Source organism: Narcine bancroftii, chromosome 11 (genome assembly GCF_036971445.1).
Source record: "Narcine bancroftii isolate sNarBan1 chromosome 11, sNarBan1.hap1, whole genome shotgun sequence".
NCBI classification, from domain to species: Eukaryota; Metazoa; Chordata; class Chondrichthyes; order Torpediniformes; family Narcinidae; genus Narcine; species Narcine bancroftii.
The window spans coordinates 52,778,853-52,923,031 of NC_091479.1; the positions used below are offsets into that span (position 1 = coordinate 52,778,853).

Here is a 144,179-nt window from a genome sequence, read left to right on the forward strand (position 1 = left end):
CACGTGCATGCGGTCAATTAAATGGCTGAGTTCCCAGCTGTCTGCCTTATGATTTCATGTGCTCGCCAAATAACCTTGCCCTCTCAGCCCGCTATACAGCTGCTACACCCCCCCAGAACCGTCGCCAGAAAGTAAAACAGCAGCTGCATGCACCTTAGGTGGACACCCTCATTGTCTGGGCTGGGGGCACTGAATGGGTGAAGCGGGATCCACATGGGCAGGGTTGTGTCTGTCCAAACTAAACAGCTGCGAATGTCCCCTAATGTCCAAAGTATACTCAAACCTATCCTTCTTCACCACGCAGAAAAAGCCCTCATACGGGTCATCGTAACAGCACTCCTGGGTCCTGTCTGCACACAAAAACAAAATCAGCGTCCAGGAGTGGTGGGGCATGTTCTGTTAAGGGGATCCAAGCCAATGGGTAGGAAAAGCTTTGCTGATCACGATACCATGTCGAAGCTGCTGAAGGATGTTCAGATCAGAGTTGGTTGAAAAATAAATGTCCCATGAAACTGTAAGGACCAGACCATAAACCATCTCTGCGGACAATGCAGATATATCTTGCGTTGAAGCTGTGCGCACTCCCAAAAGAGTTCATGGCAACTCATCAACCTAATTGGGACAAGTGAGTCGGGCCTTAAAAGTGGACTTCAGTTGTTGGTGGGAACGTGGGTTAATTGTGTTCCATGGACTGAATTAATGTGGGAAAACCAAATCTGGCCATCCAGTTGACGATGAATGCTCTGGCCCTTTTGTCAGTGTCACTGGATGGCAACGGGATGGCCTCTGGCCAGCGCGTGAAATGTTCTACAACTGTTAGAATGTATCTCATGTTTTGAGATTCTGGCAATGGTCCAAGCAGGTCCATATGCACATATTCCAACTGCCTGCATACTGTCAGTAAATGTTGAAGAGGTGCCTTAGTGTGGCACTGAATTTTGGCAGTCAGGCAGGAGATAGTTGTGCAAACCCATTGCACGACGCCTTTTCTCAGTCCATGCTATACATATTTATTTGACATGAGCTTGACAGATATTCTGATGGATGGATGAGATAAGCTGTGTCTCTGGTCAATAAGGTGTTTCCTCCAAGATGCAGGAAACATTGGTCAAATGTAGCCCAAAAACATGTCACAAAGTAAGGTTGGCCACCCAGTTGTGCTGCCCCCTGCTGTATGTCCAGGTTAGTAATGGCCGTACTGTATGCCTGAACATCGGGGTCCATTGCCTGGACACTGGTGAATTCAGGAATATCAATGTCACCCTGAATATGATATACAGTCGGTCTGGACAGAATATTCGTGATGCCATTGTTTTTACCAGATGTTATCCAAGTAGATGTAAGGGAACTCTAAATCTCTGCCCAAAGTGTCTATAACCCGCTGGCAGGTTTGAACACCATTCTGCAACTCAAGAGGCATCCAAAGACATTCAAAAAGCCCAGAAGGGATAATAATCACCATTTTAGGAATATCTTCCTCATGGATGGGATCTGATGGTATCTCATGACAAGGTCAACCTTGATGAAAGCACAGAAATTGTGCAGATGGGAGGCAAAATCTTGCATATGAGGGACGTTAAGACAGTGGGTCTTATCCTGAGATATGGTCTGCTGGCCTTCATAAATCATAGCATAGACTAGAGTATAGCTGGAAAGTGATGCTGCAACTGTTTAAGGCATTGGTAAGGACAGGTTTGGAGAATTGTTTTCAGTTCTGGTCTCAAATATAGGAATGAAATAGATAACGTGGAGAGGGTGCAGAAAAGATTTACTAAAATGTTACGTGGCTTACAACATCTCGAGTACAGAGAAAGATTAAGGAGACAGCGACTTTATTCATTGGAACGTAGGTGGATGAAGGGGGTTATGATAGAGGTATTCAAAATTATGAAAGGAATAGATAGACTGGACATGAATAGACTCTTTCCCCTGAGGGCAGGGTAGGTTGGAACAAGAGGGCATGACTTCAAGGTAAGGGGCAAATTTTAGGAGGAATGTGAGAGGATGCTTCTTCACTCAGAGAGTGGTGGCAGAATGGAATGATCTTCCAGAAGAGATAATTGCGGCAGGGTCCTTTCTGTCATTTTAGAGAAGTTTGGATGTGTACATGGATATGAGGGGGTTGGAGGGATATGGCCAGAGTATTGGTGGGGAAAACTAGTGGAGTTGTTCATGTGAACTGGCACAGACTCGAAGGGCCGATATGGCCTGTTTCCGTGCTGTAAACTGTCATATGGTTATATGTGCTGGGCTCCACGGGACAAGGTGGGACATCATTAAGAGTTTGCTGCCAGCGGGTTTGATTTAAGCCCCGTGAGTATCCCGCGCTTTCCGGCAGGAGACTCCAAAAATCGAAAAGATGAATTAACTATTTCCATGAGCCCTCCCCTTTTATGTCTATTTTTCTAAACCCACTCCATGATCTTGAAATATTCACTTAACCCAACCCATATTTCTTCTCCCATTCAAAGCACTCAGTAATACACCAAGGCAGTAAAATAAAGACTCAATGCTGGGTATACTCAGCAGATCATCTACTGGAAAAAATAATCGGAGTTAAAACCTTCAGGTCGATAATCTTTGACTGGGATTCAGAAAGATGATCAAATAAATCTGATTCTCTTTGCTGAGAAAAAGAAGAGGTGAAATAACAAATTGAATATGTGGGATTAAAAGCCCGAGCAGCAGAAATGGCAGTGGTGCTGGATGAGTGGAGTCGACTCGTTGATCAGCACATCTGTCTGGATGGAGGGGTAAAGGATAAACAAGACAAACATGATGTCGTCACTGTGAGGTTCAATACGACAGCTGCAGAGAATCTGAAATGAAGGAATGGTGAAAATACTTGTTTTTGGATCAATGTGACAAAATTTGACCTGACAAAAGAAAACAAAATTGTTTTGCTCTGCCAGAACTCTCTAGATCAAGGGGCACAATAAAATAATCCAGAAGCCAACATTATGAAATTGAACAGCAAAGTTATAGAAATCGGCAGCAAGAGATAAAACACAGTTACATAATTCCATGAAAGTGGTGTCACAGGACAACAGGGTTCTAAAGACAGCTTTTGTCATCTTGGCCTTCATTAATTAACATATTGAAAATAAGAGTTGGGAAGTTATGATGAGGTTGGATAAGATGATGGTGAGGCCAAATATGGAGTATTGTGTGCAGTTCTGGTCACCTAGCTACAGGAAGGGTATTAGTAAGATTGAAAGAGTGCAGAGAAGATTTACTAAGACGCTGCCAGATCTTCAGGAGTTGAGCTGCAGAGAAAGGTTGAACAGGTTGGGACTTTATTCCTTGGAGTGTCGAAGAATGAGTAAAAGATTGCTTAAAGTGGCATATGAATGGGAAAAAAGGCTGAGAAAGACTGCAGTGGACCCAATTGTGAAGGAAATATTTTGCCTGAGAAAAATTGTCATTGGCCCATTTCCTCTGGAGTTATGAAACCACGCACAGAACAGGTCAATGACGTACAATTAAAACAGTGGTTTTCAAACTTTTTCTTTCCAATCACATACCACATTAAGTAATCCCTTACTAACAGAGCACTTCTGTAAAAGGGATTAAGTGGAATATGATCCGGGGGGTGGGGTGGGGGGTGGAGGAGGAGTTTGAAAATCACTGCTCTTGATGAAAAGGTTTCTCCATCTCCGTTTTAAGCAGACATCCTTTTATTCTGAGGTTGTGCCCACTGGTCCTATACTCTCCCACTACTGGCAAAATCCTCTCTATCCAGCCCTTTCACTATTCATCAGATTGCAATAAAGTCCTGCCTCATCCTTCTAAACTCAGGCGAGTCCAGACCCAGAACCATCAAATGCTCCTCCAACATTATTCCTCTCATCCCCAGGATCATTTTTGTAAATCACCTCTGGGCCATCACATCCTCTCTTCGAAATGGGGCCTAAAATTGCTCACAACACTTATTAGATCAGGACAACAAGAAGGTGGTCACGGGAGGGAAGACAGCTGCAGGGCTGCCTAGAGTCCATGGATTTGATGGTGTTCAAGGAGTCAGCTGAGGGGAGGGGGGATTGTCGTGGAAGAATGGCATCGGAAAATGACGTGAGAAGACACCTCTCCCTGACTAAACTGTTCAATACTCGAACTGTAGTGACTTTTTTGATTTTTATCAATGTTTTGAACAGTAATTTACTACAGTAGGATTCTGGAAATGAAGAAAGGAAAAAAGCAGTGTTGGGCACTGCCAGTTGCCCCAATAATCACAGAGACAAAGAATGAGGGGAACGATAGGCTTTATTACACACAAGACTGCAGGCCCGGGTCCAAGTGAGGGAAGTGAAGGGATGGAAGAGGTGGCTCGACCTTTATGGCCGGGTCACAGTGGAGGAGTTCAGGGAGGATTCTAGGAGAGGATGTCATCAGGAGGGTGGACCATCCCACGCCTGTACTGGTAAGTACATACAATACCATTTCATTACCAGCAACTTAGAAAAAACCTAGGTTTTCAACCTGTGAAAAGTGCAGAAGAAGCAAGGCCAACCTTCCAGAAGGAACCTCGGGAGCAGTTAGAGATAGATCCGAATCCTCAACGTGGAACTTGGGAGAAGCTGGAAGAAACATCCACATCCTCTGCGCATCCAGTGACGCAAGATGTCGTCAATTTGTTTGGCCTGGGGGCGGGCCAGGAGGAGTGCGAGGTCTGCCGGAAGATATTGAAGGTTCAGATCCTGTAAAATTATTTTTGGAAATGGATTCCAGAGATGCTGGGAGTCGAGTCTTTTGAGATCGGGCTCATAGGGCGTGAAGGAGAAAACCTTTTCTGGGTCATATGTCAAGAGCGCTTCTTTTAAGATGTTTGTGATATCAGGATAGAGAAATTATATTGTGGCTTGCGGATCAGAAAGTCGCCTTGATCAAAGCCCTACGATGTATCAAGGCAATAGGGTTTTATTTTAAGCTGATTTAAGTCAGGAGATTATTAAGTGATGGAAAGAGTTTAATCTGGTCAAAGCAGTGCTGTGGAAGAAAGGGTATAAGTTTACTTTTTGGTATCCGATTATATTTAAGGTGATTTATGGGCAAGATCAGTCTCAATGTTTTGAGAGTCCTTATGGTGCATTATCTTTTGCAAATTCCTTTCCAGATTTGAAGGAATTGATGGGGAAAATGCCCGAGGATAAGATTGGGAAGGGAATGGGAATCGGTGAATGATGTTGAAGATGAAGCTCAAGCTCAATGTGGCTGTTATCACTGGGATGACTGATGGGTTTTAATGTTCGGTTGGGGGGTGGTGGTTGACTCTACTACTTCTAAAGTCATCTGCCACTTGCGGTATTGACTGCACCTGGTCCACAGAGGGGGGTCTGACTCTTGGGCTCTTAGGTTTTTACATTTTTTACAGGGGTTTCTTATTGTTTGAAAGGGGGGTTTGGGTTTGAAAAAAAATTATATCTAATTGTAATTGCTGTGTGAAGTGTCAAACTCAGGAGGAAATTAAGTTATGGCTCATTTAAATTTTGTGATCTTTAATGTTATACGACTTAATAATCCGATTGAAAGGAAGGAAATATTAAAGAAAATGAAGGTTGATCTTGCTTTTTTGCAACAAACTCATTTGTCTGAGAAAGAACATATGAAATTGAAAAGAGATTGGGTTGGACATGTTTTTCATCTCCATTTAATTCGAAAGCTCGAGGTGTTGATACTTTGGTTCATAAGAAGATACCGTTTCAGTTGGAATCATTCTCTGCCACATTGGGTCGAGAGCTGTTGGTGAATTGTAAAATTTTTGCTGAAGCATGGACTTTGATGAATGTTTATCCACCCAATGAAAATAATGAAGACGCTATTTGTGAAATTTTTAAAATCTGGGTCAAGCTAATGAAAATATTTTGGTTGGTGGGGATTTTAATTGTATGTTGGATAAATTTCCAAAAACTGCACAAAGAACCAAAATGGCAAAATGGATGTTAGACTCAATGAAAGATTTGAATTTGGTAGAAATCTGGAGGAAATTAAATCTGACAGAATAACTTTTCTCTTTATTCACCCAGACATGATTCTTTTTTGAGAATTGACTTTTGCTTAATGTTAGCACAATTACAGGGTCGATTTATACATGCAGAGTATAAGAGTGGGATTTGTCTGATCATTCCTCATTGTTAAGTAGAAGTACACAATCCTTTATCCCGACATCTAAAATCCGGAAAGCTCCAAACACCAGCAAGTGGGGAGAGAGACGGCAGCGCGAGACAGGCGGGAGAGGGGTGGTGGGGAAATGGCAGCATGACTGGAAGGGAGTGGGGGTGGATACAGCAGCACAATTTGGGTGGGCTTAAATCTGGGTTTCTGAAATCTAGAAAAATCTGAAATTCAGAACACAGTGACCCCCCCCCCCCCAAGGGTTCTGGATAAAGGATTGTGTACCTGCACATGTTCTGGTTTGCATAATGTAGACACCCCTTATCGGTGAATGTTTAATGGGATGTTATTGAAGCAACCAAAGTTTCTAAGTTATATCAAAGACCATATTCAGTCTTATTTGCAAATTAATACATATTCAGTACAAAGTAAATTTGTTTTGTGGGATGTTTTAAAAGCTTATTTAAGAGGTCTGAGAATCAATTATCTTTTCTTTGGCTTGGCTTCGCGGACGAAGATTTATGGAGGGGGTAAAAAGTCCACGTCAGCTGCAGGCTCGTTTGTGGCTGACCACGGGACAGGCAGACACGATTGCAGCGGTTGCAAGGGAAAATTGGTTGGTTGGGGTTGGGTGTTGGGTTTTTCCTCCTTTGCCTTTTGTCAGTGATACTGCAAGAATTAAGACACAGCATTTGGCAGAGAGCCAAAATTTGGAGAAGGAAATAACAATTTGAGAGAAGGAATTCCAACGAAATTCGATTGTGGATAAAAAGACTTTTTTGATTCAGTTGAAAGTGTTACAATATAATGCAAACATATAAATATGAAAAATTAATACAATGATCCAAATAGCATTACTATGAGTAAGGAGAAAGAGCGTATAAGCTTTTCGCTCGGCAATTAAAGACTGAACAGGCATCAAGGACAATAAATGCGATAAGAAATAATTCAGGAATCACTTTTAAACCTCAGGAAATGAATAATGAATTTCACTCATTTTACCAGAATTGATATTCTTTTGAAGTAAGTCAGGATGAGGAACGTGTTGAGTCTTTTTTAGGTAGCTTGGAGTTATTGGTTTTGGACGATAAAGATAGGACAGAATTGGAAGTTCCTTACAATTATTTAGAAATTGAAGAAGCGATATTGAATATCACCTGGAGAAGATGGGTTTACAGGAGGGTTTTATAAAGAATTTTATGAAGTCTTGTCTCCTGTTTTGATGGATGTTCTTAAACAATCTACAGAAGAGCAAAAGCATTTCCAGAATCCTTTTCTAGAGCTAGAATTAGTTATTGCAAAAAAGAAAGAGCCCCAATGAAAGTTGCCTCATATCGAACAATATCTTTATTAAATGTAGATTATAAGATAGTAGCTAAGGTATTGGGCAATAGACTTGCGAAGTATTTAACACGTTTAATCGAGCCTTTGATCGAGTTGAAAGGTACTTTTTATTTAAAATACTTGAAAGATTTAAGTTTGGAACTTTTTTACCTGGTTGGTTTAAAGCCTTGTATAAAAAGCCTTTGGTGAGTATGGTGACAAATGGACAAATTTCAGATACGTTTAATTTAACACACTCCACAAGGCAAGGTTGTCCTTTGTCACCATTGGTGATAGAACCGCTAGCCCAAGCTATAAGACAAAATGATAAAATTAGTGGGATTAAAATAAATGAAGAGAATATAAGGTTCCTTTGTACCAATATATTTAACAAATCCTCAGTAATCATTATGACATCGACAAACCTATTTGGTTCAATATGGAAAAATGTCTGGTTATAAGGTTAATCGGGATAAGAGGAACATATTACTAAAAACACAGGAAGATTATCCTGCTTGTAAGAAGATTACACAGCTTAGATGGACTAAGAAAATTAAATATTTAAAGCTAATGGTTGATGTGGATTATGTGTAAGTTTAACTATGTTTCTCTATTGATAAAATTAAAGCTGATTTAATTAAATGGAAAGATCTTCCTTTGACATGAATGGCACATGTGAATTGTATTAAAAATGAATATTTTTCCTTGAATTCAATATCTTTTTCAATCAATTCCATGTTCGTGTCCAAACATATTTTTTAAAGAGTTATGCAGCAATCAGAATATTTTTATAGAAAGGTTCATTGTCTAGAGTATTGTTGCAAAACTTAACATGGTAATATGCATTAGGGACAACAATGGCCTCATCTTCAGAATTATTTATTAAATTAATAGTTAATTATCAGTTAAAATTTATTAATAGGATGTTCAATGTTAATCAACCTCCACACTGGGCTAAAGTGTTATTATCATAGATTTCACATTTTATTATACATTAGTGTATATTTAGATGGACTCCTCGTCTTTTGCTTTATTATAATTTGCCAGTATTATGACATGTATGTGATACTTGGTATAAAAGAAATCTGTCAATAGGAACTGGAGATAAGGTTTCATTACAAATTCCATCATATCAGGATAAATACATCTCCTTCTCGATGAATAATCTCAGTGTTTAAAGATTTGCCAGATGAAAGGTGTTCAAGTGTTAGCAGATTGTTTTGAAGATGGGATATTTTTTTCTTATGTTAGGCTTCAGGAAAAAATTGAGGTACCGTTAAATTCTTTGCTTGCATATTTTCAAGTACATGCTCCAGTAGTGAAGAGTTTTGGGCGGGAATCGAACATGCCAAAGTTAACTAAATTTAAAAATTTAATTGTAAATGGGGCAGAAATTGATTTATTTCAGAAATTCTTTGTTGCAAGAGAAAATGGCTAAACTGGATTGAGATAAATCAAAGCTTAAATGGGAGAAAGATTTATCCTTAGAATTATCCCAAGAAGGATGGACTACTCTGTGTGAAGATAGTGTGACTACATTTGGTGAACTACAATTTTCTCCATCAGTTGAATTAAACACCAGAAAAGTTAAAAGATATGGATTTCATCATTCAGATTTATGTATTCATTGTGGGACTCAAATTGGTACTTTTTTTTTCCAATTCTGTCTGGTTGTGTGATAAAGTAAGTCTTTTTGGATAAAAATTAAAGAGTTTAAGGCAGATTTATTAGAGACTACTTTAATGTTAGATCCACTGCTTTTTTTTAAATGGGGTATATTACAACTTTAACAATGGGTTTAAGAATGGATAAATCTCAAATTTAGTTTATTCGGTTCGCATTAGCATTGGTTGGGGAATCTATTGTTATTACGTGGAAAAATGATGTGGATTTAAATATGAATCGTTGGCAAAATGAAAACTTGTATTTGTTTGGAAAAGATAACATAATTTACGTGATAATTATTTTTTTAATGTGAAGATGTGGTCTAAAATTTACAGTCTTTTGCCTCTCTTCCTTCTTAAAGAGTGGAGTAACATTTACAATTTTCCAGTCCAGCCTGGGCAGACAAGGATAGATAGATTTTAAACATGAACATGGTGAGAAATTAGCAAAGCTATTCATTCAAATATACTGCTTACAACTAGGTAATTCCAAATCATCCAAGTTATGGGGTTCCATATGAGAGACGAGGCCAATAGCTGCAGAGATCAAGACAAAGCAGAATCATGCACACCATTACTACCAAGATTTACATTAGTGACATATCAGAGTCAATGCGATACTTTAAGATTAGTTACAACACAGTAACAGACCGTTTAGGCCCACAAGCCTGTGCTTCCCAGTTGACCTTCAACACCCCCATACTTTTTGAACAGTGGGAAAAATTTGGAGGCCCCTCCCCCACCCTGGGGAAAACCTAAGCACACACAGGGAGAACATAGAAACTCCTCATAGAGAGAGCAGGATTTGAACCCCACCCCTATCACTGGCAGCGCAACAGAGTTCCGATTGTGCCATCCACTGTCGAACCATGTTGGACAGGAAGAAACTCAAATCAAGAAAGTCAATAAATGGCGAGCATCAATATTTCGTGAATTGGTATGGATTAGTTCAGATTTTGAGAAAAGATGGATGGACAGTACTTTGCAACAACATAATGACAGACAGTACAAAAGAAGGCACAGCAAGCTTTCATGGGAGCCAGGAAGGGAAAGTAGCCACTTTATTAAAATGGAGGCAAGAGAATGGTCTTAGGAGCAAGAACCCATGGGAGAGAAGTTCTGGTTCACGAGCAAGTCACTAAAACCCAATGATGCCTTCCAAAGTGCATTCCGATTTGGGAATACGAGGCATTCATCTCGAATTATTTCTCCAGTTTGGGCATTTTGGATCATTAATATTCCCCAGTATTCTTAAAAATCTGATGATGAGGTGTTACATGTGTTGCTATGAGGTGGAACAATGCAGCTCGCAGTATTTGCACAGCAGATACAATAAGGGATCCACCCTTCCCCCTCTCCTTCATAGTGTCTATTTAAGACAAACATTTTTTCTCTCAATTTGCTCATAATCTGCAAAGAAATGATGATGAGATCACGAGATGAAGCAGTAGAACTTCATTCATCTTTTGATTTGATCGTCTAAACAAGTTTAAAAAAAATTACAGAGCAGTGAGGGTCTGGGATGCATTGCTGGGGTGGAGGTGGGGGCTGGTGCAATAAGGACATTCAAAACACTCTAAGATACATGGATGGAAAAATAATAGAGGGTAATGAGTGTGAGGTAGGGAAGGGTTAGATTTGTAATGGCACTGATATACCATCGTTTACAAACAATTAAAGAATACCCTCACTCGTTTCTTCCAGAAGACAATGGAGTCGACCTTCTTTATCCTCCTCAGACACAACATTGCATTCTTCAACTCCCCAAAGACCACCCAGCCAAACCCCTTTGACCTTCGCATTGGCTCATTGCCACATTGTAATCCTGACCCTCTCTCTACTCCTCCTGCATCGGAGATCCATCACCCATACACTGATGTTTAACACTCTCGGACACATGGGCTATTCCTCCAGCGCGATGCTTCAAATACATTATCAGCGGCAAATGGCACTGTTCCCAAAGCAGGCAGATGCATCACCGTGACAGCCCCCTCCCCACCCTCACCTCCAGCCTCCGAGCCATGCAAGGAGGCGACTGAATGGAACTGTCCCCAGTGTAACGGTCTGGAGGGTTGACAGTTCACCTGATACTGGAAGACAGGCGATGCAGGGATACGACTGGTCCTTTTGCTCTGGCCCTGATGCAGAATGTGGACATTCGAAATACACTGGCTTCAACCTGTTGATGGAAACAGTGTTACCTTTTCCATTCCTGTCAATAACAAAACACTATGGATGGTGTCATAAGACCTGGAAAGAACCATCGTAAATGGGCTTAAGTGGTTTACGAACAACATCATGTCAAAGAAACACACGAGTACAGTGTTGACAATCATTTGGCACATCCACTGCAGAAGATGCTGCCACATATGAGAACATCAGAGTAATCTCATTTTCTCAAAGACGGTCAAGATAACTGACCTGTTCAGTTCACTGTGTTTGGACTCAGATTCACAAACTCACCTGGCAAGGTCAGCATACAGTCATAGACTATCTCTACCACTAAACATCCATGATCTGCCCTCAGAGCTGCAGTCACGCAAAGGAGAACCATGGGCAAACGTTCGCTCCATGTAGATGATTTTCTCCCTGCTGTCAATGGTGCTTTCGATCGTCAATGGAAATGCTCAAAGAAGCTGTTGGCCCTGAAATGCTTAGCCATAATTCAGGTAGTGACCAGAGGATCAGTGAGAGCTCAGACCAATGCTGACTCGAACTGAGACCCTCGATCTGTTGTAATAGTGCCCAGAACACCAAAAGATGGAATCCAATGATCCACAAAAGCCCAAGCAATTGTCTCTGCAGAGATGCAGATGATAGGAATTTCGTCCTTCCACCTGGTAGTCCTGTCCTCACCCGTGAGCAGAGAAGTACATTGCCAAGATGGCGGAAGTGGACCTTCCAAGCCACAAGGTGCATGTGCTGGAAATGGGAATCCAAAACAACAAAATCCCCCAGCTTGAATTTCATGTGCCTGGAGACTTTAGGGCATTGACTCAGCAAGCAAGTCCTTGCCCATAATCCAACATTCTGTTTAACACGAACCCAGGTAAGATGTTCCTTAACCAGTTTGATTGATGCTCTTCTACCAGGAAGAGATAGATTGTGAAGAGAAAATCTCCTGCCTCATAGCCACCCACACAAACAGCCTCGTCCTTTCTGTTGGGGAAAAAAAATCACAAACCAACTTTTCACCTGATTCATCCAGCATCACATCTTGAAAATGGAGACCAGAGTTGATCTGGTTTCACCGGATGAAATCGGCATCAGTGTGCCGTGCATGAGCCATGGCACTGAAATTGATGGATGTAGTTTTATGTAATGTCGAGCCTGAATAGGGCACCAGCCACAGCATTCACTTTTCCTCAGATGTGCTGTGTGTCCGATGAAAATTGTAGGATGAAGTCCAAGTGCCGAATCTCTCTGGGCAAATAGAGATGTGTGCTTCTGCTTGCAGTATGCAGACGAGGCTGGTGGTCTGTACAAATGGTCAAAGAATGACCTTCCAATAAAAAGCTGAAATATCAAATTGGAAAATGGGATTCATGAGAGAATTACAAAGAAATTTATTTCAAAATTGTATCTACTATTTCAAGAGTAATCTCCAAATCCAAACTTGAATAAATCAAAAGAAGGATGGGAATTGGATTTGGGAACTGAAATTGACCCTTTTTGCTGGTCTGACGTTTGTTGGGACAATAATTATTGTTTTTGATAGATTAGTTAATAATAACTTTATTCATCAATTATATTTAAAGCTACAACAATTAATTTATTCCTAATTTTTCAAATTCATATTTTAGATGTGGCACATAAACTGGTACATTTATACATTGTATCTGGAGATCTCTCAAGGTGACATCATTTTGGAAAAATGTGGGCAAGTTTTTGGAACAAATTATCATAATGTTTACCATTAACACCTGAGCTTTTACTTTTGAGAAATGTTTATGATTTGGAAGCCTAATTCAATTTCTCAAAGAACAATTAATTATTTTAATAAGTCGCATTGGCAGTTACCAGGAGATGTATAACAATTCCATGGAAATCTGAATCCCATCTTAAAATTGATTGTGGGGAAATGTAAAATTGTATTCCCTTAGCAAAGGTGACTTATAATATTCGAACTGGGTATGATACATACTTCAAAATATGGAAACCATATTTAGATATGGGTTTGGATATCTAATGTATTCACTTCTCCACCCCACCACCACTTTTCTTTAATCTTAATGGTTGAACCTTATCATGTTGGTTTAATTCTACTATTTTATAAATATCCTGCCTTTCCTTTTGGGAGGGAATAGTTATCACAGTAGCTTTGCACCTAGATCTGTATTTTTTATCTTTTATACTTTTTTCTCTTCTCACTTTTCTGTACAGTTCAACCATTTATTTTTTATTCTATTTTCATAATTGTAAGTTTCATTTGGATACGATTCTATAATTATATTGAACTGTATACAAAACTATACATATATTTTTTTTAAAAACTGAAATATTTCACTGCGAGATAGATAGCTAAGAGTTCTTGCCCAAATGTACTATATTTTCCTGAGCTGGTGACCACTTGGCTGGAAAAAAAATGTCAAAGTTTCCAATTGCCCACAGACTCGTTGTTCGAACACTGGTCCCACAGCACTGACAGATGCATCTGTAGTAAGAGAGCAAGGCCTTGGGCATTTGATGTACAAGCTTAGTGGCCTTTGTAAGAACAGTGTTCACATCATGGAAAGCATACACGGCATTGTCTTTCAAAGTTAAGGTCTTTTTGAAACAGGCATCAGATCCTTTGAGTCATTCAGAAAGAGGTAATAGAGATGCTGTGGCATTCACCAGGGAACAGCAATAAAAATTCCTCCAACTTAAAAAAACATCACAACTGGCCAACTTTAACAGCGGGAGGAAATTCTCAAAATTTACGCATTTCCCATTCATCAGGCAAAATACCATGTTGCATAACTCTACGTCCCAAAAATACAAGATCAGCAGCTCCCGAAACACTTTCCTGGGATTGATCACGATGCCACATTCCTCAAGCCTCGGAACCAATGAGATAAGGTGGCTCTTGTGCTTCTCTTCATCCACACTAACAACCAGAATCTCCTCGATCAACACAAGCACCAAAAAAAATCCAAGGCCAGTGAGTTCGTGGTCCATGAACCACTGGAATGTCTGAGCTGCATTCCATAGACCGAATGGTATTCTCAGAAACTCAAACATGCCGAACGGGAGCATCACTGCTGTCTTCGTGACATCCGGAGAGTCAAATGGAATCTAATAGTAAGCATGTACTAGATCTATTTTAGCAAATACATATTTGCCGTGGAGGTTGGCTGAGAAGTCTTGTCAATTTGGAATATTGTATCAGTCAGGCACAGTGGAATTGTTCAGGGGACGATCATCTCTGCAAGGCCGCAAATCCCTAGTATTTTTCAGAACCATATACAACCTTGAAGACCAGCAGCTGTCAGATCTGTGGGCTACGCCCAACTCTTGTCAATCCAATCTTGCGATTTTAAGATAATCTGGGGGTATTACGACCTGCGTCTCAGACCCTGCCTTTATATGGTGGCTTATTGCATGTCTGTACACCATTACGATGGGGTCACGAGGCGAGGAAAACACTTGAGCAAGGCTTGGAAAGGGCAGGAAACAGGTTGAAGGCTTGTCAGGCAGCAGATGGCATTGGAAGGACAACAAATGCAGCTCAGTTGCATTCAAGAGCTGCAGTCCACACAACAACGTTTTTTCAAATACATAACGGAAAAATGTGACAAGAAATCCACTCCCAAAATGGAATTTTCCACATTTACAACTGAAAAACCACCCAAAAAGATTGCAAGACAGAAATGAAGCACGAGTAACCTGTGGCCATGTTTGAAAAAGAGAATCATTTGTAGCTGAAAGAACACATGACATATTAGAAAGACTATGTTCCTCAGGGATTGGAGGGACCAGCACTGATCCAAAGTGACAGATAATTTTGGAGTTTTACATAGAGATGGCAAACAAATAACCTACTCCAACAATTGCCTCAAATTGTTTCCATTTTTCTCAGTTGCCTTCGATAATCTCTCTCAAATGAGAACAAGATCCCAAGACAAAAGAACAGAACCAGGCCACCAGGCCCATCGAATCTGCTCCGTAAATACACACTGAGCTACTCTGCACTCCTTCCAATTTCCAGCCTTTTCCGCATATCCCTTCATGCCCTCACTAACGAGATACTTGTCTATTTCTTGTTTAAATACTCCCAGTGATCTGGCATCCACTGCTGTATGAGGCATTAAGTTCCACAGCTCCATGACACTCTGGCGAAAGAAGTTCTTCCCAATCTCTGTTTTGGATGGATAACCTCTAATTTTCTTGTCCTCGACTCACCCACCAAGGGAAACATCTTACCCGCATCCACCCTATCTAAACCTTTCAAAATACAAAATATCTCCATGAGCTTTCTTTTTTAATTTCCGATACCCCAATGAATACAATCCAAGAGCTGTCAAACACTCCTCTTACATTATATTTTGTATTCTGGAAATCATCCTCATCATTCTCCTCTGCACCCTCTCCAACAACATCACATCTTTTCTCAGATAGGGGGCCCAACACTGCACCCAGTACTCAAAAGGAGGTCTCACCAGTGCCCCATAGAGCCTCATTAACATCACTTTTCCCTTGTACACTATTCATCTTGAAATGAATGCCAACATAGCATTCGCTTTCTTCATGACCAATTTCACCTGGTCATTAACTTTTAGTTTTCCTTGCACAAGGACACCCTTCTGCAACTTTACGGTTTCTACATTTCCTACTCTGTCCCCTATCTTGGTGACCTCCGCAAATTTAGCCACAAAACCATTTAAACCACAATTCAAATCATTAATTTATTTTTCCTTGGAATATATCTATCCTGCATTCCATTTATTACTGCCACATGCCAATCCAGAATCGATCATGACTGAACCTGAACATGTTTATTGTGATAAACATCTTCTAATAAATGTTCTGGGTTTAATGTTTTAAAATGTTGTTGTGGTTCCTCTTCATCACCTCTTTGGAAGCTGAATTCACAAAATTTTCCATATATTTTTTCAGCAATAATTCTGTGGTACAGAGGATTACTCATCTTTCCCCGAGGTTAAAAGTTGCATTTTGATTTTCTTGTCTCAACTGAACATTGCACAAGGTGAAGGCTGATTAAAATGGATTCAGTAATGATGGCCTTTAACTTTGCATTATTGCTGTGGCTACACAGCTTGAATGATAAACTGGTGTTTCTACAGGGAATTAACTCATGGAAATGTTCTAAATACATTCATTGGAGATAGACCTTTGTGAAAAGTTTATTGCCCTTCGGCAACAATCCTTGAAAAGAGATGAATCATCACCCAACAGAGCAGCCCAGGAATAGGCCATTTGGTGAACAATGTCTGTGGTGACCATGATGCTCATTTAAATTAATCCCATCTATCAGCACATGGTCCATACACATCACCCATTATTCCCTCTTGTTCATGTGCCCAACCAAATGCCTCTTAAATCGTGGTGATTTCACCACTATCCTGGCAACGTGGGCCAGACCCCCACCGCACTGTGCAAAAACCTGCCTCACTTCTCTCCTTTTCCCCTCTCATGTTCAATATAGGCATCATAGTATTTTTACATCTCCCACAGGGGAGGGGGAAGAAGAAATCTACCTTCTCCAGGACTACAATAATTGGATAAATTTCAACTAGGTCATCACTCAGCTTCCAATGTTCCAGAGAAAACTATCCAAATTTGTCCAACCTCTCCCCAGAACCAATGCTCTATCCCAAGCAACCCCCTGATAAATTCTTTTTGTCATGCAGCAACTAGAAATGCAGAAAACACTTGAAATGTGGTCTAACCACATTTATACTTCATGCCCTGCTCAATGAAGAATACTTTCTTTAACACGCTACACTTTTGTTGCCACTTTCAAGGAGCTCGCGCTTGCACCCCAAGATCCCTCATTGCAACTCTACTACAACTCTTCTCAAAGTGCAAGACACTTGTCCAGATTAAACTCCATCTGCCATTTCTCTGCCCAATTTATGTCATCTGGTTTGGAAGGGAGAATATGAGGGCAACTGGGTGAATCAGCAGGAGAGAGAGTGAAACTTGGAGGGGGCGGTGGGTGGTCGGCAGGTTCCATGAACTTGGAAAATTCCATATTCATACCATCGAGTCATAGAATACACAAGTGCAATAAGAGGAGGCAGAAGACAAAGGTTAGTGGGGAGAATTTAAAATACCTTGTGACCATGATCCAGATGGCCATTGTGATCAAAGTGCAGGTGTTCAGCCAATCTGTCATTTACTCTCCATTGGGTTTCCTTCCACAGAGGGCTCGGACATGGTTGGAGGAGGAGAATGTGAAACTTTCCCCTGCATGAGAATCCCTGGATGGTGGTAACTGTTGTAGATTGCAGGGGAAAATGCCCGAGGACAGGGAGGAATTAGGAGTCTGTAATTAGTTGAAAGATCCTACTGCAAGATTCATCACCAACGAGTAGGAAAGTAGCTTCAGTCTATTCTCCCTCTGAAAAAGATTTAGTTAATAAACAAAACAATATTTCAGCACAGCCAGGGGCAAAAGGGCTCTTAATGTAGTCTTACAATCAACAGACTTTGAAGTTACCCACCGTAAATGACTCAAAATTCAATTCTAGACTCACTTCTGGTGGAAGTATAAGAGCCAGTGTCTTGCCTAATCAGATTAGCCTTATTCTGAGTTTCCATTTCTACTTTCACACCATCAAATGCAAGCCTCAGTTGTTGATCCCCTACAATTTTCTATCCTTACCCACTTTGCAACTACACCTACCTGAAATTGGAACAAACAACAGCTAATTTTAACATGTATACATCATATACAAAATAATTTACCCTCATTTTCACATCACTGTCGCCACTGAGTGATAACTTGTGCCCGTCAGGAAACTGCACCAGCCACAAAAGGGTGCTATTTACCTTGGTGTTACTGACTCTTTTCCAGTGTTAATTTTAGACATAATGACATATTCAACATGCACAATATTTCTTTTCTTACTGACGAGAACTAGAAAGCATTGTGTAAAAAAGAGAAAAGCTCGTCAACCAGGAGATACAAACTCCTGACTGCAATGTTGCTGTGCACATTTGCTACATTATTGAAGTCTCACAGTACTTACAACAGATATTCAAAGTCAAGCAATAACAGAAATAACAGAATATTACGGCACGGTACAAGCCCTTTGACCCACGATGTGTTGATCTTGATATTTCTAAAAAAAAATAATACCCTGTAGCGGCTACTGCGGTAGATGCTACTAAATAAAGGCAAACACATACAAAGGTAGTCAACTCAAGACTGGTTTATTGCAGACATACACAGACCTTTTATTCCCTGCCTGTCAATGAGAATATTAGTGAACACCTTCCGGTCCACAGGACCAGCAGGTTAAAGCTACGAGCCATTAGTGCCCCATGCCTTTAGGCAGGGGCTTCATCTGATCCACTCACTGTACTTTGGTACCCAACACTGTTAGCCCGCGACGTGTCAGGTAAGTCTGTGAACTGATGGTGGTGGTTTGTAATACTGCGCTGTGTATCCGCTACAACCCTGTTTTTCTTTCACCCATATATGACTGTCTAAGAGTCTCTTAAATTCTCCTTATGTGATATTGTAATGGATAAATATATTTGGAGAATTTGGTAATATTTGGTATTTTGGTAAGATTTAGAGTAGGTTACATACATACACACACATACATTTTAAAACATCTTATTTGAAAGACTGAAGAAATATTGAAGATCTCTGGAGAATGTTCTGCACATTCACAAGTAGGTGTTAATCAAACTGATGTCATAAAATGAATGACCATTGTTTGGAAATGGAGCCAGGCTGGCTACAAGTACCTTTCTGCAGGCTGCTTACAGGAAAGTCACTCCTAGGTTTTGTTTATCTAACACTAGGTTAAGCAGAAGAAAGAACTCCTGTTGTTTGGAATAAGAGGAATGGAACTCTGTAGTAGCTTGCAGAAATAAGTTACCATCTGGAAAACCCTAACGGGGCAAAGTTCATCAGTGAGACATTGAGGTGACTAATGGTGGTACCTCAGTTGTGGAAATCCTAGAACAACACATCTCTCTCTAAAAACCCTACAAGAACTATCCTGAGCGGTAAACATTTACCTTTCGAGCACCAAATCCTAGTGAAATTTATACACATTCCATTCTGTGCACAGCGGAATTGCCTGCATCCAGAGAACTTGGAAGAAAGAGAAGTAAGATTGAACTGTGAACCAAATCACTTTTCTTAAATTTAAACACATTACAAATATGTGCACTTAGAATTAAAAAGGGGTTAATTTGGGTTTGTTAAGTATAGAGTTAGGTTAAATTTTAATTCTAATTTAATGATTAAATTTGATTAAAAATAACTTCTGTTTTAAAAACCACTTGTCTTGGTGAATGTCCCTTGCTGCTGGGTTTTGGGATCCTTTGGGCTCTTAACAATATCTGCTTGGATAATGACATTGGGCCTGTTCAAAGTAGGAAATGGCTTCTACCAGCAGGAATTTCTATTTGATAAAAAAATATTGATAGGTGGCTGGCCACATACTTTTCCTAAAAATTAATACCCTCTCCCTCCCTAAACCACATTCAGCCCTGTGACATCTTTCTCCGTTGCATTACTGGGACCACCAAGGACCTGACCCATTTCCCATCTCTCCTTGTAATGCCAATAATGGCAGCTGCCATTAAGAACTGACAAATCACATTTTAATTCAGCAAGCAAGATGAAAATCATCCTGACATCCTGCTTAAAAAGAAGGGTCAACAAACCTTCCTAATTTTGTCACTTCAATTTTATTTTGCTTCCCATGGGGCATGAGCAAAAACTGTCCTATCAATTGGCTCACCAAATTATGAGTAAAATCATGATTCCTGTTCATGAAAACCCATAATTTTCAATGTTACACAGATAAACTAGGAAGAATTCTGTAATAAAAGTTAATAAAACATTGAAAGAATTTCTCCCTTATCAACGCTGAGATTGTAGCGCACCAGGCAACTGGGCAAGCAAAAAAGGCCAAATCACTGCAACACTTGGACAGTCCAAGATGAGAAGGAGCCTGGGCCTTGCACCATGTGCGGGCTGAGATGCCCTTCACTTCCGCGTAGCGGCCAGCCAGCTGGAGAGTGATGCTGGAAGTCAGGGGTACGTCACCAGAAGTGGGTGGGCCAGTGAGCACACGTGGGGAATTTAAACCAGTAAAGCCAGTCTTTGTTTTACACTCACCTTGGGTGGATGTCTCTTTATTTGGTCGCACTGCCGCAGCGGATGCTACAAATGGATAACTTCTTACTTGCTGCAACCAAACAGGTCTGCAAGATACACCAACCTAAATAGAAAACATGACCAGAAATCTCAGAGATCATAAATTCAAAAGGATTGGTGAAATCTTTACTCTGTATTTTTAACACCAAAGTCCCGATATTTTTAAGGCATTCGATCAAGTAACTGAGAAACATTACATTTTAAACACATGGTACGTCAGGATCAGAAGGATTGGAGCATTATTGTTCAGGTGACACAATTTAAAAAATAACATCTAACTTTATGAAGAATGTGATACTACAACAGGAAAAACGGATGGAATCAGACACATTCTATGAGCATTGGGAAGCAAAAAATGGATTGGTTTTCCATCCCTTCCTCAGCGACCCAATGACCCCAACAGGTCCTCCCCGACCTGCGACCATAGTGTAGTCCAAAATATCAATCAGACCCCACAATGGTCGCAAGTCGGCGTTTTGCCCCCGTGCGAGGAGCCCTGAAGTCTTAGAGCCTATTTTTAAAATCAAATGATTTGACAAACGAGAACAGTCACAGGATTGACTTTGTGACTCAGGGTCCATTAGCTGGGGGCAGCCATCTTAATTTCTGTGCGCATGCGCCAGTGGTCAGTTGCCACTTGCGAAAGGGTTCGCTTCGTCGCCCTCAATCGGCACATGCGTATCTGCAACATATGCGCGAACTCACCACGCATGCGCAAACAGACCTGCCAATCACCTGCCCCCGCCCCTTCCCGCCCCTTCCCGCTGCAAGTAACCTAGCGGCCTCCAGCCTCGCCCTGTCGGCGGCATCAAACCTCGTATCGACGCCTCGGCTCCACCCAAACACCCCGCCGGTACCGGCCGCTCCCGGGTGGGGCCCGGTGGGCTGCGGGTCGCCCGCTTTCCCTCGACCGCGCGGCTGAGGAAGGTCCCGGCGCTGCCGCCAACTTCTTCCCTTTAGGCCCGTGGCGACGGACCCCGAGCAGACGACGCTGCCGCAAATGTCCCGCCTCCTCACAGCAAGAGCCAATCAACCCGCGAACCCGCCCATCAATCCAACCCGACTTCAGCGTCCAATCAAATAGCGGCCTCACCGAATCAACCCGTTGTCTCGCGTAACTGAAGCAACCAATCAGCGAGCGAGCGAGCGAATACACAGGTGAACCCAATGAGCATCAGAAGACAAATCAAGCAGTCGAAGGATCAGAAGACCCTTCGGCCCTTCCACTTTTTACTAATCCAACAACAATCAAATCCTTGGGAAACACAGGATCACTTTGACCTGGCTCCAGGATTCCTCTGATCTCAAGCAATACATTGTACCCCAACTGCAAGGGAGACTATTTATTCTCAATCTTTCCTTCATATTTATTACCGCTTCCAATTTAATGTCTGCTACTTTTTTCAAAGTATCTACATCTAAGTTCAATGCATATGATCCCTCTATGAGTGGGTACGGCAATAAACTCATCACAAGTCCACGGATCCCAATTTCAAATGCACCTTCAAAAGCGGAGAGAATTCCAAGGATATTACATTTTCATTGAAGACATTTCTTAAAGTCTAAGCAGCTGATCGGTTATTGGGAAATTGTGACACTTGGTGTTCGGCTCCTTTGCATTATCCTCTCTCGATCCGTGCTGCTGTGTCCTCTCATAATGTTGTAAGGTCATCTCCCTTTTTACCAACGACCAAGAGATCCACATTCAAACTTTCCTTCTATCACCTGCTTAAAACACCCCAGAAACAAATCTGACGATCTTTGTGCACTTCTCATGCTTCAGGTAAGGAAACTGTACACGTGACTCCCGATGTAAGATGAGCAAGACCATTCGATGTGAAATTTGAGCATGCGCGCTACTGTGATGGGTGGAAAGGCGGACACACGCCCAAAAATTCAAAGTCAAAGACTCCTTTATTACACTCACAGCTCTGCTTCTATTCTCTCCCTGCTGCTGTTGACTGGAGTGATGTCACATCCATGCCGGCCTCCAATTGTTCGGTGTTCCCTTCTTTGTTGATTCCTGCCGTGCGCGTTGTCCCCTGGTATGAAAGTTGTTGGTCCCCGTGGACTCTGAACAGTTGCCACATTCGTCGGCTATCTTGTGTACAGGGTGGCATCCCAGTTAGCATGATGCCCCACCTCCCTAGAACCAGCGCTGTTCGCTGCTTTCGGTCGCCTATATCTGGGTCGTGGGGGCTGAATTTGCGAATGTCCAGATGTGCTGGTTTGAGGTGGTCAATGGTGAAAGTCTCTTCCTTTGCACCGATATCCAGCACACTCACCATGATGTGTGGAATGAATGATACACACCCGTGAAGTCGAAGTCGAAGACTGGTTCGTTGAAATGGCAGCTCTGCTTATATACTCTCCCGCTACTGATGACAGGTCTTTCGAGACGGCAAAGCCAGCCTCGGATTGGTGGGTGTTCTCGCCATTGCTCATTGCTTCCCACTGTGCGGGATGTCACCTGAGACGAAGATGATTGGTTGCCGCAGGATCTGTGTAGTCACCGCGTTCGTCATCCATCTTGTGTACTGGCTTTCGTCCTGGTGAGCAGGCCGCCTCAACCATATATTGTGGAAGAATATGGACCCCATATTTACAAAGGTGGCTCTAACATTCCCTTTCTCCTTAAGGCCTCAGTTTTTGAAAAGGAACGTTAAAGTAATTGGTTCTCCTGTTGGGGGACCCTTGTCCTCATTTTTCTTCTTTTTCTTTTAGCAAGGGGATGGAGGGGAGATGGGGTGGTTTAATGGGGGGGGGGATTTCTTTATTCTTTCTTTTAACTATGACAAGTGTATTTATATTTTATTTGTGTTATTATTAATTGTGTGAATTCTTTGTGGATTTTATTTACAAATAATATTTTTTAAAAATGATCAGAGGTCAATCCACAGGACGTAAAGTGGGCTAGAGCAACACTGGGGACACCCTCCTGCTCCCCACCACCCCAAATATCAATGTGATCCACTATGATCATTGACAAAATCATCGAGGCCCCCTTCACACGGCCAACAGCATCATCCAGCTAATCCCGTCGGGAAAGAGATCCAGGACTTTCAGAGCCAGTACCACTAGACCCAGGAACAGCCTCTTCCTCCAGGCAGGGAGAACGTGGAACGATTGATGAGCTGCTCATACAAATACTCCTCCACTCTGCTATTTATTCAACAATATCGAGTAATTTTTCTGGACGTGCTGCACATGTATCATTTGTCTGTTGTGTGAGGGCTTGGTTGTGTGTTTGCGTATGTTTACCCCAAGAACTCTGTTTTATCAGGTCGTACTTGTGCTATCCAAGGGTAATAAATTTGATCTTGTACTCTGGAGCGGGTGCAGAATAGATTTTCTGGATCGGAGAATGTATCTCATGAAGCAAAGTTGACTGAGTAGGGCTTTTCTCTTCCCCTCCCCCCAACCCCGCAAAATTGACTTTATTTACAAATTATTTCCAAAGAGGAAGACCGTTCCAAGTCTTTTCTCCTCCTCCTGTTGTATCCAGATATTCCCTTCACTACACATTGCTGCATATGTCTCTGTTTACCTTCATTGCCACCACTTTGATACCGTGTGGTTACTGCCCCCCTCTGCTGTTGGAGGAGTTCCCCTTGCTCTCAGCCTCTCAGTGCACGGTTATGGAAGGATTATGATCCATCCCCATAGTGCCTTCGTGTTGGCTACGCCAAGCCTCCGTGCATCCCTCAGCTTGTACCCCTGCAGCCTGGAATGTGCCAGTCGGCAGCGGTCCCTCCCCGACATATCCGCTTGCTGAAAGACTGACAGGACACGTTTAACATAGAACATGAGAGCACAGTACAAGCACTTCAGCCCGCGATGTTGTGCCGACCGATGTATTCATACCAAAATAAAAATAACTAACCCCTTCCTCCCTCAAAACCCTCCATTTTTCTTTCATCCACGTGACTCAGAGCCTCTTAAATGCCCGTAAGGTTTCAGCCTTCACCACCACCCCAGTTCTAGGGCTCGTCCCATGTCCATGACCTGGTACCCATACACTGAATTCCCTCCCCTTGTCACCCTCCTGCTCCCCCCACCCCGAGCCAGTAGTGAAGGTGGTTTCTGTCCCAACAGGTGTTGTGGACCTCAACCAGGGAGCAGATCCGGGAGATGAACCCAAACTGCAACGAATTCAGCTTCCCGCAGATCAAAGCACGTCCGTGGGCCAAGGTGAGTGACCCGAGGTGAACCAGAGCTCCAGGGGTGGTTTATTCCTCTGGGTCCTTCCCTAATACTGTCCCCTGTCAGCCACCTGGCCCTTCCCCAAAGCCCTCATCTCCCACCAGTCCTGTCCCCAAACCCCTCCCCCTGCTGAGATCATCCCCAAAATACTGTCAGGCCTGTCAACAAAGCCCCTATTCCCCACTGAGCACATCCCCAATGCTCCACCCATTGCTTGGACCGTCTCCAGAGCTCCTGTCTCCCACCAGGGCTTTCAACAAGCCCCTGTCCCACAACATGCCCAGCCGAAAGTCCCTGTCCCCGTCCCCCACACCAATTCACCTGTATCCAAAGGCCCAACATCAGGTCTGTCCTCCCACCAGACCAGTTCCATCACTGGGACACTCTCCAATCGATTACCCATCACAACTACCCCACCAAAGTTCTTTAAACTTCCCATTCCCCCACCCACAGGCCTTGGTATCTGAGCTGTTCCTAGGACCCCTAGACAGTGAAGATGTGGGAAGGGCAGCGCCCCATACCTTCACAAAGCTGGGGAATCCCCTGACCCTTGGCACACAGATATCTATCCCATCTGAGCCAGTCCTCTCTCTCTCTCTCTCCCCCCACCATCCTGGAGAATGTGGCCCAGTTCAGCTAGCTGCTACAGTACACACTGCCCTTCACCTCTTCCCCAGGACTCCTGCTCCCACTTGTCCTTCAACGAGCTGTGTGCCCACAGCCAGGAGCTTCCCCCTCCTAGTTACCCTTGGCCCTGTGGGTGAATGGGTGGGACATGACAAAGGTTTGTAGGTGGTGGAATTGGGGTAAGAAAGTTTGGGTGAGACCTGGGAAAGAGAACGGTGATCATCCGGCCGGTGTGAGGCATTGAAGATGGAGTCAATGGGCAGTCCCCTGCCGGGTCCATCCCCCAGCATTTCTATCTCCAAAACTGACCCCGCCAGGTCCATCCTCAATATCATCCCCTTCCGGGTCCATCCACAATCCCGTCCTCTGCTGGGTCCAACCCCAAACCGTCCCCCGCTGAATCTGTCCCCAATACCGTCCCCCGCCGGGTCCATCCCCAATTCTGTGCACGCCGGGTCCATCCAAAATCCCGTCTCCCTCCGAGTCCATCCCCAATCTCACCTCCCGCTGGGTCCATCCCCAATCTTGTCCCCCACTGGGTCCAACCCCAATACCGTCCCCCACCTGATCCATCCCAATACCATCCCCAACCGGATCCATTCCCAAACGCATCCCCGCCGGGTCCATCAACATCCCATCTCCTGCTGAGTCCATCCCCAATGCCATTCCCAACTTGGTCTGTCACTAATTCTTTTGCCCAACAGGTCCTCCCACAAACCCACTGGTCTCTCCCCAAAGCCCCTGACCCCCACTAGGTCTATTTCCAAAGCCATTGTCCCCCACCGGCTGGTCCCCAAAACTCCAGCCTCCCCACGGGATCTGTCCTGAAGCCCCAGCCCTCATGTCTGTCATGTCTGTCCTCCCACTGGTCCGATCCTCTCGATCACCATTCAGAACTACCCCACCCCAATTCCCGAACCTCCCCCTTCCCCCACTGACAGGCCTTGGAACCTGAGCTGCTCCTGGGACCCCCAGATGGTGGAGATGTGGGGAGGGCAGTGGTCCAGTCTCCTTGCCAGTGGCAGTGTCCCAGACCTTCACCGAGCTGGGGAATTCCCTGACCCTTGGCACCGGGACATCTGTCCCATCTGAGCCAGTTCTCTCTCTCCCCCCACCCTGGAGGCTGTGACCCTGTGTAGCTGGCTGCTAAAGTACACACTGCCCTTCACCTCTTGCCCCAGGACTCCTGCTCTCACTTGTCCTTTGACAAGCTTTGTGACTACAGGCTGGACCTGCCCCCACTTTGCTACCCTTGGCCCTGTGGGCGAGTGGGTGGGCCATGACGAGGGGGTTGTAGGTGATGGAATTGGGTAAGAAAATTTGGGTGAGTGCCAGAAGAGACTGGTGATCATCTGGCCAGGGAGAGGCATTAGGGACAGAGTCACTGGGCTGGGGTCAAAGTCTCAGGGAAACAAGGGCACTGGAATTGGAAGCAATCACAGCTAATGGAAAGAAGGAGGAAGAACCATGGGAATCATTGAGAGTGGCGAGGTTAGTGCTGCGGTTAGAAAAACGCTGATAAGGGGCCAGCGAGCCGGGTTCAAATTTGACAGTGTCTCTGGGGAGTTGTACATTCTTCCTGTATCTGCGTGCATTTCCACCAGTTGCTCCTGGTCCTTCCCCAATTTAAAACGTACCGGGGGTTGTAGGTCATTGGTGTAATTGAGTGGTTGTGGCTCAGAGGCTGAAAGGGCCTGTTCCCGGGCTGCATGTGTCAATCTAAAATCTCCATCTAAAATGATAGTCCTGCCTGTCATGAATTATTTAAGGATTCAACTCAAAAGTGTGGTCCAGATTGACAACTCCGAAACCATCCTTTTGGCCCTTCTTTTCTGATGGCCAAGCTGCTTGCAAACAGTCCATATCCCTCTCATCCTTTTCATTCCACGGACCCATTCAACTCGCATTGCATTGTCAATCTCACGGCCTGTTGGAAGAAGTTATTTCCCTGTCTGGCAGCCTGATTTTGTTCCTCCATATCTCCTTCCTGATGGTAGTGGGTCAAAGATGCTGTGTGCTGGATGTCTGCGGGTCTATTTACAGGCCCCATCCCTGGACAATCAGAGGCCCCTTGTCTCGAAGTCCCATCCATGTGGCCTCTCACTCATCAATCCCTCATCGGTACACAACTGCCCCTTCCTTACCTACCTCTACCAGCCCTTAGTATCCTCATGACAGTTCCAGGCACCTGATATGTCGACCCTTGATCACCTAAACCATTGGAATAACCAGCGCCTTCTCCCCTCGAGAGCCCGAGGGAATCTGCACCCTCAGCAGTGTCCTGCTTGTGCACCATCGAATGCCCTCCATCCCCTTCCACTGGTTCCCTGCTGTTATCAGGCTCCTGGATGGACCCCACCCTGGCAAAACTACCCATATTTTCACTGATCCCTCTGTACCTCTACATTCCGTCCAGGGGTCAGGGTTGTGCTGTGGGACTGGTGGAGAATAAAACAACAATATCAGGAGACAGGGAGCAGTGTAGAGACCCCCAGATCTGCAAGATGGGGACAGTGCAGAGACCCCCAGCTCCAGGAGACAGGGAGCAGCACAGAGACCCCCCAGTTCTGGAAGACCGGCTGAGTTGTACACAAGTCTGGAAGTGGCTGGACCAGGAAGTATACAAATCTATGTTTCAGGGTAAACTGGAACAAAAGCGAGGAATGCACTTTGATAAATTAGTCCGCTGTCCTCTTCACAGTCAGATCTGACTACCTGAAGGTGTCGGGGAACTGGCTTGAAGAGGCCGAGGCATGCAACAAAAAAATGGTCAGAGCCGATTGTAAAAGTCCACCAGAAACTGGGTCTGTGGGAATGACATTCCCTCTCAGTAATGGGGAAGAACCTGGTCATCAGGTGCAAGGTGCTCTCGGTACTGCTGCGTGTGATGCAGGCGTGGCCCATCCCACACACCTCTGCCCTGGCTATTACCAGAGCAGTTTCCCTCTTCATGTGGGGATCCAAAATGGATGGAGTTGGAAGGAGGTCCATGTACGTTGCCAGACTATGGTGTTATGAGCCTAAAGGACCCCAAAACCCAGCAGCAATAGACATTCACCAGGACGAGTAGTTATATAAAGATAAGTTGTTTTTAATTATCTTTAAACATGAAAACAGAATCAAACTTTAACTTATCTCTATTAACTTAACTAACCTTAATCCCCTTCTAAGTCTAAGTGCACGTGTATGATGTGTGTGTAAATTTAAGAAAAGTTATTTGGTTCACAGTTCAATCTCACTTCTCATTCTTCTAAGTTCATTAGTTGTAGGCAATTCTAATACTGTGCATGGAATTGAACATGTATAAAGTTCATCAGGCTTTGCAACTCAGGAAAGTTCTGTAGGGTTTGCAGAGAGAGATTTGTTGTTCCAGGATTTTCACAACTGAGCTACCACCATTAGTCACCACAATGTCTCGCTGATAAAACTTGGCCCATCAGGGTTCTCCAGATGATAACTTCTTTCTTTCAGGCTAGCACTGTGGTCCTTCCTGTTTCATTTATTCCGAGAGTAACATCAGGCTGCTAGCACTTCCAGCGAGCACCTAGGATTAGGTGGAGGTTAAACATGTGGCTCAAGGGGTGGAGTCAGAGACTGGGTTTCAATTCTTGGACAACTGGGACCTTTTTTGGGGAAGCTGGGACCTATACCATAATGATGGGTGACATCTTAATCTCAGAGGGACCAGACTCCTGGTGGGAGCATTTGCTAGGGCTGTCAGGAGGGGTTTAAACTGATATGGTTAGGAACAGGGTTTCAGGTTAGGCAGGACAGTAGGGTCAGGGTTAGTAGGATAAGGAAAATAATTTGAGGGAGGAAAAGCAGGAAGTAGTAAACAGATACTGCAATGAAAATTGTGAGAATGGTAGATAGGAGGATATGCAGAAGGTAGGATGTTGGAGATCCCTGAGTTGTATTTATTTTAATGCGAGAATTAATGTGGATTGACATGTGGCATTATGATGTGTGGCCATTAGCAAGACATGGTTGAAAGAAGGTTGTGACTGGCAGTTGAATGTTCCACGATTTTGCTGCTTCAGATGTGACAGAGTTGGTGGATTAAGAGGGGGAGGTGGGCATTACATGTCAGGGAGGATATTACAGCAGTGCTGAGGCAAGATAGACTGCAGGGCTCGTCAAGAGAGGCAGTGTGGGTATAGCTGAAAAATAAGAAGGGTGAGGTTATTATTATGGGGTATATTATAAGCCTCTAAATGGGGAAAGGGAACGAGGAGAGCAAATGTGCAAGGAAATAGGTGGGATATGCAGTTGAAATAGGGTGGTGTTGGTTGGGGATTTCAATTTTCCAAATATTGATTGGGAAATGCAGTCAGTAAAAGGGCAGGATGGCTTAGTATTTATGCATTGTGTTCAGGATTGCTTTTTGCAGCAATATGTTGAGACGCCAACTAGAGTGGGAGCAGCGTTCGATCTGTTGTTTGGGAATGTAATGGGACAGGTGACAGAGGAGAGCGTTAGGGAGAACTGTGGATCCAGTGATCATTTTGACATACTCTTAAGAACTTGAAGAGGGAAATTAGAAAGGCAAAAAGAAGGGATGAAGTGTCCATAGCTAATAAGGCGAAGGAGAATCCTCAGGGTTTTTTCAGATATGTGAACAGTTAAAGGAGGGTTCAACACAGAATAGGTCGACTGGATGATGGGACCAGTGAACTATTTCAGGAACCGTATGAGATGGAGAAATATTGAACAATTTTTTCTCGTCTGTATTCACGAGGGAAACGGACATTGGGCAATACAAGATAAGAGAGGCAAAGGGGTTAGTTATGGAAAGGATAAGGTTTAGTAAAGTGAGAGGTTTGCAGTTTCTTGGGTCAATTCAAGTGGATAAGTCTCCTGGTCCTGATGGGATTTTTCCCAGGACTTTAAGGGAGGTCAGGGAACAAATAGCGGGGGCACTGACAGCGATTTTTCAAAGATCACTGGAGGAGGGTGTGGTGCCGCGGGATTGGAGGGTTGCAAATGTAGCTCTGTTGTTCAAATAAGGCAGTAGGTGGAGTCCAAGTAATTATCGGCCAGTAAGTTTGACTTCCGAGTGGGGAAGATTATGGATGGTATACTTCGAGATAGTATGTACAAATATCTGGATAGGCAGGGATAGATCAGGGGCACCCAGCATGGGTTTGTGAAAGGAAAGTCATGTTTGATGAATCTTGTTGATTTTTTTTGAAGAGTTGACAAGAAAAGTGGATGAAGGTCGGGTGGTTGATGAGATCTATTTGAATTTTAGTAAGGCTTTTGATAAGGTTCTGCATGTAGGGTTATTTAGGAAGGTTCAGTCATTAGGGAATAATAGATAGTGGAATGGGTTCAGAAGTGGCTGGGAGATAGACAGCAGAGAGTCATGGTGGACAACTATATGTCATGTTGGAAGCCTGTGACAAGTGGAGTGCCTCAGGGATCGATGCTGGGTCCCTTGTTGTTTATCATTAATATTAATGATTTAGAGGAGGGTGTGGTTAACTAGGTAAGCAAATATGCAGACGATATGAAAATAGGGGTAGTGGTGGACAGTGAGGTAGATTTTCTTGGAACAAAAGGATTTGGTTTGTTTGGAAAAGATGGCAGATGGAATTTAATGTTGACAAGTGTGAGGTGCTGCATTCCGGAAAAAAAAATACAAATAGAACATATGCAGTTAAGGGGAGGGGGTAGAGGAATGAAGAGGAACAGAGGGATCTTGGAGTTATGGTACAGAGTTCACTGAAGGTGGGTTCCCAGGTAGACAGGGTGGTTAAGAAGGCATATGACATGCTGGCCTTCATAAATCATAGCATAGGCTAGAGTGCAGCTGTTTAAGGCATTGGTGAGGCCATGTTTGGAGAATTGTGTTCCGTTCTGGTCTCCAAATTATAGGAAGAATATAGATAAGGTGGAGAAGGTGCAGAGATTTATAAGAATGTTGCCTGGCTTACAGCATCTGGATTACAGGGAGAGATTAAGGAGACTGGGACTTTATTGATTGGGATGTAGACGAATGAGAGGGGACAATATAGGTATTTAAAATTATGAAAGGAATAGATAGACGAGACATGGACAGACACTTTCCCGTGAGGGAAGGGAAGGTTGGAACAAGAGGCCATGAGTTAATGGTAAGGAGGCAAAACTTCTGGAGAAATTTTAGAGGATGCTTCTTCACTCAGAGAGTGGAGGCAGAATGAAATGATCTTCCGAATGAGATAGTTGCGGCAGGATCCCTTCTGTCATTTAAGAGAAGGTTGGATGTGTAAATGGAGGTGAGGGGGTTGGAGGGATATTGGCGGAAATCGGGAGGATTGAGCTAATGGAGTTGTTCTAGTGAACCGGTGCGGTCTCAAAAGGCCGACATGGCCTGTTTCTGCTCTGTAAATGGTTATATGGTTACATGGTGACACAGTTTTCATTTCAATGTCCCATCTCTCGTTACACAACTCTCTGCTCTCCACGTTCATGCTGCACATTTCTTCACTGCTGTTATGGCTGGACTCAGAAAATGTTTTTGATATTTATTCAACTTCAGTTTTGTATCTGCTTCATATCTCTGACCAAGCACAAATATTCTCACATCCTTTTGTATTTTAATCTTCATAATTTGTCCTAATAATAGACTGAAATCCTTCCACTTTTACACAGGTCCAAACCGAATGGAAAGAAAAGTCTCAATCACCTGATTACATTGAAAACATTTCTCGGAATAATTGGAGATAAGTCCATTTAATTTATATGTAGTATAGCAGAATTGATGTGGAGTTTTTTATTTTTATATCTGGCATTAATCATACTTGTAACACTCTTGACACAATCCTGACCCTATTTCTTCTTGAATTTGTATATTTCAATCTTCACACCACTCTGAACAGCTTCTTTCTGAAATCGTCACATCCAAGCCCGACTCCCATCTTTCTCCTGACCTCTGCTACCCTGGTTTTGCATTTTCTCTCTGGAGAGCATCGTACATTTCATTGATAACTTTGGGTGTATTTCCCATCCAACTCTTTGTTCCATTTCACTAATTTTATGTGGAGTCAATGTTGGTCCCTATCTTTCTCTTAAGAACGATCTAAGCGGGAGAAAACAGAAGAAGGTCCCACTTGCCTCTCCGTATTTGTGTTTAATTGTTTGAAGAATTTCTTCCATGTAGCGTCTTCAAAATATCTTATACTCTGTCATAACATAAATTTAATATTCTATTTCCTCTGTTCATAGGCAATAACACATTTTGACATACTTTGCTTCCCCTCCTCCATTGTTGTCACATTCGTGTGGGTCCCACAGATTAAGAACCAGACCAAAGCGGAGGTACAAAGCACACATTTATTTCGGGGATGGAAACAGGAAAACAGGGTTGATATGTTAGGCAAGCCTCTACACTTCTAATTAGGAGGGAGAAACCGACAGAGACGGGGAAATTACATGAACATACACATTCAACATTCAGGATCAAGGTGATAAAAGGTGAGGAGGAATGCAGTGGTCATTGGGGACTCCATTGTCAGAGGTACAGACAAGAGATTCTGTGAGCCAGATAGGTATACCCGCATGGCGTGCTGCCTCCCTGGTGCAAGGGTACGGGAATATCTCAAATCGGGTCCAGAGTATTCTGAAAGGAGACTGAGCAGCATGATGTCTTGGTACATGCCTCATTGGGTACCAATGACATAGATAAAAAGAGGGAGGAGGTACTAAAAAGGGATTACAGCGAGCTGGGACAGAAGTTAAGAAAAAGGACCGCCAGGGTGGTGATCTCTGGATTGCTACCTGTGCCAAGTGCAACTGAGGACAAAAATGGAAGGTTAAGACAAATGAATGTGTGGCTGAGGGGCTGGTGTAAAAGACAGGGTTTTGGCTTCTTGGATCATTGGGATCTCTTTTGGGGAAGTCATGACCTTTACAAGAACGATGGGTTACACCTAGACCCAAAATGGGTCAATATATTGGCAGCTAGGTTTGGTACAGCTGTCGGATGCGGTTTAAACTAATTTGGCAGGGGGATGGGAACCTGTATGATAGGGCAAAGGACAGGAAAGATAAAATAGGAAAAGTTAGGTTGGGCAGCGAAAGTAAAAAAATCAGAAAGAGCAGGGAAGGTAAAAAAAGCACATTTGAAGGCTTTATATCTTAATGCAAGCATTCGGAACAAGGTAGATGAATTGGCTGTGGACATTGAGACAAACAAATACGATTTGATTGGGATTACAGAAACATGGCTGCAAGGTGGGCAAGCCTGGAAACTTAACATCCCGGGGTATACGATATTTAGGAGGGATTGGCAAGAAAGAAAAGGGGGTGGGGTAGCACTGATGGTGAGAGAAGGGACCGACACGATTGACAGAAAGGATATTAACTCGGAAGATACCGAATCTATATGGGTAGAACTGAGGAATAGCAAGGGGCGGAAAACGTTAGTGGGGGTGGTATATAGGCCTCCAAATAGTAATGTAGAGGTGAGGGAAGGCATAAAAAGAGAAATTAGATAAGGGAACAGCTGTCAGAGACTTTAATTTACATATTGATTGGACTAGTCAAATTTGTAAAAATACTGAGGAGGAGGAGTTCCTTGAATGTTTACGGGACGGTTATCTAGACCAATATGTCGAGGAACCAGCTCGGGAGCAGGCCATTTTAGACTGGGTATTATGCAATGAATAGGGGCTAATCAGCAATCTTGTTGTACGAGGTCCTTTGGGTAGGAGCGATCACAATATGATCGAATTCTCACTCGACATGGAGAGTGAAGAAATTAAAACCGAGACTAAGGTCCTGAATTTAAATAAAGGGAATTATGATGGTATGTGATGGGAGTTGAGTAAGATTGATTGGGTGGTGTGTATCGGGGGGTGGGGGGTTGACGGTGGATAGACAATGGAAAGCATTCACAGATCTAATGGAAGAATTGCAGAAATCGTTTATACCAGTTTGGCATAAAAATAAACCAAAAAAGGTGACTCAATCGTGTATAACAAGGGATATTAGAGACAGCATTAGGTCCAAAGAGAGAGAATATCAATTGGCGAAAAAAGTACCAAATCCGAAGACTGGGAACAGTTCAAGATGCAGCAAAGGAGGAGAAAGGGATTAATCAAGAGGGTAAAAATAAATTACGAGAGTAAGCTTGCAGCAAATATAAAAACCAACTGCAAAAGCTTTTATAGATATGTCAAGAGGAAAAGATTGGTGAAATCCAGAGTAGGTCCTGTTAGAAATAGAAGTACCTTTAAAGAAATTGCTCGAGAGACAAATATTGAGAACAAAGAACATTTATTACAACAACAATGCAAAGTTGGGTGCTTCCCCTTACCCTGGGAATACACACATACACTGGGGCTCACCCAACTTTTATACAGTAAATTTCAGGATCAGAATACCCTCCCTCTTACATTCTTCTGCCCCCTGGATGGGTTTGGCAGAGGCAATCCTTCCTGCCTACGTGCAGTTTCAGTAGACTTGGAGGACCAGGGGGTATCCTGTCGGTGTCTTCTTATGCCATTATTCCCATTGTCTTTATTCACATCCTAGCCCTTGTCCCCGTTCACACCTTCCCGACTCTCAGGGCTACAGTCCCTTCATCTGCAGGGTTCGTTAATCTTGTCTAGGGTTTACTAGTTAAATATGCATACTTGAAAAATCTGTTGTATGGCTTACTAATTATATATGTATAACTTGCTAATACTGTCTAAGGTCTTCTAATTATTTATGCAAGCCTTGCTAATTCTATCTGGGGCTTGGCGACCCTTATCTCGTTCAGACTAACTCTACTTCTATTCTCAATTGTCTGTCCTTCTCTCCTTCATTCAGTGAACTTGCTGGTGTAGGAGATTCTTATCTTACTCAGACAGTGTCAGCTTCCTGCCTTCTAATATCCATGTCTCATGTTGTTTGCACTGGCTTCATTCATTTACTTATGTATCAATTTTATTTTCTTCATTTCTTCATGTTCATAGTGCAATGTCAGTTTTTATCATCTCTCACAATCCTCACTTTTCTTTTAGATCAGTAATACTGATCTCACGCAATGATCAGTGTTACTGACCTCAGTGTTACTGGTCTCTCACAATCCTCCGTTTTCTTTTAGATCAGTATTACTGATGCGGTAAAGTGGAACTTGTCGGTTTTCCCAGCTGGTCAATAAACGGATAGCAGTTTCCATGTCCTCAGAAAGATGTTGGGAAGCGTACATCCTTTGGGTGTAAGTGTTCTGACGAAAGGGTTGATGAGTTAAACGATGTGTACCAGTCTGTATGTAGGGAAGCAGTAAGATGGTGAGAGTAATGAGTCCAGCTGTTAAAAGGGTTGCGAGTATCAGGTTCCAGTAACCGGTGAAAAGTCCAGTCCATCCCGCAGAGACCGAGGTTGCAAAGTCTGTCCCTGGGCATGGGAAGTTTTTTGACGTCCTGAAGAAGTGTTCTTAACCGCCTGCCCGTTATGAGTAGTGTCTTTAAGGAGTCTTTCACAAGTGCTGCGTTCAGCAGCGAAGCTGTAATCGAGAGGCAGGCGGTGTTGTTGAAGTGTGTCTGGTAAACGTTGTTTATCTTCAGCCCGTAACCTCAGGGCCATTGTGTTGTGTTGGATGATAATGCCCAAGGCTGCATGGAGTCTGATTAGATGTTTCAGATGGCAAGGAGCGTTAGCGATCTGTAGCCGCTGTTGCCTTTTATAACTGGAACTTCCCTTAACGATGCAGTAGTAAGGATTGTAAATGCCGGCGGAACCCAAAGGATGTTTGAGAAAAGACCAGTCTGGGGAGGATTGTGCATTACGATTAGAAATGTGTGTAACAGTCTGAGTAGAATTGAAGTTGTGAGTCGAAGCCTGTCTGTGTACATTAGCAAAAGTCTTCTCTCTCTCTCTCTGACAGGTGCATTGGTTACTGACATTCAGTGTGTCTGTGTCATAACGCTTTAGAACTCATACCTTTAATATCTATGTGGGAAGTTAAGTGATTGTCTCTACAGCTGTTCTGGTCCCCTGGTCTGTATTGGAATCACTTATTAAAACATATCTTACTATGGCTAAAAACTAAATCTACACCTTGTCTAAACTCTAAAGGAAAAAAATTGTGACCTCTGCTGCCCCTATTCCAGGAGGACTTAATACATTGTGAGTAATTAAGTGATGTCCCAGAAATGGAGAAGCAACAATTAAACAATACAATAAAGAATAAAAACAACATTACGGCACTTTCTCACGGCGTAGTGTAAGTTTCAGGTCAGAAGGATGAGGCACTGCACGCCAGGTGGAGGGTTGAGTTTGACTGTCTTGATCCTGTGGTTCGGTAGCTGGTTTAATCCATTGGATGTGGGTCCAGCCTTTTTCTCTTGTTCGCACGGCAGCGTCTGAAATCAAAAGTGCACAGTAGGGACCATCCCAGGCAGGTTTCAGTTGGTTATCTTGCCATGCTTTGACATAAACCCAATCACCAGGTTTAATAGAATGGATAGGAAATTCCAGGGGTGGAGTTTGGGCTAATAATCCCTTCTGTTTCAGGACATGTATAGAAGTAGAAAGATCCTGTAGAAATTTTGAAATGTATTAATCATTAGCCTCAGGGATAGGGGTATCAGTGTGGAATCCCATAAATGGAAGTCCAAACATCATTTCGTATGGTGAGACTGCAAGGTCTTTACGAGGGGCTGTGCGAATTCTAAGCAGGGCTAATGGTAAAGATTTAATCCAGGAGAGGCCAGTCTCTTCATGAAGTCGAGTAAGTTGATTTTTCAAAGTTTGATTCATTCTTTCAACTCGACCTGAACTTTGGGGATGCCATGGGGTATGTAGTTGCCAGTCTATTCCCAGTTTCTTGCAGACACCCTGGAGAACCTGAGAGGTAAAATGTGTTCCTCGGTCTGAATCAATGGTTTGAATCAGACCATATCTTGGAATCACAGATTCAATAAGTATTCCGATTACAGTGATAGCTCGATCATTCGGGGTGGGGAAAGCTTCAACCCATCGTGTAAAATGATCACCCATGACTAGAAGGTATTTGTAAATACCAATTTTAGGAAGTTCTGTAAAATCAACTTTTATGCGTTGAAACGGGCGAACTGCTATGTCGCGACCGCCAGGCAGTACAGGGCGCATAGATTTCTTATTGATTCTCTGACAGATCGGACAGCTGTGAGTAGTACGTTTAGCTATTGTATATATACCGGAGCAGTGTAAGGATCGTTGAAAGGCATCAACAAGCCCCTGAGTTCCCCAATGTGTCTGTTGGTGTAGCTGATCTACCACTTGGCGGGCTAATGCTTTGTTAAGGACTTGACGTCCATCTGCCGTCCACCACAACCTGTCGGCTGTTTGGCGAAATCCCTGATCTTTCATTGAGACCTCCTCTTCCCGTGAAAAGATGGGGGTTTTTTTAATCTCTAGTGGTGTGGGCAGTAATAGGTGGATGTGAATAGTTTCCGCAAGTGCAGCCTGTTTGGCAGCTGCATCAGCCTGTCTGTTGCCCTGAGCTTCAGGACTGTCACCACTTTGATATCCTCGGACATGTACTACGGCTATTTCAGTCGGGAGCGTCAGAGCATCTAGGGATTGGACAATTACGTGTTCATGGGCTAACTTCTGTCCTTTACCAGTTATCATTCCCCGTTCTTTCCAGATCTTCCCAAAGGTGTGGACTACACCAAAAGCGTACTTAGAGTCAGTGTAGATAGTCTCTATTTTGTTCTCTAAGCCGTGGAGTGCTCTACATAGGGTGTATAATTCACAGGATTGCGCTGACCAATGACCAGGGAGGCGACCGGCTTCAATCACTAGTCCTTGCTTCCCATCCACTACACTGTACCCACTATAGCGAGTTCCTGCAAAGTATCGTGAAGTGCCGTCAATAAACCACCTTTCACCTTCTTTTAAAGGGACATCAGTTAGATCTTCCCTAATTTTGGTTTGTAGATCTATGACTTCTAAGAACTCATGTTCTAATTCATTTGTGGAATTGTCCAATTTTGGAGCAACGAGGAACGCTGCTGGGTTAAGGGTTTTAGTCGTGAGCAAGGTCAAATCATCCCTATCCATTAGGATAGTTTCATATTTTAAAATTCTAGGGTCCGTGAGCCATCTCCCAGCACGTTGTAAGAGAATATTGCGGACTGTGTGAGGGGTGTGAACTATCATAGGGGCGCCGAAAGTAATTTTCCGTCCTTCCTCAACTAAAACAGCAGTGGCTGCGATGGCTTGTACACATTCTGGCCAGCCACAACAAATGGGGTCTAAAATCTTTGATAGAAAAGCCACTGGTTGTCTATAGCCTGCCCTGTCCTGGGTTAATACTCCGGTGGCTACACCTCCTTTGGCATTAGTATATTAATCAAAAGGCTTATTTAAGTCGGGTAGTGCCAAGACTGGGGCACGCGTAAGGCTATGTTTAACGAAGTCAAAATCTTTAATCTCATCGTCTGTCCAGACTAGAGCTTTGGTTTCTATAATCGTGAGTTTATCGTAAAGAAATTTGACAAGGCTAGAATAATTTTCCATCCAGATTCTACAGAATCCCACTAAGCCAAGGAATTTCCTAAGTTCCTTGGCATTTTTAGGAGGGGGAATCTGCAGAATACCACGTATCCTCTCTGAACTTATTTTCCTAGTTCCCTGACTTACCAGATGACCTAAGTATTTAACTTCTGATTGAACAAATTGTAATTTGGATTCGCTCACCCTGAGACCTTTTTTTTCTAAAAAATTTAAAAGTGCAACAGTAAATTCTTTAGCCAATTCGTATGTTCTTCCAATAATTAACAAGTCGTCTACGTATTGTATTAGCTGACAATTGTCTCTCCGAGGAGCCTCATCTAGTATCTGTTCCAGGACCTGACCGAATAAATTTGGAGATTCTGTAAAGCCCTGAGGAAGAACAGTCCATCGGTAATGATTTTTACGTCCAGTAAAAGGGTTTTCCCATTCAAAGGCAAACATGTCTCTGCTTTCTGTTGCTAACGGACAGGTCCAGAAAGCATCTTTGAGGTCAATCACACTAAACCATTTACTATGGGGATCGATTCTACTCATGATCGTATAGGGATTAGGTACAACAGGGTGACGGGTGAGAATGATTTTGTTCAACTCCCTTAAGTCCTGTACTAATCGATAGGTACCGTCTGGTTTCTGGACAGGTAAAATCGGGGTATTAAAGGGTGACATACGAGGTTCGAGTATACCATCCTTAAGCAGCTGGTCAATTACGGGCTGCAGACCTTTGCGGCCAGCCATAGGAATTGGGTACTGTTTTCTTCTAATTGTTTGTTGCGAGTCTTTTAAAGTAACTTGGAGGGGAGGAATGTCTAAAACTCCTCTATTGCCTTTTTCTGCCCATACTCTTGGATTGATAAGTTCTCGATCTTCCACGCTTAAAATATAAAATTGAACCCTGATGCCTGATTCTAGTGGTCTGGTACCGATAGCCAATTGGTCCTGTAAGTCTCGTCCTAATAAGCATACTCCAGCCTGGGAAAGTAGTAGAAGATCCTCTACTATTACCTTATTTCCCATTTGGATTCTGACCTCTCTTAATACAGGGAATGTGAAGTCTCTTCCTCCCACCCCCGAAACTATCATTGTCCCTTCTATTTTAACCCCCTTTGGTTGGTGTAAAATACTAGATCGGGCTGCTCCAGAATCAACTAAAAATATCATGTTGTCACTGTGGGGTCCTATGCATAAATTAACTAATGGTTCTCCGTGCAGCCCCACAGTGTGTATTGACTGAGAACCGTGACCCCCCTATTCATAATCTGCTTCCATCAGGGCATAGGATCGTGTGTCCCTGGCTCGCAGTGGGCAATCCTTTTTAAAGTGTCCTTCCTTTTTACAATGGAAACAGACAAATGTTCCCGTTTCCCCAATCTCTACCTGGGTTTCTAAGGTGCCCCGGGAAGGGTCTTCGTCCCCGGAATCCTCCTCTACTCCTCCATCCACTGGGGTCCGCACTTCCCCACCCGTGGCTTCCCTCACCGCATACAGGAGCTGGCACACAGTCCCTATCCTTTTTATGTCGCTCATCTACTACCTCTCTGACTGCTTGGATTAATGTTTTTGCCTTCCCTATTTGCTTATCTTCAGACCTCTGGACAAATGCTTTCTGTGCAATATGTAGTAGCTGGGTAATTCCTTGCTCATGCCAATTTTCTGTTTTTTGTAATTTTCTTCTAATGTCTGGGGCTGAGTTGGTAACAAAACCAGTTTGTACCAATTGTTGCCCTGCTGGGGATTCTATGTCGAGACCCCCATATTGCTGTATTGCCGTGCGCAATCTATTCAGAAATGCGGAGGGGGTCTCGTCGGGACCTTGGGAAACCTCAAAGGCTTTCTTGAAATTCTGTCCCTTTGGGACAGATTCCTTGATTCCTCTTATCAAATTAACCCTATACTCTTCCATCAATACCCGACCGTAATTGGTATTTTTATCCCAATTAGGTCTTGCCAAGGGGAATTTAGTTTCTCCTGGTACCGCATCTAGTCCCCCTTGGTGATCCCTATCCCAGACTTTAATCCCTGCCTGGCGGATCATTCCACGCTCATCCAAAGTAAACAGGGTCCTAAAGATAGATGTTAACTCCTCCCAAGTATATAGATTTGGTCCAAAAAATTGGTCTAACTGTTCGGCACATCCCTGGGAATCTTCTATCAGGGAGGTGAGTTCTTTCTTAAAGTTACGCACTTCAGTACTGGTCAGGGGCACATTTACGAAACCGAGACCCTCTCCTACGGGAACTTCCCGCAGGGTTCGCATCCAGTTGGTTTCTGGCTTATTAGGTCTGGGTTCCTGCCCCCTGGGAGATGGATTGTGGGGCTCTGCCCTTTCTTCCTGAAGAGTCTCACACTGTTCTGAATTAAAGTTTCCTCTCTCTCCTGTCAACGGGGGTGGTAATCGAGTGCATTGTGAGCGAGTCATCATACCACTCCTGCTCTCTTCTCTCTTCCCTAGTGGTGGGGGAGGTGGGGAAGGTGCAGAAGGGTAGGTTATAGGAGGGGGAGGAAAGATAGGAGCCGGCATAGGAGGAACATAAGGTGGAGGGAGGGAATGTAGCACATCCCATCCTTGTGGTTCAGGGACAAAAGGTTCCTCATCTCTCTTGTCCCTGTACTCTTTTTCTTTCAAAATCAATTGATCACACGATCCCCTAAGCCAGCAGGCTGCATATTCCTTGCTCTCTAGGTTCTCTCCCTGGTTTTGATAGAGCCATATGTTCAAAGCTTGACACATCCAGTCATCCTCGGATCCGAGTTTTGGCCAGTACACGGAGCTCCCTTTTATCGGGTATTTAACCCAGTCCCTACAACAATACCTGACCATGGTCAGTTTGTCCTTTCCACGGGTCCTTCCCGTACCCCAGTCAGATAACATCAACCCAAGCGGGCTGTGTGTAGTTATCTGATCCTCACATCCTTTACCAGGACTCTCTTCCTTGCTACCCATATTTCCCATACTGATAGGCAAGTAAAATTCCTCTTACCGGGTTCCAGTAGCAAGGCTCTAGCGCGCTTCCTTAACGTTCTTCCATTGTTTGTTCTCAATGCCTCTTCTTGGATATCACTCGCTTCTTCCACTGACCAGCCACCCGTCGTCCGTGAGTCCAGCTGAATCAGCTGGGATGCACCTACTCTCGTCGTCGGGCACTCTGTCAGTGGAGGGAGTGTGATCCCGGACAAGACCCCATTTGTTAGAAATAGAAGTACCTTTAAAGAAATTGCTTGAGACAAATATTGAGAACAAAGAACATTTATTACAACAACAATGCAAAGTTGGGTGCTTCCCCTTACCCTGGGAATACACACATACACTGGGGCTCACCCAACTTTTATACAGTAAATTTCAGTATCAGAATACCCTCCCCCTTACATTCTTCTGCCCCCTGGATGGGTTTGGCAGAGGCAATCCTTCCTGCCTACGTGCAGTTTCAGTAGACTTGGAGGACCAGGGGGTATCCTGTCGGTGTCTTCTTATGCCATTATTCCCATTGTCCTTATTCACATCCTAGCCCTCGTCCCCATTCACACCTTCCCGACTCTCAGGGCTTCAGTCCCTTCATCTGCAGGGTTCGTTAATCTTGTCTAGGGTTTACTAGTTAAATATGCATACTTGAAAAATCTGTTGTATGGCTTACTAATTATAGATGTATAACTTGCTAATACTGACTAAGGTCTTCTAATTATTTATGCAAGCCTTGCTAATTCTATCTGGGGCTTGGCGACCCTTATCTCGTTCAGACTAACTCTACTTCTATTCTCAGTTGTCTGTCCTTCTCTCCTTCATTCAGTGAACTTGCTGGTGTAGGAGATTCTTATCTTACTCAGACAGTGTCAGCTTCCTGCCTTCTAATATCCATGTCTCATGTTGTTTGCACTGGCTTCATTCATTTACTTATGTATCAATTTTATTTTCTTCATTTCTTCATGTTCATATTGCAATGTCAGTTTTTCTCATCTCTCACAGTCCCTTGTAGTCAGAATCAGGGGAATATATAATGGGGAATAAGGAAATGGCAGACCAATTAAATTCTTACTTTAGTTCTGTTTTCACAAGAGAGGATACAAATAACCTCCCAAGGATGTTGGGAAACATAGAGACTAGTGAAAGGGAGGAGGTGAAAGAAATCAGTATCTCTAAGGACATGGTCTTGGGGAAATTGAAGGGATTGAACGCCGATAAATCCCAAGGGCCTGATAATCTACATCCTAGTGTACTTAAGGAAGTGGACATTCTGAATTATTTTCCAGAACTCAATAGACTCAGGATCAGTGCCCATGGATTGGAGGGTAGCTAATGTTACCCCACTATTTAAAAAGGGGGGTAGAGAAAAAGCAGGGAATTATAGGCCGGTGAGGCTTACATCAGTAGTGGGCAAAATGATGGAATCCATTATTAAGGATGTAATAGCAGAGCCTATGACTAGCAGAGAAGGGATCGGACAGAGTCAACATGGATTTACAAAAGGAAAATCGTGCTTGACAAATCTATTGGAATTCTTTGAGATGGTGACAGGTAATATAGATGGGGGAGAGCCAGTGGATGTGGTGTACCTGGACTTCCAAAAGGCCTTCGATAAGGTCCCACATAAATGTCTGGCATGCAAAATCAAGGCTCATGGGATTAGGGGCAAGGTATTGATGTGGATTGAGAACTGGCTGGCAGATAGAAGACAGAGAGTTGGGATAAATGGCTCGTTTTCTGAGTGGCAGGCGGTGACCAGTGGGGTGCCACAGGGATCTGTATTGGGACCCCAACTGTTCACAATTTACTTTAATGATCTAGATGAGGGGATTGGATGTAATATCTCCAAATTTGCAGACGACACTAAGCTAGTGTGCACTGAAGAGGGGGTCAGGAAGCTCCAGTGTGATTTGGATAAATTGGGGGACTGGGCAGATACATGGCAAATGCACTACAATGTGGATAAATGTGAGGTTATCCACTTTGGTAATACAAACCAGAGGGCAGATTACTATTTGAATGGCAATAGATTGGGAGATGGGGAAGTGCAGAGAGACCTAGGGGGTTCTTGAGCACCAGTCACTGAAGGTGAGCATGCAGGTACAGCAGGCGGTTAAAAAGGCAAATGGTATGTTGGCCTTCATATCAAGAGGGTTTGAGTATAGGAATAAGGATATCTCACTGCAGCTGTACAGAGCCTTGGTGAGACAACACCTGGAGTATTGTGTGCAGTTTTGGTCACCTTATCTGAGGAAGAATGTTCTTGCAATGGAGGGAGTGCAGAGGCGATTCACCAGGCTGATACCTGGAATGGCAGGAATGACTTATGAGGAAAGATTGCGCAAATTGGGATTGAACTCGCTGGAGTTGAGAAGATTGAGAGGGGATCTCATAGAGACATATAAAATTCTGGCAGGACTGGACAGAATGGATGCGGAAGGGATGTTTCAAATGGTGGGGGAGTCCAGAACCCGGGGCCATGGTTCGAGGATAATAGGCAAACCATTTATGACTGAGATGAGGAGGAATTTATTTACCAAGAGGGTGGTGAATCTGTGGAATTCATTGCCACAGAGGGCAGTAGAGGCAGGTTCATTGAATATATTTAAGAGGGAATTAGATATATTTCTTCAGTATAAGGGAATTAGGGGTTACGGAGAGAAGGCGGGGACGGGGTACTGCACTTTAAGATCAGCCATGATCTCTTTGAATGGCGGAGCGGGCTCGAAGGGTTGAATGACCCACTCCTGCTCCTATCTTCTATGTATCTATGTAAGCTATATGGGGAAAACACCACTGTCAAGTCTTCTGCCTTAAAGGAGTAATTATATTCAAATGGGCAGTAGATCAAGAGATGGAAACAGTGAAATCAGACAGAGGTGAGTGGCTGCTTAAATTAGAAACATTCGTGTTCATGCTATAGAGTTTAAGGCTACCCAGGAGGAATATAATGTGTTTTCTTTAAGATTGTTTGCCCTCATCCTGGCGAAGGATGGGGCCAACAGACATGTTGCTGGAAGGGTTCGAGAATTGATATGGTAGGTCACAGGAAGCTCAAGTTTAGATCCACGGAGCACATGTATTTAGCAAAATGGCCACCCAGTCTGTATTTGGTCTTGCTGATATTGAGGTCAACTGAGTCTACCAAATGTATTAGATTAGGTTGGATTGGATGCATGTGAAACACTGCCTCACCTGGAAGGCCTGATTGTGGCCTTGGATGGAGGTGAGAGGAGATGTAGGGACAAGTTTGGCAATTTCTGCAGTTCCAATGGGGAGTGCATCAGGTGGTGGTGGGTGGAGAGGGAAGTGCCTTCGAGGGAGTCACAGAAAGACGTGCACCTATGAAAAAAGGATATGAGTGGAGCGGGTTAGATGTAGCAGGTTAGAGGATGGTGCTGAAGTTGGAAGTGTCCAAGGATAACGTGTCAGATGTGGCAGCTGATGGGTGGTAAGTGAGAAATCTGCGGGATTCTGTCCGTGTTTTGTCGGAAAGGAGATGGGGTAAAGGCAGAAAGATAATTGGAGATATGGTTGCAAGCTTTATCAATGACTGTATGGGGGAATCGGCAATTATTGAAGAAATAAGACATTTTGGGTATCCAGGTATGAAGACCTAAACTTGGGGTTGTTACAGGCCCAGAGGACCCCAAAACCTTGCAGCAATAGAAAATCACCAAGACAAACGGATACTTCAACAAATGTCTTTTTAATTTCCTTGAAACAAAAAAACAGGATCAAACTTTAAACTATCACTATTAATGTAACTGCCTAACATTAACCCTTTATAATTCTAAGCACAGGTGTATTTAATGTGTATAAAGTTCTTTGACACTCTTACAAGTTCACCGGTATCTATCAATTCTTATACTGTGCACAGAATTCAACATTTATGACTTTTCACCAAGCTCTGGTGCTTAAAAGTAAATGTTTACCCTCCACGAAGGCTCTTGTTGGTTTCAGAGAGGGATTTCTTGCTCATTGGACACACAAAAACTGATTCCCTTTGATCAGCCACTTTGGTGTCTTGCCAAAGAAACTTTCACCATCAGAGTTTTCCAAATGATAACCTCCTCTGCAGGTCACCATTGAGTTGCTTTTGTTTCACTTATTTCAGGTGAAACACCATTTCTAGCCAGCCATTTTCTCTTGTATGTAGAACAAGGTTTTTCAACAGGCTGAACTGAGAACTCACAAACCGTCTTCAAAATGGGGTTTCAACAATATGCCAGCTTGCCATCTCTCTCTCTTTTAGCAAAAAGCCTATTTGGTGTCTCCTCTCTGCTTGCAAAAGCACATGACCTTCTTAGAACAGTTAACTTCTGAGTCCAATAATATGTTGTTTTAAAAACAATATTCCATTTTGCACCTGCTTTTGAAATTATTTAGCTAGACAGTCTTTGCAAAGGCTCTCGGCGGCTCTTGGCGCCTGCATGACTCACTCTCGGCAAAGCTCTTGCATTTTAAGTAAGAGCTGTTTTGCAAAGTGTTTGTATTTGTTTGTGACCTATACAACTCCTACAATCTATCCTTCAAAAACATCTCTATATACAATGTAAAATATATAATCTGTCACAGGACAGATGCAGCAGAGGAGTTGTGATAAAATTAATGGTGTCCTTGCAAAAAAATAAGTGGGAAGAGGTATAATCCAGGTAGCTCTGGTGAGTGGAGTTTATAATAGTTTGAAACTTGAACCTCTCTCTCTATTTCAGGAGACAATTTACTGTCATGTATTTAAAATGTGTCATATCACACAAAATTGCTTTTTTCTTGCTGAAAGACAGACAGATTCGCCATTGGCAGAAATTGGCTGAAATGCCTCTTGCAGCCAGAGAAGGAAGGAAAAGAGAGTCATTCTCCCCCACCCCCACCATCCCGAATCCTGGGTCAAGTCATTGAGGGTCTGTGGATTCTCTTTCAGTGCTCACAGACCAATCCAAGCCATTGGTAATGCGAGCTCCAGTTTTGAACCTCTGACACGATTAGGAATCCTTCAGCACCCACTCATATCCCAGGTCTGACACCCTTTTAGCCAGTTTTCAACCAGTCTCTAGGAATCCACGGCCTGGTGTGAGTTCCTTGACTGCTTTATCCGGAAGCCCACAGCCTGCGTGGGTTCCTCTCCTCAAGTCACCAACAGCCTGTCACCTGTGTGGGTCCTTCAGCTGCAGAACCCCTCACTGGTCTGCTTCCATTGTCACTGACCTGTGGATTGAATCCTCTGCTTCCAAGATGTTGATGGGGTTTGGTCTTCTTGTTTTCTGGTGCCCTGCGCTAGTCCTGCGCTTCCCTAGAGTTCGCGGTGCCGAGGAAATTTAACACATCTAAATTAAAATTTTACAACTTAGAGGAGAATCTCCCATGTCTAGAGGGATGGAAAGGGCATTATTACAAATTGAAGCCTAATATTTGAATATTAATGTGCCAAATTTGGAAAAGCATAGAGTATATATTTCTCAAGCTATATGTAATTTTTTCCAGAAGAATACAACTTTGAATGTTTGCATGTCATCTTGGCATCCCTAAAAATATATCTGATTTCCAACTAATGAAATACATTTCCTCATCACCACTAAGGCTAATTTAACAAATTTCAATTGATATATTAATAGTTTTAATTTGGGCCTTGTTCATTCAATATTTCCTAATAAAAATAAAGTTTGATTTTGCGGAAAAACATCTCCTGTCACTTGTTTCAAAAAATTTATAATTCTCCCTAAAAAGATCTTACATTAGGACAAAGATAAGTTGAATGCAAGAAAGTTGCTACATCTTCACCACACTTAAAACAATGATCTGATAATTCTGATTTTATTCTAATCAATTTCTCTAGTGTAAGAAGTAACTGTAGAAGAAAAACTAGTTGTAAATTCCTTCCTCACTGCTGTAGTGTGGAACTCTGGTCAATAATTCCAGACTGCTGAGTTGAAGTGAATTAATACAACTCCCCTGGATCACGTGATCCCTATTGCCAAATCAGCTTCCTGCAGTGCTTTTCATATCCAACTGCGTGAGTCACCTGATTCTAGGTGTAGCTTTCAGATAAAATCCTTGCTGACATCTGGTACATGACTGATGTAAAAACAATTATACTGAACTAATTTATATCATACATTACTACAACATTCAAATCCATTTCCCACATTTGTCTAGACTTATGAACTCCTCATTTAAAAATTCCTACTAGCAATAAAGAATACATTATCGAAGTAAACATTTTAACAATTCCTCTTTATAAGGAATTTCTATTTCAGTACAACATGGTTGGTCCTAACTTATCCTTCAAATATTTCCTTAGTTGGAAAGAGCAAAAAAGATTGCAATGAGTTATACGATATTTATTTCTCAGTTGCTCAAATGACATTATTTTACCGCTTTCATCACAATCTTCAACATTTATAATCCCCTTACGAAACCAGCTATTCAGAAATTGATGATCCTTCGAAAAAGAGATGAGGATTTGTATATCCACTTACACCAATTTCATAATTTATTTTATTCCATATATTAATCAAATGTTTAAACAATGGTTTATCTTTATCACCAACCATTAATTTCAATTCCCACTTGGATATAAATTCTTCTGCTTTTCCTCTGTCCTATTTTATTTGATTCAAATTTAACCCATGGCAATTTTTTCCCTTTCAAAAAAAGAAGCAAGAAATCTCATTTGAGCTGTTCGATACTAATTTTCAAAATGAGGAAGATGTAGTCCTGTCAATGTAGAATTTGCATTGAGAGAAACGCAGCTGTCTTTAGTTATCTTATTGAATTGGCTAAAATGGCATAACATGAGAGCAAATAGCCTGGAGGAGTGTGGGTCACGTGTAGCATGCGATTCAATCGGAAATGGGTTCACATGACATAAACACATGATGCAGACTGTTTTCTAAGAATGGAAAACAAGAGGAAGGTTGTCTAGGTCTCCAGCAGGATATAGATCACAAGATAAAGGAGTAGAAGTACGCCCTTTGAGTCTATTCCACTATTCTTGCACTCAGCCCCACTGCCCAGCTCTCTCCCCATTACCCTTGATTCCTTGACTAATCAAATACCTGTCAATCTCTGCCTGAAATACGTCCAATGACCTCAATTCCACAGATTCACGATCCACTGACAAAATAATTTGTTCCACATTTGTTTTAAATTGACACCCTTTTATCCTGAAATTATGCTCTCCTGTCCTAGAATCCCCTACCATGGGAAACATCTTTGCCATATGTACTCTGTCCAGGCCTTCCATTATTTGAAATGCCTCTGAGGACCCCCTTATCCTTCTGTACTCCAACTAGTACAGTCGAAGAGTCGACAATTGCTCCTCATACACTAACCATTTCATTCCTGATATCATTCCAGTAAATCATCTCTGACCTTCTCCAACACCAGCACATCTTTTCTCAAATACGGCACCCAAAACTCTAATTCTGATTGAATGGAAAGGGAATTGTCCAACGACACAAACACAACAGTGAAATGATATTATGTCTTGTTGATATTTACCAAAAATTATTGAAGAGTCAAATAATAACTTTCAAAAGATGCCGGGGCCCAATTATGAACAAATATCACAACCTAAAGAATTCGGGTTGTTCTGAAGCTTGGTGCTTTGTTACGAGACCAGAGGATCCCAAAACACAGCAGCAATAGATATTCATCAAGACAAATGGTTGCTTAAATAAAAGTTGATTTTAATTATTTTTAAACATGAAAACAGAATTACTCTTTAACTTATCACCATTTTACTAACTTACTTTACCTAACTTACCCCCCCCTTCTAATTCTAAGTGCACGTGTGTGTAATGTGTGTGTAAGTTCAGAAAAGTTCCTTGATTCACAGTCCAATCTCACTTCTCATTCCGCCAAGTCCACTGTTTGCAGGCCATTCTTATACTGTGCACAGAATTGAACATATCAAAAGCTCACCAGACTTTGGTGCACAAAAGGTGAATGTTTACCACTCGGGAAGGTTCTTGTTGGTTTTCAGATAGAGGTGTGTTGTTCACGGAAGCATTAGTGTTTATTTGTGCTCAACAAATCATCATCTGAAAACCGTTATATCATCAGAAAATCTCTGATAGCTTTAGCATCGAGCAGAGCTGAGCTAGGACTTTACAGGTATTCAAGGGAGTGTGTGGGCAGGGTTTGTTCTGGACCAACAATCTCACCAAATGACTTTGCTTGAAATCAAGATTCAAACCATTTTGAGGAATACAACAGGAATTGTTCAACAAGAGCCTGGTGTTCCCAGAGGAGTTTTCTTTCAATAGTGGAAATTATTTTTTTTAAAAAGCCCGTTAATCTTCCTGATGCAGATTATTGTATTTAACTTTCAGGTTGCTATCTGTTGAAACTGCAAGTCACAGCGTCATTTTTGTTTTTGAAAATGCAGATGTGAAAACTTTGGTCTCCTTGGTTTGCTTAAGTTTACAGAGGAGACGTTGGGTCAAGCTGAGAAGACAGAGGCTGGATGCCCATTTGGGGAATTGGCTGAGCAAAGCAGAAAGCACAAAACATGGGACTGAAAAAATAATGAAGGAGACTGAAGTGCCGTTGAACCAAACCCAGGTAAAGAATTTAATTTTGTGCAGCGTACTTTAGTAACCAAACAATTTGGGCTTTTAGTGGTGACCTATTTAAATTAACAAAATCTGACTAGAATTGAAGTTTATGGAATGTTTGGAAGTTACCACAAAAAAATGGAGCATATAAATTAGATATAGTAATTAAGATAAATGAACAATACAATGAGCTTGGTGTCACAATATCTGCCTCACTACCATACATCACCATTAAACCTTCTCCCCAATATAGTTACAGCCAATCGCTGTAACTATATACACTATATACATTCGTGATAGATCTGTACCATCACAATGTCAAAGTATATGCCAAAATTTATTGTACATCACTGTTAAACCTTCTCACTACAGTGAATCCAGCATAAGCATATCTGTCTAAGTTAACCGTACATCACCTTCAACATTCTTCCCTCTCTGAACCTGGGGTCACAGTATCTAACAGAGTTTATCGTACAACACTGATAAACCTTATTACCCCTGTGAACCTGAGGTCACAGTATATTCCACAGTGGTAGCGTTGGCCGCGGCCGGTCCCCAGTCGGTCGTGGTGGCCACATCGGCAGCGGCGTCGGCAGCGGCAGACGGGAAGCAGGCAGCAGCAGCGGTAGCGTCGGCCCCGGGGGTGTCTGTGGCGACAGCAGCAGCAGCGGTTGCCACAGTCGGGACCGTGGCTGGGTCGAGTGTTCCGCACGGGGGCGAGAGGCGGGCCAACACCATGGTTGCGAGGGTGGGCTGCCCCTTCCGGGTTTGGCATTTCCGTGACGTTAGGTGTTGCCGTGCAGGGAACCCTCGCTCTCATTGGACGAGAGCTCTGGGGAAGAAGAGTTTGAATGGGATAGTGGTGGTTGGGCTTCACACGAGGCACTGTGTTTGCTGGCGGCCATTTTAGACCTCCAGACTGCAGCAAAGTGGCCCTTTTTAAGGCACTTCTGGGACCTGGCTTTTCTTGTTGGGGACTGGGACCTGCTGTGCTTGTCCCTCCCGCAGAAATAACATTTTGGGTTCGCAGGGGGCAGTGTAGCAGCAGCCGATAGGCCATCAGTATCTCGGGGGGTGGTAGGTAGAAGGGCACTCTACCGACATCAGAACGTGTGGTCCAGTCCCTAGAGAGCTCATTGGGTGTTAAGGCTGCATCCTCCATTGTGATCGAAATCCAGACCATGTCCTCTAGTTTTTCTACCCCTTGTTCGAGCAAGCACAGCCTCACTTTGTTCGATCGGAGCCCGGCCACATAGGCATCCCGGACAAGGTCGCTAGTGATCTCGGCAGCAGTTTTGTCCACACAGTTACAGTCCTTGCCCAATCCCTTTAATACTTGTAAATATGCCCTGCTGGACTCGCTGGGCTGTTGCTTCCTCGACGCAAGCATGAGCCGGGCATGAACTCTGTTCACCGGTTGATCATACAGTTCTTTCAGTACCTTTATGGCTGTGGTGTAAGTGGTCTCATCCTGGATGTTCTCGTAGACTCTCAAGGACACCATAGACAGCAATGATGTTAGACGCTGGTTATCCTCCTCCACCCGAATGAATCTCAGGAAGTTTTCAAAGTTCATTAGCCAGAACTTAAAGGCTTTGAAGGCTGTACCTGACTGTGGGTCGATGTCAAGTTCTTCTTGCCGAGTCAAACGCTCTATCCTGTTCAAAAAAAAATATTTTTTCTTTTTGCTAATAAAATTGTAGAGCTCGTCAAAAGAATCAAAGACTTGTTGATACAAACCAAGGCTTTTATTAGCAAAAGGCAGGAGCTCTTCACAGGTGGCCGACCAGTCCAGAATGATCCGACCTGGCTAGGGACAGAACCCTTTAAGGCCCAGACAGTAGGCGTGGCTAAGCTCTCAGCCAATCGCTGTAAATACAGTCTAGATACTGTAACTATATACACTATATACATTGGTGATAGATCTGTACCATCACAATGTCAAAGTATATGCCAAAATTTATTGTACATCACTGTTAAACCTTCTCACTACAGTGAATCCAGCGTAAGCATATCTGTCAAAGTTAACCGTACATCATCTTCAATATTCTTCCCACTCTGAACCTGGGGTCACAGTATCTAACAGAGTTTATTGTACAACACTGATAAACCTTATTCCCCCTGTGAACCTGGGGTCACAGTATCTTCCACAGTTTATCGTACATCACCGCTAAACCTGCTCCCCACTGTGAACCTGCGATTACAGTATCTTCTACAGTTTAGCATACATCACTGATAAACCTTATCCCCATTGTGAATTCGGTGTCACAGTATCTGCCTCAGTTTTCCGTACATCACCATTAAACCTCTCCCCAATGTGAACCTGGTGTCACTTTATCTGTCACATTTTATTTTACATCACCGTTAAACCTTCTTCTTACAGTGAAACTTCTGTCACTTTATCTGCCACATTTTATTTTTTTTTATCAACGTTAAACCTTATTCCCATAGTAAACCTGCTTTCACAGTATCTGCCACAGTTTATTGAACATAACTTTTAAACCTTCTCACTACTGAAAACCCGGAGTAACAGTATCTGACTCAGTCTACCGTACATCATCGTTAAACCTTATACCCACTGTGCACCTGGCGTCACAGTATCTGACACAGTTTATAGTACATCACTGTTAAACTTCTCACAAATGTGAATCCTGTCTCACAGTTTCTGCCTCAGTCTACCGTACATCACCTTAAAACATTATCCCCACTGTGAACCTGCTGTCACAGTATCTTCCATGGTTTATCGTACATTAGTGATCAACCTCTCCCCATTGTGAACCATGTGTCGAAGTTTCTGCCACAGCCTTCCATACATCACTGTTAAACCTGATTCCCACTGTGAATCTGGTGTCTCGTTAACTGACACAGTTTATTGTACATCACATTTAAACCTTCTTACTTCTGTAAACTCGGTGTCACATTATCTGCCAAAGTCTACCTTACATCACCATAAAACCTCCTCCCCGCTGTGAACCTGGTGTCACTGTATCTGCCTCAGTCTACAGTACATCACCATTAAACCTTATCCCCATTGTGCACCTGGTGTCACATTATCTATCTCAACATACCATACATCATCGTTAAACCTTATTCCCATGTGAACCTGGTGTCACAATATCTACCTCAGTCTACCGTACATGACTGTTAAACTTCTGTATCTGACACAGTTTATCGGACATTACTATTCAACATTCTCACTGCTGTGAACCCATTGTCACAGTATCTGTCTCAGTCTACCGTACATCATCGTTAAACCCTCTACAACTCTGAACCTGGTGTCACTGTATCTGCCTCAGTCTACAGTACATCACCATTAAAACTTATCCCCACTGTGCATCTGGTGTCACATTATCTCCCTCAACATACTGTACATCACCGTTAAATCTGATCCCTCTGTGACCCTGGTGTCACAGTATCTGACACAGTTCATAGTCTTTTTCTTTCTTTGGCTTGGCTTCGCGGACAAAGATTTATGGAGGGGGTAAAAAAGTCCACGTCAGCTGCAGGCTCGTTTGTGGCTGACCAGTCCGATGCGGGACAGGCAGACACGATTGCAGCGGTTGCAAGGGAAAATTGGTTGGTTGGGGTTGGGTGTTGGGTTTTTCCTCCTTTGCCTTTTGTCAGTGAGGTGGGCTCTGCGGTCTTCTTCAAAGGAGGCTGCTGCCCGCCAAACTGTGAGGCGCCAAGATGCACGGTTTGAGGCGTTATCAGCCCACTGGCGGTGGTCAATGTGGCAGGCACCAAGAGATTTCTTTAGGCAGTCCTTGTACCTTTTCTTTGGTGCACCTCTGTCACGGTGGCCAGTGGAGAGCTCGCCATATAATACGATCTTGGGAAGGCGATGGTCCTCCATTCTGGAGACGTGACCAATCCAGCGCAGCTGGATCTTCAGCAGCGTGGACTCGATGCTGTCGACCTCTGCCATCTCGAGTACCTCGACGTTAGGGGTGTGAGCGCTCCAATGGATGTTGAGGATGGAGCGGAGACAACGCTGGTGGAAGCGTTCTAGGAGCCGTAGGTGGTGCCGGTAGAGGACCCATGATTCGGAGCCGAACAGGAGTGTGGGTATGACAACGGCTCTGTATACGCTTATCTTTGTGAGGTTTTTCAGTTGGTTGTTTTTCCAGACTCTTTTGTGTAGTCTTCCAAAGGCGCTATTTGCCTTGGCGAGTCTGTTGTCTATCTCATTGTCGATCCTTGCATCTGATGAAATGGTGCAGCCGAGATAGGTAAACTGGTTGACCGTTTTGAGTTTTGTGTGCCCGATGGAGATGTGGGGGGGCTGGTAGTCATGGTGGGGAGCTGGCTGATGGAGGACCTCAGTTTTCTTCAGGCTGACTTACAGGCCAAACATTTTGGCAGTTTCCGCAAAGCAGGACGTCAAGCGCTGAAGAGCTGGCTCTGAATGGGCAACTAAAGCGGCATCATCTGCAAAGAGTAGTTCACGGACAAGTTTCTCTTGTGTCTTGGTGTGAGCTTGCAGGCGCCTCAGATTGAAGATACTGCCATCCGTGCGGTACCGGATGTAAACAGCGTCTTCATTGTTGGGGTCTTTCATGGCTTGGTTCAGCATCATGCTGAAGAAGATTGAAAAGAGGGTCACTGTTAAACCTTCTCACAAATGTGAATCCTACTATAAAATAATGCTCCCCTTCTCAGTCTCGCTGTATTCGAATCCCCACCTATTTTAAAAGTTCCAAAAAAAAAGAGAAAAATCAATCCCAAAACAATCTACTCAAAAGTAGTAGCCCCCTAAAAATCTGGGGGTGGTAAAGTCCACAAGTGGCAGGTGACTAAAGGACTCAGTGTCACCCACCCCCAGTCAGACTTTCACAAAGTCCTGAAACAAAAACATTCAACCCAGTGATTCCAGTCCCAATGATTGTTCCGGATCTTCAATATTGCGAAGACTTTGCTTCAATTCAACTTTTTTCCCATTCTTTCCATATTTTCCAATCTTCCCATTTCCATTCCCATTGACCCTTCCCTTCGGTGACAATGGTGATGATCGCCCATTTCCTCGTACATCTGGCAATGAATTAGCAAATATTAAAGCATCATGGTCATTTTCAAAAAACTGAGATTAAAAATTCCCATAAAAATCTTTCAATACTGCTGCATAATGAAAAGCAAATTTATATCCCTTTCGCCACAATACTTCTTAAGCCGAATTAAATTCTCAGCATCTTCTGATAATTTCTTGACTCAGATCTGCATTTAAAAAAAACCTATTATTTTGAACCATCAGTGGAGCCTGATTTTGCCGTGTTTTCTGCACCACCAATTGGAGGATCACCTCTCTGTCTTGATATTTAAAACAGCGAATCAAAACTGCTCGTGGTAATTGGCCTGGAAACGGTTTCTTCCTTAACGCTCTGTTTGCTCGATCTAATTCCAGTCCATCTGGAATGAATTACCTGCCCTACACTTTTGGGATCCATTTCTTCAAAACCTTCACCGGATCCAAACCTTCCATATCTTCCGGAAGACCTACTATCATAACATTATTTCTACGACTTTGTTTTTCTAATGAGCCCAACTTCTTCAATAATTCCTTCTTCTGAATCCCCCAATCTACAAAAGGATCTTCCACTATTTCCATTTTTTCTCTATTACTCTCCACTTGACTCTTGCATTCAAGAAAGCCTCCTCAATCTTTTTAAAATGATTTTGCACAGTATCCACTGATCGTGTCCATCTCGTAACATCACTCTTAACTACATTAATATCTTGCTTCAGAAAAGTTCTTTCTTCACACACAGTGTTCATCTGAGTTTTCATTTCCAAAAATCCTTGAGTCATCTGATGAGTCATCTGCATTGATATATTTGCCATATCTTCCATGAGCTAAGCAATCTCTTCAAGAATTGGAAACACAGAATCCAGTCCAGGATCCATCACCTCCCTTTGAGGCCGACCGTCTTTTGCCTCAGTCCCCAGTTCTTCAAATTCAAATGAAGTTGAGCTCTCTTCTTCCTCCAAAGCAGTGGGTTCTCTTCCAGTGCAGCTGCAGGTCTGGACACCCGACAACAGCATGCCTACCTCGTCAGCTGGCCATCACTCGGGCTCCCCCATAGCCCACACCTTCTCCAAAGGTTCGTGGACCCTCAACGCATGGCGCATGCCTGGTCGGGCCACCCACCGCGCAGGTGTATCTTCCGACACTACACTGCGCACCCCCGGACCACCAGGCAATGCTGCAGGCACGCAGTTGGCCTGTCCTCGCCCCCGAGTTAACGAGCGTATGAGTTGAAACCAGCCAAACTCATCGCTGAGCCTGCACCATCTTGCAATTGCACAAGATGGCGCTGCTGTAATACTAAGCCGGGCAGGAGTCTTCTGAGGCTTGGGGACTCCAGTCAACGACTCCATTGCTTCAACTTGAACTAGGCCTCGATTCTTCAACACTTTTGTAAGGTAATTTCTTCTGTAACTGAGTTTTCACTTTTTAAAAAATTTGCAGCTATTTCGATCCTCGACTATTCCAAAGTCTATAAACAGTATTTTTAATCAATTTTACAACTTTTAAAATTGAGCATTTAATAGTCTAACTGGGGAAGGGTGGAACCACATGTCTACCCTCTGCGCCATCTTGTCACAGTATCTGACACAATTTATAGTAAATCACTGTTAAACCTTCACAGTCCTCTGTTTCTGCCTCAGTCTACCTTTAATCAACATTAAATATTCTCCCCCTGTTAACTTGGTGTTAAAGTATCAGCCTAAGTTTACCACACATCACCATTAAACCTTATCCCCATTGTGAGACCAGTTTTACTGTATCTGGCACAGTTTATCGTACATCACTATTATACCTTCTCACTACTGTGAACTTGGTGTTACAGAGTCTGCCAAAGTCTACCGTACATCACCAGTAAACCTTCTTCCCAATGTGAGCCTGGTGTTATTGTATCTGCCACAACTTATTGTACATCACCGTTAAACATTCTCCACCATGTGAACCTGGTGTAACTGTGTCACAGTATATTCCACAGTTTATTGTACATCACTGATATACCTTCTCCTTATTGTGAATGCAGTGTCACCGTATCAGCGTCAGTCTTCCGTACATCACCATAAACTTCTCGCCAATGTGAACTTGATGTCACAGTATCTGCCAAACTCTACCATATATCACTGTTAAATATTCTCCCCAATGTGAACCTCGTGTCACAATATCTGACATAGTTTATTATACATTACTGTTAAACCTGCCGGATAAGCTCCAGATAGCGAAAGAGGAGTTCTCGCATCTGCAGGAACTAGGGCCTCGCCGCTCCACCTGGTCCAGAGCCTCCTGTGGCTGGCGCCCCTGCAGAGATTAGCGATGGCTTAATGACACGACAGTACCTGACCCTTACCCCATCCCTCTCATTCAGGATTTTACGGCCAATCTGCATGGCGCGAGGTTATTTTCCAGGGTCGATCTGGTGCGCGTGTGTCATCAAATCCCATTGTAGCCTGAGGACATCCCCAAAATGGCCATCATCACCCCCTTCGGCTTGTTTGAATTTCTACGCATGCCTTTCGAGCTCAAGAACATCACCCAGACTTTCCAGCACCTCATGAATACGGTGCGCAGGGATTTGAATATCATGTTCATTTATCTGGATGACATTCTTGTCGCAGGCAGAGACTGGACACAAATCAAGTCTCACCTGCACACCCACTTCTCCCGACTGACCGAATCTGGCCTAACAATCAACCTGGCCAAATGCCAGTTCCTGAAAGAGTCCATGAAGTTTCTGGCCCACATCATCATGGCCGAAGGAGCTACACCAGCTGCTATGAAGGTCACTGCAATCAGAGATTTTCCATGCCCGGACAACCACAAGGGGCTACAAGAGTTCGCAGGTATGGTCAACTTCTATAACAGATTCATTCCAGGAGCTCCACACATCATGCAGACACTCTTCGCCAAGGACAAGATACTCGCCTGGACTCCAGACGCCAACAGGGCGTTCAAAGCCACAAAGGTTGCCCTCGTGAAGGCTACCCTGCTCCTCTACCCACGCACCGACCTTCCTATGGTGCTCTCCATCGAAGCCTCTGCCATTGCCATTGGTGCTGTCTTGGAGCAGCAGGTTAATGGACTGTGGAAACCACTGGAATTCTTTAGCCAACTTCTTCATCCGCCAGACCGCAAGTATAGTGCTTTCAACCTTGAGTTGCTGGGGATGTACCTTGCTGTGCCTCATTTTCGCTATTTCTTGGAGGGGAGGCCTTTCACAATTTATACCGACCACAAGCCCTTCACTCAAGCTCTCGCTATAGCTAGAGATCCCTGTCGGCCCACTTACACCGACACCTGTCCTTTGTATCGGAGTTCACCACCCACATTCAGCACAAGGCAGGGAAAGACAATGTGGTTACTGAAGCGCTCTCCCAACCGGCCATTTGCTCGCTGATACCCAGACTAGACTATGACCAGCTTGTCCCGGATCAGAAGTCCGACGAGGAGATGCAGGCCTTCAGAAACCCCCGACAGCGCCATTTTGGCCTGCAGTGCCAGATCCTCCCGAATCCAATCAGTGATGAGCACCCTGTGACCAGTGGTTCCTCAGCAGTGGCGCAGGCAAGTCTTCATCATATCCACGACCTTTTCCACCCTTCCATCAGGTCCAAGGTTCATATGGTGGCAGAACACTTCGTCTGGCATGGGCTTCGAAAGCAGATTGTGGACTGGGGCAGAACCTGCACCCATTGCCAGCTTTCCAAGGTACACAGGCACACCAGAATGCCCATGCACGATTTTGAACACGTCCGAGACTTTTCAGCCACATACATGTGGACATTGCCAGCCCCTTACCCGTTTCCCAAAGTAATTGTTATCCTTTCACAGTGGTAGACTGCACCACTCGTTGACCTGAGGTGATCCCGATGCCAGATGCATCCACGGACTCCTGCTCCCAAGCAGGTTGGGTTACCTGGTTCGGCATCCCGGCCCACCTCACTCTGGGCACAGCTCACCAACAGACTGGGAATTGAGCTGCATCACACAACGGCCTATCACCCACTTGCCAGAAGAACCTCGCATCCCAGCTGAACAGAGGACGGACAACATCATGATGGCCTGAATCTCTCCCCTTCTTCTCCCTCTGGCCCTGCCAACCCCATTCCCTGCATCTTCCATGTCCTTTCACCCACACCCCCTTTCTCCCCTACACCTCCTCCATCCCAACCCCCTCCTGCTTACTTTCCCCTTCCCTCACATCTATGCCCTAACCCCAGCCCTCCTCCTTTCACCTCCCCTTCCCCCCCCTTTCCCCTTCCTACCCTAACCTAGGGGAAGGAGTGGTAGGGGAAAGGGGTAGGAGAAAGAGGGTAATGGAAGCGGGGTGAGTAAGGGGTAGGCTTGGGGGTGTGGGTATGGGATAGGGGTAAGGGGTATGGTTTGGGGAAGGAGAGAGGTGTAGGGGATAGGGGTAGGGTTTAGGCTTGGGTTGGGTGAGAGTAAGGGTTAGGGCTGGGATTGAGGTAACATCATGGTTAGGGTTAGGAGACATGGGCAAGGATTAGGTCTAGGTTTAAGGTTAGGATTAGAGTTCGGGGAAGTGGGTTTGTATTAGGTTTAGGGGAAGGGGTTAAAAGTAGGAGATAGAGGTGCGGTGAGTGTTTAGAGGAAGGTGGGTAGAATTAGGGTTGGGGTTAGGGGACGGCGTAGGGGTAGAGATAGAGTTAGGGGACAGGGTAGGGGTAGAGTTAGGGGATGTGGAGTAGTGATAGGGGGTATCGGTCGTGTTAAGGTTAGGGTTTGTTAGGAGTTAGAGTTAGGAGTAGGTGAATGGGAAGGGGGAGGGGAACCGGGAGGCGAGCGGGAGAAGGAAATGGGGAGGATAATGGGCAGGGGAATGTGGAGGGGAATGTAATGGAAGATTAAAACCGTATTTTTTTTAACTTTTGCAACCTTTGCTTCTGCAAGGCTGAGAACCTGCTTGTGTTTTAGAATCAGCAGACTTAAGCTAAATTCCACAGAGGGACCAGAGATGCAGTTATCTGACGAAAGGACATCTGTGTACCAAGAACATTTAATCTTTCTTCTTGTTTTGGTCACAGACTGTCAGAGGCCTAGCCTTGATGCAAAATAACCATTGTATTCAAAGTGATAAGCTAAAAATTATGTTATTTCTTAGAAGCCTAACATGCTAGCTTGCTCGATTATCTTTCTTACTGCACTGGGAATAGATGCTTTGGTAAGCAGTTTTTGGGTAATATAAGCCATGGTCCCGCTGCTGAAGTTTGAGACTCTCCGAGAGGTGGCAACATCTTTCAGCAAGAAGAACTTCTAGAGTCCAGCTAACGTCCTGGTCAAGGGAGGTGGAGAAGCTGCAACCAGCGCACCGACAACCTATTACAAGTGTGCAGTCATTGCCTTGCTTCGGCAGTTGGGACCAGTCCAGGCGTTGATAAGTATAATTGGGAAGAGCTTGCATAATTTATTTTGAAATCAGCTTTTGAATTTGTAATAAACATTTGTTTAAACTGAACTGCTCTCGGTGTTGGTGTCTATTTTCTTATGGTAGCTCGAACACTGTGACCAATCTAAAACGAACAAAGTGAGAGGTACAAGTTTACCCAGGACAGGGAACAGGGTGGAGGAAAGGGGAGGTGAATGGAGGAAGGTATCTCTACCCCCTCCCTTCCCCACCCCTTCCCCTACATTATCCCTGCTTCTCCTCTCCTCCTTCTAGCAGAAGTCGGGCCTCATTCCGGCTAGAAGCTCCCTGTGGTTTCAGAGCCTCCGTTTCAGGAAGTGCCTTTGATGCTCGCTGCTGGACAGACATCCTTTCTCTTTATTCATTCTGCACCGTCATTATTAAATTTAAAAATGGTTGGGTTTTTTTAAGCTTGAACTCCAAAGGCTGGTCCAGATAGACAACACAGAAACAGGCCCTTCGGCTCCTCTCTCTTGCTGGCTGAGCTGTTGTAATCAGTCCATATTCCTCTCCCCCTTTTCATTCTTTGCTCCCAGACAGCTCATGTTGCCTTGTCAATCTCAAGGCCTGTGGGAAGAAGCTGCCTGGCTGTCCTGCTTTTATTCCTCCATATCTCCTTCCTGATGGCAGGGGGACAAAGAGGCTCTGTGCTGGATACCTATTTACAAATGCCATCACTACAAACAATCAGGGGTCCCTTACCTTGAGGTTCCACCCATGTTGCCTCTCCCTCAACACTCTCTCATCAGAACACTACTGCACCCTCCTTCCCCTCCTCTCCCAGGTCTCAGTATCCCCCTGACAATTCCAGTCAGCTGCCATGTCTATACCCTGCCCCACCTAAACCGATGGATCAATCAACACCTCCCCTCAAGAGTTCGAGGAATCCACTCTCTTGCAATGTCTTGCTAATGAATGTCCTGCATCCTCCTTCCCCCTTGGTTTCCTCCTGTTATCAGGCACCTGGATGGACTCCACACTGTTGAAACTACCCGTGTTCTCACTGATCTCTCTGCACCTCTGCTCTCCATCCAAGGGTCTTGGTTGTCTTGTGGGGCTGGTGGAGAACAAAGCACCAACTCAAGGAGATGGGGATCAGTATAGAGACCCCCAGCTCCAGGAGATAGGGAGAACCACAGAGACGCCCAACTCTGTCAATCGGATCATCAGTTGCAAGGTGCAAGGAACTCTCGGTCCTGCTGCACGTGGGGCAGGTTTGGCCCATCCCCACACCACCACCCTGGCAATTCCCAAAGCAGATTTCCTATTCAAGTGGGGGGTCCAAAATGGATAGAGTCTGGAGAAGGACCATGTATGTTCAATCAATGGGGACAAAGGTGTAACCAGCATGGCCATCATTGTGTGTGGCTGTGCTTGGAACCAAAGTGCAAGGGCACCAAATGGCGTTATGTGCTGAGGTTCTACCTGGCTCAGGTGTTGCAAAAGAGTGGTCTGGCCCTGGTGCTGCTCAATGACCCAGTCAACAGGACTTTGCCCCTTCACCTTCCTGGGAATGGTTTCATAGACAAACACTTTTGACCACAAGTCTGTCAGGCAGTGGTCAGCAGAGAATGTCTGACACAGAGGCTCTAGGACTTGATGGGATACTGTGGGGTGGTCCACGGAGCAGAGTATCCAGAGACAGACATCCAGAACTGCTGGAAAACCAGAAACTCAGTGAAAGATGCCCTTCAGTTTGCCTGAAACCCAGATGGGAGTAGCAAACACTAGAAGACATCTGTCTAAAGCAAAGGGAGGAAGATTTAGGGGAGATATCAGGGGTATTTTCTTTTACCCAAAGTTGTGGGTGCCAGGAATGCCTTGCCAGGAGTGAAGGCCAAAACATTAGGGGCATTTAAGGGGCTCTTAGTCACATTGAGGGGCTGAGACCAAGGAATATATTCTCCAACAGCAGAGGGTGGCAGTAACCACAAGATATCAAGATGGTGGCAATGAAGCTAAACAGAAACCACCAAAGGCGACTGTGCGCCCGGCTGCAGGAATTTGGACTTACTATAAACCTTATTTAGTGCCAGTTCAGGCTGGAAACGTTTGACTTCCTGGGGCATCAAATCAACAGGCACGGAACTAAGTCCCTGCTTGAAAAGGTATAGGCTGTTCAGTGCTTACCCAAACACACCATAAATTCACCAGTACAATTAATTTTTATAACCAATTCATACCAGTGGTGGCCCACATCATGCGGAGAAAGGTAAAGACATTACTGGGACAATGAGGATTTGGAGGTGTTCCAGAGGGCCAAGGACACACTGGCCAACACCATCCTTCTGGTACACGCCAGGCCAGAGGCACCCATCACTCTCACAGTAGATGCTTACAGCACAGCAGTAGGGGGCGCACTGGAGCAATTCATTGAAGGGCAATGGCAGCCCCTGGCCTTCTTGAGCAGACACCTCTGGCCACCCGAACTCAACTACAGCACCTTTGGCTGAGAGCAATCGGTGCTGTATCTGGCAGACTGAGGCAGGTAATCTGACCACAGCTTCACAGTGGGGAGAATGTTTCACGGAGATGTACGAAAAACTGTCACAAACATTGTGTCACTGGGTTAACGGCAGGGAGAAGGTTTAACACTAATGTATGATAAACTGTATAAGATATTGTGAAACCAGGTTCACAGTCCGGAGAAGGTTTAATGATAATGAGATAGATACTGAGACAATGGGTTCACAGCAGTGAAAAGGTTTAACTGTGATGTACGATAAACTATGGCAGAAGCAGTGACAAATGGTTCACATTGGGGAGAACTTTTAACTTAATGTACGGTAGATATGGCAGATATTGTGACAACAAGTTCAGAGTAGTGAGAAGGTTTAACGGAGATGTACGGTGGACTGTGATGGATACTGTGAAACCGGGTGCACATTAGTGAGACAGTTTAATAGTGAGGTTCAATGAACTGTGGCAGGTAGTGTGACACCGGGTTCACAGTGTGGAGGAGGTGTAAAGGTGACACGTGATACATTGGTGCAGAGACACAGATTTAACAGTGGGGAGAAATTTTAATGGTGATTTTCGGGAGACTGAGGCAGATACTATTTCACTGGGTTCACAGTGGGGAGAAGGTTTAACGCTGATGTATGGTTGACTGAGATAGATACTGTGAAACTGGGTAAACAGTGGGGAGAGGATTTATTGGTGATATATGGTAAACTGAGGTAAATATTGTGACACCGGGTTCACAGTCGGAAGAAGGTTTATCAGTGATGTAAGATAAACTGGGGCAGATACTGTGACACCAGGTTCACAGTGGGAAAGAGGTTTAACGGTGATACACAATTCAATGTTGCAGATACAGTGATACTGGTTTCACAGTAGGTAGATGGTTTAACATTAATGTACGGTAGAATTAGGTAGATTCTGTGACAGTGGGTTCACATTAGGGAGAAGGTTTAACAGTGATGTATGATATAATGTGGCAAATACTGTGACAATGGATTCACAGTTGAGAGATAGATCAACGGTGATGTACGATAGACTGAGACAGATAATTTGACACCAGGTTCACAGTGGGAAGGAGGGTAAACAGTGATACACGATTCATTGTTGCAGATACAGTGATACCTGTTTCACAGTAGTGAGAATGTTTAGTACTCATGTCCAATAAACTGTGTCAGATACCTTGACACAGTGTTCACAGTAGGAAGAAGGTTTAACTGTGATGTACAATAAACGGTGGCATAAACTTTGACAAATTGTTCACATTGGGGGATAAGGTTCAACGCTGATGTATGGTAAATTGAGATAGATACTGTGTCACCAGGTGCACAGTGGGGATAAGTTTTAAAAGTGATGTATGGTAGACTGAGGCAGATACTATGATACAGTGTTCACAATGGAGAGAAGGTTTAACTGTAATGTATGATAAATGCTCGCAGAAACTTTAACAAATGGTTTACATTGGGAATAAAGTTTAACGGTGATGTACAGAAGACTGAGGCAAATACTGTGACACTGTATTCACAGTGGGAAGAATATTTAATGATGATATACGGTGAATTGAGGTAGATACTATGGCTCTAGGTGCACAGCACGGAGAAGGTTTAATGGTGATGTACGATAAACTGTGGTAGGTACAGTAAAATCGGCCTCACAGTGGGGAAAAGGTTTACTGGTGATGTACGAGAAACTGAGGCAGATGCTACGACACTGACGGGATTGACGGTGGGGAGAACGTTTAACAGTTCTGTATGATAAACTGTGGCAGAGAAAGTGACACTGTTTTCACTGTTGGGAGAATGTTTCATGGTGACATACGATAGACGTACGCAGATACTCTGACACCAGCTTCACAGTGGGGAGAATGTTTATCGGTGATGTACAGTGGACTGAGATAGATACTGAGACAATGGGTTCACGGGAGTGAAAATGTTTAACATTAATGTACGATAAACTGTGTCAGATACTGTGACACCAGGTTCACAGTGGGGAGAATGTTTATCGGTGATGTACGGTGGACTGAGATAGATACTGAGACAATGGGTTCACGGGAGAGAAAATGTTTAACATTAATGTACGATAAATTGTGTCAGATACTGTGACACTAGATTCACAGTGGGTAGAAGTTTTAACGGTGATAAACAGTAGACTTAGGTAGGTACTGTAACACCAGGTTCACAGCGGGAAGAAGGTTTAACCTAATCTACAATTAACTGTGTCAGATACTGTGACACCAGGTTCACAGTAGGGAGAATGTTTAACAGTGATGAACTGTGTCAGATCCTGTTACACCAGGTTCACAGTGGGGAGAAGGTTTAACAGAGATGTACGATAAACTGTGTCAGATACTGTGATACCAGGTTCACATTGGGGAGAATGTTTAACAGTAATGTACGATAAACTGTGTCAGATACTGTGATACCAGGTTCACAGTGGGGTGAATGTTTAACAGTAATGTACGATAAACTGTGTCAGATACTGTGACACGAGGTTCACAGTAGGGAGAATGTTTAACATAATGTACAATAAACTGTAGCAGATACTGTGACACCAGGTTCACATTGGGGAGAATGTTCAACAGTAATGTTCGATAAACTGTGTCAGATGGAGGAGTCACGTGATGGAGTAGTAGCCAGTCGGGGAACTCCAGCCCTCTCCGGAAAAGTTTAAAAAAAACACAGAAAACACAAAGGCACAAACACAAAAATTAAAATAAAGTGAAAGTAAAGGTGGGAAGAAAATGGCAGCGAAGAAAGAAAAGTCGAAAGCAACGGGAAGAAGAGAAGAAGAAAAGACTTCAGAAGAAGAAGGTGAAGGCCTTACCTGTCCGAGGAAGCCCGCTGTGGAGAGAGAAGCCTGCTCCCTCAGGTCAGTCAAAGTCCTGAGCTCGGGACTACAAAAATGGCTCGCGGAGCCAAGCAAAAGTGCGCAACTGTGCTGGCGTGACTCCTCGCACATGCGTGATGTGCAAGACAAAAAAAAAACACTGACGGGAGGGGGGATCAGCTAAGGAGTCGATCTCCACAGCTGAGAATGACAGCCACAGCACAACATCAAGAAGAGAACATAGAAAACAACGAGAACAAGAAAGAAGAGAGTAAAAATAAATCGAGGAAACAACAGATGACCAACCCAGAGGAAGAAGAAGAAGAAGAACACAGAGAAATGGAAGAAGAAGGGAAGGGCAAGACAATGGATATATTTTTTTAAAGAATATATGGAATCAGTAAAAGAATGGCAATTACAAGAATTTAATGAAATAAAAAGAAGAATTAAAAGTACAGAAGAAAAAATGAATAGATTAGAGATGATCATGTCAGATATAGGAAAAAGATACAAATTCATCAAACTGTGGGGTCAGAGTTTGCCTTCCACCTGTCTTGAAAGGTTCTGTTTTCTGTCTTTCGTTTGGCCATTTTTCGTAAGGGGTTTATTACATGTGAGTTTGGCCACAGGTCGCAGATCCTAATGAAAGTAAAGAGAGGAGGTGGGGACGATTAGCGGGCTGACGGGTCAGCGCCAATGTATTTGCAAAGCATTCTGGGATTTGTAGTATTAGCTGTGCATGCGCTATATTGGCACGGCGGCCAGCGGGCCAGCTCTAATACATATTTGATATGATCTTGTGGGCCAAATATAATTATATCACGGGCCAAATTTGGCCCGCGGGCCTGAGTTTGACATGTGTGATCTAAGGCGTCTGTGCACTCGACTGTAGCAATTTGGACACTATAAACCTTACTTAGTGCCAGTTCAGGTTGGAAACGTTTGACTTCCTGGGGCATCAAATCAACAGGCATGGAACTAAGCCCCTGCTTGAAAAGGTAGAGGCTGTTCAGTGCTTACCCAAACACACCATAAATTCACCAGTACAATTAATTTTTATAACCAATTCATACCAGTGGTGGCCCACATCATGCGGAGAAAGGTAAAGACATTACCTGGGACAATGAGGATTTGGAGGTGTTCCAGAGGGCCAAGGACACACTGGCCAACACAATCCTTGTGGTACACGCCAGGCCAGGGACACCCACCACTCTCACAGTAGATGCATCCAGCACAGCAGTAGGGGGCGCACTGGAGCAGTTCATTGAAGGGCAATGGCAGCCCCTGGCCTTCTTGAGCAGTAACCTCTGGCCACCCAAACTCAACTACAGCACATTTGGCTGAGAGCAATTGGTGCTGTACCTGGCAGACTGAGGCAGGTAACCTGACCCCAGCTTCACAGTGGGGAGAATGTTTCACAGAGATGTATGATAAATTTTCACAAACACTGTGACATTGGGTTAACAGCAGTGAGAAGGTTTAAAAGTAATGTACGATAAACTGTGTCAGATAATGTGACACCAGGTTCACAGTGAGGAGAAAGTTTAATGGTCATGTACAGTAGACTGAGGCAGATACTGTGACACTGTGTTCACAGTGGGGAGGAGGTTTAAAGGTGATGTATGGTAAATTGAGGAAGATACCATAACACCAAGTGTACAGTTGGGATAAGGTTTAACAGTGTTGTACGGAAGACGGAGTCAGATACTGTGACACTAGGTTCACAGGGGGAAAAGCTTTAATGATCATGTACGGTCGACTGAGACAGACACTGTTACACTGGGTGCACAGAGTGAGAAAATCTAACAGTAATGTATGATAAACTGTGTCAGATACTCTGATACCAGGTTAACAATGAGGATAAGGTTTAACAGTGATATACAGTTGATTGAGGCAGATGGTGTGACCCCAGGTTGACAGTGGGGATAATTTTTAATGGTGATGTACAGTGGACTTTGGCAGATACTGTGAGACTGAGTTAACAGGAGTGAGAAGGTTGAACAGATATTTAAGATAAGCTGTGGCAGATATTGTGACACCAGGTTCACTGTAGGAAGAGGGTTTAACGGTGATGTAGGATAAACTATGGCAGAAACAGTGACAAATGGTTCACATTGGGGAGAATATTTAATGTGATGTACGGAAGACTTTGGCAGATATTGTGACACCGAGTTCACAGTAGTGAGAAGGTTTAATGGTGATGTAAGGTAGACTGAGGCAGATACTGTAACACTGGATTCAAAGCAGTGAGAAGGTTTAACGGTAATGTATGATAAACTCAGTCAGATACAGTGACACCAGGTTCATAGGGGGAGAAGCTTTAATGATCATGCATGGTTGACTGAGACAGACACTGTTACACTGGGTGCACAGCAGTGAGAAAATCTAACAGTAATGTACGATAAACTGTGTCAGATACTTTGATACCAGGTTAACAGTGAGGATAAGATTTACCAGTGATGTACAGTATATTGAGGCAGATACTGTGATCCCAGGTTCACAGTGGGGAGAATATTTAAGGGTGCTGTACGGTAGACTTTGGCAGAAACTGTGAGACCGAGTTCACAGGAGTGAGAATGTTGAACAGAGATTTATGATAAGCTCTGGCATATACTGAGACACTATGTTCACCGTTGGAAGAAGATTTAATGGTGATATAAAAAAAAACAGTGGCAGATAAAGTGACACAAGTTTCACAGTTGGGGAAGGTTTAATGGTGATGTACTAAAGACAGAGGAAGATACTGTGACCCAGGTTCATAGTGGGGAGAAGGTAATATGGTGATGTATGGTAGACTGAGACAGATACTGTGACACCAGGTTTACAGTGGGGATAATGTTTAACAGTAATGTACGATAAATTGTGTCATGTACATTGACACCAGGTTCACATTGGGGAGAATGTTTATGGTAAGTTTGGTAGAACTTGGAAGATACTGTGACACCGAGTTCAGACTATTGAGAAGGTATAACAGTGATGTACAATAAATTGTGGCAGAGACTAGAAGACCAGGTTCACAGTGAATAGAAGGTTTAACTCAGATGTGTGGTGGATTGAGACAGATACTGTGGCACTGGGTTCACAGTCGGGAGAAGGATTAACAGTGATGTACAATAAACTGTGGCAGATACTGTGACAACAGGTTCACAGTGCGGAGAATGTTTAATGGTGATGTATGGTAGACTGGGACAGAAACTGTGACACTGGGTTCAGAGCAGTGAGAAGGTTAAACAGTGATGGGCATAAAACTTTAGCATACACTGTGACACCAGGATCACAGTGGGGACTAAGTTTAAAAGTGATATACGGGAGACTGAGGCAGATACAGTTACATTGGGTTCACAGTGGGGAGAGGGTTTAATAGTGATGTCCAAAAAACTCTGGCATATACTGTGACATCAGTTTCACAGTGTGGAGAAGGTTTAATTGTGATACATGGGAGACTGAGACTGATACTGAAACACTGGGTTCATAATGGGGAGAAGGTTTAAAAGTGATGTATGTTAAACTGGGGCAGATACAGCGACACCGGGTTCACAGTAGGGAGAAGGTTTGCATTAATGTACGGTAGACTTAGGCAGATCCTGTGACAGTGGGTTCACATTAGGGAGAAGGTTTAATGGTGATTTTCGGTAGATTGAGACTGATACTATGACACAGGGTTCACAGTAGTGATGTTCGGTAAATGTTGGCAGATACCATGAAAATTAGTTCACAGAAGTGAGAAGGTTTAATAGTGATGTACGATAAACTGTGGCAGATACTGTGACACCAGATTCACAGTTGGGAGAAGGTTTAATGGTGATGTACGGCAGACCGAGCAAGATACAGTTACACCGGGATCTCAGTGGGGAGGTTTATCAGTGATGTATGATAAACTTTGGCAGAACCTCTGAAAACAGGTTTCCAGTGGAGATAAGGTTTAACAGTGATTTAACTGTGGCAGATACTGAGACACCAGGTTCAAAGAGGTGAGAATGTTTAACTGTGATGGATGGTTGACTGAGGCAGGTACTCAGACCCCGGGCTTACAGTAGTGAGAAGGTTTAACGGGTGATGTATGGCAGACTGAGGCAGATACTGTTATACCGGGTTCACAGTGGGGAGAAGGTTTAACGGTGATATACAGAAGAAAGAGGAAGATACAGTGAGACCGGGTTAACAGCAGTATTAAAAAGGTTTAACAGTGATGTACAATAAACTACAGCAGATGCTGTGGCATCAGGTCAACAGTGGGGAAAAGGTTTAACGGTGATGTATGGTATAATGTGGCAAATACTGTGACACTGGATTCACAGTTGAGAGATAGATTAACGGTAATGTCGAGTAGACTGAGGCAGATACTGTGACTCCGGGTTAACAGTGGGGAGGAGGTTTAATGGTGACACACGATAGATACATTGTTGCAGATACAGTGACACAGAGTTCACAGTGGGGAGAAATTTTAATGGTAATTTTCGGGAGACTGAAACAGATTTGTGAAACTGGACACACAGTGGTGAGAAGGTTTAACAGTAATGTACGGTAGAATGAGGCAGATACTGTGAAACTGAGTAAAGAGTGGGGAGAGGATTTAGCGGTGATATATGGTAGACTGAGGTAGATATTGTGACACCGTGTTCACAGTCGGGAGAAGTTTTATCAGTGATGTAACATAAACTGGGGAAGATTCTGTGACATCAGTTTCACAGTGGGGAGAAGGTTTAATGGTGATGTACAACGAACTCTGGCACAATCTGCCACACAGGTTCACAGTGGGGAGAAGGTTTAATGGTGATGTACAACGAACTCTGGCACAAACTGCCACACAGGTTCACAGTGGGGAGAAGGTTTAATGTTGATACACGGGAGACTGAAACAGATACTGAGACATTGGGTTCACAGTGGGGAGAAAGTTTATCGCTGATGTCCGGTGAACCCGGTGTCGCTGTATCTGACACTGGTTCAGAGCAATGAAAAGGTTTAACAGTGATGTACGATAAATGGTGGCAGAAACTCTGACAACAGGTTTCCAGTGGAGATAAGGTTTAAGAGTGATGTAAGATAAATTGTGGCAGATACTGAGACACCAGGTTCACAGAAGTGAGAATGTTTAACGGTGATGTATGGTTGACTGAGGCAAGTACTCTGACCCGGGCTTACAGTAGTGAGAAGGTTTAATGGTGATGTACAGCAGACTGAGGAAGATACTGTTACACTGGGTTCACAGTGGGGAGAAGGTTTAAAAGTGATGTATGATTAACTGAGGTAGATACTGTGACACCAGGTTCACAGTGGGGAGAAGGTTTAACAGTGATGAACTGTGTCAGATACTGTGACACCAAGTTCACAGTGAGGAGAAGGTTTAACAGTGACGAACTGTGTCAGATACTGTGACACCAAGTTCACAGTGAGGAGAAGGTTTAACGGTGACGAACTGTGTCAGATACTGTGACACCAGGTTCACAGTGGGGAGAAGGTTTAACAGTGATGAACTGTGTCAGATACTGTGACACCAGGTTCACAGAGGGGAGAAGGTTTAACAGTGATGAACAGTGTCAGATACTGTGACACCAGGTTCACAGTGGGGAGAAGGTTTAACAGTGATGAACTGTGTCAGATACTGTTACACCAGGTTCACAGTGAGGAGAAGGTTTAACAGTGATGAACTGTGTCAGATACTGTGACACCAAGTTCACAGTGAGGAGAAGGTTTAACAGTGATGAACTGTGTCAGATACTGTGACACCAGGTTCACAGTGGGGAGAAGGTTTAACAGTGATGAACAGTGTCAGATACTGTGACACCAGGTTCACAGTGGGGAGAAGGTTTAACAGTGATGAACAGTGTCAGATACTGTGACACCAGGTTCACAGTGGGGAGAAGGTTTAACAGTGATGAACTGTGTCAGATACTGTGACACCAGGTTCACAGTGGGGAGAAGGTTTAACAGTGATGAACTGTGTCAGATACTGTGACACCAAGTTCACAGTGAGGAGAAGGTTCACTGAGGCATATAGTATTACAGCAGGTTCACAGGGGGGAGAAAGTTTAATGTTGATGGACTATAGACTGAATCAGAAACTATGAGACAGGATTCACATTCGTGAGAAGGTTTAACAGTGATGTTCAATTAACTGTGTCAGATACTTTGACATCAGGTTCATATTGGGGAGAAGGTTTAATGGTGATGTACGGTAGAGGGAGGCACTGTGACACCAGGCTCATTGTATTGTTCATTTACCTTAATTACAACATCTAATTTATATGCTCCATTTTTTTGTGGCACCTTCCAAACATTCCAAAAACTTTAATCCTAATCAGATTTTTTTCATTTAAATAGGTCACCACTAAAAGCCCAAATCGTTTGGTCTCTTAAGTACACAGCACAAAATTAAATTCTTGACCTGGGTTTGGGTTCAACGGCACTTCAGTCTGTTTCATTATTTTTTCAGCCCCTCATTTTGTGCTTTCTGCTTTGCCCAGCCGATTCGCCAAATGGGCATCCAACTCTGTCTTCTCAGCTTGACCCAACGTCTCCTCTGTAAACTTAAGCAAACCAAGGAGACCAAAGTTAAAATTTCACATCTGCATTTTCAAAAACAAAAATGACGCTGTGACTTGCAGTTTCACATCATCATCCCACTTGCTAAACTTGCAAGCAACTGCACCGCATCCTACAGCTGGAAAATTGCAAGAGAACTGCTTGGTTAAAGCAAAGATTCCACCCAGTCACCCCATTAAAGGCCTCCAAGTTAACAACAGATAGCAACCTGAAAGTTAAATACAAAGATCTGTATCAGGAATATTAACAGGGTTTAAAAAAAATCATTTCCACTATTGAAAGAAAACTCCTCCTCAGGGATCACCAGGCTCTTGTTGAACAATTCCTGTTGTATTCCTCAAAATGGTTTGAATCTTGATTTCAAGCAGAGTCATTTGGTGAGATTGTTGGTCCAGAACAAACCCTGCCCACACACTCCCCTAAATACCTGCAAAATCCTGGTCCAGCTCTGCTCCACGCTAAAGCTATCAGAGCTTTTCTGAAGAGATAACGGACTTCAGATGCTGGTACGTTGAGTCAAAAACACCCTAATACTTCCTTGAACAACACACCTCTCTCTGAAAACCAACAAGAAACTTCCTGAACAGTAATTATTTACCTTTTGAGCACCAAACCTGGTTTCTATGCACAGTAGAAGAATGGCGTGCAACCAGTGAACTTGGAGGAATGAGAAGTGAGATTGAACAATGAACCAAAGAACTTTTCTGAACTTACACACACATTACACACACGTGCACTTAGAATTAGAAGAGGGGGGGGGGTAAGTTAGGTAAAGTAAGTTAGTAAAATAGTGATAAGTTAAACATGTTTAAAGATAATTAAAATCAGCTTTTGTTTAAGTCCCCATTTGTCTAGGGGAATATCTACTGCTGCTGGGTTTTGGGATCCTCTGGTCTCGTAACACAGCATCAAGCTTCAGAACAATCCGAATTCTTTAGGTTATGATAATAGTCCATTAATGGGTCCCGGTATCTTTTGAAAATTATTAATTGACCGTTCATTAATTTTTTGTAAATATCAACAAGACATAATATCATTTCACTGTTGTGTTTGTGTCGTTGGAGAATTCCCTTTCCATTCAATCAGAATTAGAATTTTGGGTGCCGAATTTGAGAAAAGATGTGCTGGTGTTTGAGAAGATCAGAGATGATTTACTGGAATGATATCAGGAATGAAAGGGTTAGTGTATGAGGAACAATTGTCGACTCTTCGACTGTACTAGTTGGAGTACAGAAGGGTAAGGGGGACCTCAGAGGCATTTCAAATGCTGGAAGGCTTGGGCAGAGTACATATGCCAAAGATGTTTCCATTGGTAGGAGATTCTAGGACAGGAGAGCATAATTACAGGATATAAGGGTGTCAATTTAAAACAAATGTAGAAAAATTGATTTTGTCAGTGGATCGTGAATCTGTGCAATTGAGGTCATTGGGTGTATTTAAGGCAGATTTTGACAGGTATTTGATACGTCAAGGAATCAAGGGTAATGGGGAGAAAGCTGGGGAGTAGGGATGAGTGGAAGAATGGTGGAGCAGACTCGACGGGTCTACTTCTGCTCCTATATCTTGTGATCTCTATCCTGCAGAAGACCTAGACAACCCTCCTCTTGTATTCCATTCTCAGAAAACAGTCTGCATCATGAGTTTATGTCACGTGAACCCATTTCCGATTGAATTCCATGTTAAGTGAGCCGATACATATTCTGCATTGAGAGGACTGCAGCTTCCTCATTTTAAAAATTGTTATGGAGCAGCTCAAATGAGAATTATTGCTTACTTTTTTGAAAGGGATAAAATAGAATCAAATAAAATAGGAGAGAGAAAAGCAGAATTTATATACAAGTGGGAAACGAAATTAATGGTTGGTGATAAAGATACACAATTGTTGAAACATTTGATTATCATATGGAATAAAATAAATGATGAGATTGGTGTAAGTGAATGTACATCTCCCAGAATGGCTTTGATTCAAAATCCTCGTCTCTTTTTCAAAGGATCATCAATTTCTGGATAGCGGGTTTCGTAAGGGGATTATAAATGTTGAAGATTGTTATAAAAGGGGTCAATTAATGTCATTTGAGCAACTGAGAAATAAATATCATATAACTCATCGCAATCTTTTTTGCTATTTCCAACTAAGAGCATATTTGAAGGTTAAGTTAGGACCAACCATGTTTGTACTGAAATAGAAATTCCTTATAAAGAGGAATTGTTAAAAAGTTTACTTCGATTATGTCCTCTTGATTACAAGTAGGAACTTTTAAATGAGGAGTTCATAAGTCTAGAAAAACGTGGGAAATGGATCTGAATATTGTAATTGATTGTCAAATATGGGTAGGTCCATATAAGGATCTCAATGAAAGATATAAATTAGTTCAGTATAATTGTTTTTACATCAGTCATATAGCAGATGTCAGCAAGGATTTTTCTGAAAGCTGCACCTGGAGTCAGGTGACTCAGGCTGTTGGATTTGAAAAGCTCCTCAAGAAGCTGATTTCCAATAGAGATCACTTGATCCAGGGGAGTTGTATTAATTCACTTCAACTCAGCAGTCTGGAACTATTGACCAGAGATCCACTCTGCAGCAGTGAGGAAGAAATTCACAACGAGTTTTTCTTCTACAGTTACTTTTTACACCAGTGAAATTGAATAGAATAAAATCAGAATTATCAGATCAAACTTTTAGGTGTGGTGAAGATGTCGCAACTTTCTTGTATTCAACTTATCTTTGTCCTAATGCAAGATCTTTTTGGGGAGAATTACAAAATTTTTGGAACAAGTTACAGGAGATGTTTTTCCGCAAAATCCAACCTTATTTGTATTAGGAAATACTGAAGGAACAAGCCCCAAATTAAAACTACTAATGTATCATTTGAAATTGTCAAATTGTGTTAGCGGTGATGAGGAAATGTTTTGCACTTTCTTGGAAATCAGATGTTAACTTTTTAGGGATGCCAATATGACATGGAAATATTCAAAGTTGTATTCCTTTGGAAAAAAATACATATAGCTTGATAAATATATACTCTATGCTTTTGCAAATTTGGCACCTGACTATTCAAATATTAGGCTTCAGTTTGTAATAATGCCCATTCCATTCCTCTAGACATGTGAGATTCTCCTCTCAGTTGAATTTTTTTTATTTAGATTTGTTAGATTTCCTCGACACCGCGAACTCTGTGGAAGTGGAGGACTAGTGCAGGGCGCCAGAAAACAGAAAGACCACACCCCACCAACATCTCAGAAGCAGAGAATTCAATCCATAGGTCAGTGACCAAGGAAGCAGACCAGTGAGGGGTTCTGCAGGTGAAAGACCCACATAGGTGGCAGGCTGTTGGTGACTTGAGGAGAGGAACCCACACAGGCTGTGGGCTTCTGGACAAAGCAGTCAAGGAACTCACACCAGCCCATGGACTGCTAGAGACTGGTTCAAAACTGGCTAAAAGGGTGTTAGGTATCAGATCTGGGATACGAGTGGGTGCTAAATGGTTCCTCATCATATCAGAGGTTCAAACCTGGGCCTCGCATAGCCAATGACGTGGATTGGTCTGTGTGCATTGAAAGAGAATCCACAGACACTCAGTGACTTGGCCCAGGGTTCGGGGTGGCGTGGGTGGGGGAGCACTCAGACTTTCTCTGTCTGCCAGAGGCATTTCAGGCAATTTCTGCCAATGGCGAATCTATCTGTCTTACAGCAGGAAAAAATCAATTTTGTGTGATAGGACACTTTTTAATTAAATAACAGTAAATTGTCTCCTGGAATAGAGAGATAGGTTCAAGTTTCAAATTAATACAAACTCCACTCACCAGAGCCAAGTGGATTATACCTCTTCCCACTTTTTTCTTTTGCAAGGACACCATTGATTTTATCACAACTCCTCTGCTGCATCTGTCCTGTGACAGATTATATATTTTACATTGTATATAGATAGGTTTTTGAAAGAGATGGATTATAGGAGTTGTGTAGGTTACAAACAAACATAAACACTTCACAAAAAAGCTTTTATTTAAAATGCAGGAGCTTTGTTGAGAGTGAGTCATGCAGGCGCCGAGAGCCTTTGCAAAGACAAAACAAGGAGACTGTTTTGCTAAATAATTTCAAAAGCAGGTGTAAATGGATTATTGTTTTTAAAGCAAGAGATGATTGGATTCAAAAGTTTGGGTCCAGTGCAGTCATCTGGCTTGTACCTGTTTGCTGTTCGAAGAAGGTCATGTGGTTTTGCAAGCAGAGAGATCAAATAGGCTTTTTTCTAAAAGAGAGAGAGAGAGAGAGAGAGAGAGAGAGAGAGAAATGGCAAGCTGGCATCTTGTTGAAACCCCATTTTGAAGATGGGTTGTGAGTTCTCAGTTCAGCCTGTTGAAAAACTTTGTCGTCCATACAAGAGGAAATAGCTGGCTCGAGTGTTTCACCTGAAATAAGGGAAACAAAAGGAACTCAATGGTGACCTGCAGAAGAGGTTATCATTTGGAAAACCCTGATGGGTCGAATTTCTTTGGCAAGACCCCAAAGTGGCTGATCAGAGGGAATCAGTTTTTGTGTGTCCAATGAGCAAGAAATCCCTCTCTGAAACCAACAAGCGCCTTCCTGGAGGGTAAACATTTACTTTTAAGTACCAGAGCTTGGTGAAAATTCATAAATGTTGAATTCTGTGCACAGTATAAGAATTGATAAACACCGGTGAACTTGGAGTTGTTATTTATTGTGGTTTTTATTTCAAAGTAGGTTGGCAGGAGCCAACCGACCTCAGCACTTGTGTCTACAAGAAACTTGTGCCTACAAGAAACTTGTGCTTACCAGCGTCATCTTGTAGATACAATAGGCCCATACTTGTCCCAGCTGCCGAGGCCATTAATGGTAGACGGCTTTTTTGTTTCCTGCCTTTTTGCTGTAATAGGTAAATGGTGGGACACATTTATGGGCATTTTTACCCCAACGGCCATGGTAAAAACACCATTCTCACCGCCTGTCAGTGAGAGTACAGGATCTTTATGTTCCAGATCGGACGAAAGGCAAGACTAAAAGTTCAAGGGAGCCGTGGTTTTCTAGAAAAATTAGGAACGATTCAGGATAAAAGGGAGGCCCATGCTAAATATAAGAAACAAAAGATTGATGAGATGTATAATCCTTACTTAGATTGCAGAAAGAACCTCAAGAGGGAAATTAGAAAGGCAAAAAGAGGTATGAGGTGTCCATAGGAAATAAGGTGAAAGTGAATCCTTGGGGTTTTTACAGATACGTGAACAGTAAAAGGAGGGTTAAAGATAGGGTAGGTCCACTGGAAAATGGGAACGGTGGACGACGTGTTTGTGAGGAGCTGCATGAGATGGGGGAGATATTGAACAATTTTTTGCTCTTCTGTATTCACAAGGGAAAGGGACACTGGACTATGTGAGATAAATGAGGTGAATAGCTTAGTTATGGAAAGAATAGGGACTAGTAAAGAGAGGGTTTTGGAGCTTCCAGGGTCAATAGCGGAGGATAAGTCTCCTGGTCCTGATTGGATTTTTCCCAGGATGTTAAGGGAGGTCAGGGAACAAATAGCGGGGGCTCAGACAGTGATTTTTCAAAGATCACTGGAGGAGGGTGTGGTGTCGCAGGATTGAAGGGTTGCAAATGTAGTTCTTTTGTTGAAAAAAGGCAGTAGGTGGAGGCCAAGTAATTATCGGCCAGTAAGTTTGACTTCTGAGTGGGGAAGATTATGTATGGTATACTTCGAGATAGTATGTACAAATATCTGGATAGGCAGGGATAGATCAGGGGCACCCAGCATGGGTTTGTGAAGGGAAAGTCATGTTTGACGAAACTTGTTGATTTGTTTGAAGAGTTGACAAGAAAAGTGGATGAAGGTAGGCTGGTTGATGAGATCTATTTGAATTTTAGTAAGGATTTTGATAAGGTTCTGTATGTAAGGTTATTTAGGAAGGTTCAGTCACTAGGGATTAATAGATAGTGAGATGGGTTCAGAGGTGGCTGGGACATAGACAGCAGAGAGTCATGGTGGACAACTGTCTGTCAGCATGGAAGCCTGTGACGAGCGGTGTGTCTCAGGGATCGGTGCTGGGTCCCCTGTTGTTTATTATTTATATTCATGATTTGGATGAGGGTTGGTTAACTGGGTAAACAAATATTCAGACGATATGAAAATAGGAGGACTGGTGGATAGTGAGGAAGGTTTTCTTGGATTACAGGATTTGGTTTGTTTGTAAAAGTGGACTGAAAGATGGCAGATGGAATTTAATGTAGACAAGTGTGAAGTGCTGCATTCCGGAAAAAATAATATAAATAGAACCTATGCAGTTAAGGGGAGGGGGTCGAGGAATGAAGAGGAACAGAGGGATCTTGGAGTTATGGTACAGAGTTCACTGAAGGTGGATTCCCAGGTAGTCAGGGTTGTTAAGAAGGCATATGGCATGCTGGCCTTCATAAATCATAGCATAGACTAGCATTTAAGGCATTGGTGAGGCCAGGTTTGGAGAATTGTGTTCAGTTCTGGTTTCCAAATTATAGGAATGATATAGTTAAGGTGGAGAGGGTGCAGAGAAGATTTACAAAAATGTTGCCTGACTTACAACATCTAGAATACAAAGAAAGATCAAGGAGACTGCGACTTTATTCATTGGAACGTCGATGGTTGAAGGGAGTTATGATCGAAGTATTTAAAATTATGAAGGGAATAGATAGACTCGACATGAGTAGACACTTTCCCCTGAGGGTGGGGGTGGGGGGGGTGGGGTTTGAACAAGAGGGCATGAGTTAAGGGTAAGGGGGCAAAACTTTAAGATGCTTATGTGGTGGTGGCAGAATGGAGTGATCTTCCAGAAGAGATAGTTGTGGCAGAGTCCTTTCTGTCATTGAAGAGAAGGTTGGATGTGTACATGGATATGAGGGGGTTGGAAGATATGGGCAGAGCGTGGGAAGGGGCTGGGGAATGGTTAGGGAGTGGAGTGGTTCATGTGAAATGGCATGGACTCGAAAGGCTGATATGGCCTGTTTCCGTGCTGTAAATTGTCATATGGTTATATGTGCCAGGCTCCACGAGACAAGGTGGGACATCATGAAGTGTTTGCTGCCGGCAGGTTTAAATTAAGCCCCGTGAGTATCCCACATTTTCCGGCAGGAGACTCCACAGATCAACGTGCCATTCCTCGGCACGCTGCACCAAGCGCAGTCCATTAAATGGGTGAGTACACAGCTGTCTGTCTTATGGTTTAACGCACCAACTGAAGAACTCTTATTCTGCCTTGTCTCACTGACCAGCATCCAGTCCAGAGCCTGTCAACACCCTCGTATCCCTGAACTTGTCCAAATTCTTCAATGCTAACATGGAGCTCACATTTCTTCATGTAGCTGGCAGCTTGTTCCACTCTCCCACCACCTTGTGTGGAGAAGCTCCCCCTCATGTTTCCACTAAACTTTTCCCCTTTCATCCTTAGCCCATGTATTAATGACTTCTCCAAGAGGCAGAGTCTCAAGAAAACAATCTCTATCCTCAAGGACCCTCGCCACCCAGACCAGGCCTTCTTCACACTGCTATCACCAAGGAAACAGGTGCAGGAGCCTGAAGACAAACATCCAATGGTACAAACACAGCTTTTCCCCCTCTTCCAATCAAATTTCTGAATGGACAAGGAACCACAGTCACTCCCTCACTTATTCTTCATTTTGCACAAATGGATTTCTTTTTTTAAAATGTTATTTAGAACAATATTTGCACCTGTGTTGTTGCCACAAAATGACAAATTTTGTGACATGTTAATCACAATAAATTTTTAATTCTGAACACTGCGCATAGATCGGAAAACAATCATAGCTCAAAAAACAATTTTAAAAGATGATTTAACTATTTCCATGCACCCTCCCCTTTTACGTCTATTTTTCTAAACCCAATCCATGATCGAAACATATCCACTTAACCCAACCCATATTTCTTCTACCATTCAAAGCACTCAGTAATACACCAAGGCAGTAAAATAAAAACTCAATGCTGGAAATACTCAGCAGGTCATCTACTGGAAAAATAATCGGAGTTAAAACCTTCAGGTCGATAACCTTTCACTGGGATTCAGAAAGATGATCAAACAAACCTGATTCTCTTTGCTGAGAAAAAGAAGAGGGGAAATAACAAAGTGAATATTTGGGATGAAAAGCCCGAGCAGCAGAAATGGCAGTGATGCTGGATGAGTGGAGTCGACTCGCTGATTAGCACATCTGCCTGGATGGAGGAGTAAAAGATAAACAAGACAAACATGATGCCGTCACTGTGAGGTACAATATGACAGCATCAGAGAATTTGAAATGAAGGAATGGTGAAAATACTTGTTTTTGGATTAATGTGACAAAATTTGACCTGATGAAAGAAAACAAATTGTTTTGCTCTGCCAGAACTCTCTAGATCAAGGGGCACAATAAAATAGTCTAGAAGGCAACATTATGAAATTGAACAGAGAAGTTATACAAATCGGCAGCAAGAGATAAAACACAGTTACATAATTCCATGAAAGTGGTGTCACAGGACGACAGGGTTCTAAAGACAGCTTTTGTCATCTTGGCCTTCATTAATTAACATATAGAAAATTGGTTATGGTGAGGTTGTATAAGATGTTGGTGGGGCCAAATTTGGAGTATTGCATGCAGATCTGATCAACGAGCTACAGGAATGGTATTAGTAAGATTGAAAGAATGCAGAGAAGATTTACTAAGACGCTGCCAGGTCTTCAGGAGTTGAGTTACAGGGAAAGGTTGAACAGGTTGGGACTTTATTCCTTGGAGTCTCGAAAAATGAGTAAGAGATTGCTTAAAGTGGCATATGAATGGGAAAAAAGGCTGAGAAAGACTGCAGTGGACCCAATTGTGAAGGAAAAATGTTACTTGAAAAAAATTGTCATTTGTCCATTTCCTCTGGAGTTATGAAATCACACACAGAACAAGTCAATGACGTACAATTAAAAGAGTGGTTTTCAAACTTTTTCTTTCCAATCACATACCACATTAATTAATACCTTACTAACAGAGAACTTCTGGCACAGGGATTTAGTGGAATATGAGCCGGTGTTGGGGAGAGGGGGAGGCGGGGAGGTGGAGTTTGAAAATCACTGCTCCAGATGAAAAGGTTTCTCCATCTCTGTTTTAAGCAGACATCCTTTTATTCTGAGGTTGTGCCCACTGGTCCTAAACTTTCCCACTACTGGCAAAATCCTCTCTATCCAGCCCTTTCACTATTCATCAGATTTCAATGAGGTCCTGCCTCATCCTTCTAAACTCGGGCGAGTCCAGGCCCAGAACCATCAAATGCTCCTCCAACATTATTCTTCTCATCCCCAGGGTCATTCTTGTAAAACAAGTCTGGGCCATCACATCCTCTCTTAGAAATGGGGCCTAAAATTGCTCACAACACTTACGAGATCAGGACAACCAGAAGGTGGTCACGGGATGGAAGACAGCTACAGGACTGCCTCGAGTCCTTGGATTGGATGGTGTTCAAGGATCAGCTGAGGGGAAGGGGGGGTCATAGAAAGAGGGCATCGGAAAATGACGTGAGAAGACACCTCTCCCTGACTGAACTGTTCAATACTCGAACTGTAGTGACTTTTTTGACTTTATCAATGTTTTGAACAGTAATTTACTACAGTAGGATTCTGGAAATGAGGAAAGGAAAAAAGCAGTGTTGGGCACGACCAGTTGCCCCAATAATCACAGAGACAAAGACTGAGTGGAACGATAGGCTTTATTCCACACAAGACTGCAGACCCGGGTCCAAGTGAGGAAAGTGAAGGGAAGGAAGAGGTGGCTCAACCTTTATTGCCTGGGTCACAGGGGAGGAGTTCAGGGAGGAGTCTAGGAGAGGATGTCATCAGGAGGGGGGGGCAGCCCGTGCCTGTACTGGTCAGTACATACAATACCATATCATAACAAGGAACTTAGAAAAAAACTAGATTGTCAACTTGTGAAAAGTACAGAAGAAGCAAGGCCGACCTTCCAGAAGGAACCTCAAGACCAGTTAGACATGGATCTGAAGCCTCAATGTATCAGTCGGGAGCAGCTGGAAGAAACGTCTATATCCTCTGCACATCCGGAGATGCAAGATAGCACCGAGATCTTTGGCCGGGCCAGGAGGAGCACGAGCCAGGTTTGACTAAGTAGAGTGGGGCGTGAGTGCCCGAATGCAAGCACGAGTTACCAGGAAGGGGACTGCCTGTACGCAGTGGCGCATCTGAAGATGTTCTCGCTTGAAAGAATTTCTGGATCTGATCCACAGTCTGGCTGCCAGGTAGGAGGTGGAAGGGAAGAGGTGGAGGAGGACAACTCAGAAGTTCGAGAAGAAGAAGAGCAAGAATGACTACTTGCTGCAGTTGGACTCACTGAAGGAAGGCCTTAGGCTTTAAGAACATCTCCTTCTCCAATGAAAGCTGTTGTTTTACCACAGACACCTTCCCCAGTCTTCAAGGCCCCTGTAACAGGGATGGAAGTCAACTTCATGTCTACAGAACTGATCCAACCAAGTGAAAAGATGATGTCTTCTGTGAACTAAGGTTTCAAAACTTTAAATGATCAATTTGCTGTTATGGAGGAAATAAATGGCTGGTATGTGTGAAGAAATTACATCTATTCAAGTTGATATTAATAAGAGTTTAACAGCAGTGGACACTGGACAAGATCAATTTAAGAGGATAGAAGAAGTTTTTATTGACTGTAAGGACCGTGTGGACCATTATGCAGAGAGAATGGATCATATTGAGGATTTATTTACAGGCTGGGATGTCCAGAAGAAAGATTTGTTGCAAAACATGGATACGTTGGAAAATCAAAGTTCAAAAAGCTCGCCATGATCAAAGCCCTACGATGTATCAAGGCAATAGAGTTTTATTTTATGCTGATTTAAGTCAGGAGATTATTAAGTGACAGAAAGAGTTTAAACTGGTCAAAGCAGTTCTGTGGAGGAAAGGGTATAAGTTTACTTTTCGGTATCCAACAGTATTCAAGGTGATTTATGGGCCAGATCAGTCTCAATGATTTGAGTGTCCTTTTGGTGCATTAAATTTTCCGAATTCCTTCCCAAACTTTAAGAAATCGATGGGGAAAATGCCTGAGGTTAAGGTTAAGATTGGGAAGGGAACAGGAATTGGTGAGTGATGTTGAAGATGAAGCTCAAGCTCAATGTGGGTGTTATCACTGGGATGACTGATGGGTTTTAATGTTCGGTTGGGGGGTGGTGGTTGACTCAACTACTTCTAAAGACATCTGCCACTTGTGGTATTGACTGCACATGGTCCACAGAGGGGGATCCGACTCTTATACTCGTAGGTTTTTTACAGGATTTTCTTCTTTCAAAAGGTGGGGTTTGGGTTTTTTTAATATATATATATATAATTGTAATTGCTGTGTTAAGTGTCAATCTCAGGAAGAAATTAAGTTATGGCTCATTTAAATTTTGTGATCTTTAATGTTAAAGGACAATAATCCGATTGAAAGGAAGGGAATATTGGCATATATAAAGAAAAGGAAGGTTGATCTTGCTTTTTTGCAAGAAACTCATTTGTCTGAGAAAGAACATATGAAATTGAAAATAGATTGGGTCGGACATGTTTTTCATCTCCATTTAATTCGAAAGCTCGAGGTGTTGCTACTTTGGTTCATAAGAAGATACCGTTTCAGTTGGAATCATTCTCTGCCACATCATTCTCTCGAAGACAATCAAGATAACTGACCTGTTCGTGGAGCACTGTGCCTGGACTCAGATTCACAAACTCACCTGGCAAGGTCACCATACAGCCATTGACTAGCTCTATCACTAAACATCCATGATCTGCCCTAACAGCAGTAGACATGCAAAGGAGAACCATGGCCAAACGTTCGCTCCATGTAGATGCATTGCCACCTGCTTTCGATTGTCAATTAAAATTCTCAAAGAACCTGTTGGCCTGAAATGCTTAGCGATAGTTCAGGTCGTGCCCAGATGATTAGTGAGAGCTCGGACCAATGCTGATTCGAACTGAGACCTTCGATCTGTTGTAATAGTGCCCAGAACATCAAAAGATGGAATCCAATGATCCACAAAAGCCCAAGCAATTGTCTCTGCAGAGATGCCAATGTTAGGAATTACATCCTGCCACCTGGTAGTCCAGTCCTCACACGTGAGCAGATAAGTATATTGCTGAGATGGCGGAAGTGGACCTTCCAAGCCACAAGGTGCACGTGCTGGAAATAGGAATCCAAAACAACAAAATCATCCAGCTTGAATTTCATGTGCCTGGAGACTTTAGGGTGTTTACCCAGCAAGCGAGTCCTTGCCCGTAATCCAACATTCTATTTAACACAAAGCCAGGTAAGATGTTCCTTAACCAGTTTGATTGATGCTCTTCTACCAGGAACAGATAGATTGTGAAGAGAAAATCCCCTGCCTCATAGCCGCTACACAAACGGCAGAGTCCTTCCTGTTGGGGGAAAAAAAAAACACAGACCAACTTTTCACCCGATTCATCCAGGGTCACATCTTGAAGATGGAGACCAGAGTTGATCTGGTTTCACCTGATGTAATCGGCATCAGTGTGCTGTGCATGAGCCGTGGCAGTGAAATCGATGGCAATAGTTGTATGTAATGTCGCGCCTGGATAAGGCACCAGCCACAGCATTCACCATTCCTCAGATGTGCTGTGTGTCCGATGAAAATTGTAGGATGAAGTCCAAGTGCCAAATCTCTCTGGGCAAGTAGAGATGTGTGCTTGTACTTACAGTATGCATAAGAGGCTGGTGGTCTGTATAAATGGTCAAAGGATGACCTTCCAATAAAGAGCTGAAATATTGAATTGGAAATTGGGATTCTAGAGAGAATTACAAAGAAATTTATTTCAAAATTGTATCTACTATTTCAAGAGGAATCTCCAAACCCAGACTTGAATAAATCAAAAGAAAGATGGGAATTGGATTTGGGAACTGAAATTGACCCTTTTTGCTGGTCTGACATTTGTTGGGACAGTAATTAATGTTTTCGATAGATTAGTTAATTACAAATTTATTCATCAATTATATTTAATGCTACATCAATTAATTTATTCCAATTTTTTCAAATTTATGTTTCAGATGTGGCACAGAAATTGGTACGTTTATACATTCTCTGTGGTCATGTCTGAAGGTGACATCATTTTGGAAAGATGTCGGCAAGTTTTTGGAACAAATTATAAAACTCTTTTCCATTAACACCTGAGCTTTTACTTTTGGGAAATGTATATGATTTGGAAGACTAATTCAAGATCTCAAAAAACAATTAATTATTTTTATAAGTTGCATTGGCAGTGACCAGGAGATGTATAGCAATTCCATGGAAATCTGAATCCCATCTTAAAATTGATTGTGGGGAAATGCAAAATTGTATTCTCTTAGCAAAGGTGACTTATAATATTAGAAGTGGATATGATACATACTTCAAAATACAGAATCCATATTTAGATATTATGGGTTTGGATATTTGATGTTTTCACTTCTCCACCCCACCACTTTACTTTAATCTTAATGGTTGAACCTTATCATGTTGGTTTAAATCTAATATTTTATTAATATCTTGCCTTTCCTTTTGGGAGGGAATAGTTAATACAGTAGCTTTGCACCTGGATCTGTATTTTTTTATTTTTTTCTCTTCTCACTTTTGTGTACAGTACAATCATTTATTTTTTATTCTATTTTGATCAATGTATCATTTGGATACAATTCTGTTATTATATTGAACTGTATACAAAACTATAAATTTAAAAAAAACCTGAAATGTTTCACTGCGAGATAGATAGCTAAGAGTTCTTGCCCAAATGTACAGTACTTTGCCTGAGCCAGTGACCGCTTGGGTGAAACAAAACACCAGAGGTTCTAATTGCCCACAGACTCGTTGTTCGAACACTACTCCCACAGCACTGACAGATACATCTGTGGTAAGAGAGCAAGGCCTTGGGCATTTGATGTACAAGCTTAGAAGTGTTCACATCATGGAAAGTATAAACAGCATCGTCTCCCAAAGTTAATGTCTTTTTGAAGCAGACATCAGATCCTTTGAGTCGTTCAGCAAGAGGTAATAGAGATGCTGCAGCATTCACCAGGGAACAGCAATAAAAATTCATTGTACCTAAAAACCATCAAAACTGGCCAAACATAAAGTGGGGGGGGGGGTTTGAAAATTCTCAAATTCTACACACTTTCCATTCATCAGTCAAAATACCATGTTTCATAACTCTAGGTCCCAACAATACAAGATCAGAAGCACCAGAAACACTTTTCTGGGATTGATCACGATGCCACATTCCTCAAGCCTTGGAAACAATGAGATAAGAGGAGCTCTTGTGCTCCTCTTCATCCACACTTACAACCAGAATCTCCTCGATCAACACAAGCACCAAAAAAAACCCAAGGCCAGTGAGTTCATGGTCCATGAACCACTGGAACGTCTGAGCTGCATTCCATAGACCGAATGGTATTCTCAGAAACTCAAACATGCCGAATGGGAGCATCACTGCTGTCTTCGTGACATCCGAAGACTCAAATGGAATCCAATAGTAAGGACGTACTAGATCTATTTTAGCAAATGCATATTTGCCGTGGAGGTTTGCTGAGAAGTCTTATAAACTTGGAATATTGTATCAGTCAGGCACAGTGGAATTGTTCAGGGGACGATCATCTCTGCAAGGCCGCCAATCCCTAGTTTTTATCAGAACCATATGCAACCGTGAAGCACAGCAGCTGTCAGATCTGTGGACTACGCCCAACTCTTGCCAATCCAAGCTTGCGATTTTGATAATCCGGGGGTATTACAAGCCTGCGTCTCATAGACCCTGCCTTTATATGGTGGCTTATTGCATGTCTGCACACCATTATAATGGGGTCACAAGGTGAGGGAAACACTTGAGCAAGGTTTGGAAAGGGCAGGAGCCAGGTTGAAGGCTTGTCAGGCAGCAGATGGCATTGGAAGGACAACAAATGCAGCTCACTTGCATTCAAGAGCTGCAGTCCACATAACAGCATTTTTCTCAAATACATCACTGAAAAATGTGACAAGAAATCTACTCCCAAATTGGAATTTGCCACATTTACAACAGAAAACCCACCCAAAATGATGTGAAGCTGAAATAAAATGCGAGTGACCTCTGGCCATGTTTGAATAAGAGAATCATTTCTAGCTGAAAGAACACATGACATATTAGAAAATCTACGTTCCTCAGGGGTTGGAGGGACCGGCACTGCTCCAAAGTGACAGATAGTTTTGGAGTTTTACATAGAGAAGACAAACTAATAACCTACTCTAACAACTGCCTAGAATTTTACCTTCATTTTTCTCAGTTAGCTCAAATAATCTCTCTCAAATGAGAACAAGATCCCAAGACAAAGGAACAGAACCAGGCCACAAGGCCCATCGAGTCTGTTCCGTTAACTGACACGAAACTACTTTACACTCCTTCCAATTTCCGGACTTTTCCCATATCACTTCATGCCCTAACTAACGAGATACTTGTCTATTTCTTGTTTAAATACTCCCAGCGATCTGGCTTCCACTACTGTATGCGGCAGCGGTTCAACAGATCCCCGACCCTCTGGAGAAAGAAGTTCTTCCTAATCTCTGTTTTATATGTATAACCTCTAATTTTCTTCTCCTCGATTCACACACCAAGGGAACCACCTTTCCCGCATCCACCCTATCTAAACCTTTCAATATACAAAATGCCTCCATGAGATTTCTTCTTTAATTTCCTGTACTCCAATGAATACAACCCAAGAGCTGTCAAACACTCCTTGTACGTTATCCTTTCCATTTTGGGAATCATCCTAGTCATTCTCCTCTGCACTCTCTCCAACAACATCACATCCTTTCTCAGATAGGGGGCCAAAAACTGTACACAGTACTCGAAATGAGGTCTCACCAGTGCCCCATACAGCCTCATCAACACCTCTTTACTCTTGTACACCATTCCTCTTGAAATGAATGCCAACATAGCATTCACTTTCTTCATGACCAATTTCACCTGGTCATTAACTTTTAGGTTTCCTTGCACAAGGACACCCAGTTCCCTTTGCACATCCAAGGTCTGAGTTTTCATCCCATCCAAATAGTATGCTTCCTGTTTATTTCCACTGCCAAAATGTACAACTGTATATTTCTCGGTGTTAAATCTCATCTGCCATCATTTTGCCCAGTTTCCTAATCTGTCTGTATCCTTCTGCAACTTTACGGTTTCTACACTTCCTACTCTGTCCCCTATCTTCGTGAGCTCCGCAAATTTGGCTACAAAACCATTTAAACCACAATCCAAATCATTAATTCCTTTTTCCTTGGAATATATCTATCCTGCATTCCTTTTATTACGGCCACATGTCATTCTAGAATCGATCATTACTGAACCTGAACATGTTTATTGTGATGAACATCTTTTAATAAATGTTCTGGGTTTAATTTTTTAAATCATGTTGTGGTTCCTCTTCATCACCTCTTTGGAAGCTGAATTCACAAAATTTTCCAAATATTTTTTCAGCAATAATTCTGTGGTACAGAGGATTACTCATCTTTCCTAGAGGTTAAAAGTTGCATTTTGATTTTGTTGTCTCAACTGAACATTGTACAAGGTGAAGGCTGATTAAAATGGATTCATTAATGATGGCCTTCAAACTTTGCATTATTGCTGTGGCTACACAGCTTGAATGATAAACTGCTGTTCTACAGGGAATTAACTCATGGAAATGTTCTAAATACATTCATTGGAGATAAACCTCTGTGAAAAGTTTACTGCCCATCGGCAACAATCCTTGAAAAGAGATGAATCATCACCCAACAGAGCAGCCCAGGAATTGGCCATTTGGTGAACAATGTCTGTGGTGACCATGATGCTCATTTAAATTAATCCCATCTGTCAGCACATGGTCCATGCACATCACCCATTCCCTCTTGTTCATGTGCCCAACCAAATGCCTCTAAAATCGAGGTGATTTCACCACTATCCTGGTAACGTGGGCCAGACCCCCACCTCACTGTGCGAAACCCTGTCTCACTTCTCTCCTTTTTCCCTCTCATGTTCAATATGGGCATCATAGTTTTTTTACATCTCCGACGGGGGTGGGGGTAGAAGAAATCTACTCTCTCCATGATTACAATAATTGAATAAATTCCAACCTGGTCATCTCTCAGCCTCCAATGCTCCAGAGAAAACTATCCAAATTTGTCCAACCTCTCCTCAGACCCAATGCTCTTCACCAAGCAAGCCCCTGATGAACTCCTTTTGTCATGCAGCAACTAGATTTGCAGAAAATACTCATAATGTGGCCTAATCACATTTAAACTTCATGCCCTGCTCAATGAAGAATACTTTCTTTAACACCCTACACTTATGTTGCCTCTTTCAAAGAGCTTGCGCTTGCACCCCAAGATCCCTCATTGCAACACTACTACAACTCTTCTCAAAGTGCAAGACACTTGTCTCAATTAAACTCCATCTGCCATTTCTCTGCCCACATTTATTAGTCATCTGGTTTGGAAGGGAGAATACGAGTGCGACTGGGTGAATCAGCAGGAGAGAGAGTGAAACCTGTGGAGGGGGGAGGTCGTGGGCAGGTTACATGATTTTGGAAAATTCCATATGCATACTATCGATTCACAAATGCAATAAGACATGGTTCCTCTGGATTTGACCTCACCCTGACAATGGAGGAGGCAGAAGACAAAGGTCAGTGTGGGAATGGAATGGAACTTAAAATGGCTTGTGACCATGACCCAAGATGGCCATTGTGATCAAAGTGGAGGCGCTCAGCCAATCTGTCATTTACTCTGCATTGGGTTTCCTGCCACAGAGGGCACAGACATGGTTGGAGGAGGTGTTTGTGAAACTTTACCCTGCATGAGAATCCCTGGATGGTGGTGACTGATGCAGATTGCAGGAGAAAATGCCCGAGGACAGGGAGGAATTAGGAGTCTGTAATTAGTTGAAAGATCCTACTGCAAGATTCATCACCAATGTGTAGGAAAGCAGCTTCAGTCTATTCTCCCTCTCAGAAAGATTTAGTTAATAAACAAAACAATCTTTCAGCACAGCCAGGGGAAAAAGGGCTCTTAATTTAGTCTTACAATCCACAGACTTTGAAATTACCCACCGTAAATGACTCAAGATTCAATTTGAGATTCACTTCTGGTGGAAGTATAAGAGCCGCTGTCTTGCTTAATCAGATTAGCCTTATTCTGAGTTTCCATTTTGACTTTCACACCATCAAATGCAAGCCTCAGTTTTTGTTCCCCAACTATTTTCTATCCTTACCCACTTTTCAACCACACCTACCTGAAATTGGAACAAACAACAACTAATATTTCCATGTATAAATCATATACAAAATAATTTACCCACATTTTCACATCACTGTAGCCACTGAGGGATAACTTCTGCCCATCAGGAAACTGCACCAGCCACTACAGGGTGCTATTTACCTTGGTGTTACTGACTCTTTTCCAGTGTTACTTTCAGACATCATGACATATTCAACATGCACAATATTTATTTTCTTACTGACCAGAACTAGAAAGCATTGTGTAAAAATGTGAAAAGCTCAAGTCAAACAGGAGATACAAACTTTTGACTGCAATGTTGCTGTGCAAATTTGCTACATTATTGAAGTCTCACAGAGCTTACAATAGATATTCAAAGTCAAGCAATAACAGAATATTACAGCACGGTACAAGCCCTTTGGCCCATGATGTTGCATTGATCTTGATATTTCTAACAAAAAAATAATACCCTGTAGCAGCTACTGCGGAAGATGCTACTAAATAAAGGCAAACATATACAAAGGTTGTCAACTCAAGAGTGGTTTATTGCAGACATACACGGACCTTTTATTCCCTGCCTGTCAATGAGAACATTAGTGAACACCTTCCGGTCCACAGGACCTGCAGGTTAAAGGTACAAGCCATTAGTGCCCCGTGCCTTTAGACAGGGGCTTCATCTGATCCACTCACTGTACTTTGGTGCCCAGCACTGTTAGCCCGCGACGTCTCAGGTAAGTGTGTGAACTGATGGTGGCGGTGTGTCTGCTACAACCCTGTTTTTCTTTCACCCATGTATGCCTGTCTTAGAGTCTCTTAAATGCATGATATTGTAATGGATATATATATTTGGAGAATTTGGTAATATTTTGGATTTTGGTAAGATTTAGAGTAGGTTACATACATACACACACATACATCTTAAAACATCTTATTTGAAAGATTGAATAAATATTGAAGATCACTGGAGAATGTTATGGACATTCAAATGTAGGTGTTAATCGAACTGATTTCATAAAATTAATGACCATTGTTTGGAAATGGAGCTAGGATATCTACAAGTACTTTTTTGCAGGGTGCTTAGAGGAAAGTCACACCTGGGTTTTGTTTATCTAACAACAGCTTGAGCAGAAGAAAGAACTCCTGTTGTTTGGAATATGAGGAATGGAACTCTGTAGTAGCTTGCAGAAAGAAGTTACCACCTGGAAGATCCTGACGGGGCAATTTTCATCAGCCAGATATTGAGGTGACTAATGAAGGTACCTTAGTTGTGGAAATCCTGGAACAACAAATCACTCTCTGCAAACACTACAAGAACCTTCCTGAACGGAAAACATTTACCTTTTGAACACCAAAACCTGGTGAAATTTAGAAATGTTCAATTCTGTGCACAGCAGAAGAATTGCCTGCATCCAGAGAACTTGGAAGAAGGAGAAGTGAGATTGAACTGTGAACCAAATAACTTTTCTTAAATTTAAACACATTACAAACATGTGTGCTTAGAATTTGAAGGGGGCTCATTTGGGTTAGTTAAGTATAGAGTTAAGTTAAAGTTTCATTCTATTTTCATGTTTAAATTTGATTAAAAATAACTTCTGTTTTAAAAATGACTTGACTTGGTGAATGTCTATTGCTGCTGGGTTTTGGGATCCGATGGGCTCTTAACAATATTTACTTGGATAATGACATTGGGCCTGTTCAAAGTAGGAAATGGCTTCTACCAGCAGGAGTTTCTATTAGACAAAAAATATTGATCGGTGTCTGGCCACATACGTTTCCTAAAAATTAATACCCTCTCCCTCCCTAAACCACATTCAGCCCCATGACATCTTTCTACGTTGCATTACTGGGACCACCAAGGACCTGACCCATTTCCCATCTCTCCTTGCAATGCCAATATGGCAGCTGCCATTAAGAACTGACAAATCACATTTTAATTCAGCAAGCAAGATGAAAATCATCCTTAAAAAGAAGGGTGAACAAACCTTCCTAATCTTGTCACATCATTTCTATTTCAATTCCCATGGGGCATGAGCAAAAAATGTCCCATCTATTGGCTCACCAAATTATGAGTAAAATCATGATCCCTGTTCATGAAAACCCATAACCTTCAATGTTACACAGATAATCTAAGGAGAATTCTGTAATAAAGTTGAATGAAACATTAAAAGAATTTCCCCCTTATAAACACTGAGATTGTAGTGCGCCAAGAGACCGGGTGAGCAAAAAGAGGTCAAATCGTTGCAACACTCGGATAGTCCAAGATGGCACGGACTCCCATTAGCTGCTGAGAAAGAGCCCGCTCCTAGCACCATGTATGGGCTGAGGAGCCCTACACTTCCACGTAGCGGCATCCAACTGGAGAGTGATGCCACGATGCAATGACGTAAAGCTGGAAGTCGGGGGATACGTCACCAGAAGTGGGCGGGCCAGCGAGCACACGTGGGGAATTTAAAACAGTAAAGCCAGTCTTTGTTTTACACTCACCTTGGGTGTCTCTTTATTTGGTAGTGCTGCCACAGTGGATGCTGCAAGGTGATAACTTCTTACTTGCTGCAACCAAACAGGTCTGCAAGATACACCAACCTAAATAGAAAACATGACCAGAAATCCCAGAGATCATAAATTCAAAAGGATTGGTGAAATCTTTACTCTGTATTGTTAACACCAAAGTCCCTATATTTTCAAGGCATTCGGACAAGTAACTGAGAAACATTACATTTTAAACTCATGGTACGTCAGGATCAGAAGGATTGGAGCATAATTGTTCAAGTGACTAAACTTTAAAAAAAAACATCTAACTTTATGAAGAATGTGATACTACAACAGGAAAAACTGATAGAATTAGACTCATTCTATGAGCATTGGGAAGCAAAGAAAAATGGATTGGTTTTCCATCCCTTCCTAAGCGACCCAATGACCCCGACAGGTCCTCCCCGACTTGCGACCGTAATGAAACCCGAAAGCTCCCACAATGGACGCAAGTCGGAGTTTTCCCGCGTAGGAGGAGCCCTGAAGTCTTCGAGCCTATTTTAAAAATCAAATGATTTGACAAACGAGAACAAAGACACAGGACACGTAAAACCCAACAAGTGCGGATTGACTTTGTGATTCAGTTTCTCAGGGTCCATCGGCTGGGGGGCAGCCATCTTAATTTCTGTGCGCATGCGCGATTTGTCAGTTGGCGCTTCCGCAAAGGCTTTGCTGAGTGGCCCTCAGTCGGCACGTGCGTATCAGCCGCACATGCGCGCACCCAACGCCAAGTCACAAATCTACCGCGCATGCGCCAACCAGACTTCGAAAATTTCTTCTTGCCCCTCTCACGCCCCTTCCCGCTGCCAGTTACCCCACGGCCTCCGGCCTCGCCCTGTCCGCGCCATCAGGCTTCCCACCGACCCCTCAGCTCCACCCAAACACCCCGCCGGTACCGGCCGCTCCCGGGTTGGGCCCGGCGGGCTGCGGATCGCCCATTTTCCCTGGACCGCGCGGCTGAGGAATGTCCCGGCGCCGACGCCAACTTTTTCCCATTCGCGCCCGCGGCCACGCGACGGACCCCGAGCAGACGACGTCGCCCCCAACGTCCCGCCTCCTCACAGCAGGAGCCAATCAGCCCGCGAACCCGCCCATCAATCCAACCCTACTCCAGCGTCTCATCCAATAGTGGCTTCACCGAATCAACACTGAGCTCGCGCAACTGAAGGAACCAATCAGCGAGCGACCGAACACACAGGCGCACCCAATCAGCATTGCAAGACAGAAAGCAGGGAGTCGAAGGAGCAGGAGACCCTTCTGCCATTCCATTTCATACTACCCCAACAACTCAATCAAATCCTTGGGAAACACAGGATCACTTTGTCCTGGCTCCAGGATTCCTCTGATCTTAAGAAATACATTGTATGCCAATTGCAAGGGAGATTATTTATTCTCAATCTTTCCTTCATATTTATTACCACTTCCAATTTAATGTCTGCTACTTTTTTCAAAGTATCTACATCTAAGTTCAATGCATATGATCCCTCTACGAATGTGTAGGACAATAAACTCATCACAAGTCCATGGATCACCATTTCAAATGAACCTTCAACAGGGTAGAGAATTCCAAGGATATTACATTTTCATTGAAGACATTTCTTAAAGTTCAAGCAGCAGATCAGTTATTGGGAAATTGTGACAGTTGATGTTCAACTTCTTTGCATTATCCTCTCTCGATCCATGCTGCTGTGTCCTCTCATAATATTGTACGGTCATCTCCATTTTTTCTAATGACCAAGAGATCCATGTTCAAACTTTCCTCCTATCACCCGCTAAAAACACGCCAGAAACAAGTCTGACAATCTTTGTGCACTTCTCACGCTTCAGATAAGGAAACTGTACACATGACTCCCAATGTAAGATGAGCAAGACCATTCGATGTGAAATTGTGAGACTGGTAGAAAACAAAGCACCAATATCAGGAGACAAGGACAGTGCAGAGACACCCAGCTCCTGGAGACAGGGAGCAGCACAGAGATCCCCCAGTTCCGGAAGACTGGCTGAGTTGTACACAAGTCTGGAAGTGGCTGGGCCCGGAAGTATACAATGTTATGTTCCAGGGTAAACTGGAACAAAAGCGAGGCAATGCACTTTGGTAAATCAATCCGCTGTCCTCTTCACAGTCTGATCTGACTACCTGAAGGTGTCAGGGAACTGGCTTGGAGGGGCTGAGGCATGCTACAAGGATTGGTCAGAGCCAATTGTAAATGTCCACCAGAAATTGTGTCTGTGGAAATGACACTCCCTCTCAGTAATGGGGAAGAACAAGGTCATCAGGTGCAAGGTGCTCTCGGTACTGTTGCATGAGATGCAGGTGTGGCCCATCCCACACACCTCTGCCCTAGCAGTTATCAGAGAAGTTTCCCTCTTCATGAGGGGGTCCAAAATGAATGGAATGGGATGGAGGTCCATGTACGTTGCCAGACTATGGTGTTATGAGCCCAAAGGACCCCAAAACCCAGCAGCAATAGACGTTCACCAGGACAAGTAGTTATATAAAGATACGTTGTTTTTAATTAAACATGAAAACAGAATCAAACTTTAACTTATCTCTATTAACTTAACTAACCTTAATCCCCTTCTAAGTCTAAGCGCACGTGTATGATGTATTTGTAAATTTAAGAAAAGTTATTTGGTTCACAGTTGTATCTCACTTCTCATTCTTCCAAGTTCACTGGTTGTAGGCAATTCTGATACTGTGCACAGAATTGAACATGTATAAAGTTCACGAGGCTTTGCCATTCAGGAAAGTTCCGTTGGTTTTTCAGAGAGAGAGATTTGTTGTTCCAAAATTTCCACAACTGAGCTACCACGATTAGTCACCTCAATGTTTCGCTGATAAAACTTGGCCCATCAGGGCTCTCCAGATGATAACCTCTTCCTGGAATGTTCCTTACAGTTCCACTTATTCCGAGAGAAAGTTCTTGGACTACTGGGACATTTTTGGGGAAGCTGGGACCTATACCATAATGATGGGTGACATCTTAATCCCAGAGGGACCAGTCTCCTGGTGGGGGCATTTGCTAGGGCTGTCAGGAGGGGTTTAAACTAGTATGGTTGGGGACAGGGTTTCAGGTTAGCCAGGACAGTAAGGTGAGGGTTAGTAGAATAAGGAAAGAGACAAGTTTAAATAATTTGAGGGAGGAAAAGCAGGAAGTAGTAAACAGATGTTGCAGTGAAAATTGTGAGAATGCTAGAGAGGAGGATGTGCAGAAGGTAGGATGTAGGAGATCCCTGAGTTGTATTTATTTTAACGCGAGGAGCGTAGCAAGGAAGCTGGATGAGCTAAAGGTGTGGATTGACATGTGGCATTATGATGTTGTGGCCATTAGCGAGACATGGTTGGAAGAAGGTTGTGACTGGCATTTGAATGTTCCAGGATTTCGCTGCTTTAGATGTGACAGAGTTGGTGGTTCAAGAGGGGGAGGTGTGGAGGGTATTACAGCAGTGCTAAAGCAAGATAGACTGGAGGGTTCGTCAAGAGAGGCAGTGTGGGTAGAGCTGAAAAATAAGAATGGTGAGGTTACTATTATGGGGTATATTATAGGTCTCCAAATGGGGAAAAGGAACTAGGAAAGCAAATGTGCAAGGAAATAGGTGATATATGCAGGTGAAATAGGGTGGTGTTGGTTGGGGATTTCAATTTTCTAAACATCGATTGGGAAATGCAATCAGTAAAAGGGCAGGATGGCTTAGTATTTATGCATTGTATTCAGGATTGCTTTTTGCAGCAATATGTTGAGACGCCAACTGGAATGGGAGCAGTGTTTGATCTGTTGTTTGGGAATGCAATGGGGCAGCTGATGGAGGTGAGCGTTAGGGAGAACTTCGGATCCAGTGATCATTTTGACATACTCTTAAGAACTTGAAGAGGGAAATTAGAAAGGTAAAAAGAAGGGATGAGGTGTCCATAGCTAATAAGGCGAAGGTGAATCCTCAGGGTTTTTTCAGATATGTGAACAGTAAAAGGAGGGTTCAACATAGAATAGGTCGACTGGATGATGGGACCAGTGAACTATGTCAGGAACCGTATGAGATGGAGAAATATTGAACAATTTTTTCTCGTCTGTATTCATGAGGGAAAGGGTCAAAGGGCTATACAAGATGAGAGGCAAAGGGCTTAGTTATGGAAAGGATAGGAATTAGTAAAGCGAGAGGTTTGGAGCTTCTAGGGTCAATTAAAGTGGATGTCTCCTGGTCCTGATGAGATTTTTCCCAGGACTATAAGGGAGGTCAGGGAACAAATAGCGGGGACACTGACAGCGATTTTTCAAAGATCACTGGAGGAGGGTGTGGTGCCGTGGGATTGGAGGGTTGCAAATGTTGTTCTGTTGTTCAAAAAAGGCAGTAGGTGTAGGCCAAGTAATTATCGGCCAGTAAGTTTGACTTCCGAGTGGGGAAGATTATGGATGGTATACTTCAAGATAGTATGTTCAAATATCTGGATAGGCAGGGATTGATCGGGGGAACCCAGCATGGGTTTGTGAAGGGAAAGTCATGTTTGACGAATCTTGTTGAGTTTTTTTGAAGAGGTGACAAGAAAAGTGGATGAAGGTAGGGCGGCTGAAGATATCTATTTGAATTTTAGTAAGGCGTTTGATAAGGTTCTGCATGTAAGGTTATTTAGGAAGGTTCAGTCATTAGGGATTAATAGATAGTGAGATGGGTTCAGAGGTGGCTGGGAGATAGACAGCAGAGAGTCATGGTGGACAACTGTATGTCATGTTGGAAGCCTGTGACAAGTGGAGTGCCTCAGGGATTGATGCTGGGTCCTTAATATTAATGATTTAGAGGAGGGTGTGGTGAACTGGGCAAACAAATATGCAGACGATACGAAAATAGGGGGAGTGGTGGATAGTGAGGTATATTTTTTTAGATGACAGGATTTGGTTTGTTTGGAAAAGATGGCAGAAGGAATTTAATGTTGACAAGTGTGAGGTGCTGCATTCCGGAGAAAAATAATATAAATAGAACATATGCAGTTAAGGGGAGGGGGTCGAGGAATGAAGAGGAACAGAGGGATCTTGGAGTTATGGTACAGAGTTCACTGAAGGTGGATTCCCAGGTACTTAATAAAGCATATGGCATGCTGGCCTTCATAAATCATAGCATAGACTAGAGTGCAGCTGTTTAAGGCATTGGTGAGGCCAGGTTTGAAGAATTGCGTTCAGTTCTGTTCTCCAAATTTTAGGAAGGATATAGATAAGGTGGAGAAGGTGCAGAGAAGATTTACAAGAATATTGCCTGGCTTACAGCATCTGGATTACAGGGAGAGATTAAGGAGACTGGGAGTTTATTCATTGGGAATAAAATTATGAAAGGAATAGATAGACAAGACATAGACAGACACTTTCCCGTGAGGGAATGGAAGGTTGGAACAAGAGGCCATGAGTTAATGGTAAGGAGGCAAAACTTCTGGAGAAATTTTAGAGGATGCTTCTTCACTCAGAGAGTGGAGGCAGAATGGAATGATCTTCCAAATGAGATAGTTGCGGCAGGGTCCCTTCTGTCATTTAAGAGAAGGTTGGATGTGTACATGGAGGTGAGGGGGGTTAGAGGGATATTGGCGGAGATCAGGAGGATTGAGCTAGTGGAGGATGTCATGGCCTGTTTCCGCTCTGTAAATGGTTAAATGGTTACATAGTGACACAGTTTTTCATTTCAGTGTCCCATCTCTCGTTACAAAACTCTCTGATACCCTCGTTCGTGCTGCACATTTCTTCACTGCTGCTATGGCTGGACTCAGAAAGTTTGCTTGATATTTATCCAACTTCAGTTTTGTATCTGCTTCATATATATAACCAAGCACAAATATTCTCACATCCTTTTGTATTTTTATCTTCATAATTTGTCCTAATAATAAACTGAAATTCTTCCACTTTTACACAGGTCCAAACCGAATGGAAAAAAAAGTCCCGATCACCTGATTACATTGAAAACATTTCTCAGAAATATTGGAGATAAGTCCATTTAATTTATATAGAGTATAGCAGAATTTATGTGGAGAATTGTATTTTATATCTGGCATTAATCATATTTGTAACACTCTTGACACAATCCTGACCCTATTTCTTCTTGAATTTGTATATTTCAATCTTCACACCACTCTGAACAGCTTCTTTCTGAAATCGTCACATCCAAGTCCGACTCCCATCTTTCTCCTGACCTCTGCTATCCTGGTTTTGGATTTTCTCTCTGGAGAGCATCGTACATTTCATTGATAAATTTGGGTGTATTTCCCATCCAACTCTTTGTTCCATTTCACTAATGTTAGGTGGAATCAGTGTTGGTCCCTATCTTTCTCTTAAGAATGATCTAAGCGGGAGAAAACAGAAGGTCCCACTGGCCTCTCCATATTTGTGTTTAATTGTTTGAAGAATTTCTTCCATGTAGCATCTTCAAAATATCTTATACTCTGTCATAACATAAATTTAATATTCTATTGCCTCTGTTCATAGGCAATAATACATTTTGACATACTTTGCTTTCCCTCCTCCATTGTTGTCAGATTCGTGTGGGTCCCACAGATTGGTGGAAATTACATGAACCTACACATTCAAAATTCAGGATCAAAGTTATACTATGAGTCCCCACCCTTTGACCGGTATGGACATGGCTCTTGCTGCCTTACCTCGCGACTCACCCCAACCCAGTGTGGAAGATGCTACTTACTAGCCATGAGGAGTCGAAAGAGGCAGAACAAAGGGGAACATGGTACTTTATAGTTCTGGGGGCAGTGCTGGGAGGGCCAATCTCTTGGGGCAGGCTGGGCCCTGTTGACTGCTGTGGCCAATGCTGAAAGCCAAGTGCAGGGGCTCAGCAGGGGTCAGTCGAGGTGATTCACCTGAGCCAATTGTGTGAAGGTCAGGGCTGAGTCTGGCCGGGCTGCCTGGACTGCAGCTCCTGGGGATTTAGGTGGGCCAATTGGGTGAAGGTCAGGGCTGAGTCTGGGCGGACTGCCTGGACTGCAGCTGCTGGGGATTTAGGTGGGCCAATCGCAAGGGTCACCATGATGACTTGGAGTGAGTCTTTGACCTTGATTGGCAGGTAGTGTGTCCACCGAACAGGATCGCAGCAGCGCCACCAGGTGGTGGACACTGCCTCTCCATGATAATCCACCCCTTTAGAAGACACACTGATTGCCAATAAAGTGCAACAGGTAATAAGAAGGTCTAACGGGGCAATGAAAATGTGAATATAAATTGACGATCACGTCATGGAATAACTATACCAATGATAACAAAAATAAGTGCAATCCCCCAGTGAATGATAGTCACCCAAATGCCTCTCGTGGAGCCAAATGGCCCCCAGGGTCCCCATGAGGTGGTGATGCTGGTGGATCTGGTCCCTGGATTTTTGAATTTTGGCCACCGAGTCCCGAATGTGGTCAGTCAGGTGGGTGATGTTAGAGGATTCCTTGGGAATGTAGGTGCAGCCCTCCTGGCCAATGACAGCACAGCCGCCAGCAGGTAGTCCAGGGACATCTGATTTGGCATTGCCACTATACGTCTCTCCTTCAGCTCCACAACTGTTCATGTCAGAGTGTCCTTTGTTTGGTGCAGTGACACTGCTGACTCGTTGGCCAACATCTCCAGGAGAGTGGTCACCTGGGTCACTTCGTTGGAGAGACATGTGAAACTGTTCACTGTTCAGGAAAAGGCGACATAGAGTTGTGAACTCAGCCAGCGCCATCATGGGCATTAGTCCCCTGTCCATTGAGGACATCTACAAGAGGCGGTGTCTCAAGAAACCAGACTCTACCCTCAAGGACCCCCACCCCAGCCTGTGACATCTTCTCAATGCTACCATTGGGATGGAGGTACAGAAGCCTGATGAACACCCAACAGCACAAGGACAGCTTCTTCTCCTCTGTCCACAAGAGCTTGATAGCTGTTTCATGAACACTGTTCTTGAAGCTTGGGGTGGGGGAGTGTGTGTCATGCAGAAGGTTTGTACACTACGACCATCGGCAACCTTGAGGCATGGCCTTGTGACCCTCGCTCTGCCAATGCTGTCAGGCATGGGGTCGGCCATGGTTGGAGCATGCTGGGAGCAGCACCGTGCATGCTGGGAGCAGTGCCAGGCATTCTAAGGGCAACAAAGTGCCGCTTGTGATGGCTATTTTTGTGAGAACAGCCTTCTACTCAAAACAGCGATGCTGCATGAGGGAGAGCTGACTGTTGAAGAGGTTTGTCAGTTGTCACCTCAGTGGTTGACATATTCAAAGTGTTTTATTCTGTGTAACAAGGCAATAAACTGATAACATCTACGAAGAAAGTGACAGTATTGCGAGCCTATATCATTTCAAAGCCTCTGGTTCCTGCTGGCTGCCTTGCCGACTCCTGATACACATTTTTACAGGATGCAACTTCATCCACTTCTGAGTGGTTCCATCAATTCCCGATCCCTCGAGGTTGCCCTTGCAGGTTGATAGGGTCGTTCAGGCTTATGGTATTCTGGCCTTCATTAGTTGGGGATTGAGCTCAAGAGTTGAGAGGTCACGTTACAGCTCGAGAAAACTCTTGTTAGATCACAATTAGAATATTGTGTTCAGTTCTGGTTTCCTCATTACTGGAAGTTTTGCAGAGGGTAAATGTAAATGTTCCACTATCATCATGTAACACTACATTGAGAATGTAACATACATGAAATTCTTTAACTTTATTCTACGGGAAGGCGGACAGAGTGTCGCCACGTTCTCCAGCACCCCTCAGAAATCTACAGCACCGGGTGTCTCTAGGCGGTCTCCCCTCCAAGTCCTAAGCCTGCTTCACTTCCAAGATCAGGCAATCTCAGGAAGATTCAGACTATTACGGTGCAGAGAAGATTTATGAGGAGGTTGCCTGAACTGAAAAATGAGGCAAGCTTAACAGAGCTAGGGCTTTTCTCTTTGGAGTGAAGAAGGATAAGTGGTGACAATAGAGGTCTACAAGATTATGAGGGCATTGGTAGGGTAGATTTTCCTGGGGTGAGAGGAGCAAATACCAGAAGACAGAGAGATGTTAATGAGACTATCTCAGAAATGATGTAATGTTGTTGGAGAGGGTGCAAAGATTGTCTAAGATTATTCCTGGAATGCAGGGGGTGGCGTATGGGGAACATTTGGTGCCTGATGGGTTGTATTCGTTGGAGTGTAAGAGAATATCATAGAGATATTTTGAATGTTGAAAGATTTTGACAGAGTGAATGCGGATTAGATATTTCCCTTGATAGGTGAATCGAGGACAAGGGTCATAATCTTAAAATTAGAAATTATTCAATCAGAGAGGAGGAAGAACTTCTTTAGTCAGAGGGTCGCGGATCTGTGGAACCCATAGCCGCACAAGGCAGTGGAGGTCAGATCACGAGGAGAATTTAAATAGGAAATGGATAAGTATCTCATTAGTAAGGGTATCAAGAGACCTGGGGAAAAGGCTGGAAATTGGAACAAGGTTCAGCTGAGTGTAGAGTCATGGAACAGACTCGATGGGCCTAGTGACCTGCTTCTGTCCCTTTACCTTGTTATCAGATTTCCGAATGTTCAACGAACCATAGACACGATCTCATATTCTCTTCTTTTGAAAATGTAATTTATAGCAATATTTCCACCTGTGATACTGCTGCGGAACAATACATTCCGTGAAATGTTCATGACAATAAATTCAGATCCTGATTCTGCATTTTTCCAAAACAAAGTCTAATTAATAGAGTAGAGATACATGCTCCGTTTGTGTCTCCTGACCTATTGTTAATGTGAGGGGTGGTGGGGTGAAATCAGTCACTTTGGACTAATTTAGGAAGATTTATTTTCGAGATTTGCAGTATATAGATGATTACTAAGTGATAAGTGATGAAGCTACTCCTGTCGGGGAAGAGATACAGAAGGATTTCAGCCAGATCCCACCGGCTGAGGAGCTGCTTCTTCCCATAGGCAGTGAGAAGAGCTGCTGAACAACGGATTAATTGCTGAAACAACTTCCCATGATTCGATGATTTGTGAAGAATATTTATTTTTAATAAATGTATTTCAGACATGCATTGAAGTGTAACGGGTTTATATAGAGTGTAGAAAAAGAGACGTCTCACAGAATTGTTTTCCAGCATTTTGCTATGTAGGTTCTGTGTCGATGTGTCGTTGTTCTGTATGTGTCTTGTGTCTGATGTGTGTTTGCATGTTTTTGCATCAAGAACCAGAGGACACTGTTTCATCAGGTTCTACTTATGAAATCGGATGAGATATTAACTAATTTTTTTCGCTGAGTGTCGTGAATTCATATTGAAAGGCAGTGGATATCCTTTTCTGAGGATATTTCACCTGGTCACCTCATTCTAGGAATGAGGTGGAAGCTATGGAGAGGGTGCAGAGGAGATTCACCAGGATGTGGCCTGATTTGGAAAATAAGTCTTATAAGGCAAGGTGAGCAGAGGTAGGGCTTTTCTATGGACACCAAAGAAGGATGAGAGGTGACTTAATAGAGATCCATGAGACGATGAGAGGCACAGATAGGGTGGACAGCCAGCACATTTATCCTGGGGTGAGAATACCAGAGGACTTCTAAATAAGGTGAGAGGAGGAAAGATTTGGCATAGAAAGATGAGCGGAGACTTAATAGCAGACTACAAGATTATGAGAGGCAGCACCTGTTTCCAAAGGCAGGAATAGCAAGGACCAGAGGACATGTGTACAAAGTGAAGGGGAGGAAGTTTATGGGAGACATCAGGGGTAGGTTATTTTTACACAGAGAGTTGCGGGTGCCTGGAATGCTTTGCCAGGGATAATGGTGGAGGGTCAAACATTAGGGGCATTAGACAGGCACAGGGATGGAAGAAAAATAGAGGGTTATTGGATAGGGAGAGTTTAGGTTTTTTTAAAAACAAGAATATATGGGTCGGCACGACATTCAGGGCACCCTGTGTTGAACAAGTAGTTTGTAAATGCAGCCGTTTACCTCAATGTTCATGGTGGACTTTGCTTATTGGTGTATGCTACTCTGACCTAGAATGATGGATGCCAGTGTAAGTTTGTTGTCTGTCTCAGTTGCTATTCTATGTGTGTGTCTGCAACTTCCAAAATGTCTATCCCTTGCATGGGGTCCCTTTCTCCCAGAAGAGGGGGTCAGGAAGCTCCAGTGTGATTTGGATAAATTGAGGGACTGGGCAGATACATGGTAAATGCACTACAATGTGGATAAATGTGAGGTTATCCACTTTGGTAATACAAACCGGAGGGCAGATTACTATTTGAATGGCAATAGTTTAAGAGCTGGGGAAGTGCAGAGAGACCTAGGGGTACTTGTACACCAGTCTGTGAAGGCCAGCATGCAGGTACAGCAGGCGGTTAAAAAGGCAAATGGTATGTTGGCCTTCATATCAAGAGGGTTTGAGTATAGGAACAAGGATACCTTACTGCAGCTGTACAGGGCCTTGCTGAGACCACACCTGGAGTACTGTGTGCAGTTTTGGTCACTTTATCTAAGGAAGGATGTTCTTACAATGGAGGGAGTGCAGAGGCGATTCACCAGGCTGATACCTGGAATGGCAGGAATGACTTATGAGGAAAGATTGCGCAAATTGGGATTGTACTCGCTGGAGTTGAGAAGATTGAGAGGGGATCTCATAGAGACATATAAAATTCTGGCAGGACTGGACAGAATGGATGCAGATGGGATGTTTCCAATGTTGGGAAAATCCCAAACCCGGGGCCATGGTTTGAGGATAATAGGCAAACCATTTAGGACCGAGATGAGGAGGAATTTCTTTACCCAGAGGGTGGTGAATCTGTGGAATTCATGGCCACAGAGGGCAGTAGAGGCAGGTTCATTAAATATATTTAAGAGGGAATTAGATATATTTCTTCAGTATAAGGATATTAAAGGTTACGGAGAGAAGGCGGGGACGGGGTACTGAACTTTAAGATCAGCCATGATCTCGTTGAATGGTGGAGCAGGCTCGAAGGGTCGAATGACCTACTCCTGCTCCTATCTTCTATGTTTCTATGTCCCAAAGTGGTGTTGCCTGAACTCCCCATGTGTCTGCTGCCCTGTCAGTGGAATAAGCTTCTGCATTCAGTTGGGCCATGTTAGTGTCTTGGCAAGATTGACCATGTCCTGCAGGACATTCACCAAAAGCCTTTGTCTGATACTATCAGACTTGAGGCCGGCCACACAGGCGTCGCTGATCAGTTCTCCTGGTAGACAGCTGCCAGAACATCGGTGAGCCACAAGCTCACCTTTGCTTCCACAAGGCTCAAATGTATTCATCAACAGACTCATCAGGTGAATGACGGTGGCTGCCCAGAAGGATCTGGTGTTGATTACATTCTTTGAGGCTAAGGACTGCATTTTCAGGAGCGCCATAGCAGCTGAGTAAATCTCAGTCTCTCATCATCTGGAAGATGCGGTGGCCGACCTGTGCAAACAGCAGGTCTCTCCTATTGACATTTTTCCAAACGTCGTGTCACCTCAGAAAGGTGTTCAGGCAGCCACTGACCAAATTTTATGGAGGCCTCTGGATAATTGAGGTCAGTGTCCAGCTTCTCTGTTCGAATAGCCTTGTCCAGGGCATGCAGACAGAGTGATTAAATTGTAGCACTATCAATTAGACATGACAAACCGAAGTCAAGATTAATAGGCTTTAATCACTATAAAATTACAGGCATATCTTGCATGCTGTTGGCCCGATTCGAAGTACTGAGGGAGTAGATTGGGTGATACTGTCTTTATTAGGAATCCTGAAGGGGGAAGAGTTACAATATCAGGGGTGGGCCAACCAGTACAATGAATGTAATGCAGTGGTCCACCACAGTTTTGTTGGTATCTGTGTTGTGTCCAGTTCTGTGTCTGCGTGTTTTGCACTGAGATCCAGACTACACTATTTTGTTGGGTTGCACTTGTACAATCAGATGACAGTAAACTTGATTTGACCTCACCTGCAGCTATGAAGGAGGCCTGTTCATCATGGGGACACGGAGCTTTCTTCAATGACAATCCTGTTCTTCTCATCCAACTCTGCATAGATGTTCAGTCTGTCTAGAAGGGAGGCATCATTATTTGTAACTTGCAAGGTTGACTTGTGGCCTGTTATTGTCTTGATCCCTTGCCACATCTTGTGTCTGTGGACGTCAGCAGGTAAGTGCATCATTTTCAGTAAAGGAATGGGAGTGAGATGGGTAGAAGTTGGGGAATATCCTTGATAGGGTTAGACCAAAAGATTTAATGCATGCAGTCGCCAGCTTCTGGAGTTCTGTTTTGATATTCAGACAGATATTGTGACCCTTTAGTCTGTGAAGTTCCTGCTGCATTTCAGTCAATAGAAATCATTTCTAGACTGGACTGGGGCTGTGTCATCAGAGAGGCAGCGTCGACGGGAACTGATCGCCCTGGAATGACAGAGGCTGAGGGGTGACATAAGCGAGAAAAGAGAAAAGACATGTGCCAAGCATAGAGAAATGTAATGTATTAATATGAACGTTACAGTGTGGTGTCTCACGAACCACTCGATTACTCCAATCACACCAAATTAACCTGCCAACGTAGTATGTTTCGGAGGGTGGGAGGAAACCGGAGCACTCAGCAAAAAGCCACACAGGTCATGGGGGGAAAGTACAAACCCTTCATACCCCAACATGGGGACACAACACAAACTCTGCCCATGAACCTCTTCACTCTGTCCTTTCATTTACACTTGTGTCTGCTCTCACTCAATCCCCCTGCTCATTAAACAGTTCTCCTGCCCCATTTCAGATTCAAGATTCCTTTGTTGTAATATGGCACGAGATTTGCTTTAATCTGTCCTAAGTCACAGAGCAGCAGCAATCATCAAGGATCCACACTACCCAGCACACGCTCTGTTCTCGCTGCTACCATCAGGAAAGAGGTATTGGTGTCACAAGCCCTGCACCACCAGGTTCAGGGACAGCTGCTCCCCCTCCACCATCAGACTCCTCAATGACAAACTCAATCAGGGATTCATTTAAGAATTCTCAATTGTGCACTTTATTGAGTTTTTATTTTATTCACTCTGTATTGCAGTTTGTTTACATTTATTTGCTTACAGTTAGAAACATAGAACACTGCAGCACAGAAAACAGGCTGTTCAGCCCTTCTAGTCTGTTCCAAAATATTATTCTGCTAGTCCCATTGACCTGCACCCAGTCCATAACCCTCCAGACCTCTCCCATCTGTGAATCTATTCAATTTATTCAAGAGTGAGCAGGCATTCACCATATCAGTTGGCAGTTTGTTCCACACTCCCACCACTTTCTGAGTTCCCCTTAATGTTCCCCAAATCCTTTCTCCTTTCACCCTAAAGCCATGTTCTCTCCTAATCTGTGGAAAGAGCCGACTCTCATTTACTGTCTATTCCCCAGAATTTTGTAAACCTCGATCAAATCTCTCCTCATTCTTTGACGCTCCAAGGAATAAGGTCCTAACCTGTTTAATCTTTCCCTGTAACTCAACTCCTGAAGAACTGGCAGCGTCCTAGTAAATCTTTTCTGCCCTCTTTCAATCTTACTGATATCCTTCCTGTAGTTAAATGACCCTGAACTGCACACAATACTCCAAATTTGGCCTCACCAACATCTTATACAACTTCATCATAACTTCCCAACTCCTCTATCAATACTTTGATTTATGAAGGCCAAGATGCCAATCCTTTAGTTCTTTACATGAGAACATTGAGTCCAGTTGTGTTTGCATGACCAATAAGTGGTAATTCTGCCTGACCCACAACAAAAATGATCTGAGGGTTGTATGTGATGTCATGTATGTACTCGGACAATAATTCTGAAATCTGGATGTTCCTGAGACTGGGGGCTTTGAATTAAAGGAGAGGTTGGATAGACTGGGACTGTTCTACTTCGAGTGTAGGAGGCTGAGGGGGACCTCAGAGATCTTGAAATCTTAAAGTAATTTACCTTTTTCCCCAACATGTAAAATCAGAGGACATTGTTTAAATTGAGAGGGGAAAGATTTGAAAAGGACCTGAGGGGCATCATATTCACCCAGAGGGCGGAGGGGCGAGTGGAATGAGCTGCCAGAGGAAGTGGTAAAGCCGGGGACTATTGTAACGTTTTAAGAACATTTACTCAGGTACAGATTCCGAGGGATATGGACCAAATGCAGGTGAATGGGACCAGTTGAAGAGGACAACTTGGGTATCAGGGTCGAGATGGTCTGAAGGGTTAGTCTCTATTGATTACAACTCTACGAGTCTCTGATATCAGTGACTGCACAATCTCTTCCATAGAAAGCTCCAGCAGAAGAACAGGCCTTTCGGCCCTTTTAGTCTGTGCTGACCTATTATTTTATCCAGTTCCACTGACCTGCACATGGAACAGAGCCCTCTCATCCCGATACCTGTCCAAAGTTTTATTAACTTTCAAAATCAAGCCGGCATTCAACACATCAGCTGGCAGCTGGTTCCACTCTCCCACCACTCTCTGTGTGAAGACGTTCCCCCCAAATGTCCCTTTCAACATTTCACCTTTCATACTTGACCCATTCCCTCTGGTTCTTGTCTCACCTTAACTCAGTGGATAAAAAGCCTGCTTGCATTTGTTCCATCTACATCGCTCAGAATTCTGTGTTCATGTAAGCAGAGTGGTGCAGTGGAAGTGTGCTGGGCCCACATCCCAGAGGGGGATGGATCTAGATATTCTTTGGGTGTCATGGTTGGCTTGGCTGTTATCACAACTCTTTTCAGCGCCAGCGATTGGGCCCAGGGTTCAAATCACATGCTGTCTGCAAGGAGTTTATACTGTGACAGTTTATGCTATATTTTATATTGGTTAGAGATATGTTTTAAATGGAGATAAATTGTGGCATGTTTTTTAGTGTAGGTCAAATACAAACACTTTAAAACTGATCTCATTTAAAATTCCAGAGCTCTGCTCAAGGCAGACAGTCCAGGCTCTGGGTGCCTTTGCAAAAACTTTGAAGAATGGCTATAAGGATTTCACAAATAGGTGTTAATTCGACCTGCTGTGGAGTGATGGATTATTGTTTTGGAAAGCAGCAGATGGACAAACTCAGAGGATTAGCTCCGGTGCCGCAGTTTGAGTGCAGTTGGCTGTTCCCAGAGGGTCATGTGGTTTTCTCTGTGTGTGTGTGTGTGTGTGTGTGTGTGTGTGTGTGTGTGCGCGAGAGAGAGAGAGAGAGAGAGAGAGAGAGAGAGAGAGAGAGAGAGAGAGAGAGAGAGAGAGAGAAAGAGAGACAGAGTTGAGTTCTCCAGTTCTGCAGCAGCTGGGACTGGAACAGGACATGGTGGCAGCTTGTGGAAAACCCCATTTAGAAGATAGGTTGGGAGACCTGACTTCAGCCTGGTCAAAGCCCTTGTGGTCCACACGAGAGGAGATGTCTGGCTGGATAATGCTTCACTTCAAATAAGAGAAACACAAAAGGAACAGTGTGGTGACCTGTGTGATGATATGCTGCAGTACATCACTCAGCAACTCGGTGGCCTAGACAAGGCACCCGGCCTAATGACATCCGACCACCAGGTTGACCCAGAGGGCCCATGGTATAAAGCTGAGGTCCTGACCGTGCTCTCTCTCTCTCTCTCTCTCTCTCTCTCTCTCTCTCTCTCTCTCTCTCTCTCTCTCTCGCTCTTTCTCTTTCTCTTCTCTCTCATCAAGTTCTCAGTGGGTGATGTACAGTAAACTTTGGCAGATACTGCGACACCAGGTTCACAGTGGGGAGAAGTTTTAATGGTGATATACAGAAGACTGAGACAAATATTGTGACACCAGGTTAACAGGGGGAGAAGGTTTAACAATTATGTATGTGAGACTGAGACAGATACTAAGATTATGGCTTCACAACAGTGAGAGGTTTTAACAGTAATGTACGATAAACTATGATAGATACTGTGACACCAAGTTCACAATGAGAAGAATGTTACACAGTGATGTACGGTAGATTAAGGCAGATAGTGTGACACCGATTTCAGAGTATGGAGAAGGTATAACAGTGATGTACAATAAACTGCGGCAGATACCGGGTTCACAGTGGGGAGAAGGTTAACGGTGATGGATGGTAGATTGAGATAGATACTGTGGCACCGGGTTCACAATGGAAATAAGGATTAAAGGTGATGTAAAATAAACTGTGGCAGATAAAGTGACAACATGTTCACAGTGAGGAGATGTTTAATGGTGATATATAGATGATTGAGGCAGATACTGTGACACCGTGTTCACAGTGGGGATAAGGTTTATCAGTAATGTACAATAAACTGTGGAAGATACTGTGACACCAGGTTCACAGTGGGGATAAGGTTAACGATGAAGTACGGTAGACTGAGACAGATTCTGTGACACTGGGTGCACAGCACTGAGAAGGTTTATCAGTAATGTATGATAAACTGTGTCACATATTGTGACACCAGGGTCACAGTGGCGAGACTATTTAACGGTGATGTATGGAAGACTGAGGCGGATACTGTGACACTGGATTCACAATGGGGAGGAAGTTTATCAGTGGTGTATGCTAAACTGTGGCAGATACTGTTACACCAGGTTCACAGTGGGGGAGAAAGTTTAGCATTGATGTACTATAGACTGAGGCAGAAACTATGAGACAGGATTCACATTTTATGAGAAGGTTTAACAATGATGTACGATTAACTGTGTCAGATACTTTGACATCAGGTTCATTTTGGGGAGAAGGTTTAATGGTGATGTATGGTAGAGGGAGGCAGATACTGTGACACCAGGCTCATTGTATTGTTCATTTATCTTAATTACTACATCTAATTTATATGCTCCATTTTTTTGTGGTAACTTCCAAACATTCCATAAACTTCAATTCTAATCAGAATTTGTTCATTTAAAAGCCCAAATTGTTTAATCTCTTAAGTACACAGCACAAAATTAAATTCTTTACCTGGGTTTGGTTCAACGGCACTTCAGTCTGCCTCATTATTTTTTCAGCCCCCTCATTTTGTGCTTTCTGCTTTGCCCAGCTGTTTTGCCAAATGGATATCCAACTCTGTCTTCTCAGCTTGACCCAACGTCTCCTCTGTAAACTTAAACAAACCAAGGAGACATAAGTTAAAATTTTCACATTGGCATTTTCAAACACAAAAATGACGCTGTGACTTGCAGTTTCATATCATAATCCCACTTGCTAAACTTGCAAGCAACTGCAACACATCCGACAGCTGGAAAATTGCAAGCGAACTGTTTGGTTAAAGCAAAGATTCCACCCAGGCACCCCATTAAAGTTCACAACAGATAGCAACCTGAAAGTTAAATACAAAGATCTGTATCAGGAAGATTAATGAACTTTAAAAAATAATAATTTCCACTATTGAAAGAAAACTCCTCTGGGAACACCAGGCTCTTGTTGAACATTTCCTGTTGTATTCCTCAAAATGGTTTGAATCTTAATTTCAAGCAGAGTCATTTGGTGAGATTGTTGGTCCAGAACAAACCCTGCCCACACATTCCCTTAAATACCTGCAAAGTCCTGATTCAGCTCTGCTCCATGCTAAAGCTATCAGAGCTTTTCTGAAGAGATAACAGACTTCAGATGCTGGTACATTGAGTCAAAAAAAACACGAATGCTTCCCTGAACAACACACCTCTCTCTGAAAATCAACAAGAACATTCCTCAACAGTAATTATTTACCTTTCTAGCACCAAACCTGGTGAACTTTATATATGTTCAATTCTGTGCACAGTATAAGAATGACCTGCATCCAGTGAACTTGAAGGAATGAGAAATGAGATTGGACTGTGAACCAAAGAACTTTTCTGAACTTACACACACATTACACACAGGTGCACTTAGAATTAGAAGGGGGGTAAGTTTGGTAAAGTAAGTTAAAATAGTAAAATAGTGATAAGTTAAAGTGTAAATCCGTGTTCATGTTGAAACAAAATCAGCTTTTGTTTAAGTCACCATTTGTCTTGGTGAATATCTATTGCTGCTCTGTTTTGGGATCCTCTGGTCTTGTAACACAGCACCAAGCTTCAGAACAACCCTCATTCTTTAGGTTATGATAATAGTCCATTAATGGGTCCCAGCATCTTTTCAAAATTATTAATTGACTCTTCAATAATTTTTGTAAATATCAACAAGACATAATATCATTTCACTGTTGTATATGTGTCGTTGGAGAATTCCCTTTCCTTTCAATCAGAATTAGAGTTTTGGGTGCTGTATTTGAGAAAATATGTGCTGGTGTTGGAGAAGGTCAGAGATGATTTACTGGAATGTAAGGGTTAGTGTATGAGGAACAATTGTCGACTCTTCAACTGTACTAGTTGGAGTACAGAAGGGTAAGGGGGGCCTCAGAGGCATTTTAAATGCTGGAAGACCTGGACAGAGTACATATGGCAAAGATGTTTCCCATGGTAGGGGATTCTAGGACAGGAGATCATAATTTCAGGATAAAAGGGTGTCAATTTAAAACAAATGTGAAAATGTTGATTTTGTCAGTGGGTCATTGATCTGTGGAATTGAGGTCATTGGGAGTATTTAAGGTAGAGATTGACAGGTATTTGATTCGTCAAGGAATCAAGGGTAATGGGGAGAAAGCTGGGGAGTGGGGGTTCGTGGAAGAATAGTAGAACAGACTCGACGGGCCAACTTATGCTCCTATATCTTGTGATCTATATCCTGCTGGAGACTTAGACAACCCTCCCCTTGTATTCCATTCTCAGAAAACAGTCTGCATCATGAGTTTATGTCATGTGAACCCATTTCCGATTGAATTCCATGTTAAGTGACCCAATACAAATTCTGCATTGAGAGGACTGCAGCTTCCAAATTTTAAAAATTGTTATCGAGCAGCTCAAATGAGATTTCTTGCTTCTTTTTTTGAAAGGGTTAAAATAGAATCAAATAAAATAGGAGAGGGAAAAACAGAATAATTTATATCCATGGGAATCGAAATTAATGGTTGGTGATAAAGATATACAATTGTTGAAACATTTGATTAATCTATGAAATAAAATAAATGATGAAATTGGTGTAAGTGGATGTACATCACCCAGAATGGCTTTGATTCAAAATTCTCGTATCTTTTTCAAAGGATCATCAATTTCTGGATTGCTGGTTTCGTAAGGGGATTATAAATGTTGAAGAATGTCATGAAAGGGGTCAATTAATGTCATTTGAGTAACTGAGAAATAAATATCGTATAACTCATCGCAATCTTTTTTGCTACTTCCAACTAAGAGCATATTTGAAGGTTAAGTTGGGACCAACCATGTTGTACTGAAATAGAAATTCCTTATAAAGAGGAATTGTTAAAAAATGTACTTTGATGATGTCCTCTTGATTACAAGTAGGAACTTTTAAATGAGGAGTTCATACATCTGGACAAATGTGGAAAATGGTTCTGAATATTGTAATTGATTGGCAAATATGGGCAGATTCATATAAGGATCTTAATGTAAGATATAAATTGGTTCAGTATAATTGTTTTTACATCAGTCATGTAGCAGATGTCAGGAAGGATTTTATCTGAAAGCTGCACCTGGAGTCAGGTGACTCAGGCAGTTGGATTTGAAAAGCTCCTCAGGAAGCTGATTTCCAATAGAGATCACGTGATCCAGGGGAGTTGTAAAAATTCACTTCAACTCAGCAGTCTGGAATTATTGACCAGAGTTCCACACTGCAGCAGTGAGGAAGGAATTCACAACTGGTTTTTCTTCTACAGTTACTTCTTACACCAGTGAAATAGAATAGAATAAAATCAGAATTATCAGATTAATGTTTTCGGAGTGGTGAAGATGTCACAACTTTCTTGCATTCGACTTAGCTTGAGATCTTCGATCTTAGATCTTAGATGTGATATCTTTTTGGGGAGAATTACAAATCTTTTTGAACATGTTACAGGAGATGTTTTTCTGTAAAATCCGACCTTATTTGTATTAGGAAATATTGAAGGAACAAGGCCCAAATTAAAACTATTAATATATCAATTGAAATTTGTTAAATTAACATTAGCTGTGATGAGGAAATGTATTGAACTTACTTGGAAATCAGATATATTTTTAGGGACGCCAAGATGACATGCAAAAATTCAAAGTTGTATTCCTTCGGAAAAAAATGCATATAGCTTGAGTAATATATACTCTATGCTTTTGTAAATTTGGCACATGAATATTCAAATATTAAGCGTTAATTTGTAAAAATGCCCTTTCCATCCCTCTAGACATGTGAGATTCTCCTCTACATTGAAAATTTGTTATTTAGATTTGTTAGATTTCTTCACCACCGCGAATGCTGGGAAAGCGGAGGACTAGTTCGGGGCAGCAGAAAACAGAAAGACCACACCACACCAATATCTGAGAAGCAGAGAATTCAATCCACAGGTCAGTGACCAAGGAAGCAGATCAGTGAGGGGTTCTGCAGCTGAAGGACCCACATAGGTGGCAGGCTGTTGGTTACTTGAGGAGAGGAACCCACGCAGGCTGTGGGACTCTGTACAAAGCAGTCAAGAAACTAACACCAGGCCGTGGACTGCTAGAGACTGGTTCAAAACTGGCTAAAAGGGTGTCAGGTATCAGATCTGGGATACGAGTGGGTGCTGAATGGTTCCTTATCATGTCAGAGTTCAAAAACTAGAGCTCGCATTGCCAATGACTTGGATTGGTCTGTGAGCACTGAAAGAGAATCCACAGACCCACAGGCCCAGGGTTCGGGGTGACAGGGGTGGGGGAGCACTCAGTCTTTCTCTGACCGCAAGAGGCATTTCAGGCAATTTCTTTCAATGGCGAATCTGTCTGCCTTACAGTAGGAAAAAAGCAATTTTGTGTGATGTTACACTTTTTAATTACATGACAGTAAATTGTCTCCTGAAATAGAGATAGAGGTTCAAGTTTCAAACTATTACAAACTACACTCACCAGAGCTAACTGGATTATACCTCTTCCCACTTTTTGTTTGCAAGGACACTATTGATTTTATCACAACTCCTCTGCTTCATCTGTCCTGTGACAGATTATATATTTTACATGGTATATTGATATAATTTTGAAAGAGATGGATTATCGGAGTCGTGTAGGTCACAAACAAACACAAACATTTCACAAAACAGCTATTATTTAAAATGCTAGAGCTTTGTTGAGAGTGAGTCATGCAGGCACCGAGAACCTTTGCAAATACAGAACAAGGAGACTGTTTTGCTAAATAATTTCAAAATCAGGTGTAAATGGATTATTATTTTTTAAAGCAAGAGATGATTGGACTCAAAAGTTTGGGTCCAGTGCAGTCATCCGGCTGGTACCAGTTTGCTATTCTAATAAGATCATGTGGTTTTGCAAGCAGAGAGATGAGACCAAATAGGCTTTTTCTAAAAGCGAGAGAGAGAGAGAGAGAGAGAGAGAGAGAGAGAGCGAGAGAGAGAGAGAGAGAGATGGCAAGCTGGCATCTTGTTGAAACCACATTTTGAAGACGGGTTGTGAAACTTTGTTGTCCATACAAGAGGAAATGGCTGGCTAGAAATGATGTTTCTCCTGAAATAAGGGAAACAAAAGGAACTCAATGGTGTCCTGCAGAAGAGGTTATCATTTGGAAAACCCTGATGGTGAAAGTTTCTTTGGCAAGAGGGAATCAGTTTTTGTGTGTCCAATGAGCAAGAAAACCCACTCTGAAACCAACATGAGCCTTCCTGGAGGCTTTTCAGTACCAGAGCTTGGTGGAAATTCATAAATGTTGCATTCTGTGGACAGTATGAGAATTGATAGATATCGGTGAACTTGGAGGAGTGTCAAAGAACTTTATACACATTAAATACACCGGAACTTAGAATTAGAAGGGGACAAGGTAAGGCTATTCAGTTAATAGTGATAAGTTAAAGTTTGATCCTGTTTTTTTTTTGTTTATAGAAAATTAAAAACAACATTTGTTTTAGTATCCATTTGTCTTGGTGATTTCCTATTGCTGCAAGGTTTTAGGGTCCTCTGGACCCGTAACAGTCCCAAGATGAGGTCTTCTACTCCAGGACATCCAAAATGTCTTATTTCATCAATAAATGCAAATTCCCCCCATATTGTCTTTGATAAAGTTTGTACCCATATCTCCAAATCTCTTCTGCCCTTACCCCACCTCCTCACCAACAGAACAAGGACAGGATCCCTCAGGTTTCTCACTTACCACCCATCAGCTGCCACATCTGACACGTTATCCTTGAACATTTCCAACTTCAGCATCATCCTCAAACCTGCTACATCTAAACCGCTCCACTCATATCCTTTTTTCACAGGGGCACGTCTTTCTGTGACTCTCTCGATGGCACTTACCTCTCCACCCACCACCACCTGATACACTCCCCATTGAAACCGGAGAAATTGCCAAACTTGTCCCTTCCTATTCTCTCACCTCCATCCAAGGCCACAATCAGACCTTCCAGTTGAGGCAGTGTTTCATATGCATCCCATCCAACTTAATCTCCTATATTTGGTCGAGTCAGTTGACCTCAATATCAGCAAGACCAAATACAGACTAGGTGGCCATTTTGCTAAACACTTTCACTATGTGGATCTAAACTTGAGCTTCCAGTGACCTAACATATCAATTCTCAAATCCTTCCCGCAACATGTCTGTTGGCCCCATCCCTCACCAGGGTGAGGGCAAACAATCTTAAAGAAAACACATTATATTCCTCCTGGGCAGCCTTAAACTCTATAGCATGAACACGAAAGTTTCTAATTTAAGCAGCCACTCACCTCTGTCTGATTTCACTGTTTCCATCTCTTGATCTACTGCCCATTTGAATATAATTACTCCTTTAAGGTAGAAGAGTCGACAGTGGTGTTTTCCCCATATAGTTTACCTTTGAACAACTGGCAAAATTAAGCAGCAGTTGTTGCAGAATGAATGGTGTTATTGTTCAAAATCTGTGTATGATCGAAAGTATTCTTGGACTGAATAGACATCTGGGCCATATGGCTATTGAAGAACAATCTGTACTTGATTGTACATCCGAAAGTACAATGACTACTTCAATCCACTAAAGATTGTTAAAGAGCAAGAATAGACAATACAATCACATACAATTCCCATAAATACAGCACAAGTATTACTACATAAAACAATCACTCCTCCTTATTGGAGGCTGATGAGGTCAAGGCCAACGACTCTCATCCTGAGATTTTACAGGAGCGCAGTTGAGTCTCCTGTCTGGCTGCATAATTCGATGGTCTAGTAGCTGTAAAGCATCTGACAGGAATGATGCAGAGTTGTGAGGATCACTGAGGTCTCTCTTTCTTCTGTAGATGACATTTACTGGGATTGTTGTTCAAATAGGGCTCAAGGAATTGTAAAAAGACCGTTTCCACCCAGTGCACAGCATCTTTAACCACGTCCACCATCAAAATCAGGACTGCCAGGCTGGGGAATAGCTTCTTCCCACAGGCTGTGAGATGGATGAAAAGTATCCTGTAAGTGGGATAGATACCCCAAATATTTATATATGTAGCGGCTACTTTGATAGAGCTATGAACGCAACACACACACACCAGGTTAGTCAACACAAGACTGCTTTATTCAGACTTTGCAGGCTTCTTTTATTTACCATGTGTCCTGGCTCCATGGCAGAAGGTGGGACATCATTATGAGTTTGCTGCCGATCCACGGAACCACAGGTTTAAATTAAGCCCTGTGAGTGTCCCGCGCCTTCCGGCAGGAGAATCCGCAGATCAGCGTGCCATTCCTCAGCACGCAGCACCACGCGAGGGTGGTCAATTAAATGGATGAGTATCCAGTTCTCTGTCTTATGATTTCACGCACCTGCCAAAGAACCTTGCCCACTCGGCCCACTAGACAGCTGCTACATCAACACCCATCCCAGAACTGTCGCCAGAAACTAAAACACCAGCTGCTATTCTTCCCGCACCTCAGTCAGATAGCATTAATCCTAACGGACTTTGCTTAATTATCTGATTGTCCCGTCCTTCTTTAGGACTATTTCCCTTGCTACTCACACCTCCCATACTAACAGGTAAGTAAAGGTCCTCTTACCGGGATCCAGTAGCTATTCCTAGCGCGCTTCCTTAACGTCCTCCCGTCATTTGTTCTCAATGCCTCTTCTCGGATATCACTCGCTTCATCCACTGACCAGTCACCTGCCGTCTGTGAGTCCAGCTGAATCAGCCAGGGTGCACCTACCCCCGTTGTCGGGCACTCTGTCAGTGGAGGGAGTGGGATCCCGGACGAGTCCCCATTTGTTAGAAACAGAAGTACCTTTAAAGAAATTGCTCGAGACAAAAATTGAGAACAAAGAACATTTATTATACAACAATGCAAAGTTGGGTGCTTCCCCTTACCCTGGGAATACACACACACACTGGGGCTCACCCAACTTTTATACAGTTTATTTCAGTATAGAAGTACCCTCCCCCTTACATTCTTCTGCCTCCTGGATAAGTTTGGCATTAGGCAATCCCAATCCTGCCTATGTGCTGTTTCTGTGAACTTGGAGGACCAGGGAGTATCCTGTCGGTGTCCCATCATGTCATTGTCCTTATTCACACCTTCCCAACCCTCAGGACTTACTAACTCTTATATGCAGAATTTGCTAATTCTGTCTAAGGCTTACTAATTACATATGCGGAACTTGCTGACTCTCTCTCAGGCTAAAAGACACTTATCTTATTCAGACTAACTTTACTTCCTACATTCTACTATCTACCCTTATCCTATTCATACTGGCTTTATTCAATACACATATATCCATACTAGCTTTCTTCATCTCTCATATTTTCATGTTAGTTTTACTCATCTCTCACAATCCTCACTTTTCTTTTAGCTACACTTCGTGAATTCTCAACTGGAATGTATTACTTGTAAACCTGGTCTTTTTCCCAGCGAGTCAGTAAACGAACTGCAGTCTCAGCATCATCAGAGAGAATTAGGGAAACATACATCCTTTGGGTTATAGTGATCTGACGAGGGGTCCGTTGAATTAAATACTGCACACAAGTCTTTAGGCAGGGGAGCACCATAATGGCCAGAACAGCGAGTCCAGCTGCTATGAGGGCTGTGGGTATCAGACTCCAGTTACCAATAAAAAGTCTGGTCCATCCCACACCGACAGTCTGAACCTGGGCATGGGAAGATTTTCGAACTCCTGAAGAAGTGTCTTTAACCGCCTGACCGTTGTGAGCATTGTCATTAACCAGTCTTTCACAAACGCTGCCTTCAGCAGCCAACGAGTAATCGAGAGCCAGGCGGTTTTGTTGAACTGTGGCTCATATCTGTCGTCTTTCTTCAGCCCCTAAATTCAGGGCCATTGATATCTGTTCGGTGATGATCTCCAAGGCTGCCTGGAGTCTGATTAAACAATTTAAATGCCAAGCAGCTCTGGTGTTCTGGAACAGCTTACGTCTTTACAACTGGAACTCCCCTTACAGTGGTGGTTCTTAACATTCCGAATGTCTGTGTGACCCAAAGGATGATTTACAAGAGACCAAGTTGGGGAGGGGTGTTTCTTGTCACTGAACCTGTGAGTTGCAGCCTGTCTGTGAATATTAGCATAAATATCACTGAACCTGTGAGTTGCAGCTTGTCTGCGAACATTAGCATAAATATCACTGAACCTGTGAGTTGCAGCCTGTCTGTGAACATTAGCATATGTATTCACTCTATCTCTGCTACATGTACAATCCTGACTAACATTCTGTCTGTCATTGTCCCACCATCTTCTTTGTGCTATCCTTTTAAAACTCCTCTTTTTAATACCTGTAGAGGCCGAAATACAAATACAAATCAAATCTACTCCCCTAGGGTCGTTCTGTTCCCCTGGTCCATGTTGGGATCCTATATTAACCCATACCCCACTATGACTATACTCTATACCTGCGCCCTGTCTACATTCTAAAGGTAAATATTTGTCACCTCTGCTGCCCCTGTTCCAGAAGGACTTAATACATTGTGAGCAATTTGGTGATTTCCCAAGAATTGGGAACCAACAAGTAAACAAAACAACAAATCGTAAAAACAGCATTACAGCACTTTTTCCCGGCGTAGTGTAACTTTCAGATCAGAAGGATGAAGGACTGCACGCCAGGTGGAGGGTAGATTATCAATGTCGTTAGTCTGTGGTTCAGCAGCTCATTTAATTTGTTGGATGTGGCTCCATCCCTTTTCTTTCATTCGCACGGCGGTGTCTGTAATCAAAAGTACACAATAGGGGCCATCCCAGACAGGTTTTAGTTGGTGATCTTGCCATGCTTTTACATATACCCAATCACCAGGTGTAATAGAATGAATAGGATACTCCAGAGGTGGGCAGTAACAGCTGCATGTCTATTTTCTCAGTGAGCGCAGCCTCTCTTTTCAATCTTCTTCAGCATGATGCTGAACCAAGCCATGAAAGACCCCAACAATGAAGACGCTGTTTACATCCGGTACCGCACGGATGGCAGTCTCTTCAATCTGAGGCGCCTGCAAGCTCACACCAAGACACAAGAGAAACTTGTCCGTGAACTACTCTTTGCAGATGATGCCGCTTTAGTTGCCCATTCAGAGCCAGCTCTTCAGCGCTTGACGTCCTGCTTTGCGGAAACTGCCAAAATGTTTGGCCTGGAAGTCAGCCTGAAGAAAACTGAGGTCCTCCATCAGCCAGCTCCCCACCATGACTACCAGCCCCCCCACATCTCCATCGGGCACACAAAACTCAAAACGGTCAACCAGTTTACCTATCTCGGCTGCACCATTTCATCAGATGCAAAGATCGACAATGAGATAGACAACAGACTCGCCAAGGCAAATAGCGCCTTTGGAAGACTACACAAAAGAGTCTGGAAAAACAACCAACTGAAAAACCTCACAAAGATAAGCGTATACAGAGCCGTTGTCATACCCACACTCCTGTTCGGCTCCGAATCATGGGTCCTCTACCGGCACCACCTACAGCTCCTAGAACGCTTCCACCAGCGTTGTCTCCGCTCCATCCTCAACATCCATTGGAGCGCTCACACCCCTAACGTCGAGGTACTCGAGATGGCAGAGGTCAACAGCATCGAGTCCACGCTGCTGAAGATCCAGCTGCGCTGGATGGGTCACGTCTCCAGAATGGAGGACCATCGCCTTCCCAAGATCGTATTATATGGCGAGCTCTCCACTGGCCACCGTGACAGAGGTGCACCAAAGAAAAGGTACAAGGACTGCCTAAAGAAATCTCTTGGTGCCTGCCACATTGACCACCGCCAGTGGGCTGATAACGCCTCAAACCGTGCATCTTGGCGCCTCACAGTTTGGCGGGCAGCAGCCTCCTTTGAAGAAGACCGCAGAGCCCACCTCACTGACAAAAGGCAAAGGAGGAAAAACCCAACACCCAACCCCAACCAACCAATTTTCCCTTGCAACCGCTGCAATCGTGTCTGCCTGTCCCGCATCGGACTGGTCAGCCACAAACGAGCCTGCAGCTGACGTGGACTTTTTACCCCCTCCATAAATCTTCGTCCGCGAAGCCAAGCCAAAGACAGCTATTTCCTCAGGTAATGTAGGAGCATCTAGAGATTGGACAATTGAGTTTTCATGGATCAACTTTTGTCCTTTTCCAGTTATAATTCCCCGCTCTTTCCAGATCTTCCCAAAGGTGTGCACTACACCAAAAGCGTACTTTGAGTCTGTGTAGATCATGCCCACCTTGTTCTCTAGACCCTGGAGAGCTCTGCAGAGGGCATACAATTCACAAGATTATGCTGACCAATGACCGGGGAGGCGACCGGCTTCAATCACCACTCCTTCTTTCCCATCCACAACACTATACCTGCTATAGCGAGTGCCATCAATGCAACGGGAAGATCCATCAATAAACCACCTTTCACCCTCTTGTAAAGGCTCATCGCTTAAATCCTCTCAAACTTTGGTCTGTAAATCTATTACCTCTAAACATACATGCTCTAACTCATTTATGGTATTGTCAGAATTTGGAGAAACCAAGAAAGCTGCTGGATTGTGTTCTTTATTCGTAATCAGGGTCAAATCATCCCTATCCATTAGGATCACTTCATATTTTAAAATTCTAGAGTCTGTGAGCCACCTTCCAGCATGTTGTAAGAGAATATTGCGGACTGTGTGAGGTGTGTGAACTATCATCGGGGCACCAAACATAATCTTTCGTCCTTCCTCAACTAAAATAGCAGTGGCTGCGATGGCTTGCACACACTCTGGCCAACCACGACAAACAGGGTCTAAAACTTTTGACAGAAAAGCAACTGGCTGTCTACAGCCTGCCCTCTCTTGTGTTAGTACTCCGGTGGCTACACCTCCTTTCACATTGGTATATAGGTCAAATGGCTTATTTAGGTTGGGTAAAGCCAACACTGGGGCACGAATAAGGCGCTGTTTCACCAAGTTAAAATCTTTAATCTCTTCCTCTGTCCAAACAACAGCTTCGCCCCCTAGAATCGTGAGTTTATTATAGAGAAATCTGACCAGGCTAGAATAATTTTCAATCCAGATTCTACATTATCCCACTAAACCAAGGAATTTCCTAAGTTCTTGGGCATTCTTGGGAGGGGGAATCTGTAGAATACCACATATCCTTTCTGGACTTATTTTCCTAGTTCCCTGACTTACCAGATGACCTAAGTATTTAACTTCTGATTGAACAAATTGTAATTTGGATTCGCTCACCCTGAGACCCTTATTCTCCAGAAAATTCAAAAGTTCAGCAGTATACTGTTTAGCTAATTCGTACGTTTTTCCCATAATTAACAAATCATCAACATATTGTATCAACTGACAATTCTCTCTCCGAGGAGCCTCATCTAGTATTTGTTCTAAGACCTGGCCGAATAAATTTGGTGATTCTGTAAAGCCCTGGGGAAGGACCGTCCACCAGTCTTGACTCTTGCATCCAGTAAAAGGATTTTCCCATTCAAAGGCAAACATGTCTCTGCTCTCTGTTGCTAACGGACAGGTCCAGAAAGCATCTTTGAGGTCAATCACACTAAACCATTTACTATGGGAATCGATTTTACCCATTATTGTATAGGGATTAGGTACAACCGGGAGACGGGTGAGAATAATTTTGTTCAGCTCCCTCAAGTCCTCCACTAATCGATAGGTACCATCTGGTTTTTGGACAGGTAAAATTGGGGTATTAAAAAGTGACATACAAGGTTCGAGTATACCATCTTTCACCAACTGGTCAATTACTGGCTGCAGCCCCTTTTGGCCCGCCATAGGAATTGGATACTGCTTTCGTCTAATTACTTGTCAGGATCTTTTAGAGAACTTGCAGGGGAGGAATATCTAACACACCTCTATTGCCTCTTTCTGCCCATACTCCAGGATTTATTAGTTCTCGATCTTCCTCGCTTAATACATACAATTGAACCCTGATACCTGATTCCTGTGGTCTGGTGCCAATAGCCAATTGGTCCTATAAATCTCGTCCGAACAAATAAACTCCAGCTTGGGGAACTAGTAAAATATTCTCTGTTATTATCTTTTCTTCCATTTGTATTCTTACATCCCTTAATACAGGGACCGTAAAATCTCTTCCTCCTACTCCCGAAATCATCACGGTCCCCTCTATCTTAACACCCTTGGGTGGTTGTAAAATACTAGACCGTGCTGCCCCAGAATCTACTAAAAAGGTCATCTTGTCACTGTGGGGTCCTATGGTTAAATTTACCAATGGTTCTCCGTGCAGCCCCACGGTGTGTATTGACTGAGAACCGTGACCCCCCCCTATTCATAGTCTGCTTCCATTTGTCGGACTCTGGCTTTACCCTACCCTTAATTTAGTCTATGTGTCATCTGAGTCCAGCATGTTTGTTAAATGAAGTGATAGGAGAATCAGTTTATTACACAGCATAAGAATAAAGCTTAACAGAGCTTTGGTTCAGTCGTTTGTTCATAGGTCACTTGCACAATGAGCTATTCCCCAAGACTGACCTCTACTGTCCAGTCTCTACAGTTTATATAGCTCAACCTTATACAGAACAAAAGTTGGCTTCCTTTGCTAGATTTCTTGCATAAGATTTATCACAAGTAATTTCCTGCTCTGCAGCTATCTGGGGTGTAGAGCTCCCATCTTAATCCTCAAGGTCAGAATATCCTGTTGTTTTGATCAGAAATCAATTCATACCCCAGATATTTCTAATTATTTCTTTGTTCTCATCTGGCCATATTCTTCTGTTCTACTAAACACCTCCTTCTGTTTTAGCTTCTTACTGATTCCATTCTCTTTGTTTCTGACAGTCTCTGTCAGATTCTTTTTGTTTGTGCTAATCAACACCTCCTTTTGCCTTAACATTCCTACTAAATTGTTTCATACATATCCTCTCTTTTGTATCTTGGGAGCAGGCAATTCTAAACCTACTGGAATCAGCCAACTTTGCTACATACTGTGGCTGCCCCTTACTTACATTACTCTTTCCCTTCACCATGAGGTAAATATTAAATTGTTACATAGTACTGAATTCATGTATATAAACTGAATAGTACATATTTTCCATGATTAATTAACCCCTATATTCCAACACATCAGTGCATAAGATCGCGTCTCCCTGGCTCGCATTGGCCATTCTCTCTTAAAATGTCCCTCCTTTTACAATGGTAGCAAACTAATGCTCCTGTTTCCCAATTCCTACCGGGATTACAACGCGGTCCCGGGAACGGTCGTCGTCCCCGGAATTCCCCTTTACCCTTGCCCCTGCTCTGCTCTCTACTCTCCCACTCCCGAAGCTCCTCCCAATGTCCAGGAGCTGGCACACAGCCCTTACCCTTTCCTTGCTGTCCCTCCACGACTTCCTTGACTGCTTGCATCAAAATCTTTCCTTTCTGTTTATTGGGCATTCTCTCTTAAAATTACGCACCTCCGTACTAGTCAGGAGCACATTAACAAAACCGAGACACCCTCCCATGGGAACTTCCTGTAAAGGTCTCATCCAGTTAATTTCTGGCTTATCCTCTCCTTTATAATGTCTAGGTTCCTGCTCTCAGGGAAATGAATCAAAAGGTTCTGCCCTTCCCTCCCGGAGGGTCTCACACTGTTTTGAATCAAAGTCTCCTCCCTCTCTTGTCAATTGAGGTGGTAATCTAGTACTTTGTGAACAGGTCATCATACCACCCCTACTTTCTTCTCCTTTCTTTAGCTGTGGGGGAGGAGGGGAAGGTGCAGAAGGGTAGAGCATAGGAGAGAGGGGAAAGATAGGAGCCGGCATAGGAGGAGCATAAGGTGGAGGAAGGGAATGTAACACATCCCATCCTTGTGTTTCAGGGAAAAAAGGTTCCTCATCCTTCTTGTCCTTACATTCCTTTTCATTCAAAACCAGTTGATCAACCGATCCACTGAGCCAGCAGGCTGCATATTCCCTGCTCTCAAGATTATCTCTTTGGTTTTGATAGAGCCAGATGTTCAATGCCTGATACATCCAGTGATCCTCGGATCTGAGCTTTGGCCAATATACCGAACACCCTTTTATCAGACTTTTAACCCATTCCAGACAGCAATACCTGACCATGGTCAGTTTGTCTTTCCCACGGGTTCTCCCCGCACCCCAATCAGATAGCATTAATCCTACCGGACTTTGCTTAGTTATCTGATTGTCCCGTCCTTCCTTAGGACTATTTCCCTTGCTACTCACACCTCCCATACTAACAGATAAGTAAAATTCCTCTTACCAGGATCCAGTAGCTATTCCTAGCGCGCTTCCTTAACGTCCTCCCGTTGTTTGTTCTCAATGCCTCTTCTCAGATATCACTCGCTTCATCCACTGACCAGTCACCCGTCGTCTGTGAGTCCAGCTGAATCAGCCGGGGTGCACCTACCCTCGTCGTTGGGCACTCTGTCAGTGGAGGGAGAGGGATCCCGGACGAGTCCCCATTTGTGAGAAACAGAAATTGCTCGAGACAAAAATTGAGAACAAAGAACATTTATTACAACAACAATGCAAAGTTGGGTGCTCCCCTTACCCTGGGAATACACACATACACTGGGGCTCACCCAACTTTTATACAGTTTATTTAGGTTTAGAAGTACCCCCCCCCCCCCCCCCTTACATCCTTCTGCCTCCTGGATGAGTTTGGGATTAGGCAATCCTGTCTGCCTACGTGCTGTTTCTGTCAACTTGGAGGACCAGGGGAGTATCCTGTCGGTGTCCCATCATTTCATTGTCCTTAATGTCCTTATTCACAAACCTGCCTTTGTTCTAATTCACACCTTCCAGACCCTCAGGGCTACAACTTTCTTATATGCAGAACTTGCTAATTCTGTCTAAGGCTAGAAGACCCTTATCTTATTCAGACTAACTCTGCTTCCTACATTCTAATATCTATTTCTTATCCTATTCATACTGGCTTTATTCATTACACATATATCTATATTAGTTTCCTCATCTTCATATTTTTATATCAGTTTTACTCATTTCTCACAATGCGATTCACTTGCTTGCAAGTTTAGCAAGTGGGGTTTTGATGTGAAATTGCAAGTCACAGCATCATTTTTGTTTTTGAAAATGCAGATGTGAAAATGTTAACTTTGGTTTGCTTAAGTTTACAGAGGAGACGTTGGGTCAAGCTGAGAAGACAGAGTTGGATGCCCATTTGGCGAATCGGCTGGGCAAAGCAGAAAGCACAAAACTAGGAGCTGAAAAAATAATGAAGCAGACTGAAGTGACGTTGAACCAAACCCAGGTAAAAAATTTAATTTTGTGCTGTGTACTTAAGAGACCAAACGATTTGGGCTTTTCGTGGTGACCTATTTAAATGAACAAAATCTGATTAGAATTGAAGTTTATGGAATGTTTGGAAGTTCCCACAAAAAAATGGAGATATAAATTAGATGTTGTAATTAAGATAAATGAACAATACAATGAGCCTGGTGTCACAGTATCTGCCTCCCTCTACTGTACATCACCGTTAAACCTTCTCCCCAATATGAACCTGATGTCAAAGTATCTGACACTGTTAATCGTACATCACTGTTAAACCTTCTCACGAATTTGAATCCTGTCTCAAAGTTTCTGCCTCAGTCTATCATACATCAACGTTAAACTTTCTCCCCCACTGTAAACCTGGTGTAATAGAATCTGCCTCAGTCTACCGTCCATCACCGTTAAACCTTCTCCCTTGTGAATCTGGTGTCACAGTATCTGACACAGTTCATAGTATATCACTGTTAAACCTTCTCACAAATGTGAATCCTACTATAAAATAATGCTCCCCTTCTAAGTCTCGCTGTATTCGAATCCCCACCTATTTTAAAAATTCCAAAAAAAAGAGAAAAATCAATCCCAAAACAATCTACTCAAGAGTAGTAGCCCCCTAAAAATCTGGGTGTGGTAAAGTCCACAAGTGGCAGGTGACTAAAGGACTCAGTGTCACCCACCCCCAGTCAGACTTTCACAAAGTACTGAAACAAAAACCTTCAACCCAGTGATTCCAGTCCCAAGGATTGTTCCAGATCTTCAATATCGAGAAGACTTTGCGTCAATTCAACTTTTTTCCCATTCTTTCCATATTTTCCAATCTTCCCATTTCCATTCCCATTGACCCTTCCCTTCGGTGACAATGGTGACGATCGCCCATTTCCTCGTCCATCTGGCAATGAATTAGCAAATATTAAAGGATCATGGTCATCGTCAAAAAACAGAGATTGAAAATTCCCATAAAAATCTTTCAATACTGCTGAATAACGAAAAGCAAATTTATATCCCTTTCGCCACAATACTTCTTAGGCTGAATTAAATTCTTGGTCTCTTCTGATAATTTCTTGACTCAGATCCGCATTAAAAAAAACCCTATTATTTTGACCCATCAGTGGATCCTGATTTTGCCATGTTTTCTGCACCACCAATCGGAGGATCATCTCTCTGTCTTGATATTTAAAACAGCGAATCAAAACTGCTCGTGGTAATTGGCCTGGAAACGGTTTCTTCCTTAACGCTCTGTTCGCTCGATCTAATTCCAGTCCATCTGGAATGAATTACCTGCCCTACACGTCTGGGATCCATTTCTTCAAAACCTTCACCGGATCTGAACCTTCCATATCTTCCGGAAGACCTACTATCTTAACATTATTTCTACGACTTTCGTTTGCTAATGAGTCAAACTTCTTCAATAATTCCTTTTTCTGAATCCCCCAATCTACAAAAGGATCTTCCACTTTTTCCATTTTTTCTCTATTATGCTCCACTTGACTCTTACATTCAAGAAAGCCTCCTCAATCTTTTAAAAATGATCTTGCACAGTATCCACTGATCGTGTACATCTCATAACATCACTCTTAACTACATTAATATCTTGCTTCACAAAGTTATTTCTTCACACACAGTGTTCATTTTAGTTTTCATTTCTGAAAATCCTTGAGTCATCTGATGAGTCATCTGCATTGATATATTTGACATATCTTCCATGAACTGAGCAATCCCTTCCAGAATTGGAAACACAGAATCCAGTCCAGGATCCATCACCTCCCTTTGAGGCTGACAGCTCTCTTCTTCCTCCAAAGCAGTCAGTCCTCTTCCAGTATGGCTGCGGGTCTGGTCACCCGACAACAGCGTGCCGACCTCGTCAGCTCACTGTCGCTCAGGCTCCCCCAAAGCCCACATCTTCTCCAAAGGTTCGTGGACCCTCGACACACTTCGCATGCACGGTAGGGCCACCAACTGCGCAGGTGCATCTTCTGATGCTACACTGCGCTCCCCCGGACCACCAGGCAATGCTGCAGGCTCACCCTCACGCCTGTGTTAACGAGCGCACGAGTCGAAACTGCCGAAATCATCGCTGAGCTGGCGCCATTTTGCGATTGCACAAGTGGTGCCGATGTAATACTTAGCAGGGCAGGAGTCCTCTGAGGTTTGGGGACTCCAGTCAACGACTCCGTTGCTTCAACTTGAACTCGGCCTCAATTCTTCAACACTTTTGTAAGGTAATTTCTTCTGGAACTGAGTTTTCGATTTTTTCACATTTGCAGCCATTTCGATCCTCCACTATTCCAAAGTCTTTTAACAGTATTTTAAATCACTTTTACAACTTTTAAAATCGAGCATTTAATAGTCTAACTGGGGAAGGGTGGAACCACACGTCTACCCTCTGCACCATCTTGTCACAGTATCTGACACAGTTTATAGTAAATCACTGTTAAACCTTCACATTACTGTGAATGCTGTCTCTCAGTTTCTGCCTCAATCTACCATTCATCAACGTTAAACCTTCTCCTCCTGTTAACCTGGTGTTAAAGTATCAGCCTAAGTTTACCACACATCACCATTAAACCTTATGCCCATTGTGAGACCAGTTTTACTGTTTCTGCCAAAGTCTACCGTACATCACCAGTAAACCTTCTCCTCAATGTGAGGATATGGTGTTACTGTATCTGCCACAGTTTAGTGTACATCACCGTTAAAAATTCTCCCCAATGTGAAGCTGGTGTCACTGTATTCGCCAAAGGTTATCGTACAACTCTCTTCAACATTTTCCCCACTCTGAACCTGGTGTCACAGTAACTGTCTCAGTTTCCTATACATCACCAATAAAGCTTTTTTTCCCACTCTGAGCCCAGTATCAACGTATCTACGTAGTCTCCTGTACATCACCATTAACCTCCTCCCCACTTTGAACCAGGTTTCACAGAATCTGCCACAGTTTATTGTACATCATTTTTAAACCTTCGCACTACTGTAAACCAGGAGTCACAGAATCTACCTTATTCTACCATACATCTCTGTTAAACCTTCTCAGTACTGTGAACACGGTGTCACAGTATCTGCCAAAGTTGACTGTACATCACCATTAAAATTCTCCCCATGTTGACCCATTTTTCACTGTTTTTGCCACCATTTATCATACATCACAGTTCAACCTTCTCCCCACTGTAAACTTGGAGTCACAGTATATTCCACAGTTTATTGTACATCACTGATATACCTTCTCCTCATTGTGAATGTAGTGTCACCATATCTGCGTCAGTCTTCTGTACATCACCATAAACTTCTCCCCAATGTGAACCTGGTGTCACTTTATATGCCACAGTTAAGATTACATCACCGTAAAACCTTCTTCCAACTGTGTACCTGGTATCACAGTATCTACCACAGCTTATCGTGCATTACTGTTAAACCTTCTCACTACTGTGAACTTGGTGTTGCAGTATCTGCCAAAGTCTACCGTATATCACCGTTAAATATTCTCCAAACTGTGAACCTTTTGTCACAGTGTCTGATCAGTTTATCATACATTACTGTTAAACCCGCCGGATAAGCTCCAGAGAGCGAAAGAGGAGTTCTCACATCTGAAGGAACTGGGGATCATTCATCGCTCCGACAGTCCTTGGGCCTCGCCGCTCCACCTGGTCCCAAAAGCCTCCAGTGGCTAGTGCCGCTGCAGAAATTTTCGACGGCTTAATGACACGACAGTACCTGACCATTACCCCATCCCTCACATTCAGGACTTTATGGCCAATCTGCATGGCATGAGAGTATTCTCCAAGGTCGATCTGGTGCACGTGTATCATCAAATCCTGTTGCACCCCGAGGATATCCACAAAGCAGCCATCATCAACCCCTTCGGCTTGTTCAAATTTTTATGCATGCCTTTCAGGCTCAAGATCACCACCCAGACCTTCTAGCACCTCATTGATACGGTGCGCAGGGATTTGAATTTCGCGTTCATTTATCTGGATGACATTCTTGTCACCAACAGAGACTGGGCACAACACAAATCTCAACTGCACACCCTCTTCTCCCAACTGGCCGAATTCGGCCTAATGGTCAGCCCGGCCAAATACCAGTTTTGTGCAGAAGAAAATTTGGATGGGATGAAACTAATCCAGAATCCATCGCACAAGATTGGAGAAATTGGATTGAGCGTCTTCAAATACTTGGAAGTTTTGAAGTCAACAGACTTTGGAGTGGACACATTTGCTCAGTTACACCATTTTTCTGATGTAAGTGAAGGTGGTTTTGATCCTGTTACTTACTGAGTCCTGTGAAATAACCAAGTACGAGTAGATGGTGGATTTGTAATGGGAAAAGCCAGAGTGGCTCCATTAAAGTCAGTCACCACACCTTGAATGGAATTGACTGCTGCTATTATGGCGAGCAAAATGGACGCTATGTTAAGAAGAGAATTACAGATGGAGTTAGCAGATCCTGTGTTTTGGACTGATGGAACATCAGTGCTTAAATATATTAATAATGAAATCATGAGGTTTCATCTCTTTGTGACTAACAGAGAGAATGAAAACCTGGACAACAACAAATGGCAGATTTACCACAGGACAGAGTTTCACCTGATGAATTCCCATTTACATCCGTGGAAGTTGATTATTTTGGTCCTTTGCAATTAAAGTGAGGACGAAGTGTTGAAAAACAATATGGAGTTATTTTCACTTGTTTGACTATGAGAGCAATTCATATTGAAGCAGCGTCATTGCTTGATACAGACTCTTTTATTAATGTTCTTTGGCGTTTTATTCCTAGACGTGGTCAAGTAAAAGAATTATGTTCTGATAATGGATCGAACTTTAAAGGAGCTTATCGAGAACTATGAAAAGTTATTTAAAATTGGAATCAACATCAAATTCATGATGCATTATTTCAGAAAGAAGTTAATTGGATATTTAATCCACCCATAGCTATGGGTGTGGTACGGGTAAGGGTTAGTTGGTTGTGGAGAACATTTACGAAGGTCTGTACTGGGCAGTACTGGGCAGCAATGCTTAATGTTGTAATGGATGCAGAAGCTCTGGGAAGGGGTAAGGTAGGGACTGGCCAGAAAGTCTGCAGATGCTGGGTCCGAGGGCAATGCACAAACATGCTGGGGAAACTCATGGATAGTTTTGTGAGGAGCAGGTCCTGCATCACGAGTCAAATTGAGTATATCGAGAAGGTGTCAAAGGAAATAGATGAAGGTCAAGGTCTGTATGTGCTGCACGTGGATTTTAGTAAGGTGCTTGACAAGGTCGTCATGGTGGCCTCATTCAGAACGTCGGGAGGCATGGGATCCATGGAGCCTTGGCTTTGTGAATTCAGAATTGGCTTGTCTGCAGTAAATAGAGGGTAGTAGTAGATGGAACAATGACTAGTGGCTCTCTAAAGGGATCTGCTCTGGGACCCCTGCTCTTTGTGATTTTTATGAATGATGATGGGAGTGGAAGGGTGGGTACGTCAGGGGATGACACAGAAGTAGAGATGTTGTAGACAGTGTAGAAGGTTGTCATAGGTCATCCAGTTTGCAGAGAAGTGACAGATAGAGTTATATCCTGGAAATACAGATGTACTTAAACAAGCAACTGGTACAGGTTTATTTCCAGAGTCATTTTCAAGGGCACGAATAACAGTTATTCCAAAGAAGGTTGGAGACCCATTAAAATTAGTTTCATATAGACGAATATCTTTATTGAATGCGGATTACAAGAACGTGAGGGCGGAGCACTTGATTAATGGCAGGATGATGAACAGTGTGCAGGACAGAGATATATTTAGATCCTGCTCCATAAATCGCTCAAGGTTGCTGTGCAAATTGAGAGGGATTTTGAGATGGTGTATTGTGTGCTGGGCTTCAGGAGTCAGGGGATTGAGTTCAAGAAGTGAGAGGTAACGTTGCAGATGTATAAAATTCTAGTCAGACTACACTTGGAATATTGTGTGCATTCCTAGGGCGAGAATACCAGTGGACGTCTAAATAAGGTGAGATGAGGGAACTTTAGACAAGATGTGAGGGGGATATTTTGTTGAAACAGAATGTAGTGGGTGGCTGGAATGCATTGCCAGGGGTAGTAGTGGAAGCTGGTCCAAAAAAGGCATGAAAAAGATTTTAATTGCGGGACAGGAATAAAAGAAAAACAGAAGATACTGGTGAGAGGGAGGGAAGAGTAATATTGTTGTGGGGTAGGTTCAGATGGGTCAGCTGAAGGGACTCGACTGATCCATCCATGATTTGTCCAGCTTCTTGCTGCCATGTCGTGGTGAACCAGGGTGTTGCCTGATGGAGACACGGTACTCTGAGCTCTGCAGATATAGATTGTGGTTTTCTCCATAACACACTTCCTCAGGTAAAGCAGAGGAAGGGAAAGGCCCTAGTGTGCAGGGGTAGGGAGAGGGGTGATGGGGGAAGAGTTGGGGCCCTCCAAAGTCATCGTCATCAGGCCTCAGAGACGGCATCTCTATCACTCGTATTTCTCTTCCCAGGAGAAGGAGCGATCTCAGAGACAAGACACGAGTCCAGAAGAACATTGCATCCCAGCTGAACAGAGGACGGACAACATCATGATGGCCTGAACCCCTCCCCTTCTCCCTCTGGCCCTGCCAACTCCATTCCCCACTTCTTCCATATCCCTTCACCCACCCATTTCTCCCCTACCTATCCTCCATTCCAAACCCCCCCACTCACCTTCCCCTTCACCTACCCTCACACCTATGCCCTAAAGTCAGCCCTCCTCCCTTCACCTCCCCCTCCCCTCTCCTTTGCCCCTCCCCTTCACCTCCTACCCTTCCCCTCCTCCCCTTCCCCTCCTCCCCTTCCCCTTCCCTTCCTACCCCTAACTTAGGGGAAGGAGGGATAGGGGAAGGGGGTAGGAGAAAGGAGGTAGTGAGAGGGTAGGGGTAGGTAATGGGGTAGTGGTAGGGGGTACAGATATGGGGTAGGATTAGGGGAAGGGGGTAGGTGTAGAGGATAGGGGTCGGGTTTAGGTTAGGGTTGGGGAAGGTGGGTAGAATTAAGATAAGGGTCAGGGACGGGTAGAGGTACAGTTAGGTTTAGGGTTAGGAGATGTGGGGTCAGGTTAGGTCGAGGTTTAGGGTTAGGTTTAGAGTTCGGGTTAGTGAGCTTGTGATATGTTTAGGGGAAGGGTGTAGGAGTAGGAGGTAGAGGTGGGGTGTGAGTTGGGGTTTGGGGAAGGTGGGTAGGATTAGGGTTGGGTTTAGGATTCATCGTAGGGATAGGGTTAGGGGACAGAGTGGGAATAAGAGTTAGGGTTGGGGACGAGGTGTAGTGTTTAAGGGTATCGGTAGTGTTAACGTTAAGGTTAGAGTTTGTTAGGGGTTAGGGTTAGGTTGGGGAGGGGAGCGGGGGAGGCGAGCGGGCCACGGGAAATGGGGAGGTGATGGGGGAGGGGAATGGGCATGGGAATGAGGAGGGGTACGGTGTAGAGGAAATGGGAGGTGAATGGAGGAAGGCATCGCTACCCCCTCCCCTCCTCACCCCTTCCCCCACATTATCCCTGCCTCCTCTCCTCCTTCCAGAGGAAGCCCGGCCTCATACCGGCCAGAACCTCCCTGTAATTTCAGAGCGTCCGTATCAGGAAGTGACTTCGACGCTTGCCGCTGGACAGACATCTTGTCTCTTGATTCATTCTATAGCGTTGATATTAAATTTAAAAATGGTTTGGTCTTTTAAAGCTTGAACTCAAAAGGCTGGTCCAGATAGACAACACAGAAACAGGCCCTTCGGCCCCACTCTCCTGCTGGCTGTGCTGTTGTAATCAGTCCATATTCCTCTCCACCTTTTCATTCTTAGCTCCCATCCAGCTCATGTTGCCTTGTCAATCTCACGTTCTGTGGGAAGAAGCTAATTCCCTCCCTGGCTTCTCTGCTTTTATTCCTCCATATCTCCTTCCTGATGGCAGGGGGACAAAGATACTCTTTGCTGGATATCCGGAAGTCTATTTACAGAGCCCATCCCTGCAAAAAATTCAGGGGTCCCTTGCCTTGAGGTTCCACCCATGTTGCCTCTCCTCAGCACTCTCTCATCAGAACACAGCTGTACCTTCCTTCCCCTCCTCTCCCAGGTCTCAGTATCCCCCTGACAATTCCAGTCAGCTGCCATGTCTACACCCTGCCCCACCTGCTATCGAATGCCCTGCATCCTCCTTCCCCGTTGGTTTCCTCCTGTTATCAGGCATCAGAATGGACCCCACCCTGTTGAAACTACCCGTATTCTCACTGATCTCTCTGCACCACTGCCCTCCATCCAGGGGTCTTGGTTGTCTTGTGGTGATGGTGGAGAACAAAGTACCAACTCAAGGAGATGGGGAGCAGTAAGGAGACCCCCAGTTCCAGGAGACATGGAGAACCACAGAGATGACCAACTCTGTCAATCCGGTAGAACCTGGTCATCAGGTGCAAGGAGCTCTCGGGTACTGCTGCACGTGAGGCAGGTGTGGCCCATCCCCACACCTCCACCCTGTCAATTCCCAAAACACATTTCCTATTCATGTGGGGGTCCAAAATGGATAGAGTCTGGAGGAACATGTACGACGTCAATCAATGGCGGCATAGCCCTAACCAGCATGACTATTGTGTATGGCTGTGCTTGGAAACAAAGTGCAAGGGCACCAAAAGCCGCTATGTGCTGAAGTTCTACCTGGCTCAGGTGTTGCGAAAGATTGGTCTGGCCCTGATGCCACACAATGTCCTAGTCAGCAGGACTTTGCCCCATCACCTTCATGGGAATGGTTGCATAGACAAACACTGATGACCACAGGGCCATCAGGCAGTGGTCAGCATGGAATTCCTGCTGACACAGAGACTAGGACTTGATGAGATACTGCGGGGTGGTCCCCTGAGCAGAGCATCCAGAACTGCTGGAAGACCAGAATCTCAGTGAAAGATGCCCTTTGGTCTGCCTGAAACCCAGATAAGAGAAGCAAACACTAGAAGCCCAAAGCAAAGGGAGGAAGGTTTAGGGGCAATATAAGGGGTTTTTACACAGAGTTGTAGGTGCCAGGAATGCCTTGCCAGGAGTGGTGATGAAGGCTGAAATATTAGCGGCATTTAAGGGCTTCTTGGACACATGAATGAAGGAAACATAGAAGATAGGAGCAGGAGTAGGTCATTCGACCCTTCGAGCCTGCTCCGCCATTCAACGAGATCATGGCTGATCTTAAAGTTCAGTACCCCGTCCCTGCCTTCTCTCCGTAACGTTTAATATCCTTATACTGAAGAAATAGATTTAATTCCCTCTTAAAAATATTTAATGAACCTGCCTCTACTGCCCTCTGTGGCAATGAATTCCACAGATTCACCACCCTCTGGGTAAAGAAATTCCTCCTCATCTCGGTCCTAAATGGTTTGCCTAGTATCTTCAAACCATGGCCCCGGGTTCTGGACTCCCCCACCATTGGAAAGATCCCATCTGCATCCATTCTGTCCAGTCCTGCCAGAATTTTATATGTCTCTATGAGATCCCCTCTCAATCTTCTAAACTCCAGCGAGTACAATCCCAATTTGCGCAAAATTTCCTCATAAGTCATTCCTACCATTCCAGGTATCAGCCTGGTGAATCCCCTCTGCACTCCCTCCATTGCAAGAATGGAGGGTTATGAAGGAGGAAGGGTCTAGTTTTTATTTTGCTTGGAATTGATAGGTTAGCGCAACATCGAGGTCCGAAGGGCATAACTGTTTGACGTTAACCTGCTGGTCTTTTAGCACATGGAGATGTGGGTGAGGGAACGCTGCCCACCGGCCTATTCCAGGTTGCTGAGAGATGCATTGAGGCTTGGTGCAGCCAACACGAGGGCGCTGCGGGGAAGGACTCTAATCCTCCGGGTATTGAGGGGCAGAGACTAAGGGGAACCCCTTCAACCACAGAGTGCAGGGAGTAACCACAAGGTGTCAAAGTGGTGGAATGATGTAAACAGAGAACATGTGCAATGAAGGGAATATAAGCATGCAACATGAGGATGAGAAAAGACATGGAACAGTTGTCCTCTTGGTCAATAATTTTAGAATAAAATTAATTTTGGGGTGAAAAAGAGAAAAGCCCGAACTCAGTCAACTTTGTTTCATGAGATACATTCTCCAATCCACGAAAGCTCCTCTGTACCCGTTCAAATTTAACCCGAGGAAACTGTATTCATGGTGGAAACCTCTGCAAACACACAACCGGACCTACGCACAGAGAGACAAATGATACACGTGCAGTCCCTCCCAAAAATGAAATAAATTCTGTTGAATCAATCGCAGAGTCATGGAGTCTTTGTCTGAGCCGGTCATCCATCATTCTCCATCCTCACTGCTCGCAGGAAGAATCTGTTTCTGGGCCTGGTGCTACTGGCTCCGATATTCCTCGACCCCTTTCCCGACGAGAAGAGCTGCCAAATGCTGTGGGCAGGTGGAAGGGATCCTCGACGATGTTGACAATGAACCCGGTTTATCCCATTGATATTTGGGGTGGGTGGGTTGGGGGCTGAGAGTGCCCATGATCCTATCTGCCACTCGTGGTCCTGCCGATCATTTTTAAAAAATATTTATAAATTTAAAACCACAACAAATTCACACAATTAATAATAATGCTCATCTAATGTGTGGCATCTATAAAAGAAAAAATAAAAAAACCACCTCCCACCTTCATCCCCAATATCCTATCCTCTCCACTTCTCGCCTCAACAGAAGTGTCTGTTACTTTAAAGTTTCATTGAATAAACGGAGGCCTTCAGGTGAAAGGGAGTGTCAGGGTTTCATGTAAATATCCACACCCACCCTTGGTAAATATGGGCTCCATATTATTATGACATATCGAGTTGGAGTGGCCTGTTAACCGAGACACGAGCCACTACACTAGAGAGCTGACAAACACGCTGACAGCGCAGACCCCATTGGGGCCAATGCCCATCCCAGGGGATGACCCACATGGTTGGGCACAATGAACAACGGGAGGATCGCCTTCCAACCCGAGGCTGGAGCTGCCTGTTCAAGCAACTTATCTTCCACTTCCACTTCTTGGGTGCATGTCATTCTTTCCAGACTTCGCGGGAGTGCGCCTGCTACAGTGGTGAACTAAGCAGGACCCAGCCCTTCAGTTGGACGTGAAGATCACGGTCCAGTTGGCTCTTCAGATGGTTTGGTTGAAGCTGTCAACGTTCTGGATGTCGCAGCCACACGTGGGGTTCAAACAGGCCAAGGACCAGTTCCACCTCCAAGAGATCACCGCTGATGACATCCATTACTCCTCCATGACGTTCTTGCTCATCAGGACATGGCAGCAAGGCTCATCGACTTCCGACATTAGCCTCCCGAGCAAGGCAAATAGGATGCCCTCAAGGAGCTCTTTACCCGCACCTTCAGGCCACGCCTTTATCCTCCACCTCATTCTGTTCCTGCTCTCACTGTCGCATGGCCCAGACAGTCATCGTGCTATTTCTTTTCAGCTCTCACCAAACGCCCTGGACCCACTTTTCAGGAACTCTTCCCTCTTCCTCCCTACGTCATTGGTATCTCCATGTACCACAACCTCTGGCCCACTTTAGGATGTCTTGGACACCAGCAGCAACACCCCAGACACTGGCACCAGGGAGGCACCACCTGGAAAAGGTCCAGGGTCCTAGTCCAACAGTCTTTTTCCTGAGCATCCAGGCAGCAGAGAAATATCAATGGTTGCTCAAAGCAAAATCCTCATTGCGGTGCCCACCGACAAGTTGAGGCACAAAGTTTTGTGGGTCTTTTGGGTTACTGGTGCCAACATATTCCCCATCTCACCCTGCCCCTCCATCTACTGTACAATGTTGCCCAGAAAAAAACAACTCTCCACTTCATTGATGACCTGAACAACAAATGGCTTCTTTAATGGCAAAACACGCTGTTGAACACCACTGCCACTGACCACAAGCATCCCCAACCCCTCAAAACTGGAAGACCCTTTGAATGACTTGTCTCTGCCATGAAGACAATGGCCTAGTGGAGCATAAAGCAAAAGAGGCAAGGTCGCCGAGTCCCACACAGCTTCTGGTTCAATTCCCTCCTGGAAGCTGCCTCCCGCGACTCCCCATCTGAGTGTCAGATGCTCGCCTGCTCACCACAGAGAACCAGATGGCAGCAGAGACAGTCACACTCCAGCCACACCTCCCCAACATGTGATGGGTTAAATCTGCGGATGCCACTCACAGCAGACCGAAGAAGTGGTACATGGCAGACCGCAGAGAGGCCGGGCCCGAAGGGCTGAGCCACTTGCAAGAACAGATCATGTCCTGTCCGAAAGTGACAGCCTCCCACCTGAATGACCCCGAGAAGAGCTTGGCACCATGGCCTGGGGCAAACCGTTCAACACCCTCGATGCTGGACAGCAGGAAAAAGCTTGGTTTACTGACGGCTCCGGCTGGTGGAGGTGCGAAAAACAGCGGTGTAAGGTGGGAGTGCTCCAGCCCACCACAGATAAAGTACTGACACAAGAGGGTGTGGTGGAGGGGAGAGCCAACTGTTCAAGCTGGCAGCTGTGGCACTGATCCGAAAAGGGACAACCAGGCGGGCCCAGGAGCCTCTTTTCCGATTAGTGCCACAGGATTTCTGGGCTGTGCCAAATAGCACGTCAGTGTGGAAGGGTCGGCGGCAGGAGACAGGGAGGCAGATCCATGGCTGCCTGCTCTGAGGACAACAGCACTGGCAGATCTTCTGAGAGGTGGAACAACAAAAGAATAATCAGGGTCCACCACGTGGATGGACACACCTCCAGGAAAACCGCTGAAGCTGACGCGATGCCACTGTGGACTGAGCTGCTCAAATATGCTCTGCCACTATTTTCCCCAAGCAGAGTGACCCCGGAGCCTTGGCAGCATTGGTGCATCATAAATGTGGGCATATGGGGGCACTTTGATGGACAGAGGATCTGGGGGTCTCATGATGTTGCAAGAACTGTGATGGCCAAATGCCCTATTTGTCAGCAATTAAAACCAAGGGCCACATTCGCCGGGGTTCGGGAGCTGTCCAAGTCTGATAAATTGACCATATCAGTCCTCTCCCCTGCCAAAATAAAAAGTGATATGTTCTCATGATGGACAGCACATACTCGAATGTCCTGCCAGCAGGCCGACCAAGCACCATTTAAGCGTGCTCCATATGTGGAATACCCTATCGGATAACGTCCACCAGCAATGGGTGGTGATGCCAAGTATTTGGGGCCACCTGCATATCCCCTACTACCCACAGGCATCCAAGATCAATGAGTGAATGAATGACCTGTTCAAGGCATCGTATGTGACAAGTTGATTGTCAAGTCTTCTATCCATGAGTGGTTGCAAGTGTATCGATTAATGCGGCGAGTTTGTGTCTGTGTATGTCTTTTACTCCTCATGCGACTTCACTACATGTGTCAATAAAAGACAACTGTGTTCAAATTCGCCACCCTTGGGACCCCTCGAATCAGTTTCACACACATAATAATTGGTGCAGTGAGCAGGGTCCTTCGAGTTCCGACTGAACACAGCTGCAGTGGAGATGCTTTTGAATCAGGACAGGAATTATAGTGCAGGCAGGGAGAACAAGATCTGCGGGTGGACTGACGAGAGTGCAGGATTGGGGAGCTTGGCAAGCATGCTGGCGGACCACGGCAAACTGGTAGACTGGTCCAAGCTCCTGGATCCACATCTTGAGAAAATAGGTCACCACGTGTTGTCCCACTTCAAGAAGTCGGGGTTCCCAAAATCTAAGGGGAATCAGAGGGTGCCTTTTGACTGCCAGTGTTTCTCCTGAGAAACCAATGTGAGATCATAGAAAGGAAAGATTTGGAGAGGGCCCAGGAAAATAGGGAGATAAAGGTGTCCCAGCAGCGCTGCTGTGCACTGCAGAAGGCAGTACAGACTCCCCCAACCTGAGCCACTGATGTCGAGATGAGAGGGACAGAGGTAGCCAACAGGCATGCCAATCAAGGTCTGACTCCCCCCCCCACCACACCCGCAGTGAGTGAGTTTGTACTGGCCATGGAGCGATTAGCCGAGGCCATTTGCCAGGATTCAGGCATTAAAGGTTTCAGAACAGGCCAGGAAGAGCATGAAATCAATTTATTTGCAGAAGTTGTTCTGATATATCTGACAGACCCGACACACTCATTGCCCAAGTTCTGCTCCGCGCTGGAGGACGATGGGGAGATCTTTGGGTATAAGTTCTTTTGGGATATGTGCAAAATCATGTCACTTAGGAAGGGGGATTAGAGCCAATGTGAAGAAAATAGTCAACAAATGTGGCGGCAAAATGGGATCAAATATCTAGGAGTTAGAATAGATAACAACGAGTAATTTAGACCAGCTGAATTATTCTCCCCTTGCTTGGGGAAATTGAGGAGGATTTAAATGGTTGGATGTCCCTGCCCATTACACTAGTGGTGTGACAGAGAGGGGAGGTGTCACAGAGGGGGGAGATGATGACACAGAGGGGGTGATGATGTCACTGCATGGGGCAGCCATAGCTGAGTTGTGCCATGGCACAGCAACACAAGAAAGATGCATCTCCTGGAAGGGGATTCTGGCCCGCATGTCGGAGTAGAACGCTGTCTCATCCTAGGGACCCTCTGATCAACAGGGTTGTGTTTGGAAGCACCCTGCACCCATGGGTGAGATAAAGAGCCTGTTACAGGCTCCCCGACTGGGACAGAGCCTCCTCTGGCACCATCCTTCACCCAGTGTGGGCAGAGAGAATGGAGGCTGCATTTAATTTCCCCTCTCCCCATCCTGAGTGCAGGGCACTTTATGAGGCAGCTGGGGGGACTGGGGAGGGGAGAACAATGGCATGTGAGGGAATACAGGGGTAGGGTCTGTAGGAGTGGAGGGGAGAACGAAGGAACGGGGTTGCACCACAGGCTAATGTCAAGGGAGATTGGATCAGAGGTAGGGGACATAGGGTTGAGCTGGGGGGATGGGGTGCGAGGGGACGGAAGGCACTGGGGAAACCATGGGGGTGGTGTTGGGTGGTGGATGAGAGTGTGGTAGAGGAATCGGGGCAGGGGAGAGTGTGAGGTGTCTGAGGGAGAAGAGAAGTTGCGAGGGGGATGGAAGGTAGACCTTTCAACAGAAATGGGACAGAGCTCCCCCTCCACCTGGAATGGGATCTGTCCACTGAGAGACAGGACCGCTCCTAACCCGCCCACCCCCGGGTTACAAGATCCCTTCCACCCTTGCATACACCCCCACACCCCCCCAACTGGGATAGGATTCTTTCCCCCAGTGGACCTGGATCAAGGTGCTAGAAAGTGTTTCTGCTGCGGCGGACCCAGCAGAGTTGAGCGATGAAGCGTGGGGGTCTCTCCGCACCACCTGCTCCCTCAGGCGACGGGGTCTCGCTTGCATCATGGAAGATCACGGTGTTGCTGAGCTTCTGGGAATGTGGAGGGCTTCTGCTAAACCTGTGGTAGGGTTCAGAGTGGTTCATCTCCCCGGGACGTGCTGAAGGTCAAGGATGACCCGATCCTCTCATGGAGGGAGGGTTGTAGACAAAGTGAACGGCTGCGGAACTGGCTTCAGTCTGAGGAGAGTGATCAAAGAGGGACCTGGGGTGGCAATATTACTACTGAGAGGCTGGAACGAACCACCAGAGGATCAATTCTGACATTTAGGTGACCCTTGGAAGGGAGTTAGAGGGAGGGGTAGAGACTAACTTGGACAGCAAGACTGGGTTGGGATAAATGACCTGTTGTGTACCCTCTGGGTGTGTAAATGCTGCTGCTTCTGCCCCAGAGGACATGGCAATAAGGTCACAACAGAGGTGGCCACACCGTGTCATGGACCCAACGTCTCCAAGGTGGTGTCCTGCACAGATGATAAAATCATCGACAATGGATCTTTCGGTGTGGTGCACCAGGCAAGGCTGGTGGACTCCGGAGAGCTGATTGCCATCAAGAAGATCTTGCAGGACAAGAGATTCAAGGTGAGGGGGAGGAGCAGTTGTGTGGAAATGGAACACCCTGATATTTAACTTTAGGCCTACAGCACGTTCACAGGCCCTTGCGACACATGACCCGTTTCGCACGTTCACAGGCCCTTGCGACACATGACCCGTTTCACACAATTACACCCAATTGACAAACAACACCCCAAACACATTTTTGAAGGGTGGGTGGAAAGAGGAGCATCTGACAGAGACCAAGGCAGCCATGGGGTTTGGAAACAGAGAAAGTCACACAAACCAACAACAGTCCCCACATCCCCACACACAACCCCCCACCCCACACACACACACACACACACACACACACACACACACACACACACACACACACACACACACACACACACACCTGGCAAATATCAGAGATTTTCTGCAAATTCATTGTTTAGTCGAAGCTGGGAAAACAATCATAAAAACTGAAATGATACTTCATTGAACCCCCTGACGAGTCCCCACTCCAGCGACACGAAAAGTCCCCCCCACCGACTCTCGACGAGTCCCCCACTTCGGCCTCCCTAGGAGTTCCCCACCTCTGACCTCTTGACAAATCTCCTCCCCGCCTCCCCCCTCAACTTGGACAAGTCGCCCCTCAGGGCCCCGACCCATCGCCCAGCCTTGCTGATGTTCCTCTCTCGCAAACTGCAGATCGTGCGAAAGTTGGATCACACCATCATCGTCCCTCTTCTCAACTTCTACTCCTCTGTAGTCAAGGTAAGATCCACCTGCACCCACCCCACCCCCACTCTGATGCATATCATTTGCTGCTACCTTCCCCATTCCTTCAATCGATCTGTCTCGCTGCAGCCTCTCTGTTGCCTCCATCCTGCCCCTCTGACCAGTGCCGACTCCTTGACGCTGGCTGCCCTGCTCCTCACCCATTAACTCATGACCTCTTGCCATTTCAACTCCAGACAGCAGCAGCCAAGACCACAAGACAAGGTCGCCAAATTCGGCCACTCAGCCCCTCCAGTCTGTTTCCCCAATTCATTTCATGAATGTATTTTCCCCCATAACTCACTTCCCCAGAACCTTTTCGTGCTCTTCCAAATCAACGCCTGCTCTGAATCTTCCCAACAACTCAGCCTCCACATGTTCGACCCCAGCCAACACCCGGCTGCAAACATTTCTCATCTCGAAACGTCAATGGTTTTTCTCTCCAGGTGAATCCTTGCCTCACGAGGGAGGGCGGTCAGAGCTGCACATTTTTGCAGTCTCACCAGAAGCTGAATGATGGGGCAGCGGACGGGTCCACTACGGCCTGTTGACGGTCTGCTCGCTGAGCCCTTGGATTCATGC

General features: G+C 43.8%; 1 protein-coding gene and 1 long non-coding RNA gene across 2 annotated transcripts; one reads left to right on the forward strand and one right to left on the reverse strand.

Moving 5' to 3' along the window:
• Positions 1–21,207: 21,207 nt before the first annotated feature.
• LOC138745772 (uncharacterized) lies at positions 21,208–50,275 on the forward strand. Its single transcript, XR_011346501.1, has 3 exons — positions 21,208–22,231; positions 24,544–24,639; positions 50,134–50,275. It is a non-coding gene; the product is annotated as an uncharacterized lncRNA (long non-coding RNA).
• Positions 50,276–50,734: 459 nt separating this feature from the next.
• LOC138745209 (uncharacterized) lies at positions 50,735–111,240 on the reverse strand. The gene is made up of 2 exons (XM_069902272.1): positions 111,202–111,240; positions 50,735–51,926 (listed from the first exon to the last, which is right to left on the reverse strand). The coding sequence occupies exon 2, from the start codon at positions 51,842–51,844 to the stop codon at positions 50,735–50,737; it is 1,110 nt and encodes a 369-aa protein (XP_069758373.1). The 5' UTR covers positions 51,845–51,926; positions 111,202–111,240.
• Positions 111,241–144,179: the final 32,939 nt, after the last annotated feature.

Coding starts and splice junctions, on each gene's coding strand:
- LOC138745209 (XM_069902272.1), bottom strand. CDS start 51,844: ATGAACTTTGAAAACTTCCTGAGATTCATTCGGGTGGAGGAGGATAAC.